At 35.0% G+C, this 141,670-nt stretch overlaps 15 protein-coding genes, 1 long non-coding RNA gene, 2 other non-coding genes and 2 pseudogenes across 31 annotated transcripts; 8 read left to right on the top strand and 12 right to left on the bottom strand.

The window, feature by feature from the left end:
- The first annotated feature begins 7,494 nt into the window (after window positions 1-7,494).
- LOC131182807 (F-box protein At4g18380-like) lies at window positions 7,495-15,553 on the top strand (annotated as a pseudogene).
- A 1,421-nt stretch (window positions 15,554-16,974) lies between these two features.
- Window positions 16,975-27,515, bottom strand: LOC110638608 (exosome complex component RRP45A). Of its 5 annotated transcripts, none has more exons than XM_021789208.2 (10): window positions 27,151-27,515; window positions 26,504-26,713; window positions 26,090-26,185; window positions 25,837-25,951; window positions 24,697-24,777; window positions 24,398-24,586; window positions 20,876-21,171; window positions 18,790-18,848; window positions 17,738-17,975; window positions 16,975-17,419 (listed from the first exon to the last, which is right to left on the bottom strand). In XM_021789208.2, the coding sequence occupies exons 1-9, from the start codon at window positions 27,285-27,287 to the stop codon at window positions 17,773-17,775; spliced, it is 1,386 nt and encodes a 461-aa protein (XP_021644900.2). In that variant the 5' UTR covers window positions 27,288-27,515; the 3' UTR covers window positions 16,975-17,419; window positions 17,738-17,772. The 5 variants fall into 5 exon arrangements, with proteins under 5 accessions (XP_021644900.2, XP_021644903.2, XP_021644906.2 ...); XM_021789211.2 differs by having other exon boundaries at window positions 16,975-17,422; XM_021789214.2 differs by having other exon boundaries at window positions 17,734-17,975.
- LOC110638609 (uncharacterized) lies at window positions 22,137-24,385 on the bottom strand (annotated as a pseudogene).
- A 4,249-nt stretch (window positions 27,516-31,764) lies between the features above and the next one.
- On the top strand, window positions 31,765-40,920 carry LOC110644758 (probable magnesium transporter NIPA6). Of its 5 annotated transcripts, none has more exons than XM_058152897.1 (9): window positions 31,767-32,084; window positions 32,187-32,243; window positions 32,655-32,745; window positions 32,829-32,989; window positions 33,076-33,203; window positions 35,982-36,119; window positions 39,588-39,680; window positions 40,066-40,186; window positions 40,274-40,920. In XM_058152897.1, the coding sequence occupies exons 1-9, from the start codon at window positions 31,967-31,969 to the stop codon at window positions 40,393-40,395; spliced, it is 1,029 nt and encodes a 342-aa protein (XP_058008880.1). In that variant the 5' UTR covers window positions 31,767-31,966; the 3' UTR covers window positions 40,396-40,920. The 5 variants fall into 5 exon arrangements, with proteins under 5 accessions (XP_058008881.1, XP_021653379.2, XP_058008880.1 ...); XM_021797685.2 differs by having other exon boundaries at window positions 31,768-32,096; XM_058152898.1 differs by lacking the exon at window positions 39,588-39,680 and having other exon boundaries at window positions 31,765-32,084.
- A 407-nt stretch (window positions 40,921-41,327) lies between these two features.
- LOC110644761 (uncharacterized) lies at window positions 41,328-47,042 on the top strand. Of its 4 annotated transcripts, none has more exons than XR_009151228.1 (8): window positions 41,328-41,539; window positions 41,609-41,840; window positions 42,966-43,028; window positions 43,228-43,364; window positions 43,679-43,716; window positions 43,864-43,909; window positions 44,714-45,062; window positions 46,251-46,391. XR_009151228.1 is itself a non-coding variant. In XM_058152900.1 (8 exons), the coding sequence occupies exons 1-8, from the start codon at window positions 41,434-41,436 to the stop codon at window positions 46,424-46,426; spliced, it is 960 nt and encodes a 319-aa protein (XP_058008883.1). In that variant the 5' UTR covers window positions 41,328-41,433; the 3' UTR covers window positions 46,427-47,042. The 4 variants fall into 4 exon arrangements, 2 of the variants coding, with proteins under 2 accessions (XP_058008883.1, XP_058008882.1); XR_009151227.1 differs by having other exon boundaries at window positions 44,714-46,153; window positions 46,251-46,379; XM_058152900.1 differs by having other exon boundaries at window positions 41,612-41,840; window positions 44,714-44,878; window positions 46,251-47,042.
- A 919-nt stretch (window positions 47,043-47,961) lies between these two features.
- On the bottom strand, window positions 47,962-49,576 carry LOC110644771 (uncharacterized). The gene is made up of 2 exons (XR_009151229.1): window positions 49,358-49,576; window positions 47,962-48,536 (listed from the first exon to the last, which is right to left on the bottom strand). It is a non-coding gene; the product is annotated as an uncharacterized LOC110644771 (long non-coding RNA).
- A 104-nt stretch (window positions 49,577-49,680) lies between these two features.
- LOC110644770 (mitochondrial fission 1 protein A) lies at window positions 49,681-52,299 on the top strand. The gene is made up of 5 exons (XM_058152901.1): window positions 49,681-49,848; window positions 50,992-51,130; window positions 51,372-51,493; window positions 51,819-51,882; window positions 52,021-52,299. Exons 1-5 carry the CDS (start codon window positions 49,756-49,758, stop codon window positions 52,104-52,106), a joined length of 504 nt encoding a protein of 167 aa, XP_058008884.1. The 5' UTR covers window positions 49,681-49,755; the 3' UTR covers window positions 52,107-52,299.
- Window positions 52,300-53,212: 913 nt separating this feature from the next.
- LOC110644769 (annexin D8) lies at window positions 53,213-55,359 on the bottom strand. Its single transcript, XM_021797699.2, has 6 exons — window positions 54,963-55,359; window positions 54,664-54,809; window positions 54,310-54,534; window positions 53,978-54,190; window positions 53,821-53,910; window positions 53,213-53,734 (listed from the first exon to the last, which is right to left on the bottom strand). Exons 1-6 carry the CDS (start codon window positions 55,033-55,035, stop codon window positions 53,522-53,524), a joined length of 960 nt encoding a protein of 319 aa, XP_021653391.2. The 5' UTR covers window positions 55,036-55,359; the 3' UTR covers window positions 53,213-53,521.
- Window positions 55,360-55,380: 21 nt separating this feature from the next.
- Window positions 55,381-55,453, top strand: TRNAR-ACG (transfer RNA arginine (anticodon ACG)). The gene has a single exon. It is a non-coding gene; the product is annotated as a tRNA-Arg (tRNA).
- Window positions 55,454-55,851: 398 nt separating this feature from the next.
- On the bottom strand, window positions 55,852-59,617 carry LOC110644752 (uncharacterized). The gene is made up of 3 exons (XM_021797676.2): window positions 59,359-59,617; window positions 56,462-56,643; window positions 55,852-56,034 (listed from the first exon to the last, which is right to left on the bottom strand). Exons 1-2 carry the CDS (start codon window positions 59,518-59,520, stop codon window positions 56,491-56,493), a joined length of 315 nt encoding a protein of 104 aa, XP_021653368.2. The 5' UTR covers window positions 59,521-59,617; the 3' UTR covers window positions 55,852-56,034; window positions 56,462-56,490.
- A 10,756-nt stretch (window positions 59,618-70,373) lies between these two features.
- LOC110644781 (cytochrome P450 94A1) lies at window positions 70,374-72,171 on the bottom strand. The gene has a single exon (XM_021797722.2). It carries the CDS (start codon window positions 72,056-72,058, stop codon window positions 70,484-70,486), a length of 1,575 nt encoding a protein of 524 aa, XP_021653414.2. The 5' UTR covers window positions 72,059-72,171; the 3' UTR covers window positions 70,374-70,483.
- Window positions 72,172-85,234: 13,063 nt separating this feature from the next.
- On the top strand, window positions 85,235-90,819 carry LOC110644775 (wall-associated receptor kinase-like 18). The gene is made up of 4 exons (XM_021797716.2): window positions 85,235-85,815; window positions 87,196-88,086; window positions 88,668-89,036; window positions 89,117-90,819. Exons 1-4 carry the CDS (start codon window positions 85,632-85,634, stop codon window positions 90,400-90,402), a joined length of 2,730 nt encoding a protein of 909 aa, XP_021653408.2. The 5' UTR covers window positions 85,235-85,631; the 3' UTR covers window positions 90,403-90,819.
- Window positions 90,820-93,109: 2,290 nt separating this feature from the next.
- On the bottom strand, window positions 93,110-97,068 carry LOC110644779 (uncharacterized). The gene is made up of 3 exons (XM_021797721.2): window positions 96,860-97,068; window positions 95,304-95,341; window positions 93,110-93,473 (listed from the first exon to the last, which is right to left on the bottom strand). Exons 1-3 carry the CDS (start codon window positions 96,930-96,932, stop codon window positions 93,360-93,362), a joined length of 225 nt encoding a protein of 74 aa, XP_021653413.1. The 5' UTR covers window positions 96,933-97,068; the 3' UTR covers window positions 93,110-93,359.
- Window positions 97,069-97,135: 67 nt separating this feature from the next.
- TRNAE-UUC (transfer RNA glutamic acid (anticodon UUC)) lies at window positions 97,136-97,207 on the bottom strand. Its single transcript has one exon. It is a non-coding gene; the product is annotated as a tRNA-Glu (tRNA).
- A 1,333-nt stretch (window positions 97,208-98,540) lies between these two features.
- Window positions 98,541-101,179, bottom strand: LOC110644778 (pentatricopeptide repeat-containing protein At5g27110). Its single transcript, XM_021797720.2, has one exon. It carries the CDS (start codon window positions 100,955-100,957, stop codon window positions 98,840-98,842), a length of 2,118 nt encoding a protein of 705 aa, XP_021653412.2. The 5' UTR covers window positions 100,958-101,179; the 3' UTR covers window positions 98,541-98,839.
- Window positions 101,180-103,085: 1,906 nt separating this feature from the next.
- Window positions 103,086-106,222, bottom strand: LOC110644759 (receptor-like protein 7). The gene is made up of 2 exons (XM_058152902.1): window positions 104,563-106,222; window positions 103,086-104,475 (listed from the first exon to the last, which is right to left on the bottom strand). The coding sequence occupies exons 1-2, from the start codon at window positions 106,133-106,135 to the stop codon at window positions 103,181-103,183; spliced, it is 2,868 nt and encodes a 955-aa protein (XP_058008885.1). The 5' UTR covers window positions 106,136-106,222; the 3' UTR covers window positions 103,086-103,180.
- A 1,016-nt stretch (window positions 106,223-107,238) lies between these two features.
- On the bottom strand, window positions 107,239-119,966 carry LOC110644777 (PH, RCC1 and FYVE domains-containing protein 1). Its single transcript, XM_058152903.1, has 9 exons — window positions 119,319-119,966; window positions 115,685-115,771; window positions 115,217-115,306; window positions 114,236-114,316; window positions 113,832-114,026; window positions 111,612-113,744; window positions 108,927-109,073; window positions 108,286-108,671; window positions 107,239-107,788 (listed from the first exon to the last, which is right to left on the bottom strand). The coding sequence occupies exons 1-9, from the start codon at window positions 119,385-119,387 to the stop codon at window positions 107,656-107,658; spliced, it is 3,321 nt and encodes a 1,106-aa protein (XP_058008886.1). The 5' UTR covers window positions 119,388-119,966; the 3' UTR covers window positions 107,239-107,655.
- Window positions 119,967-123,027: 3,061 nt separating this feature from the next.
- On the top strand, window positions 123,028-123,548 carry LOC110644756 (uncharacterized). Its single transcript, XM_021797682.2, has one exon. The coding sequence runs from the start codon at window positions 123,028-123,030 to the stop codon at window positions 123,505-123,507; it is 480 nt and encodes a 159-aa protein (XP_021653374.2). The 3' UTR covers window positions 123,508-123,548.
- Window positions 123,549-123,945: 397 nt separating this feature from the next.
- Window positions 123,946-125,344, top strand: LOC110644755 (uncharacterized). Its single transcript, XM_021797680.2, has one exon. It carries the CDS (start codon window positions 124,667-124,669, stop codon window positions 125,147-125,149), a length of 483 nt encoding a protein of 160 aa, XP_021653372.2. The 5' UTR covers window positions 123,946-124,666; the 3' UTR covers window positions 125,150-125,344.
- Window positions 125,345-125,866: 522 nt separating this feature from the next.
- On the bottom strand, window positions 125,867-138,156 carry LOC110644753 (uncharacterized). 3 transcript variants are annotated; one of them, XM_021797679.2, is made up of 8 exons: window positions 137,805-138,156; window positions 136,174-136,281; window positions 135,393-136,082; window positions 134,276-134,358; window positions 127,998-128,468; window positions 127,782-127,859; window positions 127,543-127,637; window positions 125,867-126,300 (listed from the first exon to the last, which is right to left on the bottom strand). In XM_021797679.2, the coding sequence occupies exons 1-8, from the start codon at window positions 137,809-137,811 to the stop codon at window positions 126,231-126,233; spliced, it is 1,602 nt and encodes a 533-aa protein (XP_021653371.2). In that variant the 5' UTR covers window positions 137,812-138,156; the 3' UTR covers window positions 125,867-126,230. The 3 variants fall into 3 exon arrangements, with proteins under 3 accessions (XP_021653371.2, XP_021653370.2, XP_021653369.2); XM_021797678.2 differs by having other exon boundaries at window positions 127,782-127,865; window positions 134,276-134,355; window positions 137,805-138,153; XM_021797677.2 differs by having other exon boundaries at window positions 127,782-127,865; window positions 137,805-138,152.
- Between the last annotated feature and the right edge of the window lie 3,514 nt (window positions 138,157-141,670).

Here is a 141,670-nt window from a genome sequence, read left to right on the forward strand (position 1 = left end):
AGACAACTCTTGTTCTTCTTCATGAAGAAAACCATATCTCATGGGTGAGATAGTTGTTCTAGATGTTTCATCAACGGGTATTGGTTGACTAGATGGATCTATATCCATCGATCTATTAGAATTCTCCAATTCTAACTCTATTTGCCTTCCTTTGCCTCCTTCTTGGACAAATTGTTGTTCAAGAAATGTGACATCTCTACTTATCACAACCTTTTGTGAAGTAGGCAAATAAAAATAATATCCAAAACTATCTTTTGGATATCCAACAAATCGACCTTTTTTCTCCAATTTATCGTTTGATATAAGTGGACAACCCCAAATCTTAACATGCTTAAGACTTGGTTTTCTTCCATGCCATATCTCATAAGGTGTGGAAGTTGATGGAATCCAATTAATATACAAAGTGATTCTAATGCAAATCCCCAAAAGAAGATTGGCATATCAAGATAGCTCATCATACCATATCCAATAGGTACGATTTCTCCTTCAGATACACCATTCAAACAATGCCATGCTCTCTCAAGTATTCATCAAATTCAGTACTCAAATATTCACCTCCACGATCTGATCGAAGAGCTTTAATACTCTTTCCTGTTTGATTTTCTACTTCAGATTTAAATTCTTTGAACTTTTCAAAATATTCATGTTTGTATTTCATCAAATACAAATACCCAAACCTTAATTTATCATCAGTAAAGGTAATAAAATAATGAAAACCTCCTCTAGCCATTTCTTTAAATGGACCACATACATCACTATGTATTAGCTCCAAAATATTTTCACAACAAAGGGTGATATAGTCATATTGCCCTGAAGGCAAGATTCACAAGTTGGAGTAGGCTCAGAGCCCAATGAGGATAGAATTCCCATTTTCTCCAATTTTGTAATCCTATCTTCTGCAACATGACATAACCTTAAGTGCTAAATATATTTTGAACTTGAGTTGGTTTTCACCATGGCATTACATTCTTTTAGATTGCTATACTTTAGCCAGTGGAAACACTTTCTTACTGGCAATGGAAACACTTTTCTGTTTGCAGTGGAAACACTTTCCTTTGCCTCCATCAGCTTTAGTCTTCCTTTTCTGTTTAGCTATTTTCTTGGAAGGACCAGAATCGAGGTTTCTTTTTCTTATTGCCCTTCTTCTTGTTGGACTTTCCGAAGAAGATGCAACCAAAGCTACCTCTTTTCCTTTATTGCGCATATTCTTTTGGGCAATAACTGTTGAGTAAACCAGCTAAGGTGCATTCTGTTTAGTCATATGGAAATTTGTCACAAAATTCCCAAAAGACTCGAAGGGATCAAGGATCAAATCAGTTGGAAATCCATGTTAAAGTCAAGATGTTCCAAAATCATCTTGTGGACATGATCCCCAACATTCCCTCGGACATCCTCATACGGAATAGTGTCTAGATATCTCATACCTAGCATTCCTCATGTAACTCATTACTCATAGAAGCAAGCATGTAATACTTAGCTCTTATATCATGCTCCTTCCACTTATCCAAAGTTTCATGTTCCTCTTGAGTGGCCTCTGGAGGTAAGGGACCAGGAATATTTGAATCAAGAACATATCCTATATGTTCAAGGTTCAGGATAAATTTCAAATTTCTTTGCCAATCAGATAGATTAAGTCCTATCAACCTATTTTGATCAAGTATGCTTGCAAGGATATTGGATGGTGGTGGTTGTTCTGTGCTCATTATTATCAAAAAATTAACTGTAGAAAATAACCAGATTAATTAGTAAATATATCATGTAATTAACCAAAATGATTATGGTATTTTAATCAAATTGGTCATCCCACTAACTTAACGAATCCTACACTTCCAAAGTAGAAAACAGAAATCCTAGTTGGATGGATTTCTAGTGGGTGATTGAATTCTTATAATTCTATTGATCATCCTCAGGTACATCCATTATTGGAATTATAATAAACTATAAGTGAGCAACTCCTTGCCCATCACATCTCATGTGAGGTTCAATCCTTTACCTAGCCCCTAATGCTCAAAATCTCAGGTACATTCATTATTGACTTATCTTGCATTAGTTAAGTTGATCCCATTGAGCAATTATGCAAATAATTTTAATGTCCTCAGGTACATCCAATATTGGCCACTAAACCATTTACATATTTACAACATCTCATGCTTAACAATTATTCTTAAGAAAATCTCTTAAATTAATTGCATCTCATGCAACTATTTAAAATTTCTTTAAATAATTGCCCCAATGGAGGGCCTATGTTATAATTACTTTAATTATAGCATTTCCAACTTAATCATTTGTTTGGAAGATTTTATGGTCATTCTAATTACTATTAAGGTCTCACTTTGCACATTATCCATTTAGCATGCATATATCATATAATTGCATACATTCCCATACATCTCATGCATTCATGGATAAGCAGTAAATATGGTATGATCATAGACTTTCTAAGGATTCAATTAGCCACCAAGAATTGAATCAGGGCATTCCTAGGTGCATTTCATTCATTCATTTTACAAGAGTTGCTGAAGAGTACATAATCAACACTTGATCTTGAATTCCTCCCACTGGTCCCACCAATGCTCTTAACCTCCTTGAACTTCTTGCAATCCAATATTACATGGTAATCCTTGGCATACCAAGGCGAATTTACAAGAACTTAAATAAATGAAATTACAACCCAAAAATTATTACAAACTTGATAATACATGCCCAAAATGAATTAAAATAAATTAATTAATTTACAATCCCAAAGAAACATAAAAGAAATAAATCCAATCACATTGGTCTTTTATAGTCCATGATCATCCATCATGCATATCACTATTTAACAATTAAATAAAACATACATACTTAAATTAAATTGAATATCTCATATTCAACTTAAAAATTCAGATTTGAATATGATTCAAATAAATTTAAAAATTCATATTTGAATCTCATTCAAACAAATTTAAAAATTCAGATTTGAATCACATTTAAACAACTTTAAAAATTCAGATTTGAATCACATTCAAACATTTTTTAAAAAATCAGATTTGAATCACATTCAAATATTTTTTAAAAAATCAGATATGAATTTTATTCAATCAATTTTAAAAAATCAGATTTAAATATGATTCAAACAACTTTAAAAATTCAGATTTGAATCACATTCAAACAACTTTTAAAATTCAGATTTGAATCACATTCAAACAATTTTTAAAATTCAGATTTGAATCACATTCAAACAATTTTTAAAATTCTGATTTGAATCATAATTTAATTGTGTGATAAAAATTCTAATTAAACAATTTAATTAGACATAAAATGGATCCTAAATCATACAACAATTGCACATTCACCATCCATTTACCTTTGCACACCATTGTGATGCATGAACCATGCGCACCATGGTGTTCATCATTTGTGCCGCCACTTTGACTTTGCAACCAGCAATAAACTCTTGATCTCATGATCAAACACACAATTAAATCATATAAACATCAATCTAAATGGCAAATATAGTGGCTCTGATACCAATTGAAGGAATGGAAGCGTGAAAAACACAAGTTTATACCATTGAATTCAAAAATTTTCACCTAGGGTCATATGCATTATGCAAGATTTATTTTTATCTATTTGATTTCAATGATAAACAACATATTAAAACTCTTTTAATATGTTTTTGAATCTGTATTTGTCATTTAAGATTTTAAAATTAATCAGATTAATTTTAGAACCCTAGATTAAATCAAGAACGATTACACTAACCTCTTGATATTTGAGATTCGTCTTGGGACACGGATGTTGTCCCTCTAGCTTGTCCACACCAAGAACACCTATGGCAGCCCTTGAATAGCTTCTAAAGCTTTTTCTATTAATTAGAAAATCAAGTTCTGCCTTTTAAGAGATTAAAGATGACACTAGAAACAATTTCTAGTGTTCTTAATTCAAGAGATTGATGGCTAATCTCTTTGAATTGATAAGAGATGAAGAAGAAGAGATGAAAACCCTCAAAGTGGCGTGACAAAGGAGTGTGGCTGCTGGTTGTATTTTGTTTTCTCATAACAACACTTAAATAGCTAGGTTAACACATTAAACCCTTGCCACATGTTACCCTTTGATTAGCTCTAGGTTTAAGTGACCCAATCACATTGTGCCAAGTGTCAAACCTATATTTAATCTTGATTTTAATCATCTTACATGATTAAAAAACATTTGGCAAGCTTATGTGTTATGCCATGTGTCACCATCTCATGGTGCCACTTGTCAAACTTAAAATTGACCAAAATGCCCCTGTGTCTTAATTTTGAGTTCTTAACCCAAAATAATTATTTTCTTCTTCTAATTAATTTATATCAAATATAAATTAATTAATTAATTAATCTCTATTAATTAATTTTTCATTAATTAAATTCATATTTAAACACTTTAAATATAAATTTAACTTATATTATACATTCAATAATCTAGATTTGGTTTCAAGTCATGCTAGGGACTTTGCAATCTAATTGCAAACCAAACCTACTTAATTAATCAATTAAACTCTTTAATTAATTAATTAAATCATATTTAAATAGGTGATAACTTGTGTATGTGTGTGACTTACTAGGCTCATCACTAATTGGCAATGAGACATGATATCAACTCTTAATATCATCAGAACTCTTTCTTACCATAAATGATTTCTCTAAATCATTTTATGAACCTCATAGACCATGGTTAACACCTAGCATAGCATGCCATAGCCACCCAATTAGTAATAAGGTTTACCTTAAATGAACCTATAATCATATGTTACCATGCACTAGAATCTTTCAATCCCAACTCAGTCATGGTTTATGTCAAACTCCATTTGCTATGAATATTATGTTCTCTTTTAATTCCAGTTCTTGATTAAAAGATTTTCTCATCGAAACTCTTTTAATAAATCTATCAACTTGAAACGTCAAGAACAATTAAATGAACATAGGATTTTATCTCTATTTACTTAGAGGCAGATTCCATCTTGATCAACACCTACCTCCATATATAACTAGTAGGAGCCAACACATGCCCATATACCCATACAAGTATGAAAGCGATCAAACTCAAACTACCTATATACAAGATAATATCTCAGTCTAAATATTATATGTATGATTTATGACAAAACATTGACAAGAGTAAACTCCATGTGCTTGTCATAAGTGTCCTACTTATCATTTATAAGTGCCTATCATGTTTGTTATATGGCATGAGACTCACCATTCCATCTTATTTATATCTCATATAAATAACTTGGGAACAAACATGAATACAATCTTTCTGGATAAGTCATGTCCTTATTATGAAGTATCCTCGATTGTGAACCTATTTATGATACTTTGTGCTAGAAATATTGTCACTCATATTCTTAACAACTTAAGAATAATATTTCTAACAAAATATCAATGGACCTTTTCTATTACACATAAATATATTATGTAAATGGAAAAGTGGAAATGCCTTTTATTAATAAAAATATGTACAAGATATATACTAAATGATATGCTCTAGGGCATACTACTAACAGTGACAATAAAGAACAGATATCCACTGCCTCACATAGATGATTTGTTTGATCAATTGAAGGGTGCAGCTGTGTTCTTTAAAATTGATTTGAGATCAAGCTATTATCAGTTGAAGATGCAAGAGCAGAGCATTCCAAAAACTGCTTTTAGAACTCAATATAGCCACTATGAGTTCCTGGTTATGCCATTCAGGTTAACCAATGCTCCAGCTGCATTTATGAACCTGATGAACACTATCTTCAGGCCATACCTTGATCAATTTGTGGTTGTGTTTATTGATGATATATTGGTATATTCTAAGAATGCAGTGGAGCATGATAAGCACCTGAGAATTGTGCTACAGATTTAAGGAGAAACAACTGTATGCTAAGTTATCGAAGTGCGAATTTTGGCTGAAAGAGATTTCTTTCTTGGGGCACATTGTATCAGTTGAAGGCATTAAGGTAAATCCTTGTAAGATTGAAGCTATCCTTAATTGGAAGCCACTCAGAAATGTTACTGAAGTTTGCAGTTTTTTGGGTTTAGTAGGATATTATCGACGCTTTGTCAAGGGATTTTCCATGTTAGCATCTCCCTTGGCTAAGTTATTTTGAAAAGATGTGAAATTTCAGTGGATGGATAAATGCCAACAAAGTTTCGATGAATTAAAGAGATGTTTGACTAAAGCTTTAGTCCTGACTTTACCTACACTGGGTAAAGAATACACTATTTATAGCGATGCTTCTCATAATGGGTTAGGCTGTGTATTGATGCAAGATCGAAATGTCATTGCTTATGCATCACGCCAGCTGAAACCATATGAGAGAAACTACCCTACACATGACTTGGAGCTTGCTGCCATTGTCTTTGCTCTGAAGATCTAGAGACATTATCTGTATGGGGAAAATTGTTATATCTATACAGAAGTTTGAAGTGTTTGGGTACACAAAAAGAGCTGAATTTGAGACAAAGGAGGTGGCTAGAGCTGATAAAGGACTATAACTGTTTGATAGACTACTAAACAGGAAAGGCAAATGTGGTTGCTGATGCTCTGAGCCGTAAAACCATGGCCAGTTTAAAAGTCTCTCCTTTGTACTTGGTGCATGAATTAAAAGCACTACTTGCTAGTTTGGAGATTAATGGTGAAGGACATATGGTAGCTGCATGGTGTGTATAGTCAGTGTTGATTGATCAGATTAAAATGATAGCCCAGAATGATGAAAAATATCAAAAATTAATGGATGAAGCTCGAGATGGCAAGAAGCCTAGATTTTCAGTAAATAATGATGGCCTATTGCTGCACCAGGGTAGAATGTGCATTCCTAATGATGTAGAATTATGACAATTCATTATGAAGGAAGCACATGAGTCTCCTTTTGCTATGCACCCTGGTGGGACCATGATGTATAGAACCTTGAAAGAGCATTATTGGTGGAATGGGATGAAGAAAGAGATAGCAGAGTTTGTATCCAAATGATTAACTTGTCAGCAAGTAAAGGCAGAGCACCAAGTGCTAGCAGGGTTGTTACACCCATTGCCAGTACCTGAGTGGAAATGGGAAAGAATAACAATGGACTTTGTGATGGGATTTCCGAGAACACAGAAGAACCATGATGCAATGTGGGTCATAGTGGATAGATTAACCAAGTTTACTCACTTTCTGCCAGTAAGGATGGACTACAATCTAGACAGATTGGCTACATTGTACATTGATGAGATTGTGAGACTCCATGAGGTGCCAGTATCTATTGTGTCAGATAGAGATCCTAAGTTCACTTCTAGATTCTGGGATAGATTGCAAAGAGCCCTAGGAACTAGATTGAACTTCAGTATGTTATTCCATCCACAGACAGATGGTCAGTCTGAGAGAGTGATTCAGATATTGGAGGATATGCTATGAGCTAGTGTGATTGAATTTGAAGGTAGTTGGGACACACACCTACCTTTGGTTGAGTTTGCTTACAATAACAGCTACCAATCAAGCATTGGGATGCCTCCATATGAAGCCTTGTATGGCATGGAGTGCAGAACTCCTCAGTGTTGGGATGAAGTAGGTGAAAGGAAGCTGATAGGCCTAGAGATTGTTTGGCAGACAAAAAAGAAGATTAAGCTTATCAGAGATCGACTCAAGGTTGTATTAGACCGGCAGAAGTCTTATATTGATTCGAAGAGGAGAGATATTGAGTATTCTGTGGGTGACAAGGTATTCCTCAAGGTTTCCCCTTAGAAGAAGATTATGAGATTTGGCAGAAAGGGAAAATTGAGTCCTCGCTTTATTGGACCATATGAGGTTCTGGAGAGAGTGGGTCCTTTGGCATATAGATTGGCACTACCTCCAGAGTTAGAAAAGATACATAATATTTTCTATGTATCTATGTTAAGGAGGTACAGATCAAACCTCTCTCATGTGCTACCTGTTGAAGAGATTGAGGTGAATCCAGACCTCACTTATGAGGAAGAGCCTATTGAGATTCTGGCATATGAGGTAAAACAGCTGAGGAACAAGCAGAAACCACTAGTGAAAGTGCTGTGGAACCATCATTCAGGCCAGGAAGCTACTTGGGAGCGCAAGGAGGATATAAGAAGACAGCACCCACAGCTATTCAGAGACTGACACCAGGTAAAATTTCGAGATGAAATTTATTTTGGGGGGGGGGGGAATTGTAACACCCCTACATGCATAGTCTTTTACATTTTACTATTTCAGTGACCTGTGTCAGTTCGGACAAACTAAAGGCGTAGAACCATAATTAAGTCATTTAGAAAAACAAAGGATAAAGGGTTAAATGAGCCAAGGTCACAGCGATGGGTGACCTAACCGGGAAGTGACTGCGAGGTCAGTCAAAACTCTAATTTCGTATGAGACCTTATGACACCGCAGGCCTAGGAATTATTGCGAAGTTTAGGATATTATGAAAACCCTAGAAAAGAATCAAAAACCAGATCAAAAAATTGAACCAGGGTTTTGGGAGCAATATAGTGCTACTAGTAAAACGGATCAGACCGGCAAAGGGCAATTCGGTCAATTCACTCTTAGAGGTGACTTATGGCCTAAATGTCCCTTAATATGTTGAAAATTAAATTTGTGAAAATTAGATTTAAAGTGCAGGGGCTATGGAAAGAAAAGAAAAAGAAAAGAAAAGAAAAGAAAAGAAAAGAAAATTAAAATAAAAGTTTTATGACATCATCATGCTTACTTAAGCATGATACAATTAATAATTTTAATTTCTAATTTCTTTAATTATGGGATAATAACAAATAAAAGAGACAAAATTTAAAAGAAAAAAAAATTGGCTTCCTTCAACATTGTTGCCGTCCCCTCTCTCTCCACTTCTCTCTCACTTTTATTTCTTTCCTCCATTAAAGCATTTTGAAGCTTTTCTAACCCTAAAATTCAACCATAAATTTAGCAGTTTTCTTGGTTAAACTTTGTGTTTGGATATTGGTAAGAAGATTGGAGTAAGAAAGGAAGGAAAAACTTGAAGAAAGAAGAAGTTGGAAAATTCTCAATTTAAGGTAAGTTAGTTTTAAGCTCTCTCTCTCTCTACATATTGTTGAAATTTTAGTTAAAGAGGTAGAATAACTTAGGAAGTTATGAAAATTTTTCATGAAATGCAAGTAGTGAATTTCGGTCACCATGAGCATGACTAGGGTTTTATGGGATGACTAGGGTTTTATGGGACTTGTTGATGTTAAAGGTGTTAACGAGCTTGATTTAGTAAATAGATGTTAGAGGTATGTTTAAATTGGCATGAATTAAGCAATTGCATGAATTAGGGTTCTTGACCAATGAGAAATTTGGATATTTTGGTGGTTTAGTAAATTGCTACCAATTGACCAAAATGAGGTTTAAATTGGTCAATTGGTGTGATTTTGGGTGTGATTGAATGCATAGATTGGACTGAAGTGTGAAGGTGGTGCTGCCCCAATCTGGACAGTTTGACCTTGGTCCACTTAGGTGGCCATAAATTGAATTCTGTTGCTCCAATTGGTGTGAGCCAATTGGAGATGAAAATTAAGACATAATGCAACAATTTTCATATAGAAACTCTGCCCTAAAACTGACCACAAGTGGGTGAAAAATTAGGTTAAATTCGGATTAGGTACCTTGCCCCTATACAGAATTGACCATATAAATAGTATTTGTTCAAATAGTCATAACTTGGTGTAGAAAGGTCCAAATGACCTGATTTTTATGACATTGGAAAGCTATGACATAGTACTACAACTTTCATGAAGAACATAAACCCAAATTCTGCCCATAACCAAGTCAAATTGTCAACCAAGTTTGATTGCTCAAAACTGCTAGAACCAAAATGGTATCTAAAATTCTGGGTTTGAACCAATCCGGCCAGCCACATTAGAAATAGCATAACTTGAGCTACAAAACTCCAAATGGAGTGATTCAAAAAAAGGAATTAAAGCTAAGACATTAAGAAACAACTTTGATGAAGGAAAGTTAGCCAAATTCCCATTGTAGAAAGACCAATGGAACAATACAATCAAGTGATCCAAAACTGAATTTTTGAAGTTTTACTTAGGGAGATTAGAAATTCAATTGGCAATCAATGCCAGCATAATTGTGACCCAAAATATGGTATGTGGGTGCAATTAGAGTTAACAAACCTATTTAGTATGAAAAAGTCAACACTTTGACCAATTGGTCAAATGAATAGTAACCATCAACATACCGCATACAAAGAGCTCAAAACTTAGGGGAAAATTATAAAAGAAATTTAGTATGCATATAATTAGTGTTGAATTAATTGTGGTAAATGGTTTAAATGAGTATTGCAACGTTTCTAATTTTGTGTTTCAGTAGAAGAAGAGACCAGAAAAGATAAGGAAAAAGGGAGTCAAGGCCTAGAGGTGACTCATACGAGGTTTGTGCACAATAAATTTTGATTTATTGTTTTCTACTTGAAAACTTGTTAGATGTGCATTGTGACCTATTTGTATTAACTATGGGTTTCGAGAAATGTTGTGTTGCCTAATTGTGAATTGAAATTCGAAATGAAAATTTGCTTAATGTTTGAATGAAATGTTTGAATAACTTGATTTTGAATTGGTTTTGGATTCACACTTAGCATGATAGTATCATTGTATTCCTCCTCCATTTATTGATATATGTTTTGATATTCAACATCTTTAAACTTTTATTGTGCACCACTGAGTAAAAGTTACTCAGCGATAGCTTTTATTTGCTGTTACAGATAAGGAAAAAGATAGAGCAGCTGAGTGAGCTGCGTTAGTGATAGGAGAACAGTATTTTTGAGGTCCTTTTTACGGGTATAATATTTTATACCCTTGTAATTTCTGTTGATGTAAATTATGTTCATATGTATTTATGAAATAAATTGAGCAGTTGTACTGAAAAGCTTGTAATAATATTATTTGTGATTTTCTTTTTGTAAACTGAGACTTGTATATGTAAATTAAATTAAATGTCATGATGATGAGTTTTATTGAACTGTGTTGAGATTATGTTGAAATGAGAAATGTTGGAGTTGGGTTTGAGAAAAATACATTGGAAGTGCTTTCTTTTCAGGTTTTGAAGAACTATTTTAAAAAATTACAGCCGGTACTCTATCAAAATTTTTATAAAATTTACATAAAATCATAATTACCAAAATATTTGTTTATGACATAAACTCCAACTAAAGGCTTTTAAATAATGCTTTAACATTACTTTACAATTTTAAAATGATTGAATTTATTTAAAATCCGTTGTAGTGTATTTAATGAGTTATCGATAGGTGAAGTTTGATAATTCATTAGATATACTACAGGATCATGTTGCGTCTTACGGAGAGGTTAAGTGTGACATTCCATCACCATACTTAAGCTCCTAACAAGTTTTCTGCTAGAAATCGTGGTAATCTCATATTGATCTCTCGATAAAGTTTTGAAGTACTTTAAATATACTAATCTCTGCACATGTAGGTTTCTTCTCATGGTGGGAATATAGATTTTTGAGGGTATTGGTTTATTGCTTAAATGGAAGGCAGAGTTAGACAGGAAGCTCAAGAATTGTGTAGTTCTTGGTGTTGGATCTTGTTAAGAAAGCAAAGACCGATATTGATGCAACTAGAGAGAAGACATTGTTGAGCAAGTTCTAACTGATGTTGTGCTCAAGTTATGAGTTGTATGGACGATTTCTTGCCTGCTTGATGCATCTGCAAGGCATTGGTTGTTGAAGCAGGTGGTAGCAAAAGATCACGAGCTTGAAAATTTCACTACAAGTGATGTGAATAAGAAAGATCAGATACGAGAAATGTAGTGAAGTCATTGCCAACATTAGGATCATCACTGGAGCGAACCCCAGTGTCGAATTCGAGCATGTGCCTGTAACACCCCTATGTTCATTAGTTCTGTATATCTTACTGTTCCGTTGACTAGTGTCGGTCCGGACCGTCAAGGAGCTTAGAACCATAATTAATTCATTTAGAAAAGCCATAAACAAAAATTAATAGCAATTGTATGAAGGTGGAATAGAAAGAAAAAAAAAAAAAGCATAATGGGTTAAATGACCGAGGCTACAGCGATGGGTGACCGAACCGAAAAGTGACTATGAGCTCAGTCGCTACCCTGATTTCGTGTGGGACCTTATGGCACCCTAGGCCTAAGGGTTATTGAGAAGCTAATGGTAACGTGAAAACCACAGAAAAGAATAGAGAACCAGTTCGAATAATTAAAACAGACTTTAGAAAGCAAGTCAGGGCTATTGAAAAAACGGATCAGACCGATAAGGGGCAAAATAGTCAATTCACCCTTAGAGGTGACTTTTGACCTAATGATCCATTAAAATGTATGAAATTAAAATTTCATAAAAGAATTACAAACATAAAGATGTGTATGGAAGAGAAGAAAAAGAAAAAAATTTCAAAAGTTAAAATGATTATGACATCATCATTATGCAAGGATGATATCATAATAATTTATAATTTTAAATTAAGAAATTTGGGGATAAATGTTAACTTAAAATGACAAAAGAAAAGGAAAAAAAAATTAATTTCTATCTTCTTCTTCTTCTTGCCGTCTTCCCTCTCTCTCTTCTCTCTCTCTTTCTCTCATTCTACCATTGTTAAGGTGGGAAAAACTTGAAATCCCTTAGCTTCCTTCCTTAAATTCCCTAAGTCCCAACACTAAAATTCACCTTTAGAGCTTACTTATCATTTTGGGAGTAAAAAGAAAAGGAGTAGTGAAGGTTTTGGAAAGCCAACCAAGAGGTTAGTGATGATTCTTTCATTTCTCTTCCTCTTTTCATGATTTGGCACTTAATTGAGTTGAGAATCGTTGAAATTGAAGGAAAAAAAATGCATGATTGGGAAGGGAAGAAATTTTGGCAGCCAAGGGAATAAGGGGAAATGTTGTGTTTTAATTCAATTAACTATGTATACAAATCTAAATGACTAAAGATATGTGATTAGTACACTTTAATTTTATGAATTGTGGCAATTAGAAAAATTAGGGAATGGTGATTAGGGTTTTGGTGTAAACTTTGGGGATTTTGGTGAATTGATGCCCAATTGACATTATTGATGCTTAAATTGGTCAATTGGTGTGCTTATAAGTGTGATTGAATGCATGGAATTGAATTGAAGTTTGAATGTGGTAATGTCCAAATCTGGACAGCTTGACCCTTGCTCATTCACATGGCTATAACTGAAATTCTGTTGCTCCAATTGGTGTGAGGCCAATTGGAGATGAAAATTAAGACCCAAAGCAACAATTTTCATGTAGAAACCTTGCCCTAAAACTGACCACAAGTTAGTATAAAATTAGGTTGAATCCGGATTAGGTACCCTGCCATTGGACAAAATTGACCATATAAATAGTACTTGTTCAAATGGTCATAACTTGGTGTAGAAAAGTCAAAATGACCTGATTTTTATACCAATTAAAAGCTTAGACATATTAGAACAACTTTCATGAAGAACACAAACCCAAATTCTGACCATAACCTAGTCAAATTACCAACCAAAGTTGACTCACCAAAACTGCCAAAACCCTAATTTGCCCAGAATTTCTGGGTTTTGACCAATCCGGCCAATCTTAGTAAAAATGGCATAACTTGAGTTACAAAACTCCAAATGGAGTGATTCAAAAATAGAATTAAAGCTAAGACATTAAGGAACAACTTTGGTGAAGAAAGTTTAGTCCAATTTTCACTGTAGATAGGTTTAATAGAATAGTAAACTTTAGAGACAAAAACTGAAAATTGGGAATTTCTCTTATGGAGCTTTGAATTTCAATTGGCAATCAATGCCAACACAATTGTAATCCAAAATGTAGTATGTGAGTATAATTAGAACTAGTATACCTATTAAGTATGAAAAAGTCAACATTTTACCTAATTGATCAAATGAATAGTAACCCCATAATCTTAAATATAAAGAACTCAACTTAGAAGACCTTATAAGTAAATTTTAAATACAAAATTAAATTGTTAGAATTATTGTAAGAAATAATTAGGAATGATTATTGAAACACTTTAAATTATATATTTCAATTGAAAAGGAGCCCTCTAAAGAAGGGAAAAGTGTGGACTAAGACAAGGCTAATATAAGAGATTTGTGCATAATAATTTTTGACTTCTTGTTTGCTACTTGAAAAATTTATTTGAATATATATGGTGAACAATTTGTGCTTATTATAGCTTTGAGAAATGTTGTGTTGCCTATTTTATAAATGAAAATTTGGAATGAAAAATGCTTAGTGCTTTGCATGAAATGTTTGAACAATATGATTTGAATTTGATTTTGGATTCACAATTGGCATGGCAATATCATTGTGTTCCTCCTCCATTTATGGGGTTGAGATTGACTATATTCCTCCCTCTCTGGCTTGCCAATTTGAGGTTGAGATTGGATGAGCACTCATATAGCTAGCTAGCCACCTCCCTCATTGATTTCGATTAGTGGGGTTGAGTTTGCTTTGTCGTGGTGTACAACACGGTATTGATTGAAAATTTTATGTTATGACCTAAGTTGTGTTATTGATTGGCAGTACTATAATTTATAAATTATTTTGATAACATGATATTATAAATATTGACATCAATTTCATGAAATGTGATTGTGAAAGGGTCTAAATATTTGTTTATCGATGCATGTTTTTATGTTCAACAACTTTAAATTGTTATTGTGCACCACTAAGTAAAATTACTCAGTGATGACTTTTTATTATTGTCGCAGATAGGGGAAAGAATAAAGCAGCAGAGTAAGCTGCTATAGTGGCGAAGAAACATCTTTTGAAGACTTTTACGGGTATAATATTTTATACCCTTGTAATTTCTTTTGATGTAAATATTTTTGTTCATATGTATCTATTAAACTAGTAGAGCAGTTGGACCTTAAAGTTTGTATTAATAATATTTTTGGTTTTCCTTTCTGTCGATTGAGACTTTTGTATATAAATTACATCAAATTATATGATAATGAGGTTTATTGAAAATGTGTTGCATTGTGTTAATTGAGGTGAATTATGTTGGAAATTATTGGGGTTGTGGTTGAAATACATATTGAGAGTATTTTTAACAAGTTTTGAAGAACTATTTTCTCAAATTACAGTTGATACTCTGTCGAAATTTTTATAAAATTTTCAAAATGTCGAAATAATCAAAATTCTAACTTGTGACCTAAACTCCAATTAAAACTTTTAATAATGATTCAACTTCACTTTACATCTTAAAAAGAATTGGATTTGATTTAAAATCGCTTGTAGTATATTTAATGAGTTATCGGTAGACGACGTTCGTTAATTTGTTAGGTATATTACGGGATTATGTTATGCCTCACGGAGGAGTAAGGTGTGACAGTGCCTGTGCTAGAGTTACCGGAAACAGGCTTCATGATGAAGGTTGCAGGGATTAGACCTGTTGATGGGATGATTAGAGTGGAAGTGATGACCATGGTTAATTGCTCGGTTTCGAAGGGAGGAAAGTGAAAACTGAAAAGAAGGCATATGATGAAGCTGTGAGGGAGATGGTTAAGATGAGGAAGAACTGTTTTATATATACATCTATTGAAAAAAAATTACGATTCTAATTTCATGCATACTAAGTAATTTTAGTTTAAAATTACTATATAACTTTAAAAAATTTTAAATTTAATAGAGGACACAATTACCCATTTTGTTGCCCAAAATGGTTTGGAAATTGATTAAAGAAGACATTGTAGTAAATTTGAATAGAAATGGAAGATGGCTACTGCATAGAAAAGGCTTAAAAATTTTAATCTCTTTTTCCCTTTTTATGAAGGTCTGGTTATTATTATTCTGCAAATAAGAACTTGAAAACCCCACTTAGGTGATTTTCATTTCAATAAATCCAAAATTATTATATTTTTAATTTATCCCCAACAAGTAGAAATCTAACATTGAAGAGAACAAATTAACTCCTACAACGCCTGAAGACTATTAATGTTAGTGCACAATCCTGAGCTAGGAAGCATTAGCTTTTGTTAGAACTACGTTTTCCAAAACATATAGTTTGATCTCTACTATTTAAAATTTAATTTGATTTTTATAGTTTGTTAATACTCGCTGCATTAATCCTTATTACAATAAATTTTCATCACTTTAAATCCCTATTATTTCAAATTAAACCGCAGTTTAATATCCAAAATATTAAAATCTGATTTTGCCTTAATTCCTCGATCAGTTGAAACCGAAAGATATATTATGACAAATCCTGGTGAGGTGAGTTTAGTAATTTACCCTCGGAGCTATAACTGGAAATTGCATACTGGATTTGTCAATCAAGCTTTGGCATGTTCCTGTGCTGGACTTCATGTTGCCACATTATGTAATGAGAAACACAAATCAACTTCCTTTATTAATTAGGCAAGTAGAGTACAAGTCATAAAACCAGAGCCAATGCCTCTGCCTAACATTGGTTTCCATAAAATGTTGAACCAATCCATCCATTGCACGCAGCTCAGCTTACTATATGCATAAAGAAAAAGACTTGTGTTTCCAGCCTCTTAGTTATTTCATTCATCCCATAAAAGTCCTTTGGTTTCATCAAGCATTTCCCACTACTCGCAAAGAAAAGCATCAACACCATGTACAACACGGTAAACAGACTAAAATAGCTGCCATATTGCAAACAAAGAAAGCAAAGAAGCAGCATGAATAAAATCATTAGCTTGAAGATGCACTAATAATTTCGAAATTTGTACATTTTACTTGTTATCTTGCAGCACGAGACCATGACTTTAGATTTGCTACAAAAGAGTTGCATTAACAACATAGGGACGAAAATTTCAACAGTGCATAATCCATATCAACAACAAGTGTAGTGTTAAACCTAATCAACTGAAGATTTCACCTTTCACCAGAAACTCCATTGAGGGTTTGACAATTTAGGGATGGGGATGGAGTGAAAGGCTACCAGACAACCGAAGGAATTAAAAAGGCATATGGAAATCCACAACACAGTTACAAAAGCTTATGGAAAACAGAGAGATTGTACCACAAGTTGAATGAAAATCCACTATAAGCTTGATGTTTGCATAACAATTTTTTCCTATTTTCTTCCCTTTGTGAGATAACAAATTTGTCGGAACACCTTTTTATATGGAACTTTTAAAAAAAAAAAAAAAAAGTGGCGTTAGGCATGCCCCATCCCCTGTGGGAGCTCTAATAAATTAATCAATCCAAAATTCTTTAAAAAAGAAGAAGAAGATGCAACTTGAGCAATGTAGAGATATGATCAACAAGCCATAACTGACTCCTCAGCAGGCAAAAACAACTTATATTGTGAAGGATCAACTCTCTTTATGGTTTTCACTTAAACACACTGGCTACTATTGATCCCTCCATGTCATTCACCAATGAGTGGCGTAAATTTTTCAACACCATCTACTTTCCAACTTAACAATGAGAGTTTAAGGAACTTGTACCTTGAGAACCTGCTGCAAAGGAACAACAGCTAGTTAACCATGTGAATCTTAAGGAGACAAACTAATTCAATAGAATAAAACAGAAAGTATCCAATGGTGTTCTGAAAAATTGAAGGACTTCTGATTTTATCCTATTTCTAAAAGGATCCATTTTTCTTCTGCAAAGAAGGCAAAAGGGCTTTTAATACTTCTAAACAGATCTACAGATATTGCTAAGTTAGGTTGTCAATGTCACAAATGATTTTAAATGTAATTCTTTTGGTCATAAAATCGATGAAAAACATAAAAGGACTATGAGCTTAGAAAGATAATATTTGCCATACATACATGAAATGATGAAATTTCTCAGGTCAGAAGTTCATCTAACTTGCATTCATGCTGGAGGATGTCTTTTTCCTTCTCTTGTTCTTAGGCTTTACAGTATCTTTCAAAGTCTTCTCTCCACTCATTTGAGGCCCAGCATCAGCAACTGAAGTAGCTGGTTCAGTATCATCAGGTATTTTATCTTCCTCAAATTGAGTGCTCTTTTGCTCAGCTCCTTTATGTTTATTGGGTGTTGATATTCCTGCATGTTTCACACACAATACAAGTCAGCTCTCTCTCTGTTATCTAACATTAACAGAATCACCAAGTGCATTCTGGATTCATAAAACTATAGGGGTGTGCACTTTCTGGTAAGATTTACTTTCTGTTTTGTGACTCTACAGACTACATAGTGCAGGGATGCATCTCACATCATGCTAGACATGTATAATCCTTTCTCATAAAACAGAATTGTCAAAAAGATTTGAAAAACACAAGGCATGACCTTGCAAAAGGGGGAAACACAAGGTCTACAGAAGATATTATAAATCAGAACCTAGATTTCCAAATAATTTAAATCTTTTACTAAAAGAAAAACATGTAAAAGCCAAGACCCGAGACAGTCATAAAAACCAAAAAAAGATAAAGTGTAATGCTTAACCAGGAACCACCCATTGAGTGACCTCAGGAACACTTGATTTAGATGGCAGATCAAAAGCTCAATGCTCTCAAGATATATCGAGGCATTATCTGATGATCCAAATAAAGTAAAATGAAAACACAAAATAATTCTCAAGATACAAAGCAATGCAACAAGGATGTGAACTATAGTCTTCCTGTCCCCCTTAAATACAGCACCATAGAGCAATCCCATAGTCTCTCTAGGAATCAATGAGATATTCTGCTGAGCAAAAATTTCACTGATTACTATCCAAAATAACAAATGGATCAATGCTAAATTCTACTTAAAATTCCTATTGATATCAAGTTCTGCTTCAGATTATAATATATTTCAAAATAAGGCTACAACAAACCAATTTCTTGCACTTTAGAAGCCAATTGCACAAGTTGCATACCACATGAAGCTAGAGAAGCTTTCAGGGAATCTGAATCAACACCCTTCGAATAAGGATCCCTAAGACAGAAAAAAATTAAAAAAATATATATATATTAAGCAAAGCATATGGAAATGAGCCTTTCAATAAGTTAACTGACATGCATTCACAGTTGAAGCTTTCAAGAACCTAAGTCTCAGAATCACTCGAATATTCAGCATGCATATTATCATAAGTATTCTTTTAATGCATCACTGAACAAGTCCACGCCATTCCAAATTTGGTTATATAGTATATCTGCATACAAGTTCTGTGAAGGCCGAACTGGTGATAGAGAAGGAGTTAGTTTGGATGGAGTGGTACTGCCTCAAAGTAATCACTTTAAATATCTCGGCTCAATCCTTCAAGCAAATGGGGATGTGAGGGGGATGTTAGTCATAGGATTAAAGCCGGATGGTTGAAATGGAGATGTGCCACGGGAGTTTTATGTGATTGCAAGATTCCCAATAAGTTGAAAGGAAAATTTTACCGTGCAGCCATACGACCGACTTTGTTATATGGTAGTGTGTGTTGGGCACTGAAGGAGTCGTATTTGTCTAAGATAAGAGTTGCTGAGATGAGAATGCTAAGATGGATGAGCGACCATATTAGACTAGATAAAATCCGTAATGAGAGTATTAGAGAAAAGGTAGGAGTAGTACCAATTGAGGATAAGTTGAGAGAAGAGATATTGAGTTGGTTTGATCATGTGAAGTGTAGACATACGGAGGCTCCAGTTAGACAAGTATAACACATTAAGTTAGAGGATAGAAAGAAAAGAAGTGGTAGACCTAAACTGACTTGGAAGAGAGTAGTACAACATTTCTGAAGATTTAACCCAAAATCGTTTAGAGTGGAGAAAAAGAATCCATGTAGCCGACCTCAAATTTTTGGAATAAAGGCTTAATTAAGTTGAGATGAGTTGAGTATATCTGCATACAGCAGTTAAAATTAGATCATTTTGTACTTCAAGGCACTTAAGAATGACTTTACAAGCTGCCCGTATGCTAATAGAGGAATGAATCATAGGAAATAATATCAACTTGAACCTTTTTGTTTGCTTCCAATCGCCAACGCAGCCTATTTAAGCTCAGTAATAACCAAACTAGTTCAAGAAAGCTATGGATTCTAAGTACTTGAGTTAGCACTCAATGACACAACTCACGCATCACTATAATCAGCTCAATGATAACCAAATTAGTTCAAGAAAACCATGGTTCAAGCATAAGACATTAGGCAAAAATATAGAATGGTTATGCTTCAAATTCTTTAGAAAATGGGAATATAGCATTCACTCTCTGCTGAACAAACTACCAATTTCTCAAACAGCACCATTTAAAACCTACACAGTTGTCGTCAAGCTAGACCACAACCAACTGAACTGGAAATTTGGTTTGATTTATCAATTAGAAAAAATATATTTCAGTTTTAAAAAAAAAAATTGAAAGTTTAACATTTATGGCTCAGCTTTAGTTAATTAGTTTCCTTTCTATATATAACAATACCAACTACAGAAATTGTATTTATAATGTACAACACATAAAGATTTCTTTTATCATTCAATTATTTATTTATCCCCAGTAGACAAATAAACTTACAAAGTCAACAGCATAAATTTCTTCACCAAAAATATTGGACTTCTCATTCGAACAAGAGAAGAAACCAAACAGACTGTAATGTTATGGTTGGTTTGGTTCAATTTCTATACTAAAAACAGTATTTGTTTGAAAAATGGTGATGCAGTATAACAAAATGAGACAATAGGTCATACAGCCACATAAATAATACATTATCTCCCTAACAAAATTTTCACTCACAAATCCTAGGTAAGCTAGCTTACTTAACAAAATATATATCTATAGTTTTAACAAGCTCATAGTCTTCTTTTTATAGGAAAAAAAAATTATTAATAAAAAAAGGGAGGAAAAAAAACAAAAGCACACAAGTAAAACAGATAATTATGGCTCTAAAGAATGGGTGCAATGCCTTCCTTTCCCTTCACCCTTCTAAAAATGGTTCTTGACATTTGACAATGCAATATGAGACTTTGGAAAGGCTAACACCATACCATCTAGAACGCCCCCCAAGGAAATTTGTAGCATTGCCCTCTCGGCAACTAGTTCCGCCTTGTTCAGATGACCTCAGACCACCATCTATGTCATTACTTTGGCTTGTGCAGCTTTCCTCAGATACTAGCTTCAATCTCTCCGTCTGGTCTCTTGACAATTCACTATTGCCCCTGTGCATGAAAGATTTGTTTTCATGCTCCCTAACATCACCACCAGATAAGCTAACATTGACAGCAACAGAAGTAGAATGGCGCTTGATCTTGCGTAATGCTCTCTCTGTGCTGTATGCCTCAACCTACATTAAATTGCACTACAAAAGATTAGACATATAGCAAGAGGGGAAAAAAAAATCTAGTGGCTAAATGATGCTAGAAGCCTAAAAGCAGGAACCAAAAGAGTATTATCATTCCATGTCATACACCAATCGAGCTGCTAAAAAGAAAAAAGGATATTATATGAAATTGAAAAGCATCCATCGTTCGTTTCTTGAAGTAAACAAATCCCCATGGTTGTATCAATTTGAATTTTTTCCTTCTCTTTTATTCTTCCCTTTCAACAAGACAATTTAGATATATGGTAATATCAGTTGAAAAATGCTAATGTTATGTTATCAGAAAATATAATCCCAAGTTCCCAACTTGGTGAGGGAAAGGGTTGCATTCAGAGAACTAAACTGAAGGCATTTGGTGCATTCCCAAGAGCATATTTAAGCAAAATTTGTCCAGTATATGATATACTATTTGCACAAATTTAGCTACTTAGCCCTTAACCAGGGAAGATTTTATCCACGCTATTTAAATTCAACTGCAAAAATCCTCTTAACTTTGCCCTCACCTGGAACAGGACTCATAAGACTATAATAACAATTATCCCCGCGTTGACTTGTTGAAAAGAAAGCGAACAACTAAGTTGGAAATGACTAGAAACTGGCAATGTCCAAAGCATCAGTTCTTAGGTTGCACATAGTGATAGTAGACATGATGAACCATATTATAAAGCTGCTAAAACAAATCATTGGAGCTGTATCTAGAATTAAGGCAGCACCAACTCACAGCTTCCAGTTCATCTCATAATTGAGAACTTGAGATATTCCAAAACGAGATAAAGAAAGAGAATGATAATTCGGGCTAGTAGGGAGAGAAATAATTGAGTAACAGACCAACAGGAATGTGGAATGTAAAACCTAGAAAGGGGGGGGGGGGGGGGGGGCGGGGGGGGGGGGGGGGGAGGAGGGTTAATTACATCAATTGTCCCTGAACTTAGGGTGTAGTTTCATTTTCATCCCTGAACTTTAATTTGTTACAATAAAATCCCTTAACTTCAATTTATTTTCACAAAAATCCTTGTAACTTATAATAGCAGGTTTACAGGTAAAAAATAATGAAACTACCCTTTTACCCTCTCCACCATAAACCAAGATTGGTTGAGACAAACCTTTATTCACTTTATTCATTAATTAATCAAATTATCATTACCCTACCATCATAAGCGCATGTTAGCACTCCTACTTTTTATACCCACTAAAATCTACCGAATAACAAAAAGATAAAGAAATCAAATTATCGGGTTCTTGAGTTCTGGTCTGCACTAAACTTGCAACTGAAAACAGGTTGACGTATATTCCCTTTTATCTGAAAAACCACTGGGCTACACTCAGGTTCGCCATCAAACTGAAAAACAAATCGTGGGTCTAGTTAACCCGGACTACCAGATGGAGTCGAGCCGCTGGTCTATCTAGCTGGTTCCCCAGCTTTAACCATCTATTTTGAAATACTATTGGGTTGGACTGAAGACCTGGACCTGACCCAGTAACTTCCCGCTATTGACCCCGCAAGTGCGTCCCATCTGGCTAGTGAACACTTCCACACAGAGTGTGATTGGCTTAACAGGGAGATAGCGAATGGCGTTAGCATCAAGGTGGAAGCCATTGGCGGAGGTGGAGGTGTTAGGAGGAGAGTCATTAGTAGTAGAACAAAGAGGGATGAGAGCGGTTTGGAAAGGGAAATTCTTGATGCGTAATTTGCAGAAACAAGGCGTGGTTGATGGGTGGACACCAGAACCAGCGGGTTTGGTGGCCAAAGAGAGTTTTAGAGCGAGAAATTCGACGATTAGACGAACAAATGGACATGGATGTGTCATGGATAAATTAACGTGGCATTCGCCAAAGCCCAAAATATGGAAGATATAGAAAGGAGAAGGCAGAAATCAACTTGTAGAATCTTTGATCAAGAAGTGTGTCATGGATCAACAAGAAAGAAGCATGAGTTCCGCTTTGTCGAAAAACCCATTTCTCCCTTTCTCGTCAATTTGTGTCATTCTGGCAACAGGGGACTGCAAATCTGATTGGAAAATTTTCCCTAAGTTGTGACTAGTTGAATAGAACTTAGAGGCGGTGAAAAGGTGATTGGAAATAGACCCATCGCTCACCGCTCAATTTCTCCACTAGCGTCAACATTTCAAGAGTTGTTATCAACGATGCTTGTCGACATTTCAAGGTGATTGGAAATAGAGCTGCCTGAGGATGTTGAGGTCATTGCCATCATCGATGCTTATTGATTTTGGCTGGAAGAAAACAAACAGAGGGGAGAGGGATTGCGATGCTAAATGGGATGGTGGAGCTCAAAACGCGATTTGTGTTTTCGTAAAGATGGGAGAGAAAAAGATAAAAGAAATGAAGGGATAAAATGGTGATTTTATTTTTAGCAGAGAGGGACAAAAAGTTAATTTCACACTTTTTAACCTGTAAACTTGTTATGGCAGGTTACAAGGATTTTTTATGAAAATAAATTGAAGTTAAAGGATTTTATTGTAACAAATTGAAGTTCAGGGATGAAAATAAAATTACCCCTCAGTTCAGGGACGGTTAATGTAATTAACCAGGGGGGAGGATGGGTGATTGGAAGGGGAGACACAAGCAGAGGTGAAGCTTGAAAGAGCATATTAAGTGCAAATAAATTCTTAGAACCTCTGCTTACCTGCATTATAAAACCCTTATGGCTTATGAATGCAAACCAATCCCAATTTGAGGTTGCTAAACCATGGTTGAAAGACACCAATTAAGGTTGGCTTGTCAGACAAATAAACTAGAAATAATAACAGTGCCAAAACCAAATTGTAGATAAACAACACTTAGTTCGTTATTTTGTTTACACCAGTACATGTCTTAATAGTGAAAACACAGTTTTGCCACTAAATTTGTTGCATGCTTCAAATATGATCACTAAGACACTCAAATGTGTTTAATTTCATTTACAGATTTTTATGCCCTCACTTATGGTAGTAAGATATAACAAAATGCAAACACAGGAATGAAGAAGTTCTTTAATAATGGATGGTGGCAAAAGGTTGATACAGGAAGATTGGTGCTTCATTGATGCATAATATCCTACCATCCAATAATAAAAGTAGTTTTGGTATTTTGTACAGAAATCACTATGGTTTTCAAGTTCAGTTAATCAAGTGGTTAATATGCAGAAAAGGCACCTCAACTTTCAAAAGACATTTGTATAGAAGAAACTCACTGCATCTTTTATCTTCTTTGTTATGGACTCAGCATTCCTAGACGCAAGTCGCAAACAACGCATTATATCACTCTGTGTCACACCCTCTCCTCCAGCTTTCTGAATAGCACAAATATCACCATTTGCGTTCACTGTAACAGTCATTCTTCCCCCCATAACAGCCTCCTCATTATGGGTTGGATCTATCAACTACATGAAAATCATTTAGATTAAATTGATTGGTACATTAATAACTTGAGCTCTACAGGATTGCACAAACAACTAATAAAAAAAAATATCGTAGGAATAAATTTACCCACCATGGTGTGCTCACTGTTGAAAAATGCAAAAGTTACAGCTATAGGAAGATGATGCACTATCAATGGAAGTGGTTCTTTCACCTGCCAGAATAAAACAAGATTAATATGAAGATAAGAAAAATTTTTTAATTTATATAATAGACTAAAATTATCAGAATGACATTTAGCACCCAAAAAAGACAACATTTAAACTGAGAAAGAGAGAAAGATGGGGAATTCTTATTAAGAACTATCTCAGCCTTATACGATGGATTATGGAAATTGGTCGTCTTTAGCTATTTTGACGAAGTCATGAAGTCTGAGAACATAGAAATATGGGCACTTCTTTGGCCCTGGACTATTATTCTTCACATTAGGTGAAAAGTATGCAGAGGTTGGCCAATGAAAAAGCTGCAATTTCAGGAATGAGCAAATTCCCTCTTTAGCGCTAAAACTTCAGAGGCAACCCTAAGCAATTTGATGCATTAAATGTTTTGCTTTTAGGATGATGGAAGAGATTCCTTCTTTTTTTTTTGGGTAAATAATCTTGGTCTGCTTTCTTTTATGTGTTTTTTTTTTTTTTTTTGTTTCCAACTTCTATTGATCCCATAGTGCTATTTTCCTATAAAAAAATTAACGAGTTAGAATCTTTAGTTGAAGATGAGGTTGAGAATCTACTCTGACATGTGACTTTCAAGCAAACACTCAGCTCTTCACGTCCAATATGATCACTTTCAAGTACTCCTAATAAGCAAGCACTAACCTACTACTATATGCTACAAAGTACATGCATAAGACAGTAATAAACAGGGAATAAAAGAGCAAGTTCAGTTCAGTGAAAAATCAACAAAAAAATGGATACTAAACTCCACTACCCAATAGAAATCATTACACTCATATTGCAAACCAACTACATCATTGAGGACATAGTAACAGTAAATCAAACTACAGGAAATATTAGAGACACTAAAAACCGTAGGAATGTAATTCCTGTATGGTATCAAGAAGTCAAAGTAAAAATCTATTTGATTGTCAAGAAGGGGGAAAAAGTTTGACCATGATTAGAGATGATAATTTTCAGCCCCAGGAGGATCTGAAATGTAAAGACACATTGATATGAGGTCTCAAGAACATGTAATATGATATATAAAATGAGCTAACCTCAGGTGGATGTACTATCACTTGCTGACCGTCTTCTCCTCCTAATGTACATTCTGGCCTCTGAAATGTCAAGAGAGCAGCTAAAGCAGCAATATTGGCAGCATCAACAAGATTCCTGTTTCCACAACAAGCAGGCAAATAAAAATAAGGGTAACAAATATTTAGCATTAGCAAAACAACAAATTAAATAAAATCTGCAGGAAAAACTAACAAAATAAAATATGAAGGGAGAAGGGGAGCAATTATAGCTTACCCCCCATTGTCTAAGATGTGAAGGTCAATTCGAATGGCCCATACTAACTTCCCAGCAAGAACACAAAGTGATTCTTTATCCACTGCCCTGCTTTCCCTGCAGATCAATTAAAATTCTAAAATGAATTTATTTTGATACAGAACAACATTCTAAAAGTCCCTATTTTTTTTTTAAGAAGGCTTGCCTCTATATCCCGTTTATGTAATTCTTGTTTGTCAGTTCTTACCGCATCCTTCAGTAAAGATGTCCAAATATAATAAATATGATTTATCAAACAGCAATAGATCATTAATATAACAAAATTTGTAATAAATGTGAAAATGTATTATGATAACGCTACCCTTAACATGTAAAATAATTTCCAGTGGATGTACCTGATTCCATTTAAATTGATCCAAGTTAAACAGAAATCACCTTAGACCTCGGTCGATTATTCGGCCCAACTCCACTGCAGATTCTCCAGGACGGCCTGGCTCAAATGAAGGATCAGCCATGGGCGAGAACTCCGTAAAAATCGAAAGTGACCCTTCATTTGGTCGGTCTCGATAAGGTTGAACTAGTTGACTTGTCACAAAACCCATTACATGAGTCTGGCCTAGCTGCACCTCTGATGACCCATCTTCTCTGCAAATTCAAAATGAAGAAGTAAATAAGCAATAACGGCAAAAACATGAGAATTTACAGAAGCAAAGAGCTACGATCATAGCAAAGCGAACTGCAGCCAAATGTTAGCAATTAACCTGCTACAGCTGCCCAGCTCACCATTTTCATCCCTCAAACAGCAACCAAATTCTATCTTATCATCACAAATGCAGAAAGCTAAAATATACTTTTCCTTCTCAAGTCACCAAACAAACATAACAAACTAAACCCTGAATTCAAAACTCCAGAAAATCCCAGCAGATTCTTTTCGTCAACTCTTTAGTTTTCAAAATCAAACTTCACTAAGAAATAGAATTCCCAATCTTGAAACCAATTCATCAACCATTAAAGACTCTAACTTACCATTCTACTAGTTTTAGCCCAACAAAACTCAAACAACATACGAGAAGCAAACTTGCCTGCCAAACTTGATTGTTATTTTACGATACTCAAGGGGATTACGACCGTCGACTCTCATGTCCGAAGCCAAAGCAGTCTCAATGAATTTCTTCTCGTTCACAGTCATTCGCCATGCATTCGTCAATCTCGCATCCATTCTACTGTACTGTTTCTCAAACTTTACTTTAAGAATGGGGATAAGTAAATGGTCGCCGGCGACAAAAAGAGAAGCCGGAAAAAGGTTCCGCACCAAAAATTGGTCCTTCTCAAGTGGAGAATTGGAAAAGAGTGTGACTAGTGAGTCTGGCTTGGCAGTTGGGAATTTCAACAACTTAAAACCCTAGGCCTAGGGTTTGGCTCAAAGAGTCTTTATTTTTTTTTTTTTTTTTTCAAAGTGTCCGTTTGACATACATGGATTAATAGTAGATTTTTTATAAAATCCTAATCCACAGAAGGAGAGTTGCATATAAAATGCATAATCGTTTTAAAAATAAATAAAATTAAAAATTTATTAATATTATTATTTAATTTATCATTAAAGAAAAAAACTCTCTTTTGAACCATCATCTATCTCAAACAAATATAACGTTAAAATAATTTTTACCTTATTTTTTTTATTATTTTACCCTTTATTTTAAAAAATCTTATTTCACTTTCTTACATTTCTTAAAAAAAAATTGTTAGAAATTAATAGATTATGGTAAAATTATCTTATTTGAATTTAAATTTAATCATTATTTTTAATATTTAAATTTATTTTTAATATTTAAATCTATTTTAATATATTCGTTCAGTTATGTCAAGGACCCAACTTATGGGCTGGACCAATACTAAGACCTGGGCCAGTCTAAAGTCTCAAAGGCCCGTAGTAAGCCTAACTATTCATTAACCCAACAGCTCAATTTCAAGAATTCAATCGGACAGAGTCCAGTCATAAAATGGACCTTTCAACGGGAGTTTTTTTTTTACTCACCCGACCTGTATTATATAATCAATTGGGGAGCTCAGCTCACCCTCCACATACTCAATGTAATAAAAATAAATGGAAGCTCAGCTCCCTCGTTCAGTCCATCAAACATGCATATAATAATACGTTTACAGGTCCAACATGATAATTTATATTACAGACATAATTCAAATAAATATTTCTAACACATGCGGAAAATTCTAAGAGTTAACAGGTTTATACAAACATTAATAAATGACCTGCGAGGGAGAAAAGCAGGTTAACCTAAAAAATATCCTTCTGTGGCCTGAAAAAATATTGAACAAGAGTGAGCGTTCGACTCAGAGAGTAAAATATCAATTTTAACCATAATCTCTATAACTATCTAAAGTTAATGCACCCTGTAGAGTGAAATGCAATATCAGCAATATTTTCACATCATAACATCAAAAAGGTAATTTGGAGCACTCACACACCCAGTAATATCAATCATAATATATAGGAGCTGATCCTTTATACATCTCTCTTAAATCTAACCTGTGCCAGCGAAGAACTCAAGCCAGACTTTCGCTTAATAAACCAAATCGGGGTCCCAGCGAAGAACTCAAGCCATGTCTATCCCGAAGGACCGGGTCCCAGCGAAGATCTCAAGCCGTGTCTACTCGTCCTATCCATAGCAAACACCACATCACACGCACGCTAACGCATGCACACTGCTTTAAATTACCACAACAACATCCATGGTACTTTAACAGTTGTGAATGCAACATAAAACGTGCATAGAGTTTAACTACATAGATATATTCATATAAGTGATGCATGGACATGCTTGAACATATAATAATAGTGAAATTACAATTAAAATTAATATTTTACTCACCTGACAATTTTATTACAATTGTTTAATACAATTGACTCAATACAACCCAAGAAAAGACCAAATACGTCATAAGTCGTGCCGAAAATCCGGCAAAGTCTCCCATATACCTAGAACCTACCCAACCTGTAAATGGATTTAAAACACACTTCTATATCTACCAACCATACACCTACAACTCAATCACATCACATAGCCCCTCCTGGGCCCATCCAAACAGTCATCAATCACGATATGTAAAATTATAGTTTAGTCCTTATAATTGATCATTTTTTGCAAAAACCACTCAAATAAACTCTAAAAATTCTAAAACTTTGCCCCGCTGGCCTTAGCAATATTACTAGGCTAATGCAAAAAGAATCATAATTTTCTGAGCTATCACGAATATTTTATGGATTTTTAATCCCATTTAAGTACTAGAAAATTATGAGAAAGCAAGATTCGGGTTTACCTATGCCGATTCCGACTTTGAGGATACGCTCGGGACGTCTGACAATGGTGGGGTAGTCAAATCTCGATCCAATTCGGAGACTTTTTTGGTAGCCGGTCTGTTTAGCCGAAAATTCACAAATCCGGACAACTGTCGAATTTCCGCGAATTGAAGATACCTACACGAAGCCCACAACACGGGGGTTAGTATAAAATTTTTACGGAATTTTCTAAGCTCATTTAATGCTCGGAAAAATACTATGAAGTTCCGTGGGACCCACTAAAAAACGGTGTCGAAAAATTTCAAAATTTATATTGCCGCGAAACTCTCGATGAGTGGAGCGCTCTGATACTCTCGGTTTTCTCGTGGGGTTCACAGTTTACGAGAAATCTAGCCCAAAAATTAAAATGGGCTAAAACTTTTCGGACAAAAATTGGATAAATCGCTTGATGGATTTTGGTGTTCTTAGTGTCTATGGAAAGCTCTCGAGGTGTAGATGGTGTTTGACACAAGACTGGGCCCGATTGGTGGTCGGATCGATCGAATTTTAGCCAGGAAGATGAAGGGGAGCGCTGCGCATTGCGCTGCTTCGCGGCGATTTCCCAGCGTTCCAAGCGGGAGCCGGCGATGGGGGGAGGCTGGGGTGGCGCGCCGGCGAGGTGGGAAGGGCTGGGTGGCTGTTGGCCGGTGAGGGGAGGAGGGAGGAGAGAGAAAATGGGAGAGAGAAAAGGAGAGGTCGGGATGCGCGCGGGGAGAAAGAAAAAGGAAGAAGAAGCCGGTCCGATTCAATCCGGTTCGATTCGGCCGGTCCGATTCAATATACAAAATTTTAAATTTTTACTATGCCTTGGGACAAAAAATGAGGCCCAAAAATTTCGAAAAAATTCTAGAAAACTCAAAAAAAATCGTAAATTCTAAATATATTTTTAGTTTTGCCACGTAGTCTTTAAATTAATTTTTAAAAATCATCAAAGTTTTTATTTTCGAAAAAATCAAACATGATTTCTAAAATCTGAAAAATTTCAAATAATTTCCTAAAATTCAAATAAAATAAAATATCAATATTTACTCAAAAATAATAAATTTAAAAATTAGGGGTGTTACAAGTTAAATACTCAAAAATATCTAACTCATTTATATACATCAATAACAAATAAATTTATATTTTTATTTATTTGTAGTATTTGTAAACATAAACAATTTTATTTTTAAATAATCATATTCATATTTTCTCAATAAATAATAATGAAAAATATAATTTTTATGATATAATTTTTTTTACAAAAATAGTATCTATTTTTATCAATATTAAAAATAGCAATTATAACAGTCTTCGCCTTAATCACTACAGACTTGGCACTTCCATTCTGTTATTCATTTCGGAGATTGAAAATCATATTTTTAATTATTAAAAATAATATTAGTAGATTTTATAAACATTTAAATTCTAATTTATCATATTAAAGAAACTATTATAATTATTATAATTAAAATTAATAAGATAAAAAAAGAAAAATTAAAAATATATGCAAATTTTAAAACTCCCTATGTAATTAGTGTAAATTTTAAGTTTTATTTGAAAATATTAATTGTTTAGTAATTATGAAATTAGTTATTTTATAAAAAATAATAATATAGCTTGTCCAATTAATTAAATGCTACTGACAAATAGGATTTTAAATTTATTTTATTTTATAGCGCAAACTTAAAAAAAAAGTTAAAATATATTTTTTAAAGTAAATTACTAAAAAACAGTGTTATTAAAAATTAATTTTAAGTTAAATTTAATATTTGTCATCATAAAAATTAAAAAATAATTAAATATTTATTTTAAATATGTTTTTAACAACGTTTAAAATTATTTTTTTATATATAAATTAAACAATAACAAGGAAGTTCTTAACATTAAGTGGTTTTTTTTTTAAAAAAAATGTAAATGAACTTTATATATTAATCAAATCAAATGACAAATCATCAAACCCAACTCCAAAAAGTCAGACTCAGATAATATTAAGTGATTAGATGCTTAATAAGTTATTAATTTCATTAACAAAATGCTGATTTGGCTCACAGCAAAAATTACATATGCCATAAAATTTTATTTTGTTGTTTTAAAATTATTATTTTTTTAAATACAACCTGTAGCTGACCTTGATATATCTTTAATAATCGTCATATAATTTCATTATTAAATATTAAAATAAATTTGATAATGATTGTAAAATAAATTTAATATATTATTTTTAATGGTAAAAATATTAAAATAATAAAATAATTTTAAACTTTTTAATATTATTTTTTAATTTCGAAGCTCAATGTACAATTCAATTTTAGCATGCTAGAAAATAATTTGTATAAATCAGGTGGAGGTGGTGCCCTTTGCTACAAAGTGTGCACACAGAAATTGGTTGTATAGTACTACACGCTAGCAGTCCCCTTATTTCATCCGCTACAGACAGTGGACGGAGCATATTCACGATTGTCAGACGAATATGATCACCCAAAAAGACCTGATGATTGGCTGATTTCGATGAAGAGAAGAAAGAAGATCAAGACACGAGCAGAAAAAGATAGAGATTCAACATGGGTTTCTCTAAAGACAATCTAAAAGGCATCATCTTGGCTTTGTCATCAAGTGCGTTTATAGGGGCAAGCTTCATTATCAAGAAAAAAGGCCTTAGAAGAGCTGCTATAGCTTCCGGTGTTAGAGCTGGTATTTTTTTTTTTTTTTTTTAAATCTCAATTTGTTTTACGGGTTTTGCTGAATATTTGTTTGGGTATAATGAAATGGGGACGTTTGTAGGTGTTGGTGGATTCTCTTATCTCTTGGAGCCTCTCTGGTGGTTGGGCATGTTGACGAGTAAGTTGGATTTTTCTCTTAACAGTTCCTTTTATTCTTTCTTTTCTTGTTTCATTTGGGAAAAAGTTTATTTGTTTATATATTTTTTGTGAGTATTGCTCAAATTTGGATTTTATGATCTCATTCCTATGTGGAAATGAGTGGATGTTTCATTTTTATTTGGAGGAAGGTTGTATCTTGAGAAGGTTTGGTTTGAACTTGAAATTCCGCAGTAACTCTAATTTCCATTCACTTATATCAGCTCAAGATTTTTTCTTTCTTTGGTACTAGTCAAATTGCTGGCTGGCTAGTTGATGTGTATGGAAATTGTGATTGTTGTTCCCATGATTTTTTTTCCTGTTGCAGTTGTTCCCATGGAATTTATTCACTGATTATCTGTAGAAAAATCATTGGTTGTATTCTGATTTATAGTGATTGTTGGGGAGGTTGCAAATTTTGTTGCTTATGCATTTGCGCCAGCAGTTCTTGTCACCCCACTTGGTGCATTAAGTATTATTATTAGGTAATCTCTAGTGTGTACATCTTTTTGTCAAAGTTTATCCAGTAATATCTTCTAAAGTTATGTATTTTTTAAATGGTGTACAGTGCTGTGTTAGCGCACTTTATCTTGAATGAGAAGTTACAGAAACTAGGGATCCTGGGTTGTGTGATGTGCATTGCTGGTTCTATTATAATTGTGATTCATGCACCACAGGAGCACCCTATAACTTCTGTTCAGGAAATATGGACTATGGCAACTCAATCAGGTTATTCTTCTGCCTTTTATGTGTTGGTTTCCTTCGAGTTTATATTACTCTTTTTTGTTGGCTAACCATACTGCCATCTGTCACAGCTTTTTTGCTTTACGTGGCCTCAGTGATTGTGCTTGTTTTTATTCTGGCCTTCCATTTTTCGCCACAGTGTGGGCACTCAAATGTCCTAGTTTTCACCGGCATTTGCTCGTTGATGGGCTCTCTTTCGGTAAATCATTTAATTATTGTTGGCACTTTTTTTTTAATATTTCTTTATTGGAAGACCAAATATGTTGATGGTGCATTTCTTTGTTCATTCTAATCAGTTTTCCAAACTTAAATTGAATTACAGAAATCTTTTTTCTTATTCCTTTTTTTTCTATAGAAAAGAGAAGATTCTGCGTTTTGTAAAGCTTACGTGCAAGTTTGAAGTCAAATGATCTGCATTGCTTGAATTTTTATGGAAAATACTCTGCTGTAACCATATATATGTATATATTTATAAGCTGGCTGAACTTCTTTTACATTTGTTCTTTGCTTGAAACTTCTTGAAGTTTTTCCTTGGGTGGTTGAAAATAGTTCAGTATAAAAATTTGTTATTAATATATTAATCAGTTTTCTTGGTTAGAATAAACTGTTGAAAGTTTCCCTGAGTGCACCAATTTGCATGTACTATGGAACATTGACTAATATGGCTTTGGCTAGTGATTGCTTTGTTTCTCCTTCTGATGTTGGGATGGTAAAACTGAATGAAATCATATTTCTTTAATTCTTTTACATTGGTTTTTAACATCATACTGTGTCTGCATGTGTCTAACATAGTTTTACAAATTTTGGAAGTTATTTGAAATGAATTTTAATTAGAATTAATTTGAAATGAATTCCACTATTTGGTATGATAAAACTTAAAATGCAAAATTTAATTAAATTTCATATCATTCATGTTTCATATAATTCTATATTTGATATTTATTTGTTCTCATTTTCTAAACAACCCTTAAGAGTAAAATTAAAAAATATCATTTTCTATAGAATTCAAAAAAAATCTTATGGCTAATAAATTTATAAAAATTAATAAACATATAAGCCAACTAACATTATAGTAATAAATATAAAATAAATTCATATGTCTCATAATATGGGAGATTTATATAATGACATAAATAGTTGATGTAGAACAAAGAGTAGGAAAGGAACAAATCCTTAGGAAAAAGAGAACTATTTCTCAATAGTATTATTCTCAATTAATAATCATAGTCCAAAGCTAATAATAATAGAAACCCTAGGTTTTATTTATAGAATTAGGAATTCCAATCACATTAGAATTTTAGAACCCCAATTCAATCTTAATTAGAAATACTAAATTAAACTAAAATAAACTAGGAAATAATAATAAGCCTATTAATAAAATTCTAAACCTAAGTAAACTCTTAAATTTCCTAATTTTAAATAAACATAACTCCTAAATTCTATCTTCCCATAGTGCATTAATAGTGTCACTACTAAGTACATAATAAGTTTAGATATTAAAAAGTTAAGACATATATAAAATATTGATTGTAGTAAATTCTATTGAGCACATTAGTGATCAAAGTTTCAAAGTGAAGAATTTAAAATGTGAGTATATAAAAAGATGAATGATTGAGAGAAAAATTTTTGATAAGGGCATTTTAGTCCAAAAAACGCTATTATATAAGTTTTGTGGAATTCATTTCAAATTCCTTCAAATTTGTGTAGGAATTGCTTTTAGTTATAACCTACTCAACTCAACTCAACTAAGCCTTTATCCCAAAAATTTGGGGTCGGCTATATGGATTCACTTTCTCCACTCTAAACGATTTTGGGTTAAATCCTCAGAAATTTGTAATGTTTCTAGGTCATGTTGTACTACTCTCCTCCAAGTCAATTTAGGTCTACCCCTTTTTTTTCTTTCTATCCTCTAACCTAATGTGCTCTACTTGTCTAACTGGAGCCTCCGTATATCTACGCTTCACATGACCAACCCACCTCAATCTCCCTTCTCTCAACTTATCCTCAATTGGTACCGCTCTTACCTTTTCTCTAATTCTCTCATTACGGACTTTATCTAATCTAGTGTGGCCACTCATTCACCTTAACATTCTCATCTCTGCAACTCTTATCTTAGACGCATACGACTTCTTCAATGCCCAACACTCACTACCTAAAATTTTCCTTTCAACTTATTGGGAATCTTGCGATCACATAAAACTCCCGTGGCACATCTCCACTTCAACCATCCGGCTTTAATCCTATGACTAACATCTTCTCACATCCCCCATCTACTTGAAGGATTGAGCCGAGATATTTAAAGTGATTACTTTGGGACAGTACCACTCCATCCAAACTAACTCCTTCCCTAGTTTGGCTTTCACTGAACTTGCAATGCATATATTCTATCTTCGTTCTACTTAACTTAAAGCCCTTTGACTCTAGAGTACTTTTCCAAAGTTCTAGCTTTTCTATAAACTCCTTCTCGCTCTCATCTATCAGCAATATATCATCCAAAAACATCATGCACCAAGAATACTTTCTTGTATATGTTCACAATCATCTAAAAAAAAAAAAAAAAAAAAAAGGGCTAGGCTTATCCTTTGTAATATCATAATCATCAGAAAATCTCTCTTGTCCTCCCCCCCCCCCTCCATACATACATAGTAGTTGCTCATACTTATATTTCAACACTTGTGTATGTATATGTAAGATACCCTCTTTTGTTCTAACACACTCCATAGGACATCTCTTAGAACACTATCATAAGCCTTCTCCAAATCAATAAAAACCATGTGTAGATCTTTCTTCACATCTCTATATTTCTCTATTAAGTTTCTAATGAGAAAGATCGCTTTTAGTTATAACCAATTCCTAGAATTGAATTCTAATTTTCTTTCAAACTAAAAACACAAAAACATGAAAATTTAATTGAATTCCACAAAATTTTGTGAAATAGAATTGAACCAAACAAGCTCTAATGGTGTACTATGTGCAGGTGATGAGTGTTAAAGCCGTTGGAACTGCACTAAAATTAACATTTGAAGGAAACAACCAATTACTCTATCCGGAGACATGGTTTTTTATGTTTGTCGTTGCTACAAGTGTCATCACTCAAATGAATTATCTCAACAAGGTCAGTGATGAGGTTTGAGTGCTTTTTTGGTTCCTTTAATCAGCTTCAATTGCTTATATATGCAAGACCTTGCTATTGCAGATATAAAAAAGGGTGCAACAATCACCTCCTTAACTCCTTTGCATTCTTTTTCTTTTTGTTTTGCATTGTCCCCCCAAGAAATCTTATCTGTTTCAGTTTGCTTTCTTCTCTATATTTTTTGCTAGAATGCCTTCAGTGTTTGGGTTGTTGTGTCTTGTAAATTTGACTTGCTTTTGGGAACATGAATTCCAGTAAATTTTTTTTTGTTATTTACTTCTAGCAGTCCATCCACCATTTATGTGAAATGATTAAAAATAATTGGTCTACATCCCTACTAAAAATAATTGGTCTACATCCCTACTTATCGAATGAAAGTTATTGGTCTGCTTCCCGATCAATGAAGTGCTTTCTTCATTTGTTGGATAGTAGATGAAGTATTTTTCTCTTCAAACGGTGTTAATATCAGCATTTCTTTACCAATAATCATAGTTCCACTATGCTGCATGTGATCTTGGACCGCAAGTCATAACTTTTAGCTGACCTTCCAATCATATAGTGGATGAAACCAAAATGATATTTACATAGGAACCCAACTCCTACCCAAATAAACAAACAAACAAATAAATAAAAATTAGAAAACTTAATTTTCTTTGCAAAATCAATGTTAGAAGATGAAATATCTTTATGTGCTCATCATTTCATAAGCTTCCAAAATTTGTGATTAATTCCTATGAGCTCTCTCATATTTCAGTTTGCATAGTTGCTTTGCTAGCTATCATAATTGCATGGAAACTTGAATTACCACCTTTAGGGCCTTTCTTTGTTTCCTTTGTTTTTGTCTTATTTTCCCTTATTTGTTGCAAGATCAATCTTTGATCAAGAAATTAACTTGGAATTTCCTATCTGTAACTTAGTTGTTATTATTTGTTAAGTGGAAGGGTAGATGCATTCAAACAAATTGCACTTTTTACATAAGCTTTTCCATTGCTTTTTGCTGACAAGTCAGCCATGGCCTAACTTCCTTTGTTGGGAAGCAGCTTCCCATGTGGTAATTTTTTGGAAAGAAAATTTAGTATTAAATCGAATCTATAAATGCTTTAGAGTCTCCAAACAAGGATGGAAACACGGCTAGCAAAAGTTTGGCCAATAATTGAGATACTTCTGTTATGGTTGGCATGCCAATTTTTATCCATTGAAATGGTACGTACTTCTACTGAGGACGCCAGTGTATCACTTATAGTTTTCTGTAATAAAAGATTATTTTCTGATTGTAATATAAAATAGCATCACATAGCTAAAAGACGTTTTAAATTGTATAGAAAATCTTGAGACTTTTCCTTTGTAGCTGTAAGAAACAATAAGAAAATACATTTCTACTATGTATTGTTTGATTTTGGATTTTTATCGTGTCTTTGTTCATTTTATTAAAAGCCTATGTCATGAGGTATATGGAGGGTTATGACATAAAGGAGTCTGGTGTTAAATGTTTGGGGCTTTCCTCAAATCAGTAAACTGTGCACCATCCAGCAGGAGTTTCCTGAAAATTGACACTGACATGGAGTGCATTAAATGCAGAAATAAAACAATAGCATACTTGAATATCCTTTTATATATATATATTTCTTATTCATAAAAGAATCCAATTGGAGGACAAATGATATTTATATAGCAGTTAGTAGTTTCTACTTAATGAGGGAGCGAATGGGATATAGCAAAGAAACAGTAGATATAATTTGAAGCATGATTTTGATGTAAAATTAAAAAGAGAAAAGAAAGGACCTTTGACCTAGTTTGGAACTAGTCAACTTGATCATGTGCATAAACACAATTGTTCTTCCTGTCTGTAAGAGTTGCCACTGGACTTGTTCTACACTCTGCTGCTTGCTTAGATATGATTGATTTGGAATTAAAAATCTTGAAGGCCCTTGGCTATTGCTTGGGAGTTAGGATCAGCACTACAGGGACTTAGTAGAAAGTTTAAAAATAAATTCTTAGAGTGGTCTAAGTGAGTCAAACTTTTATAGTTTCAGCTTTATGGTGTGCATTTTTTGATGGAGATATTTTCAGTGTGATAGGGGAACCTCAATTTAGACAAGTAGATAAGAGAAGCATCACTAAATTTGATGCAATTTTTTGCTTTTGAGGGCAAGAGTCAAATTGCTCTGTATGGTCAATATAGTCTTAAAGGAGTTTAACTTTTCAGCTTCAGTGGCTAAGGCTTCCCAATGATCAAGATATATCAATCTATGTTTATTTACTTTTATTATTTATGTAAGGCCTAATAGCCAAAAAAATCAAAACCTTTGTGTTTTTGTGATTTTGTCCAATCTTTTAAATTTTGTCAATTTTGTCCCAACTTACACATTTAGTTGCAATTATGTCCTGTTGATCAAAATTGAATTAACAATTTAAATAAAATAATTATTTTTCTTTTTTTTTTTTTCCTTTTCCCCTTGTTCTCTCCCCATGACTGTTATACTCCCCTCACCCTCCTCCCCCCCCCCCCCTTTCTCTCTCTCTCTCTCTCTCATCATCACTTCCATTGATCACTCTCTGCCATTGAACTTCAACCTCTCTTTCTCTGTAATATTAATCTTGAGTCTTGACATACATGCCAATTTAACATCTTCCCAAAAAGTCTTTGATTCTTACTTTGATCAGGAACAAGCCAGTCAAGCCAGTCACTGCAAGTAGCAGCACAAGTAGAGAAGATAGGAAAAAATTGATGAGAGCGGCCATTTGGTGGTTTTCACTAAGGACATAAATGCGGGTAAAGATATAGCAACAACAAACAAAAATGACTAAGTCTTAATCACAAATTGGGTGAAGATATAGCAATGAACACAAAAAATAAGAAAAAGGTAGATTGGTGAAGACTGAATTGAAAGAAAAATTAGGACCATTGGTGTTGAGTTGAGAGAGATAGAGAGGGGACGTAATTTTGATGGTTTGTGGGTTTAGCAGAGAGGGATGTGATGAGACACAGACACACACACACACACACACACACACACACACACACACACACACAAAAGAGAGAGAGAGAGAGAGAGAGAGAGAGAGAGAGAGAGAGAGAGAGAGATGGAAAATTATTAAAAATTATTATTTTGTTCAAAATTTTAATATATTATTATTTTTATTCCACTTTTGGTTAATTGGAAATTGGGAAAAATTGCCAAAATTAAAGGATTGGTAAAAATTGCAAAATATAGAATTGTTTATTTATTTATTTATTTGAGTATTAGGCATTTTTATAAGTCCAATAACCACATATCTCATGAAGTGCTAACTTCATGGGCATTCAATCAGCTGCCTTATTAAAGTCTTTGCTGCATCTATATTAGTCTTTTTTTTTATCTATATTGTAAAGCTAGTTAAAATGTATCTTTCTCTGAATGATGCAATCATTAATATTATTCTGCTCAAAACTGCAATTTTAATGTTCAGGCACTTGATACGTTCAACACTGCAGTTGTTTCGCCCATTTATTATGTCATGTTCACATCACTTACAATTCTTGCCAGTGTCATCATGTTCAAGGTGCTGTTTAATCTCTTATGGCTCCCTTAAAGTTGATTGTATTAAGTGGTAGGAACTTAAATGGAGTTTCATCTTAATGTTAAAATGTTAACTAAATATTTTCAATGCTCAAAAATTGTTCATGTAGTGGGGCATTTCAGGTAAGGCCTGTTTCCCTGCAAGATTTTTATGCCTCAATGTGAGTAAGTAGTAAATAGGCTTTTGTTGACAATAAACCTATTTTCAAGTGCAGATGTAAATTTCAAATAGTGTTGATGTTTAAATCCAAATTTTAGTTCAGAATTCTATAGGGTAGGAGATTTAGAACAACGTCCCTCATCTATTTTGTAAAAATTAATTGGTTCTGATCATGTATCTGATTGGATGGTAAAATATATAATCTCAGGATTGGGATGATCAAAGCATGGGAAGCATTGTTTCTGAAATATGTGGCTTCGTTGTTGTGCTTTCTGGCACTGTCCTATTACAAACAACCAGAGAATTTGAAAGAAGTTCATCTTTTAGAGGTGGGTGACAGACATTTGTTCTTGCATTTTCTTTGATTTCTAGTAATAAGTGGAATAGTTATGAATTTTGTTGGTTATATTCTTCAGGTGGCTATGCACCTTTATCCCCCACCTTATCCACCGGACTCTGCAGTGGGAATGGGGAATTTCTGAGGCATGAAGAGGGAGACGTGCCATCTATAGATGAGTTTTGCTTACAAAAACAATAAATGACCGTCTTGGAAGGGACCCTTCTGCTTCAACTATTCCAAGTTTTTCCAATGACGTCCCCATCAGATGATATTGTTACAGCACCTATTCTGGATCCATTAAAAAGAAAAAACCAAGAATAGGAAAGTACATGGGGCTGGTTGTTTTAGTGGCTCTCCTTTGCAGGCATCATTGAAAATTTGCTTTTAAGAACTTTTGTGCAGAGCGCTACTTTTTGAGGTACATGTTTGTTTGGTGTTTGTCAAGATTGTTGGGGAGAGGAATTGTGTGATCAAACTTCCTGAAATGTCAGACAGCAGATCCAGAAACCTGAATCTTATTGAAGCTGTGAAATTCATGTGTTGACAGTGAAGGCGCAGACTCTGCATGTAGGGTAGTTTTTGTTATCAATTGTTTATAGGTGTGTAGATTGATTATTTATTGTTTATAAGCTAAAGGTATGAAGAGGGGAAATATGTATTCTTTGATCAGGTTAGCATTCTAAATTTGACAGCATCAATTGTTGAAGAGTTTACAAATTTTTTTTTTTTTTTTTTTGCCATACTTATCATCTGCTTTATCTATTTTGGTAATTAAGAAAATACTTTAAGAAAATAGGACATTGGATTGCCAGTCCAATTGTGCATCATATGATTGATTATAAATTGAATGAAAAGTTAATAAATATTCAAATAAATTGGTTAATTTTTTTTAAAGTATTAGGGTTTTTTTTTATTAGATTCGGTTTATTAGAGATTTAAAAAATAAGATGTTTGATAAAATTTATTTATTAAATATATGAGTTAAGTATGATTATATATTATATGATTATATATTAAATTTATAATAAATCGAGTTTAGAGAATAATTTTTTATATTTTAGATTCTATATTAAAAAATAATAATAAAAAACTTCTTGCAATAATAATAATAATAATCTCAAAAAAATGCTATATATGAATCAAATGGCTATTCGTAAGTCGTAACCCCTTAGCAGAAGGCCACGGAAGAAGCTCTTTCAGAAATTCATCATCTTTCCTCTATCCATCCTTTGAAGGATGAGGGCTGCATACTGTGATCATCTGCTTCACACTCGTATCTTCTTATCGTCTCCTACAATCGCTTACCAACAAAATCTGAGTGTCGGCTTCTCCGTCTCTAAAGGTTCATTTCATTTCACTTACCTTTTCTGTATATTAACTTCAAAACTTGAATGCTCTTTTAACATTGCAGCAGCAGAACAGAATCGGGATGGTCGGACTCGGAGATTGGTGCATGCTTCTTGCGGTGCAATCAGAGCCGTAGATGGAGCTCAGCTATCGCCCTGGGATGAGAAACCTTATGAGATTCTGCCAAGTGGGAAAAAGGCCTACTTGGATGAGCAAGATGTGGTGACATTTCTTGATCCTCCAAAAGAATTGATTCCTCTCGACCCTGGGTCTTACAATCCAGCTGCATATCTATGGTGAGTAGCACCAACCCAAGTAAGTAAATATCGATACCTGGCACCTGCTGGCTGCTGCTATTACCTTGGTGGAAATGGCAGCTATGGTGATTTTTGACATTAATTAACGTTGTTGTCAATGGCCAACTTTACTGAAAACTTGTTAAAATCTATAGCGGGCTTCAAAAGTTAAAAGAAAAAAAATGCAAGACTTCAATTCAATTCATTTTTATTTGATTAATTTTCATGTTTGGAAAGTACATGATTGCAAGAATTCACTTCTTTCAACAAATTCTAAATACATGAATTCTGTTTGCTTCCTTTGGAATAAATTATTTGCAAGGAAAGAATTTAATTGAATTCTCATATAATTATATGTTACAATCCCAAAGGAACAACATGTGAGAGGTTAATAAGTCTCAAGGTACCTGCTGTTGCAAGCTGGTTTTTAAGGGTGAGTTCTAACTAGGAGACATATTCCTCACATGATTCAACCTCAGCGATGACTTAGGTTGCACAACATGGTGCACAACAGTTCATATCAATTTATTACAATTCCACATAGCTAAGGAACAATCTTCTCTAGGGTTTCAAAAAGGTGAGTTCTATCTAGGTGGCCTATTCCTCGCATGGTTCAATCTTAGCGGCTTATGGTGCACCACAATTGATATCAATTGGTATCAGAGTCAACCCCATCTTGCGAGACCGGACACTTGGAGTGGTGACCCCATTGTGTAAGGACAGGTGGTCCAATTCAGATGATTTTGTAGTAAATTTTAAAATGATAGAAGTTTATTTGAATTCTATTGTTTGGAATAATTGACAAATGAAATAAATTTAATTATTTTCTTATTTTTCTCTTATTTACAAAGAAACAAATATAACTTAAGTGGGTTTATTTTGGGATTTCAATAGAAGAGAACGTACTGTGTGCATCGTTATTGCCCACTTCTTGATTGTGATTGAATAGTATTATATACTACTGATTTGAATGTTGATGAACAAAAGAATGATGAGCATCGCCTATACATTCTGGGTCGTATATGTTTGTGAGACTATATATCTTTTTCAAGGCATGTACAACTTGTTAGATGGCACGTGCTAGTCAATTTTGTCTGAACTAGTTTTGATGTTCATGATCTTCAGGAAAAAAATTGAAGACATTCCGGAAGAAAGGCGTCATAGATTGCTGACCTTGCTAAAACCTAGGTTGGTTTTCAGTAAAGCTCATCAGCCTTTGTTGATTTTTAAATTTTCTACTAAATTTGTTATTCCTATCTTCCATGTTCAACTTTTTCCTATATAAATCTGCTGATTCTTGTTGCTAATCTAAGAATCATAGATGTACTACAATGTTTTGAATGGTTTAAATAGGAATCATTTATATAATAGGACAAATTTGATGTAGGCTTATATCAAGAGCTTGGCAGATAGCTGGCACCCGCCATGAGGATCCTCAGTTAGCTAGGAAATGTGCATCCAACTTGTTATGTTCTGAAGAAAAGGAACCATCACTAGAATTCTATAATTGCCAAAGCAGTGGAGGTAACTCATTTGAATGTTATTATTATTATTATATGTAGCTGGCTATGTTTGTTTGTGGACATGTAGGATTATGAATAGTTCACTTTATATGGTTTTGAGCATTGACATTAATTGAAAAAAATATATATATGTGTATATATATGTAAATGTGATAGCTGCAGTTGTTCTAGGTATTAGTGTCAAGAGTTTCATATTAAATGATAATTATGATTCAGTACAATAATATGCATTTCTATGCATACTCCTGATTCATATTTCAATCTTTCTGAATTTTTTAATCTGATATGCTATTGATATGGAACGCTGCTAACTAGGACCTTGGCCTATTGCTTGGATGAAATCCTTCAAGAAGGTCAGTTCTAAACTCTTTTACTAGTGAAGTCTTAAATCCATGGTTAGCAGTCATACTTTTTTCTAATACATTTTCCTCCTCTCTTTTGCATTTTATGCAATAACTTATTCATGCTTATTGATGAAATTTTTTTTTGGTACTTTTCAGGCTATATTCCATTGTGATAATGGAAAGACTTATGGGAGATTGATTGGTATGTTCACCATGTTCACTGCATTTGCATTTCCTTCATTCTATGTAGTTATGGGGGATAGATGAAGGCTCTGAGTTTAGGGTTTCAAAGAGTGATTTTGGCCTCTTTTTCCTTTTGGGTTGGGGATGGGGGAGGAGCAAGGGAAGATGTGAAATGCGGAAAGTTTGTTAATCTTTGAAACTTCACCATCTCCATTCACATTCAAAGTCATAGTTAACTTGCATAGATAAAAGCTCTAGATTCATTTTTTACTAAATTTTATGTATCAAGAGGTGTGGATGGTGTGTCTAGCTGCCCATTCACACAGATGATTGTTTGTTCTTAACACACACACACACACACACACACACACACACACACACAAGTGAACAGGTGATGCTATCTGTAAAGCAGTTTGTTTTTAGCAGATGAGATTTCTGCCTGTACCTAGCATTTGTTCTGTGCCTTTTGTGTCCTGTCACTACACAGGATTAGGACATTGTGCAAGGCTTCTGCCAGAATATATGGTTTCTTATCCTTGGACATACATGACAAGTTTATATGAACCTTGCAAATCTGGGTCTAATTGACCACACTAATTTTTCATGTCCCTTTCTACCTTAAAATTTTGGCATATAATTGACATTTGGGATGGAATTTTCAGCAGTCATGTTTTTGTTCAGTTATAATTTCCTCTCTCTGTAGTATAGATTGTATTTATTAAAAAAGAAAGAAGGATGCATGATGCATGCTTTTTCAATTTGGGGGGTTTGTAAGCTACTTTTACCTCTTATAAGCTATTGTAAGTTTTTTACACTTGAACAGGTGGGTCAGCTCTGGCACAAATTACAAATACCTGTAGTCCATTGTATTTTATGGTAGTGCAATGTGGGGAAGTAATGTCAACAGAGCAGCCTTGCGATCTAGCATATGAATTGGGGGATGGGCACCTGAATCTCCATAACTATCCTCAAGGTTTTCCAAGACCAGGTGGGATTTGTGTATGACATTTAAGTCAATGTGTCGACTGAGATTATAGCAGCTTATGCAGGTGCTTCTTATTGTTTTCTTGTGGCAAAGTTGCAAGAATTTCTCTTCGTCATTTCTCCCTGCTTTGTTGACTTGACAAGATGATGCTGATTTTGCATTTTCATTCAACAAGATCATAATTCTGGTAACCTATCTTATATATATCAACTGAAAACAACTAAGCCTTTGTCCAAGTCTTTGGTTTTGGCTACATTGATCATTTTCCTCCAGTTCATTTGGGCTACACTTATATAAGATCTAATGCTGTCAATGACAAATATTTTTCACCATTTCATGGCAAACAGGTTTTAAATTGCAGTTGTGGCTGCAGCTGCATTTACGGTTACAACCTACAATTGCATCAAAAATTTGAGTCTTCATAAATTTAACTCTCTCAACTCATCTTCAGCGAGTGCCTTCCACCTTCATTTGACTCATTAAATATTCGGTCTTGTTTTTTATTCCTTCACATCCATCTTTTTGTCTTTATCTCCACCAAGCTAAGTTTATAAAGGATTTTTTTTAACTGACTATGCCTTCTGCCGTAAAAGTTGACTGTCATATTGCAGTATTGTAGATGTTGTTTAACTTGCTTGGATTTTATTGTTACCTTAGGCCTTCGTTGTTCTTCATTTCAAACACATTGCTTTGATCCTATGATTTACATTCTCTTCACTTTTACCATCTTTTTGTATAATAGAATTTAGGCATAAAAATATTGTGGTTTCAGGAGTCTCTGTACCATCTAGATTAACTTTACACTGCTCACTTTTTCTGGCACTGCTAGAATTGTGATCCATAATTTGTTTTAGTTGTCACTTGTAGTTATCTTGAAACCGTGGATTGTATTCTGGAGCTGAAGGACTTGGTGGCTTCCTATATAGCTTTGATAGTAATATCTTATTTCATATTTAAAACCTGGAAAGTTTTTATTAGTAAGAAAAAACTTTGTTGGAAGCTAGAATTGCATCCTTTGTGAAATGTGCCAATTTACCTTTAAAAATCTAGAAGATGCCATTCATGGGATGTGCAATAATTTGCAAGAAGGCTCTTCATATTTACTAAGTGTGATCCAAAGTATTAATTTATCCAGAAGTTCATTTATTGACAAATGGTCAGGTCTTGTAGTGCAGTAAGAAATTCAAATCGTAGCCTCTCAATGTCCCTACAAGAAGAAACAAAATTAAAGAAAAGAGCTTATTGATTTATTGATTATTTGGCTGAGACATAAATAATGTAATTATTAATGTTCATCTTTTTTGGCATTACTCTTTTTGTTCTTTGAATTTATGAGCAGTCTAACCAAATTTGGATAATTTTATCATTTATGCAGCAAGGCATCCATATCCATTCTATGATCAGGTTGTTATATATGTTCGTCATGTTGGACCTGGGGTGTCAGTGGCGCAAGCATGGCAAGAAGGAAAGGAATTACAGCAAGTGCCTAGGAAGCTATGCGGGGAGATTTTAATGGTTAAAGATTATGCTGCATCTGCAGTAGGTCGCTGAAGAAATCTCCTGCCTTTCCTGTTTTCACTACTATGCTGATTCGTTGCAAAGTTTTCCGAGTATACAAGTAGAGAATTACTTGAAGACATGCATGGCAAGGTTTTGAAATGGACATGTTTCCTGCCAAGGCTTTGAAAGACATGTTCAGCATAAACTAGGAAGGGGAATAGCTCGACATATTTGAATGTCTTCCTGGATTAGATGTGAAAACTGTGCAGTCAAAAGATCTATTTTCCCCAAAATCTACATCCATTTGTCACAGAAGGTCATCATTTTTGGAGTGGACATTTATGCCTCTAGTAGATACGGTGGTGGACATTGGCCTAAATGTTTGTGGTGAATAACTTTTAAAACATGACTGATGGAAGTAGTAAAGGTTAAAATGAGCCTCTGAAGGCCAGTTGGTTGCTCAGCTTGTATCTATTGTCATCGTCATTCCTTGGAGTCAATAAATTGTTCCCTCCAGCTTTCTGGGTGCACAAGGATTGCAAGGAATTCTTTTAAAATATCCATATGTCGTCTGCATCCCGCTGGTTTTCATAACAGATAACTCTCATGCTACGTGGATTCCTTTCACCAAATTAATACTTGATCAGCTCTGGCATTTGGGCCTTCATCTTGGCTTTGGTAGATTTCATTTAAAATCACAATATCTAACATTTTAACTGTTGATATATGCAAAACCAATAACCAATATCTAACATTCTGTCGCCAGGCAACAATAGGTTACCAATATCACAACTGCCTGTCTTAAACACTGGTCACAAAACTAAAATACCTCACATTTAATGGTTTGTTCCATGATCAAAACGAATTGATCACAATAGATTAAAAATCTTTGATACTTCAAAGGGCTCAAAGAAAGCCTCCGACTTAATACGTTTGCACTTATGAGCATGCCTTATTCTTTTGGAATGAATTTGATTTGTTAGTATCTCATCAATCAAGAAGGTAAGTTTGTTTTCTTCCTTGAAAATTTCTTTTAAAACCACATATGGGTTAGGCTGATTTGGAGTGTTGCTCAAACCAAGGAAAACAGGAACACTGGATTTTGACGTCTGCAAAGCTGATTTGACTGTTATATGAATTACATTAACTTTAACCAGGCCAAGCTTGAGCATAATGCAACCACTTACCTCCTCTTCAACTAAAACAAAAAATCTTTTCCATTTTCCCAAGTAAACACTCGTTACGATGCCATTTATGCATAGTTGCAACATCTTAAATACTAAATTATAAATGAACCATTGAAATTCTGAAATTCTTATTACTGTTCTCATATGCCATAAGCAAAATAAATTTTTTCCAAGCAAAAGGCATGCAGCATACTGCAAAATCCTCCAGTTTTCCAATGCCATTAACAATTCACTTATACATCTACATGCTCGGAAGCTTACACACTACAGATACTATGTATTTTGCCCCATCTGGTGGCATGCATTGCATATCATCAAAGGAGAGTTCAAACAGAATAGGCGCAAAAAAACAAAAATATAAAGCATAATGCCATCAATAATTGGGAAAAAAAAAAAACCTTGAAGAATTCACTAATGTCTTTAATCAAATTTGGCTCTAGTGCTAAATTTGAGAGATAATAAATTCTGTAAAATATAAAATGAAGATCCAAAAGCTGTAAATTTGATAAGAGCATAAACACTTTCCTTGTATCTGAAAGGAAAAGGTTGAAGTAGATAAGATATTTGGAAGAGAAGATTCATATTCTGAACTTGAGGTGAAATTTCTTAGAACAAACATTTTAAAGCAGAAAAGCTATTTGGGGGAGGACTTATCAATGGAAGGGGGAGCCTTTTCAAGAGTTGTTGAAGTTGAAATTGCAGAGTCTTGAGAATCAACAAGATTGCGCAGTCTTTCTTGAAGAGCTCGTACTCTGTCCTCGGTCTTTCTAAGTTTTCTCCACCTGTAGGTAGTCCACAAGGCAAAGCCACCATATACTACTATATATGATGCCCATACATATGGATAAGTTTCTGCATTCTCTTTGATTTTTTTATACTGCTCTTCTACCATTTCTCTAAAACCATGGGGATTTGTGCTTTGCACATCCTTTTCTCTTTCCTGTTGACTAGCCATTTCTTTTGAATCTATTCTACTGAACAATTGAGAAAATCAAGAACCAATCAAACTTAAAGAAAACACTACAGCAAGATTATCATTCCAAATATTATCATTTATCACTTATCATGGTGGTGTCAGCAAATTGTTTGTAACAAGTACAGCAATGAAGGCCATAGTTTGTGATGGCCACATCATGAGATATAGAGAAATGAGACTGGTTAGAAACTCATTGAATCAATCTGATAGAAGGAAATAGGGAAACAAAATGGGAAGATTGGTATATGTGGCAGCGCAAGAAACAGGGAATTGGGAACATGGTGGCTGCATGACAGAGGGGCCAACTAGATCGACCCAATGGTCCAATTTTATGACTTCAAACAGTTTGGTGCCCCTTAATTTTAAACATAATATGGTTCCACTCTGCAATTGAGACTACTCTGAAGCAGAATTATTCACTACAAACCCAAAAGAACCTCAAATAAGTAAACTATACTCTAAAAGAGCAAACTTTCTTGAGTTTGGAAATTTGATATAATAAAGAACATTAAGCTCATAAATGGGTTTCAATCAGATCATTCAAGCTTTCACTATAATACATTTCTTGAAACACAGACACAACAAAACAAATTATTCATGAAATATCAACACAGCCATCAAAATACCCAAAATTAATTGAACCACTTGCAATCAAAATCCATAATCAAAAGAAGAACACTAGTAAGATGTCCAAAGCAAAAAAAGAACAGAAACAAAATCAGTTCTAACATCAACTAATTACCCATTTTGCTTCTCTATATCATCAACAAGAAATTTAAAAACAAAAGATGAAAAGCATAACCCAGGAAACAAACTCACAATTGTTTCTTGGTAATCCCGGAACTCAGCTTTTGGAACCAACCTTTCTTTCTTTCTTTCTTTCTTTCTATATGAGAATAGTTCAAGTTGGACAGCCTCTTGCGATTGAGTCTCTATCCTAAGCTCTCTACTAGACTAGTGGAACTTCAGTTCATAGACTTCAAATATTAGGTCGCAGGGAGCGAGCAAAGGAGCTGATATGTGAATTAAAACGGCATCGTATTGACTGCTGAGGGGGGGGTCTTTGTAAATTGTCCTTTAAGCTAGTAAAATTACATCTTGGTCCCTTACATCTTCTGGAATAACTAAAAACCCGGAGTTGGTTTCATTTCTGAGTCCACCTCCTCTTTGTTCTATTCTGCTGTTGGAAATTTGAAAAAGGAAATTAAAAAAAAACTATGGAAGCAAAGATAGGCAAATTCTTCGAGTCCGTCAGCAACTTCTTCACCGGCGCCGATCAGATCCCGTGGTGCGACCGCGACATCGTCGCTGTTAGTTTTTTTTTCCCTTGATTCTAGCGAATGATTTTGGTATACCTTTGCCTTCTATGCAATTCGAATCTGTATGATTAAGTTCAAAATTTCCTCTTTCTACAACCGAGGTTTTGATGATGATGGCAATTAGGGTTTCAGTGAAATTGCATATTCCTCTATTAGTTATTATTTTAGGATAATTTTTTTTAGTTTAAAAAACAAAGCTATGGTTCTGCCAATTACTTGATTGCTTTTAGTTGAAAATCGCCATATGGGGCTTTCTAGATGATATCAATCTTTCTAGATGATATCAATATGAACTGCTAAAAGTGTCTTTGGACTCTGGTTATGAGCCTAGAGACCCATGAAAGTAAGCTCTACCATCATTTTCAGTTTCTGTTGTTTAAAGCTACGAAGGAATGCTCTCCTATTTTTAGGAATCAATACGACCTTGACTATTTTGGAACTACTACCTGTTTCATGTTAATTAATTCTTAGTTTTGTTGGTTTCTGAACTAGTATTGATAATTTATGCAAGGTCTGCGATGCATCCCTAATAAAAAGGAAGGGTTCTTTTAGTATTAGCATTTGACCATAGGAATGCAATGTATAGTTGCTCAGACATTCATAAGATCTATTCCAACCCCCTCCCTCTCATTTGCTTCTTTTGGATGTTATGTTCAAAATCATATTTACATTTTAATAGATATTCAATTTGCCTTTTCTATCATCTTTTTTTACTATCATAAGACAACATCATGGGCTTGGGAGATCGTAATGAGATAGCCATTAGTAATAAATTATTCCCTTTGCAGTGTTCTGAAAGACTGAAACCTCTTGTGTGGTTTTGAGTTTTGACTATCTGGACATGGAAGCTGCTTTTTCTGGTTCTTGTTGGTTGTCTTAATAAATGCTGCTTAGTTGCTCCACCAACATACACCTTTTGTTGTTGATAATAATGTTGTTGTTGTTGTGTGTGTCTGTGTGTGTGTTTGTTTTAACGAGCTGGATAGTTAATAGGCTATATTTTGTCTCATGATGATGCATTCCGTTCCACTTATGTTTTGTACACCAGAGGCTTTAGTCACAGTCATGTCACACTCCATTCTTGATTTTGTATGTACAATCTAATTCTATCCTTTTAACTTGGTGTATCCACAGGGATGTGAGCAAGAGGTTATTGAAGCTGAAAAAGGTTCCTCTGATGAGTTTAAGAATGAATGCATCACGCGTCTGTCGTGGGCTCTTGTGCATTCAAGACAACCAGAAGATGTACATCGTGGCATGGCAATGCTGGAATGTAAATAGATAGATGCAAAACCATCTCTCTCTCTCTCTCTCTCTCTCTCTCTCTCTCTCTCTCTCACATACACAACACACACTGAGACTATTTTCCTTTGGTTATGAATGAAGGAGGTGTGCTTGGCCTAATGTCATTGAACCATTAGTGTTGAAAATTTTGTAATCATCTGCTGTATGTTCTAAATGGTTTTTATTGCCCATGCTGTTTACGAGGACTTGCAACTATTTCATACTTGCAGCTTCTATAGGCGACACTACCAGCCCTCAGAAATTAAGAGAGAAACTTTATCTTCTTGCTGTTGGGTATTACAGAAGTGGTGACTATTCAAAAAGCAGGGAGCTGGTGGAGGAATGTTTGAAGGTATAGGATCCATAGTCTTTAATCTTTTAACTTCAAATTATTTTCAAAAGTAGTTTTGCACATTGTCGTCTTCTCTTCTGTTCAAATCACGTGTATTCTGTTTCCTGTTAATTGTGACTACATTCTAATGTTTTGAATATCGCATTGTGTATCAATGCATTTCATAGTTGTGGTTGCAAAAAAATGGCAATTTGCCCTTAAGCTACATGATCATTGAGAGCTCATAACATTTGCATTTAATTTTCAACTCATATGAGAAGCATGTTCTGTTAGTCTATAGTGACTGAAGTTGTATCAGAACTCACAAGGCCTTTTATTTTTTAAGATTGAACCTGACTGGAGACAGGCGCAGTCCCTTAGGAAAGCAATTGAAGACCAGATAAAAAAAGGTAGCAACCAACCATCAATGACAACTTACCCTCCCTCCCTTTGGACCCTCTCCCTCCAATCCCAATAATGATGATGGTGATATTCTAGTGGAGTCGCTGAATTTTTTCTTTCCTCTACTTTTTTTTGTTCGTCTACAGATGGCATAATTGGCATAGGCATTGCTGCTACAGCTGTGGGACTGGTTGCTGGTGGGATTGCTGCAGCTTTGGCACGAAGGAACTGACTCCACCTTTGATATCTGCTGATATGTAAGAGAAATCCACTAAATGGCATGCTTGATTTTGATGCAGAAACTTGAAAAAAATGTTAGTTAAATATGTTGTTCATTTGATTTTTGCAATAATGTATATTAGAGAATGTTGGAGAGATTTCCCTTTTTTATTTAAATAGTTTATTTATACCTTTGGATTGCTTAATATATTATACTCATTGTTAGTGTAGGAGAATTTATTTGTTACAACTATTGTATGTATACGCTTTGGTTGTTGATCATAGTGAGATCCACAAGTACTCACTTCACCATGATCAATAATCAAAATAAAACTGTTGTATATATAACAATTGTATTTTAAAATTTTTCAAGTGTAGTGTAGTGTATAAATTTTAATAGAAGTTAGCATCAGTTATGGAATTTGAATAATTCATAATTAGGGATATGGATAGGGCACCAATGTTGGCAGGTTTTTTTTTTTTTTTTTTATCAGATCCAAATCTATTGGATTGAGATTTTGAAATCTATCTAAAAATATTGGTTAACTACTTTAATTGGATAACTTGTTGTAGTGGTTTGATTTACTTAATTTTTGTGGATTCAGAGAGTTATAGCCTGGGCTATTTGGTGCCCCAAAAATGTGTTTTTCAAGCACATTTTGACCAACTCCAGAAGAGGCACCATATACCTAGGCTCCATATCAACAAATTCATTAGCCTCATTGACAGATTTGGCACCATCAAAGTCATTAGTTTCTTTCACAGATTCAACAAAGGGGAAACCGAAGAGCTCTAAATTGGATCCCTAATATAGCTAGCTACTGTACCAGTTGTTTTATCTGAGTGTTTTATCATGGGTCTTAAAATTATCAGTTAATGGATACTCGATGAGAAGATGTTTTATTTCTTGAGACCAAGCAATTAGGAACATGGGAAGCATTTAGGGGCAAGACCTCTGAGAATTTGCTGGCAAAGTTGGTGAAGAGATTCTTGAATAATTTCCAAACAAGAACAAATATTGATGAACGAGTGGTTGGAGAGTAATGGAGTCCATGAGCGAATGGGTTCTGGGGAGCGATTGCAAACGAGAGAATGTTAATGATAAAGAAAACAGTCATCTACTAAGGCGATCCATATTTTCATATAATTGTTTTTTTCACCCAATGTTCCCATCATGGAACAATTTCAAGTTTTCAACAACACCATCCATTTTCATAATGGAGAAGATTGTTAACTGTAAACATTGGGATTCAAAGACCTATTATTCATAAAATAAAGGGGAAAAAAGAAAGAAGAAAAAATGAAAAATGTAATAGCTACTAGCAGTAGTGTCTCATACAAATACTGCAAAAAACAAGAATCTACTGTGCAGATCAAATTCAAAGAATCCAACAGTAGTTCAAGCTTTTTACTATTATGATAAATAGCTTAATTATTAATCTCGTCATCCCCTAACAAGGCTAAAAGGAATGCCTTGTAGTCTCCTGAGGTATCTCTGCCCACTGCAGCATCAAGGGCTATATTGTTTCTCTTCATATACAGCTCCTTGATCTCCTTCAAATCCTTTTCCGCTCGGGTGACAATCACTCGACTGAGAGCATCTTCATCAGTACCCTTCGTATTAATCGCACAGCGTAGGATCTATACGCAAATCATCAATCACATGAAACCAAAACCAAAGCCATTCATTAAGTACAAGATATCTGATATTCTATGGACTAAGATACCTTTGCAAAGTATTTTTTAGGATCTCTAATGCATCGGATTACCATTCGTAATGCAGCAAAATATTCATCAGCTGGATCACCCAATAAATCCTAAAGAATATAATTCTCAATCAATTGGTGAAATCATTTTCAAATAAATTAAACAGAACATGTATACCTTGGTAATGGATGTGCCGTGGATGTCTTTGTAACGATTGAAAGTTGCCTTGAGCTGTGACTTGCTTCTTGTAGTTAATATTCTAATCAACTCTTCATTGTTAAAGGCCTTCTCAGAGATATCCCCATGAAGAATTTCAGCTTCCAAATGTGCAACCTTGTCATCAATTTCAGCGCCATCATACCTATATGCACTAACTACTGCAACTAAAAGCTGCATGCATGACCCAATAATTACGTTATGTTAACCAAAACAGAGTTGTGTATAGATAGCTAGGCTGGCTGATAGGTATTATTCATTATTAATAGGGCTAGCCTCCAATAAAGACGTACTTTTCGAATGTCCCGAGAGGTGTGACTGCGAGAGGCAACATCTTCTTCTAAAGAATGCTTGTAACGAAATCGGTAGGCACGTTTCGTTGCCAAGAGATCTTCAGGGGACTTAACACATGAAATTTCTATAATTACTCTGTAATCAAGAATTGGCTTTCGCAGAGCTTCATTAGCTAACACAGCATCTCTGTCCGCTGGTTCCAATGTCCAGAGGCATATTGCCCTCTTCTTGTCCGGATATATATCAACAAATTAATAATGCCAATATAAAAAGACAAAGAAATTTTAATTATTTTACAATAAGGCATTGATCCAAAATTATATGTGATATATATAGAAATATATAATTTAAACCTCAAGGTCCCCAGATAGCTCGGATTTAAGCTGGGTGATGAGATCCTCTTGGTATATCTCTTCATAGGCTAGCCTGATAAGTTTCCTTTGGAATGAATTTCGATGTCCCAATATCGATATTATGGCCTTCTCGTCTGTTCCCCATCCTGAAATTTTTTTCAAACCAATTTATTATTATTATATTATTATTATTATCTTCAAATAAACTTTGGTCCCTACTATTTGCAAAATTAAAAAGCTGATGATAATAGTATGTCAATAGAGAGAGAGAGAGAGAGAGAGAGAGAGAGAGAGAGAACCTAGACAAGCCTTCTTGATATTTTCTGCATCTTCAACAGGAGAAAAGTCCTTAGTTGAATTGAGTGTAGCCATCTTTTCCCTTTGATTTTGAACCTCAATATTTTTTTTTTGCTTGTAACTCTAATTCTCTTTCTCCTGCATTTTATAGCCTGCCCTACTTAATTTCTATTTAATTAAACCCATAATAATGACAATGACCGTTTCACAATGGATTTTATAGCCTGCCCTACATCACATTATTATATTTTTCGTTACCAACTTATTTCATTGCTCACTCAATTTATTATCTTTGTTTTAGTTAGTAACTTCAAGCATTATTATCTGTGAAAAAAATTCATATGCTGGCTTTATTATTTTTTAAATCTTTTTATACTTTAGTATTTTCTAAAATTGTTATTAATTTTCGATTTACACAAGGACTCCATGGCCCAATGGATAAGGCGCTGGTCTACGGAACCAGAGATTCTGGGTTCGATCCCCAGTGGAGTCGAGTCTTTGTTACCATTGTTTTTTGTCTTCTCTGTGGTCAGTTCGTGGCAACCGTGGTCCTGGCGTTTTAGCATGGCTTTTTGAGGCAGATTTTTTTTTTTCTTCTTTATGTTTTTTTTATTATTAAAAAAAAGTAACAAGAAAATTGCAATCAAAATGTAAAGTACAGGCTTTTCATGTCAGACGAACTTAGTATGACACAGTTGCCATTTAAATTTGTTTTACAACAAAATTAGGCTCAGATACTGATTTAATTGATCAAATTTGTAGAGGTATGTTAATTAATATGAAAAAAAAATTAAAAAACTTTCGAACTTATTATCTATATAAAACTTGTACTATTGAACGAGAGGGAGGAGGGGGAAAAGGAGTTCCTGAAAGACTTATTGAGACAGAATATGCAAAAAAAATCAATTCTCATCATCAACAAGTTACCAAAATGGAGTTCCAGCTATTTTTGAAACAGAATAGCATACAAAATTGGAAGTAAACAAAGAACCATCTTGAATGCTCCTTTCTTAGCAACTCTTTAGGAGTTGGCTATCTTGATTTCCAGGTATCTTGAAAGAAATGTATATCGACCTGTCATAAAGAAATAAAATATAGAATCAGCTACCATTTTCCATACACAAGCACAAGACCTCCGCTTGGGGTTTTACCATTTTCCACTACATGCTACTATGATTCCATTCTAGCACTCCAAGGGCCTAAACCACATAACATTATTTAAGAAGTCCTGAAACATGTAGCCAACACAAATCAAAGCAAGATGCTAAGTGTACCCTATTTTCCACAAATTTTCCTGATTATTTGAACAAGAATTTAAAAAAGCCCATGTCTAGACAAATGAGATAGCATCTTAAAAGGCCCACAAACTAATATGGGTTATACATTTAATGATACTACTTTCGAAATTGTGAAACCTATGACCATTAGCTTATACATTTGCACAATTCATTATACTTATCATTATTTGCAACATAAAACAAAATGAAATTGAAAGACAAACCCAGAAGGCACATTGAATTTGATCTAAGCTCAAGAGGTTGAAGAAGTTTGCACTTCAGTTTTGCTATCTAAACCCACAGGGTTATCAGCGGATGGTGGCACATAAATCCGTGCTTTCTTCAGAATTTCAGCAACAACCCAATGCTTTTGCTTGCTTAGTGGCCTAGAAGGATCCAGTCTAACCTGTTATCACATTTCCAGGAAACATTATATTCATGGTCATTATCCAAATATAGAAGAAACTAACACAACACTTTATTTTTCAAAAAAAGTACATTTGAATGTTCAATCACTAATTTTACTAGACACAATAGAAAAGGAGAAAAGAAAGGGGAAGGAGAGGAGGGGGTTGAAAACAAATGTGTTTCTGTTTTCGACCATTCACTCTACAACCACATGAAGCATCACTAAATTTTCATTACATTCCATTAGTTCATACTGCTAAAAGGTAGACTGCATTATAAGCACAACAATTAGATAGCAGTACAAGAAGGGCCCATGAAATGAAGGTTACTTCTATATGCATTAAAGTATGAAAAAGAGACAGGATATTCTCACAGCGATGGCAGGTTATCTCAAACTTTTGTGCCTTTTGAGCTCCTCCCACTTTACAGGAGACCTTTACTAGTCGATTCCATTGATACAAGAGACATGATATGGCTCTAATACGCAAAACTCAGGAAACAGAAGATCATTTCAAAACCATTTTGTTTTATGTGATTAATTAGGACCATGGATCCTGATTAGTTGAGATAAGGTTTCACTTTCCTGGCTATTAGGGGTGCATATGGAATCACAATATCATGGAAAACCACTCAAGTCAATAATCAGAATTACAGATATTATTATAATAGAAAATAATAAGACCAAATGAAATACTTCTAACTATTGATAAAATAAGACCAAAAAAAAAAAAAAAGAAAAGAAAAAGAGAGAGAGAGAGAGAGAGAGAGAGAGAGAGAGAGAGAGATCATTATTAAGAACTAGTCATTTATCTCCAATTGAAAAAATATTGCAACACTTAAGTTAACATAATAAAAGGAAACTGATCATGCCTATTGGGCATCAAAAAATAAGTTTTGGAAAGATATTGGGCAGTGAGTGGATTAAAGTTTATATGTGAATTCACAAAGTTGAACTGCATTATGTTTTGAACATACGTCCATGATAGATAACAGCATCAGCATGCCTTAAGAAAGGCTACATTGTTGAATTGGTCTGCTCAACATACTATTAACAGACAATCTTTAAGAAATGGAGTAGGACACTTCCATTTGCTTGGATATTCCTCCACTTTCTTAGCTTTTGTCCACAATTTGGATGATGGCCACCATAATAAAGTAAATTGGAATAGAACTTTACTTGCAAGTAGTGCAGTAGGTAAGAATTTCAGGTGAATAATGACTTGAAACAGCTAACAGAACTAGCAGCAACAAAAGAGTCAGCTGTTCAGATGGGTGCTTCTGTTTTTAAAGATTCCCAAGGTTTTACTTCCATAGATAATACCTTTTTAATTGGTGTTCGAGAGAGGACAACCGTAGTGCAAATGCAATGTGTTAAAAGGAGATTTCAAGTGTTTGGAGGCTATAAGTGCCCTCTTTTCTTTCCTTCAAGACACGAGAAAAGGGAAGCTTAAAAACCAAATAGCATTGTTACCAAAGCAACGACTTAGTCTAAATATCCAACAAAATTCCAGATATATATATATATATATATATATATATATATAGGAACTACTGGTAGATCAAAACATTCTACATATCAAACAAATTCCCCCTTACCCCCTGTTTGGATTGAGCGCAATATGGTTTATTAATGTATCATATGGTACTGTATTGTATTGTATTGTATGATTTTTATTGTTAACATGTTTAAAAAAATGTATGAAACAGGATAGTTTAATAACCTTTTCTTGTTTGATTAAATGGTATGATATGGTATAACAAATATGAAGATTACTAAAATACCCTAATTGCTATTTTAAATATATAAAAAGTTGTTTTAAACATTACTTGCACTACAACATGTACAATTTCTATTATAAAGGGTTTAAATTATTGAAAATACATCTACAAGTCCTTAATCTTTTACCTATCACATAATTTACCTCCTAATATAGGTAGAAAACTTCATTTAAAATTATTAATAGAAACAGTAACATTATCAATATCAATAAAAAAAAAAATTTTGATAAAAAATTCATTTAAAATATTTTTTTAATTAACCTAAGAATATTATGAATTACAAATCTATTATTAAAAAATTTAAAGTATAGAATTCTATATATATATATATATATATATATATATATATATATATATATATATATTGATGGCAAGAAATAAAAAGAACTTATGATGTGAGAGGCGATGGAGGACTTGAGAGACTAAAGATTTTTTTTTGAAGGAAGAGAATAAAGATGAGGGATAAAGAAAGTTTATAAATAAAAAGAATAAGGTATAATTGAAATTTTATAAATGGTGCAAGTATAAAATTAGAATGAAAAAATTTTAAGCCATCACTTTACAACTCAAAACCACCATTATCCAGTAACAATCTTTACAAACAAGTAGCATTACCATATTATACATTATCAAATCACGGAAACCATCATCCAAACAAGCTGTTAATTGTTGCTTCACTTTGTTTACTATGGCCTCTCAGCAACCAACTAAGAAACCTACTGCAACATCAGTCGGAAAAACTATTTCAATTCTAGGTCCTGGAAAGAGGATTGATTTTGTGATAAGTATAACATTTTGCAATAGAATTGAAAAGATGGAAAAGGCGTCTAAAATTTCCACAGAAAGACACAGAACCAAAGCCCACTATACATAGATTCGAAGCTATATAAGCATATTTGTGTAGAGAGAGAGAGAGAGAGAGAGAGATACTGACTCGATCGCCAATGTTGCAAAGGTTGTGCTCGTCGTGGGCCATGAACTTGGAAGTGCGTTTGACGTAGCGGTTGTAGAGCTTGTTGTGGAAAAGCCTGTCGACGGCCACCACCACCGACTTCTGCATCTTATTAGACACCACCATCCCCACCACCGACTTCATCGTCCCTAACCTCAACCCAGAATGTGATGATTCCCAAAATCTTACACTAGGAAAAAGCCAAAAGCACAACTTCCTGCACTTTGATTGAAAACGCACCGTTTTAGAGCAGTTGATACAAGAACACGAGCAAAAAGGCTGGACCACTGGAGAAGCTGATGGGCCTCATTTTAACAGTTGATAAAAGAACACAAGCAATAAGGCTGGAACGCCAAGGCATAGTAATCTTGGCCTTTTACACAAAAGAGTGGCAAGTGAGTTTGGGCATTTTAATTTAATTTTTCTAATTTTGAATTAATTATTTAGAATTTCAAAATTGTAATAAATTTTATCCAGATTGAAAATTTAAATTAGGGAAATGTGAGCTGCTGAAGTGTCATTACATCTAACATTTTTTTTTTAACATATTTAGATGAATCTCATATGACGCATTATTTAAAAAAAGAATTAAATTAACTAAAGCATAAAATTGTAAATGTAATACCCTTAATTTTCAAATAATTATTGTATATGTAAATATAAATATTTTAGTTTAACCCCTGGTGTTGTGAGCTTTGCATAGGTGCTTTCATTTCGTGACAATTCGACCTTCCTTCAGATTTACAATTTTGGGCTGAGCAGATAAGTTGTTGGAATCACTTTGGAATCGGGTCAAAGTTATAGGCTATCTCATCATTTTCAGATGCCCCGGACGCGTTTTAAGCGTCAGAATTGGCATAGTTAAACCCGAACTCTGAGTTTCTTCAATTTTATAGTGCTGGGTTTAGAATAAAATTTTATAAAATATTTATGGGTAGTTAGAAAATTATAATTCCTTTTGTATTAGCTTAATAATATTGCTAAGGACCGCGGGGCAAAATTTTAAAATTTTTAGAGCTCATTTTGGTAGTTTTTGCAATAAGTGTTAGTTGTAAGGATTAAATTATAATTTTTAAAATTATGGTTATTGACTGTTTGGATGGGTCTATGAGGGGCCATGTGATGTGATTGAGTTGTGTGACTTGTGAATATAGAAGTGTATTTTTGAGCCCTTTTGCAGGTTAGATAAGTCCTAGATATAGGGAGAACTCTGTCGGATTTTAGGCACAACTTCGTGTGTCTTTAGTTCTTTTTAAGTTATATTGAGTCAATTATATTAAATAAATGTAATGCGATTGTCAGGTGAGCCGGGACAGCCTTCCTCTTCCATCCAGCCACCACATTGACATCAGTTTATGTCTGTGAGTAAAATATTAATTTTAATTATAATTTTGATATTATTATATATTCAGGCATACCCATACATCACTTATAAATATATATCTATGTAGTTAAACACTAGACACATTTTATATTGCTTTCTTAATTGATGAAATGCTATGGATGTTATTTTATGGTAATTTGGAGCAGTGTGTGTGTGTGTTGACATACATATGGTGTGTGGTATTGGATATGGACAGGATGAGTAGACACGGCTGAAACTTGACTTGCTGGAACCCCGATCCTTTTATGGATAAGTCGAGGTAGGCACGGCTCGAGATGATCTCGCTGGCCCCCGCATTTAGTCTATTAAGCAAAAATCTGGCTTGAGATGTACTCGTTGGCAGAGGTTGGATTAAGAGAGCTGTATAGGGGATCAGCTTCCATATATATACTGTTTGAATATTATATGGGTGTGTGAGTGCTCCAAATTACCTTTTTATTGTTTATGATGTGATTTGTGTATGAAAACTATGAAGGTGTTGCATTCCACTCTTTAGGATACATTAGCTTTAGATAGTTATAGAAATTGTACTTAAAATCAGTATTTTACACTCTGAGTTGAACGCTCACTCATGTTCATCTATTTTTTTCTAGGATATAGGAGGTCCTTTATTGAGTTCTAACCCTCCTCTCTCCTTCGCAGGTTGTTTAGTAATGTCTGTTATATTTTGTATAATTTTACTAAATTCTAGAACTCCGCATGTGTTTGAAGTATTTTATTTGATTTGGGTGTGTAATATAATGCCATGTTGGATCTATAAATCTATTAAATGCATGTATGATTGGATTGGATGAGGGAGCTGAGCTCCCATTTGATTTTATGACATGATGAGTATGTGGAGGGTGAACTGAGCTTCCCAAATTATTATATATTGTGTTTACAGGTCGAGTGAGTCAAAAACTTCCCATTGGATGGTCCATGTTATAGCCAGACTCTGTCTAGTTGATTTCTTGAAATTGGGCTCAATATGGACCTTAGAATTAGGTTAAGGAATAGTTAGGCTTACTACGGGCCTCGAGGGCTTTAAGCTGGCCCAGGTCCTAGTGCCGGTCCGGCCCATAGGTTGGGTTGTGACAAATATGGTATTAGAGCTTAGGCTTTAGGTTCATGGAAAAGTTTGTACCTTGAGTTATCACATGTAGAGTATAGGATTCTATTTCATCTTTTTCTATAATTCTTTACTTCTAGATTCTGCGTTATTCCTTGAGCAGTGTAAAAGTGCTTCAGATTGGTGTCTTATTTTTCATATAGTACATGGCGATGTAAACTAGAGTTAGCAGATGTGTTGAGGTCTACCATGGGTATATGTATTCCATGAAGTTCTGTGTTTTTGTCAGTATAGGGCTAATTGGCATGCCTATTTAGTGCATGGAAAGAGGACATAAAGGTGAGTTATGGCAATATAATTGCCCTATATGAGGGCAAAGGTATCACTGCTGGCAGTTATTTGTGGATATCACGGTCAAAATAAGTTTACAAGATCGGTGGCTTCGAGGGAGATAATAGATTGAAAAACATAGTTTGTTAAGATGTACCGTAGTAACTATGCAATGTTCTTAATGTTTGTATTGTAAGCTACAGATTATAGTACCAACATGGGATTATTGTGTAGAGCCACGTGCTTCCCTGTGGTGCATCATGATAAGGGTGTAGACAGTCTTTGCTTTGGTACAGTTATGCTATAACAGGGCTCAATTACTGCAAAAGAGTTTGGAAATCCTAGTTAGGGATTTAAAACCCTAGAGCTAGAATATCGAAAGGTCATAGTTGTAAGGTAGCTAGAGTCAGTGACTCGGTTATCCTAGCATGAGCTACAGTGACATTAGGAATTGCTATAAGACCAGAGGTTTCAGTATAGTCATAAATTAAAGGTAACACCTATAGGGTGAGGCCATTTGGTCTCTAATATGGGGTTTTAGATAGTTTTGGCATTGCAATAGACTTTTTGCCTAAAGTTTAATAGAGATAGGACCTCCTTCATGTGACATGGGAGCATAAGTACGACTCTACTCCCTAAAGAAGATTGGAGATTATGAATAATATTCGTAGCCTGCGAAATGACATTCTAGAAAGGTTGACAATATAAAAAGAGAACAGACAGCTTTATATAGTTGTGGTAATGGGGTTGAGGTAGTACCTCTCTTACAGTTAGTTATACTGTAGAGTATGGTAATGTTTTATGAGGAGAGACAGAAGAGTACCACTAATATAACGATCTGTAGAATGATGTCCTAAATGGGACTATAGTGTGATAGGAAATACTGACTTAGGTATCCCTTTAGGGAGAGTACAATTTTCGTTGTAAGGATCATAAGAGATCGAATCATGATGGATGCAGAGCTTTGGAGTAGTAAGGGAAAAAAAAATTGATCCTGTAGATTCCCTCCTTGAGGTATTAGAGGGTAGTTTAGAGTTAACAGAGGAAAGGACAATGACTGTAATTTAGCAAAAATAAGTCATAAAATATCAGTAGATAAAAGGAAATATAGAAATGAAAATTTGGATAGTTGGTTTTAGATGCAACAGGAGAGAAATTCGAATGACAGTGGAAGTACCAGCCAGAGTGGTTAGAGTACCAATTTTGAGTAACATCAAGGTATTGATAACTTGATAGAGACAGTGAAGGGATATAAGTTCCTAACATGATAGTCAGATCAAGAAAGAGAGTAGCACTAAAGAATAAAATAGTCAAGTTCTACTTTGGGTAAGATAAAAGAGATGAATTAAAGAGCAAACTGAATAGCCAAAAATAGACAAGGTCAGGAAGATCAAAGTGTGATATAAGGTATATAAAGTGCCATCCTGAGCAAGGTAAATAGGATGAACTGAAAGGCAATATTAGAAAATATAAAACGAGGGTACATGAGTGAGGATAGTTGTCAAGATATAGAATCCAAAAGTGTAGGACTTAGAGCAGGTCATGGTTCGGGCAGTGTCAGGAGCCAAAACATGGGGTTCAGAGTTACAGGATATGGATCAAACTCTGTCTATTCCTATTTCCAAGATGGAGTAGGTAGCAATGGGATAAGTCCGTTTAGACTTTTAACAGTATGAGAAAAATTAGTTGAGGAATGCAACCACAGCAAGTAAAAGTTATAGGATGTGCAATGGTGTCTTGAACTGTCCTATCAGGAAAATGAGTGAATTAATAAGTAGAAGTTAAATAAAAGTAAACCTAATGGTTCAAATAGACAGGACGAATAAAAAGGTTGGTGGAAAATGGCACATAGGCTCAGGACCTGAGTAGAGGTGGTGAGATGGCAATTGTGGGGTCTGCAATCAAAGATTAGGTAAGCATTTTTAGTATGACCAATAGGGTCACTTTATAAGGAAACATTAATAAAAATGATTGACAGAACGACAGGAGGAGATAGAGCAGAAAGAGATATGTATGAGTGACAGTCACAAGTCACTGAGAAGTACAAGGATAAGAGTTATAACAGTAAGCATGATTGGAATCCATTTTAGAAGAGTTTATTAGTGAGAGGTATCTTCTTGAATACAATAAAATATAGGGATGCAAAAGAGTTAAGGTAGGCATAAAAAGGTAGAAATGGAGTACAAGTGAAGACAGAAAATCTTAAGATGATATATTAGGCAAATCGGTGGTACAATAGAAGGATTGCTGTAGTTGATATCTTATATAGAGATGATGAAATTTCAAGGAGAAGACCAAGAGACATGAATGGTGTGTTGATGTCAGTAGGAGGAGATTTCTCCTTCTCTTCAAGTTTAGATAGTACCTTTGGCTCTAGAAGTCTACATAAGCAAGGAAAATAATGTTGTGATGACCTAGTATTTAAGAACCTAATAGGCACCAGTCTGTACACATTCTTCTTAAAAAGAAAATGACTATAAGCGTGTACCTGATATTATGTATGAAAGGACGATTAGAGTAGTGACCGGAATTAAGTCGAGTTAGTCACCAGGGCTCGCAACCCTTCTAAATTATAAGGTAGAGGAAGAGCTAGTTGTGAATAAGTTTTAGTGGATGAAATTGTTGCTGATGGGTAACTTTAAGGTTAAATTCTGGAGAGCTGTGGGTAGTATGTGTGGTTGTATTAAGGAGAATGAACACGTGAAGTATCTTGATCGAAATTATAGCCTAGCACACATTTCCCACAATCATGTTAGTTCAGCTGCAACTTATAGTTTCAAGGGCTCCTATCTAACTATGATGAGCAATTCCTACAAAGGGTAGTTGAGAATGATAATGTTCTAATGGTTAAGTTAGGAAAGGAGACACAAAAAGAATTTTCTAGTGTCAATTACAAGTGCTACATAATGTGAAAGATGTAATGATAGGAGTCAATCGTAAGGTTAGAATCCCAGAAGTAATGGAACTAGTAATCAAGATAGGACTAAGACATAAAAAGAAAGTCAAAGTAAATGTTGGGATGGATATCCTTGAAGGAAAGGCATAAGGGTGAGAGAGGACAAAGGTTAAAGAATAAGTACAATAAGTTAGAAAGATATCAACACTAGTAGCAAAAAAAAAAAAAAAAAAGAAGATAAGATCCAAAGGATAGGTGAAAAGCTCAGTAGAGTTGATTACAATGATGAGGATAAGAAGGAATAAGTACGCTAGGGACACACTAAGGGATGTTTAAAACAAATTATGGTGAAATGGTAAGATAAAGGAATAATGGAGCCTCGATTTACGTAACAATGTGTCAGGAAGCACGTCAGATAGTAAGAAATTTCAAGCAGAAGACAAGTAACTCTCTTTTCAGAAAAGGATTAGGATATGATAAGTTGTTTTGACTGGATAGCTTAGGAATACGTAGACTTTTGTTAGGTTAGAAAAGAGGCCCAGCCCACTTTCTACTATTAATAGATAGAATATGAACGCTCAACACTTGGATAGAGCTCTACATAACTAGTTACATAAGATGGACAGGGGTTGATTTGAGGACCTTAGTAATGACACAAGTAAATTAGAAATTCGAAGTATCATCAGAATGAGAAGATGCATAGGTATTGACCAATATGGTCATAGGACAAGTAAAGATGTCAAACAAGATACCTATGATAGGTGCTACGAGAAAGCATCTCATAAAATACTATAGGATAAGGAACATAAGTCATGTCCGTAGGAAGCAGAGATTGTTTAAACAGAGGTATGGGGACTGAAGTCACTAAGAGATACGTTAGGGCACAATGAAGGAGAGGTAAGCACCAAAGCTGATGGAAGTTATGAGATATCAAGTCAAACACAGTGGAGGTATAGTGAGTACTAAAAATGTCAGAAAAAGATTAAGGAGTGGTTTGAGGTATGAGTTTCGCCGTGAAATGACAATGATAGCTAGTATACTACAGCAGGCAAAAGAGCTATGCGTATCCTAGGCGAAAGGATGTAAAGTTTGAAGTGGGTGATTATGTATTCCTAAAGGTCTCCCCAATTAAAGGTGTCATGAGGTTTGGGAAGGAAGGCAAGCTGCCACCTAGATACATAGGACCTTTTGAGGTTATTGATAGAGTTAGAACAGTTGCTGACCAATTGGAGTTACCGCAAAGCCTTTCTTACGTCCACCCAGTATTCCACATTTTCATACTTAGGAAGTACATACCTGATCCTTCCCATATGTTACAACCCGATACAGTGGAGTTGAAGGAAAACCTAACCTTCGAGGAGCAGCCAATAGTCATAGTGGACTTTCAGATGAGGCAGCTATGATCCAAATAGATCCCTATGGTTAAGGTTTTGTGGATTAATCAATCGGTAGAAGAGTGTACCTAGGAGTCAGAGCTGGACACGCGCAATAAATACCCTTACTTGTTCACTGTGTAATCTTGTAATTCTTTATTCTGTCTTATGTAAAATTCGAGGACGAATTTTTTATAAGGGGGAGAGAATGTAACACCCCTAATTTTCAAATAATTATTGTATATGTAAATATAAATATTTTAGTCTAATCCCTGGTGTTATGGGCTTTGCATAGGTACTTTCATTTTGTGGTAATTCGACCATCGCCTGGATCTATAATTTCGGATTGAGCAGATAAGCTGCTGAAATCTCTTCGGAACCGAGACAAAGTTATAGACTACCCCTTCATTTTCAGATGCCCCGGTCGCGTTCCAAGAGTCAGAATTGGCATAAGTAATCTCGAACTCCTAGTTTTTTCAATTTTATAGTGCTGGGTTTAGAATAAAATTTCATAAAATATTCACGGATAGTTAGAAAATTATAATTCCTTTTGTATTAGCTTAGTAATATTGTTAAGGACCACATGGCAAAATTTTAGAATTTTTAGAGCTCATTTTGGTAGTTTTTGCAAAAAGTATTAGTTGTAAGGACTAAATTATAATTTTTTAAAAATGTGGTTGTTGACTGTTTGGATGGGCCCAGAAGAGGTCATGTGATGTGATTGAGTTGTGTGACTTGTGGATATAGAAGTGTATTTTTGAGCCCTTTTGCAGGTTGAGTAAGTCTTAGGTATAGGGAGAACTTTGTTAGATTTTCAGTATAACTTATGGTGTCTTTGGCTCTTTTTAAGTTCTATTAAGTCAATTATATTAAATAAATGTAATGTAATTATCAGGTGAGTCGGGACAGCCTTCCTCCTCCTCCTAGCCATCACATTGACCTCGGTTTACGTCTGTGAGTAAAATATTAATTTTAATTATAATTTTGATATTATTATATGTTCAGGCATGCCCATGCATTACTTATAAATATATATCTATGTAGTTAAATAATAGGCACGTTTTATATTGCATTCTTAATTGATGAAATGCTATGGATATTGTTTTACGATAATTTGGAGCAGTGTGCGTGTGTTGGCATGCGTGTGGTGTGTGGTATTGGATATAGACGGGACGAGTTGACGTGGCTGGAGCTTGACTTGCTGGGACCCGATCCTTTTATGGATAAGTCGAGGTAGGCACGACTTGAGATGATCTCCCTGGCCCCCGCATTTAGTCTATTAAGTAAAAGTCCGGATTGAGATATACTCGCTGGCAGAGGTTGGATTAAGAGAGCTATATAGGAGATTAGCTCCCATATATGTACTGTTTGAATATTATATGGGTGTGTGAGTGCTCCAAATTACCTTTTTGTTATTTATGATGTGATTTGTGTATGAAAACTGTGAAGGTGTTGCATTCCACTCTTTAGGATACATTAGCTTTAGATAGCTATAGAAATTGTACTTAAAATCGGTATTTTACTATCTGAATCGAACGCTCACTCCTGTTCACCTATTTTTTTCCAGGATACAGGAGGTTCTTTATTGAGTTCTAACCAGCCTCTCTCCTTCACAGGTCGTTTAGTAATGTCTATTATATTTTATATAATTTTACTAAATTCTAGAACTACGCGTATGTTAGAAGTATTTTATTTAATTTGGATCTGTAATATAATGCCATATTGGATTTGTAAATCTATTAAATGCATGTATGATTGGATTAGATGAGGGAGCTGAGCTCCCATTTGATTTTATGACATGATGAGTATGTGGAGGGTGAGCTGAGCTTCCTAAATTGTTATACATTGTGCGTACAGGTCGGGTGAGTCAAAAACTCCCCGTTGGATGGTCCATGTTATGGCCAGACTCTGTCCGGTTGATTTCTTGAAATTGAGCTCAATATGAGCCTTAGGATTAGGTTAAGAACTAGTTAGGCTTTAAGCTGGCTCAGGTCATAGTGCCGGTCCGGCCCATAGATTGGATTGTGACAGTAAAACCCACATTCCATAAACCTAAATTAATGCTCTCTCTACCGATCCTCTCCCTCTACAACTTTTCTTTCCAAATGTTGATGATCCTTTTCTTTCTTCTTTAAGTGTAAGAAGTATACAAGAGAAGCAATATTGTTGCACCTACAACAAAACAAGCAATAAGCATATGGACATCTTTGGACATCTCGGATTCAAGATTGCATATTTGTAAAGTGCTCACAGTTTGACTGCAGAGACTAGAATTTCCAACAGAATTTTCACTATATGCTTCAATTGATAGAGATTGATGTATGCGACTAGTTAATCTATTACGGGTTAGATTAAGGAGGCTTAACCTTATAGACGAAATATGTCTGGAGTTTAGCTTGAAAGTTGATTCTCTGATAAATTTAGAGAATTTAGAGTTGGTAGAGATCCTAATGAGGATGAAATTTCACCAGAAATCAAATTATGAGCTATGCATAGATCGCTAAGTCATAAGAGTTAAGTGATTCTGAAATTGAACTAGAGAACATATTGTTTCGCAAATGAAGGCGCTCATTTGTTTGAGTTCCCCAATTTCCTCTAATATCTTCCCTAAAAACTGAATATCGTTTAAATATCTATTGTGCACACTTCTTGTGTTTGATTCAGGACAACATGCCCTCCCCGTTGCATGGGTCATCACACGCAGCTTTGCAAAGCCAGATGCTGCCAAGTGGATGAAGGCTTTACTCATTCAAGTTTCAAGTGTAGAGCCTAGATGGAAGATCGGATTCTTGGTTGATGATGCTGCAGCGGAGATTGAACCTAAAGGCAAGATAATTTTGCTCTAAAGTTTAGTTCACCTTAAAAATATGCAACAAATTAGATACTGTAGCTTTATGCATAATTAAAACTAGATCGAATCGATTAATCAGATCAGTGAATTAATCTTCAAATCAATATGAGTTTATAATTAAACCGGATAAAAAAGTATTTTGGTGTGACCCAGTTAAATGGATTAATCAAATTAGTCAATATAATCATTTTTTTTATAGTGTTGACAAGAAAATTAAGTCCAAATCTTATAAAAAGAGTTTAAAATTAAAACCAATTAATTTAGCTTGATAGTTATGTATTAGTAACTTCAAAATAAATAAATAAAAATATATATATATATATATATATATATATATATATATATATATATATATATATATTTTATAATAATATACTAAGTTTTGCAAATTAATTTGTTTATTTATTTTTTACATATACTAAATATTCTATAAATATTAAAAAAATAATTATATATTTATAAAAAATTTTTATGTATTATATTATTTAAATACTTTTATATAAAATTTAAAATATTATTAAAATTTGTATAAATATAAATTTTAATTAATTAAAATTTAATTTATTTTAATAAGTATTATATTTAATTAATTTTTATATATTTAATTATTTTTTTAATAACTCACTGATTAACTTCTAATCCACCAACCTAACCCTCGATAGATCCAACTTAGTAACATTGATTTTAACGCTTTGAATTTACTGAATTTTCAGGAACATATTTGGCTGGCCTATATTGTCTTCTCCACGGTGTTTTCATAGATCATCGCTGAGAAAAGTTGTTGAGGGAGAGGACCGGCAGAGCTAGCTTTTAATTTAGGATTTTATGGAATGAGCATCTTACAATTTTACTATTTAGTTAATTCAATTTTTTTTAAAAAAATTCTATATATCATATAATATTCATCAAATATAATAAAAAATATTAGATGTTATGACATTTCAACAGTAAACACTCCCCAATTTTAATTTTAAATTTAAATAGAATTTATCCCATTTTAAAATTTTGAATAATTAATATAAAATTAAAAAAAATTAATTAAAACGCTAAAACTTTTTTGGAATTTTAAAGTGATTAGTCCTACAATAACCCACCACTCACGAATAGCATTGATGTGATTAATTATAAGCAACTTTGGCATTAAAAATTAAATTAAATTAAACAATAGCCAACCCAGCTAACCAATTATTGATTATATATATTCTGATAAAAAAAAATTTATTGATTATATATAGCCGTCTCTGTCTCTTCTCTTTAGCCGAATAGGGAAGCCCCCTTTCATTTTCAGAAGCAACGTTGTAATATAAGGTGGATTCATCATCTTCTCTGCGCTAGCACCCCCATCAACAGGCACGATTTCGAACTCGTACATCACAGCCGCAGCTATTGCCTTCATCTGTATGGAAGCCAAGTCCTTCCCCAAACATGTCCTTGGCCCACAATGAAACACAGGGAATCGAAATTGATCGCACGGCTGATATTTTCTATCTATATCCAACCACCTCTCGGGCTTGAACGCTCTACAATCCTGGCCCCACACTCTCTCCATCCTACCCATTGCATAAGCAGAATAGTCAGCGAACCACCCTTTCCCCACACGGGTCCCATCAGGCAAAACATCATTATCTATCGTTAATCTTGAATTGATGGCCACGGGTGGAAACAACCGCATGGACTCTGATAGAGCTGCATGCAAATAATGAAGCTTCTTCAACTCATCATAGCTAAAAGTCCTCGCTTCAGGTACCGCCTCCGCATCCGGCGGAGATGCCACTTCGGATAATTCTTGATAAATCAAGTGTGCGCAACGAGGGTTGCCGGCAACTAACCAGAAAAACCATGTCAAGGCCGTTGACGTTGTGTCCTTGCCAGCGAGTACAAAGCTTATGATTATGTCTCTCAAGAACTTGGTCTTGTGTTCTTGATCCTGAAATTCCAGATTGGAGCTCAGGAGCATAAATCTTGATAACAAATCTTGATTCTTGGCTACCCTTTCACTGCTATTCTCTTCTTGTTGCTTAGACTTCATGATCTCCATAGCAAACTCATTGATCGTTTTAATGTCTTCTTTGAATCGCTTCTCTGATCCAATATTGAACAATCTTTTGAGCTTCCAAATTGGTGGAAAGGGAGACAAGAATCTTGAAAAGCAGTTCTCTACAGCATCATCAAAAGCTTTAGCAAAAGGCAAATATGGCATGGTTTGAAGGTCTATTCCAAATGCAACTTTGCAAATGGTACTGAAAGTGAACTTTCCTAACACTTGCTCAAGATCAAAGACTGAATTCTCATCACAAGCCTTGGAAAGATTAGGCAAGAGGGTGTTGGCCATTTCAGATTTGACCATATCTGATATAAAGTGTTTGAGAGATTTGGTGTTGAATTCATGGCTAGCAATCTTGCGTTGCAACGTCCAGAGATGACCATCAACGTTGAAGATCCCATGGCCAAGCAGTTCATAGAGGACGTTGAGAAAGCGAGAGCCCTTGACGTAGTTGGAGAAGTTGGTGACAAGGAGGTGCTCTACGTTGATAGGATTTGCAGTACAGATTCCATGGGAGAAGAAAGAGTTAACTTGAACGGTTGATGATGGGGTCTGGGAGAGCATGTCTGTGACCCAGTCGTGGAAGCGGTGGCGGTTGCGGAGGAAACCTGGGAGGTTCCCGATTATAGGGTATGATTCTGGACATGGAGTTTTGGATGCAGAAGGAGAAGTAGAAGAGATGAAGAAGAAGCAGATGATGATGAGGACTGAGATCAAGAAGAGGAGGAAAGTGGCGAAATCCATTTCCAACCTCATTTTTAAAGATTCAATTTTTTGTGGTTATGGTGAAGAAGGGTCAAATGCCTTATCTAACACTTCTGAATATCAGGACATGCTGCCCTGCCATTTTGTCTACCTCAAAAACAATATAACCGTCAACAGTTTCAGTCGAATTTTTTATTTTTATTGAAAAAAAATCTTTATTTTTTAAAATAAATTAAATGAGATTTGACATAAAAAGATTATTTAATTTATTATTTTTTTAAAAAAATGAGAATTAAAGTTTATATTTACTTAATGCCATAGGGTTTTTGTAGTTCACTCTACTCTTATTTGCATGTTAAAATGGTTTCATTCTTTAATAACATTTACAATTAGCTGCTTGTAACAATTGAGAATCCTCATTCAAATGCAGAACAACAAAAATCAAAGTTTATTTTTGTGATTTCCTCTCATTTGACATTTACAGGTACACTCTAAATATTCCATGGACGCTCGTTTGAGATGAGAAACAAAAGACAGATCTTCAAGTCCAAACTCAAGAGCTCTCTCCTAGAGTTATCCTGCCTACAAACGAAGAAGGGTAAATTATTATTTAATTTTTATATTTTAAAAAAATTAATTATTTAATTTATATATTTTGCTTCATTAAATTATTTAGTTCTTTTATTAAATTTTTCATTATTTCATATTAAAAATTAATTAATTGATCATATATTTTGAAAAATACTACCGTTTTATCTTTCTATTATAGTAAAACTAATTAGTTGATCTCTTATTTTGAAAAACACAATATTTTAAAAAATACATTCTTTGATAAAAATGAAAATTTTGCTATGTGGAGACTAAATCTGAATTTATATTTTTTTTTAATTTCCAATTCCTTGAATATTATTTTTGTTTTTTCTCTATCAAATTTTACTTTATTTTCATTTTTGAAATTAACTTTTTTTATATAGACAACTTGTATCATTTTTATCAAAATATGAAAGTAAAGAGAAAATAAGGGGAGAAAGATGTGAGTTGTCACGACCCAACTTATGGGCCAGATCGGCACGAGGACCTGGGCCAGCCTAAAGCCCCCGAGACCCGTATTAAGCCTAACTATTCCTTAACCCAACTCTAAGGCCCATTTAGGCTCAATTTCAAAAATTCAATCGGACAAAGTCCGACCATAAAATGGACCTTTCAACGGGGAGTTTTTGACTCACCCGACCTGTAAACACAATATATAATCATTTGGGGAGCTCAGCTCACCCTCAACATACTCATAACAATATAAAATAAATGGGAGCTTTGCTTCCTCATCCAGTCCATCAACATGCATAAAATAATAAATTTACAGGTTCAAAATAACAATTTATATTACAGACCCAAATCAAAAAAAAATTTCTAACACATGCGGAAATTCTAGAGTTAACAGGTTTATACAAACATTAATAAATGACCTGCGAGGGAGAAAAGCAGGTTAACCTCAAAAATATCCTCATGTGGCCTGGAAAAATATTGAACAGGAGTGAGCATTCGACTCAGAGAGTAAAATATCAATTTTAACCATAATCTCTATAACTATCTAAAGCTAATGCACCCTGTAGAGTGAAATGCAACATCAGCAATATTTTCACATCATAACAGCAAAAAGGTAATTTGGAGCACTCACGCACCCAGTAATGTCAATCATAATATATGGGAGCTGATCTCCTATACTGCTCTCTTAAATCCAACCTGTGCCAGCGAAGAACTCAAGCCGGACTTTCGCTTAATAAACCAAATCGAGGTCTCAGCGAAGAACTCAAGCCGTGACTACCTCGAAGGACCGGGTCCCAGCAAAGATCTCAAGCCGTGACTACCCGTCCTATCCATAGCCAACACCACATCACACGCACGCCAACGCACGTACACTGCTCCAAATTACCATAACAACAACCATGGCACTTAAACAGTTGTGAATGCAACATAAAACATGCCTAGAGTTTAACTACATAGATATATATATATATATATATATAAGTGATGTATGGGCATGTTTGAACATATAATAATAGTGAAATTACAATTAAAATTAATATTTTACTCGCAGACTTAACAAATCCTTTGTGGCGGTGAGCGGAGGAAGAAGGTCATCTGCTCACTTGACAATTACACTACAATTATTTAATACAATTGACTCAATACAGACCAAGAAAAGACCAAATACGTCCTAAGTCTATCCGAAAATCCCGTAGAGTCTCCCCTATACCTAGGACCTACCCAACCTGCAAAATGGCTCAAAACGCACTTCTATATTTGCAATTCATACACTCACAACTCAATCACATCACACAGCCCCTCCTGGGCCCATCCAAACAGTCCTCAATCACAAATGTAAATTTACAGTTTAGTCCTTATAATTGATCATTTTTGCAAAAATTACCCAAATAAGCTCTAAAAATTCTAAAACTTTGTCCCGCGGTCCTTAGCAATATTAATAGGCTATTGCGAAAAGAATCATAATTTTTTGAGCTACCACGAATATTTTATGGATTTTTAATCCCATTTAAGCACTAGAAAATTACGAAAAAGTAAAGTTCGGGTTTACCTATGCCAATTCTGACTCCGAGGACGCGCTCGGGACATCTAATAATGGTGGGGTAGCCAAAATCTCGATCCAATTCGGAGACTTTTTCGGTAGCCGGTCTGTTTGGCCAGAAATTCACAGACCTGGACAACTGTCGAATTTCAGCGAATTGAAGATACCTACACGAAGCCCACAACACAGGGGTTAGTACATAAATTTTACAGAATTTTTTAAGCTCATTTAATACTTGGAAAAATACTACGAAATTTCATAGGACCCACCGAAAAACGGTGTCGGAAAAATTTGAAATTTATATCGCCGCGAAGCTCTTGAGGAGGGGAACGCTCTGGTACTCTCGGTTTTCTCGTGGGGTTCACGGTTTGCGAGAAATCTAGCCCGAAAGTCAAAATGGGCTAAAACTTCCCAGACAAAAATTGGACAAACCACTAGATGGATTTCGGTGTTCTTGGTGTCTATGGAAAGCTCTCGACGAGTAAATGTTGTTTGACATAAGACCCGACCCAATCGGTGGCCGGATCGGCCGAATTTCGGCCGGGAAGACAAAGCGTCACTCGCGCGCAGGGGAGGTGGTGGGGCGGCGCGCCAGTGAGCTGGGGTGGCTGGGGAGGTGGCGGTGCGGCAAGGGGAGGAGGGAGGAGAGAGAAAATGGGAGAGAGAGAGAGAGAGAGAGAGAGAGAGGGAGGTCGAGACGCGCGTGGGGAGAAGAAAAAGGAAGAAGGAGCCGGTCCAATTTGATCGGTCCAATCCGGTCCGGTTTGATTCAGTCGATTCGATTTAGGATACAAAATTTTAAATTTTTACTCTACCTTGGGACCAAAAACGAGGTCCAAAAATTCTGAAAAAATTTTAGAAAACTCAGAAAAATTTGTAGACTCTAAATATATTTTTAATTTTGCCACGTGGTCTTTAAATTAATTTTTAAAAATCATCAAAGTTTTATATTTTCAGAAAATTGAACCCGATTTCCAAAATCTGAAAAATTTCAAATAATTTACTAAAATTCAAATAAAATAAAATGTCAATATTTACCAAAAAATAATAAATTTAAAAATTAGGGGTGTTACATTCTTTCCCCCTTACAGAAAATTCGTCCTCAAATTTTACACAAGGCATAATAAAGTACAGGATTACACATTAAACAGATAAGGGTACTTGCTACGCATATCCCGTTCTGACTCCCAGGTGCACTCTTCCGCTAACTGGCTCCTCCACAAAACCTTAACTATAGGAATCTGTTTTGATCTTAGCTGCCTCACTTGGTAGTCCACTATGGCTACAGGTTGCTCCTCAAATGTCAAGTTTTCTTTCAGCTCTATTACATCTAGCTGTAGCACATGAGAAGGATCAGGAATGTATTTCCTGAGCATGGAGATGTGAAACACAGGATGAACATGAGAAAGGTTGGGTGGTAGCTCCAACCGGTAGGCAACTGCTCCAACTCTATCAGTAACCTCAAAAGGTCCAATATACCGAGGTGCCAACCTGCCCTTCTTTCCAAACCTCATGACTCCTTTCATAGGAGAAACCTTCAGGAATACGTAGTTGCCTACTGTAAACTCCACATCCCTCCGTCCGGGGTTTGCATAACTCTTCTGCCTATTGAAAGCTGTTTTCAATCGTTCCCTGATTAAAGGAACTATCTCTGAAGTGTATTGCACTAGGTCTACATCATACACCTTCGCTTCTCCCATTTTCGTTCAATACAGAGGAGACCTACACTTTCTTCCATATAGTGCCTCATAGGGTGCCATCCCTATGCTGGAATGGTAACTATTGTTGTAGGCAAACTCCACCAAAGCTAGCTGATCATCCCATTGACCTTCAAAATCCAAAACACTCATGCGAAGCATGTCTTCCAGTATTTGGATTGTCCTTTCGGACTGTCCGTCTGTCTGAGGGTGGAAAGCAGTACTAAAGTTCAACTGTGTGCCAAGTACTTCCTGCAACTTCCTCCAAAACCAAGAAGTGAACTGGGGCCCTCTGTCAGATATTATGGATGCAGGAATTCCATGCAATCTGACTATTTCTCGAATGTAGAGCTGGGCGTACTATGCAACAGAATATGTAGTCTTTACAGGCAAGAAATGAGCTGATTTAGTTTGGCGGTCTATAATTACCCATATCGAATCATATCCTCTCGTGGTACGAGGCAACCCAGTCACAAAATCCATAGTAATCATTTCCCACTTCCATTCTGGGATAGGGAGCTCTTGCAGCTTCCCTGACGGTCTCTGGTGTTCAAACTTCACCTTCTGACAAGTCAAGCACTTGGACACAAAATCTGCTATGTCTCTCTTCATGCCATTCCACCAATAGCTATCTTTCACATCATGGTACATCTTGGTGGAACCTGGGTGGACATTATACAGTGTATAGTGTGTCTCTCGCATGATTTCATTTCTGAGATTGTCCACATCGGGCACACATATCCTAGAACCTTGCACTAGGGCGCCATCATTGGCAAATCCAAACTCACCACCTTCACCCTGTTGTACTCTTTCTATGATCTTCATCAATTGTTGGTTTCTGTGCTGGGAAACTCTAACTTTTTCTCGCAAGTCTAACCTCACTGAAAAATGAGCCAACAATACCCCCTCATCCGAAAGATCTAGGATTAAACCTTGATCCATCAACTCATGTACTTCCTGAATCAACGGTCTTTTCTCTGCTGAAATGTGCGCCAAACTGCCAGAAGATTTTCTGCTCAAAGCATCTTGTACAACATTGGCCTTCCCAGGGTGGTACTGGATGGTGCAATCATAGTCCTTTAGAAGCTCCATCCATCTCCTTTGTCTCAAGTTTAAATCCCTCTGTTGGAAGATGTACTTCAAACTCTTGTGGTCGGTGTATATCTCGCACACTTCACCATACAGGTAGTGTCTCCAGATCTTTAGTGCAAAGACTACAGCCGCCATTTCCAAATCATGGGTGAGGTAGTTCTTCTCATGCCTCTTCAGCTGCCTTGAAGCATAAGCCACTACTTTTCCATTCTGCATCAAAACACATCCTAAGCCAACTCTGAAGGTGTCACGGTACACGGTATATCCTTCACCACTCATCGGTAGTGTCAACACCGGGGCAGTGGTTAGACACTCCTTAAGCTTCTGGAAACTCTCCTCACAATCATCTATCCAAATGAATGGAACATTCTTTCGAGTTAACTTAGTTAGGGGAGCCGCTATCCTAGAAAAATCCTGCACAAAACGCCTATAGTAACCAACTAGACCCAGAAAACTTCGCACCTCAGTGACTGTTGTAGGCCTAAGCCAATCAGTTACAGCTTCAATTTTCTTGGGATCTACTTGAATGCCTTCACTAGAAACCACGTGTCCCAAGAATGAGATGCTTTCTAGCCAAAATTCAAATTTTGAAAATTTGGCATACAGCTGGTGCTCCCTCAAAGTCTGCAACACCATCCTCAAGTGCCACACGTGTTCTTCCTCGGTCCGAGGGTATACCAAAATATCATCTATGAATATGATGACAAAACGGTCCAAGTATGGTCTGAACACCCTGTTCATCAAGTCTATGAAGACTGCTGGTGCATTAGTGAGTCCAAAAGACATCACCAAGAACTCATAATGGCCATATCTTGTCCTAAATGTTGTTTTGGACACATCCTCATTCCTGATTCTCAACTGATGGTAGCCTGATCGCAGGTCTATCTTGGAAAAGAATCTTGCCCCTTGGAGTTGATCAAACAGATCATCGATCCGAGGAAGTGGATACTTGTTCTTCACAGTCACCTTGTTCAGCTGTCTATAGTCAATACACAACTTTAAGGACCCATCTTTCTTTCTTACAAATAGAACAGGAGTGCCCCAGGGTGAAGTGCTCGGATGTATAAAACCCTTGTCCAAAAGCTCCTGTAGTTGCTCCTTTAGCTCTTTCAATTCTGCTGGCGCCATCCTGTAAGGCGGCATTGATATGGGATTTGTACCCGGAACAACATCAATGCAGAACTCTATTTCCCTTCCTGGTGGCAACCCTGGAAGCTCCTCAGGGAAGACATCCATGAATTCTCTGACAACAGGAACATTTTCCATGTTGACACCTTCTACAGATGTATTTCTCACCAATGCCAAATACCCTTGACATCCACGCCTCAACATTTTTCTAGCACTAATTGCTGACACCAAATTATATGGAGCCACGCTCCTGTCACCATCAAAGTTAAACTCTTCCACACCAGGTATGTGGAAATACACCTTTTTGTTCCTGCAGTCTAAAATAGCAAAATGAGTTGCCAACCAATCCATCCTCAAAATTACATCAAAATCCATTACTGGTAGACGAACCAAGTCTGCTAGGAGGATCTTTCCATCCACTACTATTGGGCTACCCGGAAAAACCATATCTATATCTATGTTGTCACTAAATGGGGTAGCTACAGACAAAGGGCATTCTAAAGTTGTAGGGTTTCTGCCCAATCTCATGGAAAACACTGGGGAGACAAATGAGTGCGTAGCACCCGGATCTATTAAAACATGAGCCTCATAGGAACAAACCAGAAGAATACCTGCCACAACTGCATTGGAAGCCTGAACATCCTGGTGGGTCAGGGTGAAAACCCGAGCTTGACCCCTACCCTAGGTGGCAGAACCCTGATACTAACTTCTACCTCCTGATCTGCCTCCAAATCCATGTCCCCCTTGTCCTCGACCCTGTTGGCCACTGAACTGACTGCCTGCCATGCTGGAAGCACTAGGATACAACTGATGAGGAACATTTGCAATAGAACCCTGTGACCCCATCTATGGCTCGCTGAACATGGGGCATTCCCTAGCAAAGTGACCTGGTTGGCCACACCTGAAGCATACTCCTGAACCCATCATACAAGGTCCTGAATGTCCTCTTCCGCACTGTGCACAAGGTGCAAAGGAGGATCCTGAACCAGACCCAGAACTGCTATACCCCGAACTATGACCACTGCTGGATCCGTACCCTGGCCTGAACCCTCGAGGTTTGTGTCTAAAACCACTCTTCTTGTTCCTACTTCTTCCTCTGTAATTACTCTAGCCACCACTATCCGGAGCACCCATGTGGGGAACGCCTGAAGAACCCTCTGCTCTATTTTTTTTTGCCCTTCCGCTATCATCCACAGCATAGCTAATCTCAATCTGTCTGGCTCGATCAACCACCACATCCAAAGACTGATCTGACATCATGGCCAGGTTTGCATATCTCCTGTCAAGCCCCTTTAGGAATCTCTTCACCTTCATAGTTTCTGTAGCTACTGCTATAGGGGCATACCTGCTTAATTCCAGAAATTCTGTAGCATATTCATCTACAGACCTGCCATTCTGTCTTAAGGCCTCAAAGGCCCACTGCTTTTGATCTCTGAAACTTTTTGGTACAAACCGATTGATAAATAGTTCCACACTGAGTCCATGACAAACCCTCTATCTGAGGTAATATATAGTCATTCATCCATTGTCTAGGCATAGGCCCCATGACATGTTGCACACACTCCATGAGTCTCCTATCAGTCAACTGCAACTCTGTTCCTGCCTGTCTGCAGGAATCCAAAAACCGATAGACATCATCTGACACATCATAAGTATCAGGCATCAATTTCTTGAAATTAATTATTTGTTTGTTCGATTCCCCTCTTGGTGCGGTGGACTATTGCTGTTGGGGAGAGTGGACCATATACTATGCCATCATATTGATGGTTCTCTGCAAACCAGCTAGAGTAGCTACCATTGGGTCCGTGGGACCCTGTGCCATAAAAGACTGATCCTGAACTGATGGCAGCTGCTCTTCTACTTGAGCAGCTCTAGGCCTCCTACCCCGCCTCCTCGGGGTAGGCGCCTCATCTTGTGCTGACATCTCGTCAGGCACATCTGGTTATGGTGCAGTGGTAGCTCTCCTACTTCTACACATTTTCCTGAAATTCAGCAGCATTAGCCCACAACATTCAAAACAGCATGTTACACAACTCTATAGACTCATATTACACACAATTATATGAAGTAGAAACTAGAAGCAAAGATAACAATGCAAGAGGAATGTGGACCCTATTTTCCGCATGTGACTCCTAGTAGACTCTTCTCAACACTTTGGACAATTATTCCCTATGAATCTGGAGCCTAAGCTCTGATACCACATTTGTCGCGACCCAACTTATGGGCCAGACTGGCACTAGGACCTGGGCCAGCCTAAAGCCCCCGAGGCCTGTAGTAAGCCTAACTATTCCTTAACCCAACTCTAAGGCCCATTTGGGCCCAATTTTAAGAATTCAACCGGACAAAGTCCAGCTATAAAATGGACCTTTCAACGGAGAGTTTTTGACTCACCCGACCTGTAAACACAATATATAATCATTTGGGGAGCTCAGCTCACCCTCCACATACTCATAATAACATAAAATAAATGGGAGCTCTGCTCCCTCATCCAGTCCATCAACATGCATAAAATAATAAGTTTACAGGTCCAAAATAATAATTTATATTACAGACCCAAATAAAAAAAATATTTCTAACACATGCGGAAATTCTAGAGTTAACAGGTTTATACAAACATTAATAAATGACCTGCGAGGGAGAAAAGCAGGTTAACCTCAAAAATATCCTCCTGTGGCCTGAAAAAATATTGAACAGGAGTGAGCGTTCGACTCAGAGAGTAAAATATCAATTTTAACCATAATCTCTATAACTATCTAAAGCTAATGCACCCTATAGAGTGAAATGTAACATCAGCAATATTTTCACATCATAACAGCAAAAAGGTAATTTGGAGCACTCACGCACCCAGTAATGTCAATCATAATATATGGGAGCTGATCCCCTATACAGCTCTCTTAAATCCAACCTGTGCCAGCGAAGAACTCAAGCCGGACTTTCGCTTAATAAACCAAATTGGGGTCCCAGCGAAGAACTCAAGCCGTGACTACCCCACAGGACCGGGTCCCAGCGAAGATCTCAAGCCGTGATTACCTGTCCTATCCATAGCCAACACCACATCAAACGCACGCCAACGCACGCACACTGCTCCAAATTACCACAACAACAACCATGGCACTTAAACAGTTGTGAATGCAACATAAAACGTGCCTAGAGTTTAACTACATAGATATATACATATAAGTGATGCATAGGCATGCTTGAATATATAATAATAGTGAAATTACAATTAAAATTAATATTTTACTCACAGACTTAATAGCGGTCACTGTGGCGGCTGGGCGAAGGAAGAAGGCTGTCCTGGCTCACCTGACAATTACATTACAATTATTTAATACAATTGACTCAATACAGACCAAGAAAAGACCAAATACATCCTAAGTCGTGCCGAAAATCCGGCAGAGTCTCCCCTATACCTAGGACCTACCCAACCTGCAAAATGGCTCAAAACGCACTTCTATATTCGCAATTCATACACTCACAACTCAATCACATCACACAGCCCCTCCTGGGCCCATCCAAACAGTCCTCAATCACAAATGTAAATTTACAGTTTAGTCCTTATAATTGATCATTTTTGCAAAAACTACCCAAATAAGCTCTAAAAATTCTAAAACTTTGCCCCGCAGTCCTTAGCAATATTACTAGGCTATTGCAAAAAGAATCATAATTTTCTGAGCTACCACGAATATTTTATGAATTTTTAATCCTATTTAAGCATTAGAAAATTACGAAAAAGTAAAGTTCAGGTTTACCTATGCCGATTCCGACTCCGGTTACACGCTCGGGACGTCTGACAATAGTGAGGTAGCCAAAATCTCGATCCAATTCGGAGACTTTTTCGGTAGCCGATCTGTTTGGCCGGAAATTCACAGACCCGGACAATTGTCGAATTTTCGAGAATTGAAGATACTTACACGAAGCCCACAACACAGGGGTTAGTACATAAATTTTACGGAATTTTCTAAACTCATTTAATGCTCGGAAAAACACTACGAAGTTTCGTGGGACCCACCGAAAAACGGTGTCGAAAAAATTTGAAATTTATATCGCCGCGAAGCTCTTGACGAGGGGAGCGCTCTGGTACTCTCGGTTTTCTCGTGGGGTTCACGGTTTGCGAGAAATCTAGTCCGAAAGTCAAAATGGGCTAAAACTTCCCGGACAAAAAGTGGACAAACCACTCGATGGATTTCGGTGTTCTTGGTGTCTATGGAAAGCTCTCGACGAGTAGATGTTGTTTGACACAAGACCCGACCCAATCGATGGCCGGATCGACCAGATTTCAGCCGGGAAGACGAAGCATCGCGCGTGCGCAGGGGAGGCGTTCGCACTCGTTTTCCGGCCACCTGGGGAGTCGGCCGGCCGTGGGGAGGTTGTGGGGCGACGCGCCGGCGAGCTAGGATGGCTGGGGAGGCGGCGGAGCGGCAAGGGGAGGAGGGAGGAGAGAGAAAACGGGAGAGAGAGAGAGAGAGAGAGAGGGAGGTCAGGACGCGCGCGGGAAGAAGAAAAAGGAAGAAGGAACTGGTCCGATTCGACCGATCTGATCCGGTCCGATTCGATTCTGTCGGTTCGATTCAGGATACAAAATTTTAAATTTTTACTCTGCATTGGGACCGAAAACGAGGTCCAAAAATTTCGAAAAAATTTCAGAAAACTCAAAAAAATTCGTAGACTCCAAATATATTTTTAGTTTTGCCATGTGGTCTTTAAATTAATTTTTAAAAATCATCAAAGTTTTATATTTTCGAAAAATCGAACCCGATTTCCAAAATCCGAAAAATTTCAAATAATTTACTAAAATTCAAATAAAATAAAATGTCAATATTTACCAAAAAATAACAAATTTAAAAATTAGGGGTATTACATGAGTGTAGAGAATAAAAAACATGAAGAGAGAAATAAGGGAGAATAAGAGATAAATATGGGGAGAGGATTAGAGTAGTTTAGGTATAAAAAATAATTATGAGACTAAATAATTAATGGGTCAAATTACAGCAATTAATTAATATATTTTTTCAAAATATAAAAATTAATTTAATTAGTCTTACTAAAATAAAAAGAACTTATAATAATTTGACCAGTATTGACAATAAAAAAAGTTATCGAAAGAATTAAATAATTTAATGAAAATAAAATATAAAAATTAAATAGTATATTTTTGAAAATATAGGTACCAAGTAATTGTTTATGCATGGAGCACTGACGAAAGGGAAAAGGAACAGTAGGAAGATCAATACAATAATAAAATGCATTAATATATCAACATGGAAGTTCAAACACATTTCAAAAAATGGAGGGAATGGCTACAAAAAAGTTAGTTACCAATCCAGTGGCCTTTCATTAGGTACAAATGCACTCCTCAGGCCGAGGATATCTTTGAACGGTTGCTGGAAAACAATTGAGCCATGTTTGATCAGAACGCATCAAAAGGATAAGACTTGTAGGATGATTTCATCAGTAAACTACTGTGGCCAAATATAGTGAAACTTTCCCCATTGCAATAGCCAAAATGGTGAACAATTAATCAACTATGTTTGTGGATCTTGAAAGCAGGAGAGGTTACTTCGGGCAAATACATGTCAGATCTGCACAAACGACCTCTCAGGACCCTGCTTCCATTGGATCAGCACCAGGTAGTGACCAAAGTCAGCAAATAAAGGATACTAGGTAATGTTAATATATTTAAGTATTGAACGTTCCATTTATAGCATCCCTGGCTCAATATTCATTACATTATAATTCTTTCATCAAAGATAAGTCAGTCATAAAATAAGGCCAACTTCACTTAGGCTATTTGGGTTGGACATGATTCTTTCTACAAGATTTCAGTAACCAGCTTGTAACAGCTGATCACAGCATAATGTCTGAATGAACAGTTTCATTACATGGGTGGTGTGCAATAAATCGAACAGTATCCACTATAAGAGTCTCTATCTCTGGTCCAAAAAGAAACTTCTTGGCAAACCATATTTGTTGCCGCTTTTGACTTCCAAACTTCACACGCATGAGCAAAAATCTCAAAATGTCAGGCGTGATCCGAAGGAAAAAAAAAAAAAAAATACCGGCTTCATGTCCTGGAGCAGTACAATTGAGAAACATCTGAAAATCCTGCAGTCCTGAAACTCACCTGGTTCAGCCCAAAATCCTTCCATATGGCTTCAAACACAGGAACATAAACCAAATCTTGCAGTAATCTAATAAGGTCCCTACCAATCTTCCTACACAAATGAAATTGCTTTCTCAACATCCTGACTCAAAGCTCAATCTCCAGTACTTTAGTGACTCTAGCTTCACATTGCCAGAAAACCTACAATGATCAGTTAACAACCTGATATTGTCAAAACCAATTGTTCTTCTTCTAGTAACGAATCCCATTTATTCAGGAAAAGGCTCACCGACTTGAAACAAAACCACAAATTTCTATCACTAAAGTCCCCAGCAATAAATGGCCTCGACAAAGACACCAATAATCCATCAAAGTCAACTCCTAAAACACCACCAATTTCTTTAGTAGCAACCCAAGTCAACTGATCCTTTACTGAATCAACATGCCTAGCATAAAAATCACTAACAATTTTGACCATCAAATAAATAAATGTATAATCATCTACTAACAATGGAATGTAGATGCTTAACATGGGTTTCAGTTAAAACCCCGTAAAGAGTGGCACGATTGAGCTGTAAGTTGGGGGGGGTGGGGGGGGTGGGGTGTTGGGTGTTGGTGTTCACCAAATGCAATAATGTCAAATAATATAGAATTGAAATCTGCATTCAGAATGGAATATGAGAAGAGCAAGAGAGAAACTTGTTGAGGGTGACCTGTTGGCAGTGGAAAGGGGTTTCAAGAGAGTGAAAGATTTGAAACCAAATTTGTATCAGGCAAGGAACTCAACAGCGAGGATTTTGCCACTCTTTCGGTCTCCTTTCCCCAAGGATTTTCACTCCGAAAACTGAAAGCACTGATCTTTCTTCAACGATTACTCTCTTTTTCATCACATAATAATGAGAGTTGCAGCGGTATCTAACCGCTGGATTGAAATCGGTGATGAAGAAAACATTGCTTCACCAAGGGAGTGGATTTTCACGGTGAGCTTCTGCAGAATCTAGATGGCGCGACCAAGGGAGAATGAACGGCGTTTGTTTGGGTGCCATTTGGCTTGGCTTAATTTCCAGTCCTATGGGCAATTTTCCTACTCCTGAAAACAGAGTTGGATCCTCCTTGCTGGCTTATGCTACAGAACAGGCCAACAGTTTTGGATCACTGTGGGTTTGCTTTATTTTTGGTGTGATTGAATTCATATCATTTAATGGTAATTATTTACAAATCATAAGTTCTTATGATCTGCAAGATTATGATCGTGATTATATTTTTGATTTGCTATAATTGAGATTCAAATTGATAATGCCTCTGAAATATGACTTGAGCCAACTGGTCTACCATTACGATTTTGGCTATGTACAAAGTGAAATTACTACATCTTTGGTCAATGAACATGGACTAGAAAAACTGATTTCTTCTTCTTTTCTCTCAAAACCATCTCTGATTTGGGTGTTAAAGGTGTTTCCGCCCTTCATAATTATATATGATCATGGGTCGGTATATAGCAGATTTTGATACATGCATATCCATCTCTTGCCATTTAGGTAATTGTTCCAATCAACCAGTGTTTACAAGTAATTAATGTACAAATACCCAAAGACAAAATTGTCATGCTTATCCATAATCTATTTTTCTTTGCGTCAAAGATTCTGAATCCTCATTATTTCTTCCGTCCATTTATACATAGTTGTTTTTCATTATTATTATTATTTTTTGCAATAGACTTTGATTGGGATTCAAACTTAAACCTCACAGTTCTAGATATGACTCCAGTACTACTGAGTTAAAGCTAGTTGGATAAGGCTTTTTTGTTAATACAAGGTGGCTTATGTAATATCTGAAGAATTTTGTGTTACCAATACTTAAATGGATATTTAGGTTGGAAATTTTATATCACCTTGTTTTTCTGCTTATAGATCATTAGATTCCGGGGTATGTCAAGGGCATGACTCTTCACCATTTAAATCAAGGGTTGTTTAAAGAAACCTAAAAATTTAAAGTTCATCTTCAAGGAACATACCCAAACAATTATTGAAACCCTTGTGAAGATGCTTGAGCTTGACCAACACATTTCTGCACGGCAGATAGCAGTCAAGGGGTCACTGAAGTACACTTGAATATTGAAAATGAAATACATATTTTAAGGGGAAAAAAAGGACAATTCTGAATGGTAAAATGGCTGCTTGTGGAATTCCTTTTCCACCTTAGCAAAGCATTGCTGTCCTGGAAAACTTTCTTGCATGTCTTTTCTTTTTGTCAACCTTTGCTGTCTATTAGTTTAGTAAATCTGTTTCTTTCAAGGCCGGCTACCCTCGGTGTTGCTCTCTTTCTTTACTATACTATTGTTCTTGTTTTACTTTGAGCCTAGGGACGGCAAGTTTTCTTTCCTATACCTGCTGCCATGAACTTCTCTCAGGTTTAGTAGGATGATTCTGTATTAAAATTTACAATATGATAGATGTCTTTGGCTTCAGGATGATATCAAGCTGATTAGCCTTTATTATATTTCCCTGGAAATTACAAATGGGGGTTTTTCTTCTAACTGCTCTTCTATTTCTATTTATTCCTCAATTTCCTTGTTTATCTTCAGATGAGAGCTCTTTTGGTCTCTCTTACTGTGGAGGGAAAGTCATGACAAAGCCAGTAAGAGTATCCCTTCTTTGGTTTGGCACTGGGTGGCAAGAATCTGGTAGAGAAGCTATTCGAAATGCCATAGCTTCTTTAACTCCATCTCGATATCTTGGTAAGGATTCTGATGTGCCCACATTAGGAGACTGGTGGAATATTGTTAGACAGTATACAGACAACTCAAATACCCCAGTGTCTGATAGAGTGGATGTTGGATCTGAATGCTTCTACACAGGCCCTGAACTCAATATGACTCGAGACCAAGTGATTGACATTGGGCATTCAGTGTTTAACAAGACTTTGATTGATGCATTTCGAGGGAACTTAAACTGTAGTGAAGCTTTTGAAGTGAATGAGAACAGTATTTTTCATATTGTGTTTTCTCATACGGTCATCTTTTTAGATGGAAAGGAGCAGACAGAACTGATGGTCTCTTGTAGTGGGAATCTTCAGGTTGAGGCCTTTGCAGGGGTGAATGTAACTCTACGATGGGCAAGAGCTCCACAGAAAGATGCTAGTGTTGATCAATGTTTAAGATTTTTGCAGGGGAAATCTTATTTAGGCCCACCAAATGGTGATGAGAAGATAGATAGCTTGGTGGGTTACATTCTGGCCAAGATCACCGAGGGGGTGACCAATCATGATGGAAGAGGGTGGCTTGCTAATGATGGGAGTGGATTGACAGCTGGCAGTTTTTGTGAATCTACAATTCAACGACAACCAGAAGGTCCTCCACTATTTAGAGATAAAAAAAGAAAACTGAGTTTTAATGCAGCTGGTTTGAATGGATACAGATACATTGTTCAATACATTTGGGATCAGAAAATCCAGAATTGTGCTTTGAAGGTATCAGGTAATACCAATTACATTTTATTGAAAATGATAAAAAATAGCAGTTTGAAATACAATGACTATATCATGATCGATCTTTGCATCTCTAGCAGTCACAGAGTTGTGTAATTAAATAGGGTTCCTGATCCAACATTTCCTTCTTTTTTATCCATTGATAGCTGAAGAATACTGAATTGTTACTTTTTGACCGATTCATTTGGTGATTCTTGCATTCCTCCATCTGTATACATTATGTCCCTCTGGTTTCAGTGATGAGCAAGGGAAGGTTAATGCTTAATATTCATAAGAATCTATTTCTAGGGAGATTTTGCTTCAGAAGTTTCAACTACTTTCTTGTTCTTCGTTACTATAAGTCCTGTGAATTGGAGTTTGTTGATTTTAATCTTCATAACTATCGCTCCCAAAAACACCTCCTTACAACTGCATAATGAAGTATAGGTGACTGATCTTGTACCTATTAGAGATTTTCTGCAGTTCTGAGTCATTGTTTTTTCTGTATTCTATCACCCAAGACTCATCATACCCTTCATTGATTTGTTCTTTAACAGTACCGTTTATTGATGATTTTAGTTTTCGTTGCAGAAACCTGTAATTCCAATGCGATTCTTCTCAAACAGCCCAAAGGATACTTGAATAGAGGGCTTGCAGTCAATCACACTGATGGGTTGCAGCCATATCCTCCAAACCAGATATGTCAGTGGAGCGTCAACTATCCAGAAGCAAAGTTTATCAGTTTCACCATCAACTACCTCTCACTGATGGCAAATGGTGATGATACACTCCAAATTTGCCCATCCAACTCAAATGTAGCACAATGCACCATCCTTCAATCACTCAAAAAAAATTCTAACAAGAACTTCAGGGTAATGGGTTCAAAAGCTACAATCAAGTTTGCAAGTGGTGATCATGTTTCCTTTGAGTCAAGAGGATGGGAACTCGATTATTCTGCAGGTGAGGCAAATCAAATTTAGCTTCTTATCTATACTAACTTTTGCAACAGTGAGTTTTAACATAACTCAGGAAGTATGCAGGACTCTGCAATGGGAAGGAAGATGTATATGACCATGCTGGTATCATAGGCACACCATTGACCAGCTTTTCTTACATAGAAGGGCTTAATTGCCTTTGGGTTCTCCATGGAAAACCAGGAACTCTTGTATCATTAAGATTCACTTATATTAACATCTCAGAAGACTTTGATTTTCTTGCTATATATAATGGTGTAAAGCAACAGATAGCTAATTTCTCTGGCTATTATTCTGGGTCTGGTCTCCCACAATTGAACTTGACTGGCGAAGTTAGGATTGCATTTGCCACTCAGACAGAAAAGGGGCAAGGTTGGTCAGCTAACTTTTTCATTGCATCTCCTGTGAGTCGCAACAGCAAAGCATTTCTTGTCATCATCATTATTGTTTCAGCTGTTGGAGTAGGCATTGCTCTTGCTTTCGTAGCCTTGGCCTTACACATAAGGAGAAGTAAGTGCATTTCAAATGAGGGCCTTATGCTAATGAGACTAGAAACAAACAGAGAGGAAAACCTAATTGGGGAGGGGCCTTCTGCAGTTGTTTATGGACCAGTTTTGACTGATGGGAAGTTTATAGCAGTCAAAGCTCGAAGAGATATGGATTCTCTAGCTGACTTAGAGCGAGAGATATTGAGTAAATCCTCTTCCCACCCAAATATCATTTCTTTAGTTGGATATGCACGCGATGGACTCCAAATACGATACTTGCTTTTCGAATTCATGAGTAGGGGAAATTTGAGGATGAACTTGAGAGAAAGAGGAGAAACACTACATTGGGAAAAGAGATTAGCTATAGCATTACAGATCTGCTCTGCAATCCAAATGCTACACATGTACTTGAAACCACCTATTTATCATGGCAATATAACATCTGCGAATATTCTCCTTGACGAAGTATGCAATGCAAAATTAGCAGGTTTCAGCAATGCAAATTATTGCAGCAACGAGGGGATGAACCCTGGAGACTTGTCTGAAATGGCTGAAGATATTTGGAGTTTTGGAGTAGTGTTGGTTGAGCTTCTAAGAGGACAGAACTTAGATGATAGAACTGCCTACAAAAATTTCAGGAGCCTTGAAGAGATAAATGATTTTGTAGGCACACAGGAGCACCTTGATCAACGATTGGGTATTCCTGATGCACAAAATAAGATCATGGGTCTAGCAAAGTTGGGTGAAATTGCAAAATGGTGCATTGTTCTTGGCTGTGGAGTTGGAAGGGAAAGAAATAATCCTCAGATAGGTGATGTTTTGTCAGGTTTGAAGCAGGTGAAGCAAATGTTTTGTTATGTTTGAGGTAGAAAGGAAGAAGAAAGTAAACAACAGCAAAATCTTTGCAACGTTGCCTTGGTTTCCATATATGATTGTAAATCTCAATGGATGTCCTCAGTGCACTAGACTCCTCGCTTTACAAGAGTCAGGGGAGGGATTATCCGTCATACTCGTTACGTATATTATACATGATGTGAAGCTTGAAGCAATATCTTCCGTTTCAGGTTCAGAGGAAGCGGCAAAATAGAAAAGTTGGAAGAAATAAACGCATAAATATTTGCAATTATTCTTCTAGCTTTGTATATGATTATTTGCTCAAATAATTGTACACATGTCATGGTGCATTCACAAGTCTTTCAACCTCAGCAACAATAATAATGTACAGGCATTTGCTTCTTTTAAAAATCTCTGTAATACAAATCTTTTTTCCTATTTTGGCAAGCTTTAGTACCTGTGATTTTTTTTTTAATTATTTGTTATATTTTAATTGGGCAAATTAATTTTTTTTTTCTTTTAATATAATTACTCCAACTAATTTGAGGTGAAATCCTAATTGTTACTATTATTCAGTTTTCACTATCTTTTTTCACTCTGTCATATCATATTATAAATTTACCTGAGTTTAAACAATGAGAGAATAAATTTCTGGTGCGATAACTGTCTACTAAATGGATTCTTGTAGCTAGGAATAGGCCAATTGCATAAAAAATGTCAAATGTTTATATTAATTTATATTTATATTAATAATTTTTAATTTTGGTTGAAATAGTCACATCTTTGAGATTTGTCACAATTGTATCCAATGAAGTAAAATTAAATTTAAAAAGTTAATGATAAATTATAATATATTACTAAAAGTTTATTTGATTAACAAATAAAAGTTTTGAATATAATCATGATTTAACATAAACGTTTTGCATTTTAAGTCCATTTATTAAATTTTATATTTAAAAGTAAATTTTGTTTTATATTTATTTTTAATTGAAACTTTATATAAAAATATTTTTGTTAATTTCAATTAACGTAATTATATTTTGAATCACATCAAATAAATCTATGTATCCAAATATAAAATATAAAATTAAATTTATAGATTTTTACAAAGCAATTTTAAAAAGAATATGTAATTGAAAAGAATATATTCTACGTAAATTATAAGATCCATTAAATAAAATATGTATTTTATATATAGCTTACTTTAATTAATATGTGTATTTTATATAATAAATACTACCATTCATAATAAATTAATTTCAAATATAAATTTTTTACACTAATTTTTTTTTCTTATTCCTTCTTTTTTCTCGTGAAGAAAAGTGTAACGTTAAGAATATCATTGCAAAGAATTTTTTTTCCTTTGAATTAGAATTTAAACTCATTAGTTAGTTTTTCAAAAAATTAGTAAGTAATAATTAAAAAAAAAAATCATATGCAAACCTAATTTATCATGTGGATCAAAATATATGATATATGATATTAAGACATATAAATCTAATAACTTATATAAGTTCTTCACGTTACAAATTTTTTGAAAATGAAAAAGTAAAATGTATTGAGTTCTTTACAAATTTTTATAAAATTATTTTTTCTTTTTTTTTTAATAGAAGAATAAAATTGTAGAATCATAAGTATATATTTTTGTATTGAGTTTTTTTTTTTATTATTTTTCTTCAATTAAAATTTAATCTCATTAATGGATTTTTCAAAAATTTTGTAAAAAATCAATGAAAAATTTATGTTTAAACCGGTTTATCATAAAATGTAGGACGCATTAAATAAAAAACACATATTAATTAGAGTAAACTATATCTAAAATACACATTTTATTTAATGGATGCTACAATTCATGTATGATATATTATTTTTAATTATATATTCTTTTCAAAATTATTTTGTAAAAATATTTAAATTTCTTTTTACATTTTATATTCGGATACATAAATTTATTTGCCTTGATTCAAAAGATAATTATATAAATTGAAATTAATAAAAATATTTTTTAATATAAAATTTCAATTAAAAATAAATACAAAATAAAATTTATTTTAAAATATAAAATTTAATAAATGAACTAAACATGCAAAACATTTATATTAAATCACAATTATATTCAGAACTTTTATTTGTTAGTCAAATAAAACTTTCGATACTATATTGTAATTTATTATTAACTTTTTAAATTCAATTTCACTCTATTGGATATAATTGTAATAAATCTCAACAGTATGGCTATTTTAGCTAAAATTAAAAGTTATCAACATAAACGTGAATTAATATAAACTTTTAGCATTTTTTATACATTATTCAATTTTAACCATATTACAAAATTAAACTGATGCTAAGCCAACCACAAATTCAATTCGATTTTTTTTTCTATATAATTAAATAATTCAATTCAACTTGACCTTTGACCTTAAATAGTTAAAAAAACCAAATCATATTTTATAATTGACGTTTTTACATTTTAATATTATCAAATATGTTTTCAGATTTTAGAACATTTTCAAAACTTAATCCAATTCAAAAGATTCATTTACCTATTGGAAAAGAAGAAACTGAAACCTAATAAGCCAACCCAACCACAACTGCACTAATTATCTAAGTTTTGTAACAATTCAAATTGTTTAGGTGTGGTTATTAAAGGTAATTCGATTAATAAGATTTAAAATTTTGCACAAATGACCACTCACCCATCGTTTCACATTGGGGAAAAAACATAAGACTGCTCAAATGAGAAGAAAAATAAGCTCATAATCACATAAATGTCTGACAATTGTCAAAGCCACATTATCAATAAAATATCAGAAGCAAGAAGGCTAAATGTCTTTCAATTGTTCCTGAGATCACCAAAACCATCAAAGTATCAAATTTTGCTTTCGAACAAACAACTAGTCATGGCAGGATGTATCTATGCTGTTCAAGGCAATTGAAGCAGATACTCCTTAACAGATAATTAACTTGGCTAACGCACCAAATATCGCTCAGTATGACTTCCCGCAGTGTATCAAGCTTCCAGCACCCAAGAAAAGACCAAAAATGGCAGCACTGCCTAGTGTTGTTTGTCCAATATGCCTGATCTTCAAAAGTCCTGGCACCTGCATTTTCAAGATATATTTACCCTCATGTCATATGACATATTAGATCCAAGATGATGTTGATGATGATCACAACAACATTAATAATAATAAAGAAGATGAGGGAGGAGGACAAAGAACTAAGATATAACAATAGCTGGTGAATTTCCATACAAAAAAAAATGTTGACAGATTTTGAATGGTCAGCTAGACAGGCAAATGAAGGCAAACAGACCAAGTCAATTGAAATGAAAACAGAAGGTTGATGGCCTTGGTCTATTGAAATTTGCCTCTGCATGGCTTTAGAAAATTACTAGCACTGTTTGGCTTGGAGAACCAAAATATCTTTTTCACTACACTATCCCTAGCATCTCAGAGTTGAATAAATTTCCAACCCAACTAAGAATAGCAGACAGCAACCAATTATTATTATTTTGTTTTCTTGTTTTATGTTTGGGGTAAAGAAACAAATAAAAGAACAGATGCTGTAGTATAACAGAAAGAGCATCCCAGCATAATTTAACACCTTTTCAACACCAGATTTGAGGAAATATGAAACTTCAAGCAGGCAATAAGCAAATGTTTCCAGGTTCCAGTTGACCCAGCATACAAATTTAGGATCACTTATCCAACATAGCCTAGACTGAAAATGTGTATCAACAGAAAAATATTTACAAGCATAGCCCATTTTATAAGCCAAAACCTCACAACTCCTTAACTCTAGTATGCAACCATGAGAAACAATACCATGGCCGACACAAATTACACCATATTGGACATTCGTACTTGATTCTTGAAAATAATCAAAAGAAATTTAACACAAATCCATCTGCTGGAATTTCATGCAGTGCACTAATTTGTGTCCTTCAAATATTGGGTTTTGAGCAATTACATGTTAGAGCATTTAGACTCTTGTCAATTTGCATAAACTTGGACTATTTATTCTTCATAGAATCCTTGAATAATTTATGCAATGGTGAATTAAAGGATCCTTGATTTGTGGAATGACCCCCTATTTCTTAAGCGTGAAAACTTTTAAATTCATGCCACCAATTTAAAATTACAAATGTACTTTTTTATCAATGTCACAAAGTTAGCCTTCATCATCATAATATATTATCAGAATAGTAAATTGTTCAGCATTGGTGCACCATGTGATGATATATATGAATAAGGTAGTTTTTGGTTAAAAAAAAAAAAAAAAAACCTGGATATGGTGGGAAAGTCTATACCTAATGGTACAACCTAGCAGTTCAAGTTCCCAAGTTCGAACTACCAAGATGAGGTGGTGGGATCAACCGGTTGTTAGAAGAAAACTATGAGACTCAAACATTCAATGGTAGGAATTTCCCAAGTTCGAACTACCAAGATGAGGTGGTGGGATCAACCGGTTGTTAGAAGAAAACTATGAGACTCAAACATTCAATGGTAGGAATTTCCATGGTAGAAGGAATTATGAACTTCAAGAGGTATGAAAAAAAACAAGAAGGAAAATTCCTCCTATTATACCTCAAACAAAGATTTAGTTAATTTGGAGAAAACACAATAAAAGGGCATTTTATCTGTTTTTCTAGATACTCTGATGACCATACTTAGCTTTTGGAATAGCATCTCTTTTTTTTGGCTCATGCACAACATGCCTTTATTGAATTTCTGCAATTATTTAAGATATAAAATCCACAAGTAATCATATACAAAAGCATATTGAACTCCATTTGCTATCCAAAAAGAAAAACATGAAACGGAAGTAGTTTAGTTTGTTAATGAAGGATAACTGATGAAGAGCAAACACATTTTGAGTCTCAAGAAGCTAATTGTGAATTTTAGTATACAGAACTTCAGATATCATACCTTATACCTGATTGCCTCATATGTCCCATATACAGCCCCTGGACAGAAAACACAACATTAGTAATATAATCATCAAGCATAGATAGCTACACTTCTTCAGTTAGATATATAAACAGAATGCAAATAGATTTATATTCATGGACAAAAAAATACCAGAAATCTCATTGATTTAATAATGTTATGATGTGAAAAATTTAAATGCCAAACAAGATCAAGATCCACTAACCATTATGCAAACTACATGAGCATATATTTTCAATGTTAAGGCGGGTTTTATTGCATGATCAATGTGGGAACTTTATAGTCAGAATTAAGAAATGCATTTTATTATTTCCAAAATACTCTCTCCCTCAAAGCACTATATTAAGCAGCGTATATCACTCAGTATCACATAACATGTCAAGTAGTTTCACTTAATTAGAGACATGGCAGAAAATGATCGTCATGTAGCAGCAGCTGTGAGAAACATAAGCATGCTTTATATCCAAAAAAGAGGTAAATAAATATCAATCCATCACAGCCTGGCTTGAGTTTGCTGCAAATATTTGAACCTATTTTGCATTATGAACTTCTTCTGTATTTCCTTTGGCAAAGTCAATTTTATATTTACTTTCTCGAATCATAAAACAAACATAAATATTTTACATCCGAGCTTTTTCCTTATTATAAACATTAAAGTCAGAAGAAGGCCTCATATCCACAGTGATCAGAAAGACAATACACAATAGATTCAATCACTAACTTTAAACAAAACCCATCATTTCTAACTAGAAACACACAAATGATAACATAACCTTGATCCAATCATTAAAGACACTAATATCACTAAACATATTACAAATTGAGCCTCTAAGAGTTTAAGTTCCAGCTCTGCAACCACATGGGTGTACCAAACAGTTGAAAATCTGACCAACCCAAGCTTCCCTTCTCTTCCACCAACTCTAATCTTATTTCCACCGTTCTCAATCTAATAGTTCCAAGAGCACTTCTAAGGACTTTGCAAGTAAAAACACTATAGTTCAATTAATAACAAATTATAATAACCCTAATCAACACATCTTCCAAACCCAAGATACCAATCACATGCTTCTTATGTCTTTAAAAAACAATTGTCATTTCTTTAAACCCATATTCTGGACACAGCACCAGCAAAAAAAGACTTCTATTTTCCAATTAGATAATAAGTTCCTACACTTTACTGCTCCTAATATGATATTTTCTTAAAACCAAATTCCAAAAACCAATGTGACAATTGACATTCAAGAATTAAATTGTGTGCCCAAAACTAGGCAAGCAGTTCCCTAAAAGCCCGTCCAAAATCAAGGCACAGTACAGATGGGAGTCCTGAATATAAATTTTAATAACAAGAAGAATCTCTTGATATGCCATAAACCAATTCACTGAAGAAAGAGAAATACTGGCCATCTGGCCCCCTACCCAAGAAAAGCAATATTGAGCAAAACCAGAACAGGGAGATTCAACGGATGAGGAGAAAAAGGAAAAAGACAGTCCAAACGGAGAAGTTGTTGACATGGTTTAGGGTTTAAGAGAGTTACCGACAGCGCCACCAACAGCACCTCCGACAGCGACGCCGGCGGTCACACGAGCCAGGCAACTATCCCTCGCCATGCCAATTATACGAGAATCTGTATTCTGTACTTGCTGGTCGATATCTAAATCATAGGGGCTTTTTGCGGTTTTGCAGTTTATGGGAGAGAAATGTAATTTGGACTTAAAATTGTCTTAATTTTGGATTTTTCAATAAACTATTTTCTAAGGAAAAAAATTAATAGTTTTTGTAGTAAAAGGAAATTAAATGAAGAAAAAGGCATTTCCGTTGCCGGGAATCGAACCCGGGTCTCCTGGGTGAAAGCCAGATATCCTAACCGCTGGACGACAACGGAATTATTGATTTATTCTCACTGAAAATATATTCTTCAACTATATCAAGGCTGTGAATTGCTCAATGTTTTCAAAGCATACGTGTATGGATTCCAATCTTTTTTAAATAAAGAGTATTTGAATATATTTTTTTTTTCATGAAAAACATTATAAATTTGCTGTAAATTCAAGGGTAAGGTGAGTACCGAATAGTTGAATGCCACCAATGAATTATTACTACGTAGTTTGAGTATTATACATACACCCATATTTGAGATTTAGTTATTAATTTGTTGCAATACATTTATAAGATATGCAGAATATGACGAGAATTCTATGATATTCAGTATAGTTCAGTAAAAATACGCAAAGGTGAAAAGAGGTTTTTGAACCTGTAGCTGTTTTGAAAATCAAACACAAGGAGGGTGGAGATTTGAATTTTATGAAGGATGAACCTTTATAGAGAGAAGAAACGACACATAAATGTGCCAATGAAACAATAACCGAGAAGTTAGTGTCTGTTTGGATGAGGTGAGGGAAGGGTAAATAATGGAAGGGTAAGAAAAGATAAGGAAGGGGAAGGGTAAGGAGAATTACAATAAAAAAAAATCTCATATATGGGAAAGAGTGAATTAAAGGAAAGATAAGGAGAGGTAATGTATATTATTTATGTTTAGGAAGAGGTGAAGGAGAGGTAAAATTAAGGAGTGTAGAAATAAAAATATTCTTAACTATACTCTCTCCTTCCTTACCCCTCTTACACCCCAATATGGAGTTTAAAAAAAATTGAGATTTGAGGAGTAAGGGAGGGTAAGGCTTACCTTTATTTACCCTTACCCCCCATTAACTCATCTCTTCCTAAATAAGGGTAAAATAATTAATTATCCCTCCTTACCTTTATTTACTCCTCCCTCACCCTCATCCAAACGGACCCAACGGTGGAGACAAAATATAAATATTATTAAAAAAAGAGAAGAATATAAATACAAATTTTTTTTCTTTTATTTCTCATTTTCTTTAGCTCTTTAGCTCTCACGACTCTCTTAGGACCTGTTTGGTATTATAGCTAGAACTGCTATTGAGAAAATTATTTTTTTACACATACTAGTTAGATAATATTAAAAAATAATTTAAAATTAAATTTAATAAATTTTTATCATAAAAACACTAAAATAACAAAATAATTTTTTTAAATTGCTTTTTTCAATAGCATTGCTTTTATTCAGAAAAGCAGTTTTGACTTCCCAAATTCAATGTCAAATATTCTCTCTAGTCTTCCTTTTTCAACAGCCTCTTCCCTTTTACAAAGAAAGATAGCTTGCATTAAATCACAAATGCCCATACCTAGTTATTTTTCTTGTACACAAGACTACAATAATTTCATTTAAAGTAAAAAATCTTGACAATTATACACGCTTCAATATTTCTCCTTGATGAGATTTTTACTGGAGGTAGTAATTTTCATCCAATTCTTAGGTATATCTCACGTCTCTTTGAAAAGAATATTTTCCAATTTTACTATCCTTTATGTGTGTTTTAAGAGGGCTGCATGTTATCCTTTTTCCCATGTCCATGTGACTTGTGTAAGTTGCAAGAGTACACCATCTCTGCTCTTTTACATCCAATTCTTGGCAAATGTCATGTCTTTGAAAAGATTATCTTTCCAATTGAAAACCAGTAGATTCTTCTATGCTAGGCAACATTTCATCCTTTTCCATGTGACTGGTAAGTATTGTAAGACAGTCATGCACCGCCTCTGCTTCAGGGTGCGACTGACCTTTGACAAAGAAAGATTGGATTCTCTTGTCTATCTCAATCCAGCTACACCCAGGGTTCTTCTTCAGTCCTAGCTCTTTCATCCGTAATCTCACTCTGCGCACCATATCCCAATTCTTGACAAAGGCATACATATTTGATAAGGTAATATAAGTTGACGGATCATCAGGATCTTTCTTAAGAAGCAACTTTGCAATTTCCTCCCCCAATTCTAAATCTCTATGCAAATGACATGCAGAAAATAGTGTGCTTAACAACCCAACATCCTCTGTTATTTCTCGAGTGTTATGGAGAATGTTATAAGCTTCACGCAATCTTCCAGCACGCCCGAGAAGATCAATCAAGCAGGAGTAGTGCTCAATTCTTGGATTAATTCCATATTTGTCTGTCATCAGATTGAAATAATAATACCCTTTATCAACCAATCCAGCATGGCTGCAAGCTGACAACACTTCAAGGAAAGTGACTGCATCTGGTTTTGCATTAGATTGCTGCATTTCACCAAAAAGCCTCAGAGCTTCTAAAGCTTGGCCATGAGATCCATATGCAGTAATCATTGAAGTCCATGATACAAGATCCCTCTCTGGCAACTTGTTAAAAACATTATAGGCTTCATCAACAGCACCACATTTAGCATACATGTCAAGAAGAGCCCCCATGACAATTTCATTACTTTCTAATCCCCTCTCAGAGATACAATTATGGATCTCCTTACCCTTTTCTAAGGCTGCTAATTGTGAACAAGCTGATAAGACACTAGAGAATGTTACAGCATCTGGTTTTACACCGGCTACTTTCATGTCATCATACATGTTAAGTGCCTCAAAATAATTGCCTACAGTCACATATCCAGAAATCATAACATTCCAACAAACTACATTTGCCCTCGGCAGCATTTCAAACACATTTTCAGCTGACTGGACTCTTCCACATTTGAAGTATAGATCAATTAATCCACTATTAACAAAAATATCAGCCTCGATACTGTTTCTAATCACATATCCATGCAAGAATCTTCCATGACGAAGTTGGGCTGCTCTTGAACATGCCATTAAGATGCTACTTAAAGTAGTTAGAGTTGGTTTAGTACCTTCAATATTCATTCTCTTAAAAAGTTCAATGCATTCTCTGCTATCACCTACTGAACTGTATCCTGAAATCATAGAATTCCAAGCAACCAATGTCTTTTTTGGCATCTGCTCAAAAATGTCTTTAGCTATATCTAAGCAGCCACATTTCCCATACAGGTCTACAAGAGCAGAACTAACAAAACCATCCAACACCTTCCCACTTTTCATCATTTCCCTATGAATCTCTTTCCCTCTTTCTAAGTCCAAAAGCCTTGCACATGATGAGATGACAGTCGTCAATGTCACTAAGTTCGGCTCAAACCCAGACTCTCTCATTTTATCAAACAGTTCCAGCGCTTTCTTAGCATCGCCATATTGATAATAACAAGAAATAACAGTATTCCAACTCGCCACGTCTCTTTCAGGCATTTCGTCAAACAACTGTATAGCACACACAAACAAATTGCACTTCGCATACAACCCCACCAGAGAGCTCGCAATAACAATATCAAATACAAAACCAGATTTTATCAAATGGGCATGAAGCTCTCTCCCATAACTATCTCTACCTAATCCACCACAAGCCTTTAGCAAACTTGGGTAGGTAAAACTATCAGGTTTCAAGAAAGGGTATCGCAATAATCTATGAAAAAGTTGAAGAGCTTCAATGTGCATATGATTCTTGGTGTAAGCAGCCAAAAGGCCATTCCACAAGGAGATGTCTAATGGGTTCTCAACCCCTTGGAAAATAAGTTTAGCATGGTCATAGTATTGGCAAGAGAAGTAGAGGTTGATAAGGTTCTTGCACAAGGCAATGTTTTCTTGTAGGCCTAGAGTGATCATTTTCTGGTGGATGAGTTTTCCTTGCAGTATTGACTTGGAAGTAATGCATTTTTTTAAGATAAACAGTAACTTTGTAGTGTCCATGCATTCAAGAGGTGGTGGGTAGAAATTGTAAACAAAATTGACATAATCAGGAAAGAAAGCTTTAGGTCGCAAGGAAGATGTAGCTGTTAATTATATGTATATGTATATTTTTTGGCGGCCAGGACTTTGAATTCTTCATCTCCTGGGCATTATGAATACTACGAATTAGACGTTCCCTCCTAATATCTAATACTAATAACTCAATGATTACTTATAAAACCAAATAGTTATTAACTTTTTCTTAAACAGTTCAACAGACTTATCATAGGTTTGATTTAATTACTCAATTGAAGTTGCTGTAATATATATATATATATATATATATATATATATATATATATATATATATATATATATGTATATTATTACGAGGGTTATCCTAATCAATTTTCTTTTATATATATTAGGAGGATCCCAAAAAAAATTTTGAACTACAACTGCTATTGCTCACCGAAACATTAAAATCACATTTGATTAATTATATATGACATTTTCATATACATTTAACTAGTATAATTAAGACTCCTTCCCTCAGGCCAGTGTACAAATGGTTGTGGTTTGTTGGTAGGTGCAGAGAGATGCGAGAGCTATTTTTAGAACCTATGTTGGTGGTTGATCTAGTTAACCGCGGTGTTTGCTGACATAAAGGGAGAGTAGTTCGCATGGGAGCCCGCTAACAAGTGTGCAAATGGCCAATCAAAGGCTATAAAGATTGAAATGCCTTGGTCCTCTGCGATTTCAGCCAGTTTCCTCTAGAGAATGTTACAGTTTGGTTAAATCTGATGGCTTGGGTCCAGCAGCGACTAGGGTTTTACTTTAGTGCTTCGGAGAGTCAGATGGCTTTGTACTGTTTGTTGTGTTTGACATCTCTCATCGTTGCTTTAGTTTCGGTCAGAGTCGTCCAACGATGCTATTTTGGTGTTAATAGGGGCTTTGATTCCTGTGTGATAAAGGATGGCCAGCGGTTTAAGGTGCTGGTGGGTGGTTCTCTTTGGGTTAGGTTTCTTTGGATTTGGGTTGGGTTGATGTAGGGGCTGAATTTGGGCCTTTACCTATTTTGTAGTTGCTTCTGTTGTATCTACCCAATGAATCTTGGTAATGAAATAAATTTACATGTTAAAAAAACTGATATAATTGAAAAAAAAAACGGCTATCAGCTAATTTTTATATAAATTTAAATATTTAATTAAAAACTTAACTTACAAAATTCTTCAAAAATTTTCTCCTATTATTTAGGATTATCAGCCACAAAGTGGGCTGAGCTAGCCTTATGCTGTATATATAATATCAGAATATCAATTTTTTTTTAAAAAAAAATGTAAATTTTAGTGCCTTACCAAGGCTCAAAGGGCAAGTTACAAATACTGGCCTAAAAGAATGCCCAAAGCCCAACTCAATAATCCACCCACACACAGACAATTCAACTCATTTTCCTACCCAGAAACCTTAGGAATGAAGAGGAAGACTACAGTCGTTGTTTTTGAGGAAGACCGAAGCCGTCGTTTCTCTTATAGCACCAAACTGGACCGTGACAGGACGTGAAGCCACAAACATTTGAAAAGTCTCAAAAGAGTCCTAGCACAAATGCTAAACATCAGTTGCCATGGCCGAGAGAGCAATGCGACAGTGCTTCCTGCGTCTCAATCTCATTTAGTCTTCAGGGACTACGTTCAGCAAATATGAAAGGCTATAAACCCTAAAAATAGCAACAATAACAAGTCCTCAATTATTAATTTAGTTTTGATATTCTGAAATCTTGATGATTGCCTTATCCAGTCAAACATCATGGGGGAATTCACTTTCACATTGCTTATGCAAATAAAGAGCAACTGAAAGAAACTTTCCCTTTCTCTCAATTTCACGTATGCATATACACATTCTATCAACTAACATACACACTCTAATAAATCGTGTATGTGTATATATGTCTACACAAATATGGACACTTAACATTTTTTTTATTATTATATATATACATGCACTTATCACTGAATTATGTCATAGTTGTGACACTTAACTTTTTTTTTTTAATCCAAAAGAACACATATATTTACACTTTGAGACATGCAAGTTGTGTCCATAGATTTGGCAATTATCATGAAACAAATAATTAATGGACTCCTTGAAATTAAATAGAGATTGTGAAAGCATACTATGACTATTATTGTGACTATGGATACAAATGGAAGGATTTACCACTCCGAATACAATTTTTATGCACTTTTAACCCCTTGCCCTTTCAATTCTTCCTGGTTTCACCCTAAAAATCTTCAAAAACCATTCATATTTCCTTTTGATCATGATGTGCCCAATCACTAAACCAACTAATAGCCCACTTCCATATCCCATCAAAACTGATTTCCAGCCAAATTCAAATGATGAACCTGAGTCTTGAATTTCTTCGAAGTTCGAAGATGATGGAGGCAAAACCTCTGAACTGCCACATTTCGTAGACATGGGTTTTCCACACAATCCCAAGTTTTCTCCATATGAATTATTTTCGAATGTATCAAATTGGTTCCCTCTTGGTATAGGCCCTGTAAGATGGTTATATGATACATTAAAAACAGCAAGGAAATGAAGTTGTGCTAATTGTTGCGGAATTTCTCCTGAGAGTTTGTTTTGAGAAAGGTCCAAAGATTCAAGCTTTGTAAGACTCCCCAAGGATGATGGAATGTCTCCACTAAGATTGTTGTTGGAAAGGTTGAGTAGACGAAGCGCGTTCAAGTTCCCAATGATTTTTGGAATCTCTCCTTCAAATTCATTTCTTGAAAGATCAATAGCCACAAAAGATTCCAAGATCCTGGCATATGCCAATTCCATGCCTTTGTTTGTTATTGACATTGAGTACATAAGATTAACAGTTAGAGAAAATGGTTCCGTCAGGAAATTAACAAATGTTCGCATATATGCCAACTGATTTATATCTACCATCTTCATTGCATTCCAATTGGAGAAATATTGTGCTGGTAACTGACCTGAAAATTTGTTTTGAGAGAGATCAATGACACGCAACTTTGGGAACTCAACATTGCTTGTATAATTACTTAGCTCACTATGGAATTGATTAGATCGCAGAATGAGAACCTTTAACTCTTTAAGTGGCCCCAACCAAGCAGGAAAAACATCATTGATTTGGTTGTTTCCTAAAATTAGCAACTCTAGCCTTGAACAGTTGCTCAGTGATCTTGGTACTTGCCCATTTAGCCTATTGTAAGCCAATACAAGCATCCTTAAGTTGCATTCTTTTGTGTATGTATGAGGAATCTTGCCATGAAAATTGTTGTTTCCAAGATTCACTAGTTTAAGAGAAGAACTGAAATTGCCCAAACATTCAGGAAGAATGCCACCCAATTTGTTGCGGGATAAATCAAGAACAGAAAGAAACTTCAGACTGCAGATGTGTGGCGAAATTTCTCCTGTCAAGTTGTTGTTTGAGGCTGAATATATTTTAATTGATGGTGCTGGTACCGGAAGTGATCCTTGCAACATATTGGACCTGAGGTCTAAAATGCTCACTTGAATCCATGGAAGCACAGCAGGAGAGAATTCAAAACCATTGAGAAAGTTGTAAGAAAGATTGATAAATCTCAAAGTTTCCTTACTTGTGTTCAGCAACCATCTAGGTATTTGACCATGAATATTGTTGTTGGACAAGTCCAGCCACACCAGCTCATCTTGATCTTGCAGGAAATGTGGAAAGTGGCTTAAGTTGCATGATGCAAGTCCTAGAACACGAAACTTCTGAAGAAAAGCATTAATGTTGTTGGCAAGCAGTGATACTTTGTTTCTTGACAATCGTAGAATGGTTAACTTTTTGAGCTTGGAAAACATGTCCATCTCCACTATGCCACTCAGGTTGTTCCAAGCAAGATTAAGGGCTCTAAGGTTTTGGAGTTGAAAGAGTGAGTCTGGAAGCGGCCCTTCCAATTTATTGGATGGAAGTTGTAAATTAGTTAACCTTGTTAACTGGGATATTGAACGTGGAATTGACCCCTGCAACTGATTGAATGAAAGATCCAAAAAAACTAGATGGGTCATCTTCATAATCCAAGGTGGTATTGTACCAGTTATTTGACAGTGGCTTAGAATTAAGGTAGTAACACGGGTTAGATTTGCGAAATAAGATGGGATCTCACCATTTAAGTTAATCCCGGAAAGTCCAAAAACAACGAGTTTTCTTTGCTTACCAATCCATGACAAGGAAGAAAAATCATGACTCTGAAAGTTGTTACCAGAAAGGTCCAAGTGAACAAGTCTTGTGAGGTTTCCAAATGAAGCTGGAATGTTTCCAGAGAAGCTGCAGCTTGAAATGTCCAAAGTATTCAAAGAAATGAGGCTTCCAATTGAATCTGGCAGCATACCTGAGAAACTTGTTTTTGCAAGATCCAGTGACTGAAGTTGACTTGTCATGTTGAATTCAGGCACATAACCTCGGAGAGCCCAGTTAAATGATAGATCAAGAGTTTGTAGGTTAGGCAGTTGAGAAACCCCAGCTGGAAATTCACCATTTAATCCACAACTACTCAGACGTAGAGATCTTAAGGATGATAAATTTGCCATAATTTTAGGCACTGTGGAGGATAAGTCTACCCAACTCAGATGAAGTTCTTCTAGGCTGGTTAAGTTTTGGAGTAAGCTTCGAAAATCAGGATTTTTGAGCATCAACTGATCATTTCCACTCAGGTCAAGGAAAGACAACTTAGAAAGCTGCAAAATGTTTGATGGGATTTGGCCAAAAAAAGAAGAGCTAGAGAGGTTAAGATATGTTAACCTCAAAAGGTGGCTTATTCCAAATGGTATTTGCGAGTAATTAAAATGATTGTATGCAAGGTTGAGGCTATGTAGGTGAACAAGATGGAAAAGGCTGCTGCTGGAGTTAATGGAACCATATAGGCAACTATTGCTGAGGTCAAGGCCAATCACACGACTGGTATCCTCATCGCACTCGACACCATCCCATGAGCAGCAATCATCATTTTCAACATTGACTTTCCATGACTGGACCTTGGGATAAGCAGAAGGATCATTGTCAGAAGCACTGCAATCTATAATAAAGCTTTGCTTGAATTGCAGCAAGGCAGACCTCTCATCGGCAACACAGGTTGCTGATATGGCTGGGGTGATTGTGAAATGAAACAACAAGAGCAAAGAAGCCAAGTAAAGCATAGAAGCCATGTTATCTAATCAAGAATGTTTATGGGGAAGGGTATACAGAAGTGACAACTTCTATTTACAGAAGAATCCTTGCAATAATAATTTAATTAGTTCATGATAGTCAAATAATATCATCTACACATACATGTATATATATATTTGAATGTAGATAGAGCTTGGATTTATTTAAATTATAATTGTCTCCATTCAACCATTTGGTCTACATTTCTAATTTTTTATTTCTGAATAGCATTTTTCTCCCTATTGTGGTCCATTTTCTTTAGGAGATTGACGATGCCTCTGCAGTTGTGATTGGATACAATTTTTTTAATGCTGAAAAAATTGTGAAGCTAATTTTCTTGCAAGTTGCAACAACCATTTCTAATTTTCTATTCTAAATGGCATTATTTCCCTTTCTAATGGTGCAATTTAGTCAGATTATTGATATTTTGCTTTGAAAATTGAGAGGAAGTAGTTTCGGTTTGAGGGATTTTTTATTCAAATCGTTGACACTGAAACTGTCTTATGAGTTTTTGTCTTCTTCATTAATCGATTATCCTTTTTTTTTTTTAATAATGATATAATTTCCTTTTTTTTTTTTGGGTAAATTATTACGAGATGAGTTCCATTAATTTCATCAGTCACAAAACTTTTAAAATTATCTTTTACTAACAAAATTATTTTATCAATATTGATTACTACCGTTATAAAAAGAGTGTGCATGTCAATATTATAAAGTTAGATGCATATATTATAAAATTATATTGTAATTCTTTAAATTAATTATATATATTATATTAAAATACCAAGATAGGATCATCTGGGATGAAATCTGATGATTATGCAAGTTTGTTTTACATTGATAAAATCAATATGATGATTTGAAAGAGGTGAAACTTCTATACATGGAAGAAATACAACACAAAGATTTCATTAGAGCCAAACATGTTTATGAACCTTGAGCCATTCCAAGCATGAATAATGAACTCAAACTCAGGACCTTTCTTCATGAAATTTAAAAATAAAAAATTGAAAGAAAAAGAAGTATAAGATTGACAGTACCTGAACGATTACTACAACATTGTCCTGAAGAAGACAAATTTAGAGATTTACGTTGCAGCTGATTTCAACAAGCCTGAGCTGAATTATAAATCAAAGTGGACAAATCTGTAATGAATTCACTTTATGAATTTACATGGCAGCTGATTTTTCAACAAGAGCCGGCAACCTACTAAGAATTTACATTTCACCCTGAACCCCTCTCCCTCACCCCACCAACAAATACCGTAAATATACGGTAAAAAATAATTGAAAACCATAAAAAAAAAAATAAAGAAAAAACAGGTTAAAAAATATGAAAAATACAATCAAATCCCCCCGGTTTGCTCTCCTCTTATAGCCGTATTCACTTTTTTAAACTCATTGAAAGGATGGAAGCCAATGCCAATTGGTAAGGCCAAACCCAATTGGTGAATGTCGCTTCCCAGCATGAGCTGAAACATGAAAAAAAACTTTTCATCTACAGGGATTTTTTCCGCATGCTAACGAGCCAAATCTTCACTATCAACACCAACACTTGACTTGTCAATCATGAGCACATTGTACTGTTCATATACTCTGGCCCTATTCTCTGCCCACCACTGTTCTGCTTGCTTCTCACTGAACCGCTTTCGACTGCATTTATAAATTCCACAGCTTGTTTTTAAAAGAACATAATTGCACCAATAGAAAATCTTGATAAGGTTCATATAGACTTCAACTAAAATACCACAGAACTTTATACCAAGGGAACTTAATAAACAAATAAGGAGACCACCGGGATAGCTCCCTGACATTTGTAACTCTTCTACCCCACAGGAAAATGAAGGAAAAATAGATGCATACTTTGTTAGCAAGCCAACAGGACTAAAATTTTCCTCTCATGAGTCAGCTTTCCAAAAATTTGGTTGCTGAATTGGATTGATCAGAACAACAGCTATTCAAGTACTCGTCCATATAATGGAAGATATAATTTCAAAACCACATGAATGTCATCTCAATTAAAATTGTTTTCAACTTGAGGCAGAAGAATAGAAATGTTTACACTTCGGTATATTAATACTAACAGTATTGATTTACTACAGAAAACTATGAGACTGATTTAGACTATTAGATTCCCTAAAACAACGCACCTGAACCGTACTCGCTTCAGATCCTTGACACCACCTGGCAGGGAGGCAAATGTTATATATACTCCAGGCTCATCTTGCTCCACACGTTCAGCTTCATGGTTTGATTCAACTTCTTTTTTTCTGCTTCCATTTCTTGCTGTTGCTTCCAAATGGCCTTGTTTGTTGTGACCTGAAGTACGGATGCTGGTGGCGCTAGAGCCATTAGACTGAACCTGGCTTTTTAATCCATTTGTGTCTGATCCTTCAGATGCTATTTGACCATCCAGACAATCAAAAGAAGCATTAGGAACATCATCGGAAGGAGTAGGCAAGGCAGGCGAAGTGAAGGAGGGTGATTTGATGTTCCAGGCTGCTCCTACTGGTAGCCTTTCAGCCATGTCTTTTAACTATCAAGGGTAAGGATACAAAAACAAAATCCATCATCAGTATGAAGATCCATCAGAATGTAAAGTGTCAGCAACTAAACATGATTAATGAATAATGCAACTTTAAAGGAAATTTAAATCCACAATTCACGAAACAGCAAAGCTAAGTTCTAGAAATGGCAAATGAGAAAAGCCAACTTTAAAGAACCAAATTGAACATCAGAGAACCAAAGACAATGTGAATTTTCATTAAAATGTGAATAAAATCCATCTTACTTGGGCAGTCAGCGATTTGATCACTTCTTTAGCTGCTTTGCATTTAGCTGTCTCTTCACCTGCAATTGCTATTGCTTCCTGCAGTTGTTTAGTTGTCCTTTCCAGCTCAACTTCCTGAAGCTGGGCTTTGCGAGTAAGATTTTGAACCTGAAAGAGATTGATGAGGCATAAGGCAGAAGCAGACAATTTGTTAACGGATTGTAAAAACTGAGGCAGCACTACACTGAATTGCCAGCTTTAATCTTTATAACATATTCAAGGCCTAAAAATTAGTTCTATTTGTAAGTTTGAATGGTAAAACCTATGTGTATTTAATAATGAGATTAATACAATATATATATATACTACAATTGAGTATTCTAATTACGAATTTAATTCCTATAATTAAGCCCTAAATAGGAACTAAAACCCATATGTATTTCATAATGAGATCAATACATTATATACTACAATTGTGTTTTCTAATTAGGAATCTAATTCCTATAATTATGCCCTAAATAGGAACTCAATCCTAATTAATTTAGGAATACACACACACACACACACAACACAATTGGCCTTCCATAACGCTATTAAAAAAAGAAATTCAGCTAAATACTGAATAAAGTTACTGAACTGTTCCAATTGGTAAGGTTTGAATGATGTTTCTTTGAAATACCTTGGAATATATATGGCTTTCAAAAATAACCAATCAAGTGCACACTTAGCACCGGCACTACACCTAAAGGACATGGCTGATATTAGGAGCCTCGGAAATTAGATGCAGAAACGATAATAAAGCTGTCAACCACTCAAGCTTTGGCTCCAAGCCTCCAACACTACTTAGAGCATAACAGAACTCAACTCAACTAAGCCTTTATCCCAAAAATTTGGAGTCGACTATATGGATTTGCTTTCTCCACTTTAAACGATTTTGGGTTAAATCCTCAGAAATATGTAATGCTTCTAGGTCATGTTGTACTACTCTCCTCCAAGTCAATTTAGGTCTACCCCTTTTTTTCTTTCTATCCTCTAACCTAATGTGCTCTACTTGTCTACCTGGAGCCTCCTTAGAGCATAACAGAACTATGACCTTCAAATAATGTTTAAAATTGATATCTGAAACAATTGATTTAAGAGTAATTTTATGTTCTATGCTTTCTTATGCATAGAGATTGCTGGGGCTCCCTACTCTCCACTTGGAAATTTTTTTACAACACCCAATCCCAGAGAGACAGTACTTTGTATAAAAATTATAATCAAACTAAGCAACAATAAGTAACAGAAGCATCAACGTTCCTACTCTTTCAGTCATTAAGATAGAGCTTCAGCATTCCAATGTAAACAGTTGTTTAGATGACTCAAAGCAACCAATTAACATTCATTAGCAGTCTTTCCTCCCTGATTTATTTGTGTGACAATTTAAAAAAAAAAAAATGTCACAATAAGTTTTTGTAACCATCTGCTGAGTTCACAAATAATAAACAAAATGCCCCAAGGTCCTCATAAACTGTTGATTACTCATCTGAACAAACATTGATCCAAAGGAAAAGAGAACATTGCCACCTGGCCTCCAAACAAATGCAATTAGAAATTAAGGAAACAGAGTGAATGAGGCACTGCCCTGAGTGTGGATTCTGCGCTAATTCACACTCTGATCCAGAAGCTGGCTGCTCGTCCCTCTTCTTCTTCTTCTTTCCTTCTTTCTTTTTGTAGCTATATTGCATTTGCAAGCTGAAATTGTTCCCTGAAGCTACATCATTACAAACCCTGAATTCCCATACTTTCCTAGCCTTGATCAACAAATTAATTATACAAACTTCTCTCCCAATCCCGATTTCTTTACTCAACAGATTTCCAACCACCTGCTCTTCATATTCTAGCTCTTTAAGATCAAATCCCACTTAAAACAAGCCCTCCTACTTTCTATCTGATGCGGTCAAGGAAAACTAAATTTAGGAATTATTTTGACTTAACTTTTCATCTTAAAATTAAGAATTTTAGGTTTCTATTATTTAGGAAATTTAATTAGGAAGTAGATTTCTATTTAGGACAATTAAAAGTGTTCTATTAGATTCAGTATTTTCCTAGTTACTGCTAATTTGATGTTCCCAATTAGACTAGTTTAGTATTTTTTATTTTGGGATTTTTAATCCTAGTAGTTGTAGGATCAATATTGGTCTATAAATACCTATGTAATCTCATTATTCTAAGAGAGCTTATTATGATTATTATTATTAACAACAGAAAATTAATAGAAATTAGAGAGTTATTTCTTTACCCTTTGTTCTATTGGTTCTACATCACTACCTTAGATACTAGTCCCCTCCGCCTAGCTATTTTATATATGCTAAGATGAGAAATTTAGAATATAACTATAAAGCTGCACAAAGTGACCACAATTAAGGGTCAAAAGTAAAGAACAAATTAGAAAAGGAACAAGAGTCTGCAAATTATGGCCAGCATTGACAAATGAAGATCAATGTATGAATAAATTATTAAGAAAATAATAAAATTAAAATTTATAGACCTTATATTTAACACGAGCTCATAATTTATTTGGCAGCTTCCTTCACCTCTGTCTCTCTCATATCATTTTACATGATAGATCAATGTTGTTATAGGAAAAGTTAATGAGGCAATACCAATAATGGACAAGATTATATAGAGAGTGGATTGAAAGGAAGGGGAAAAAAAGATACACACCTGTGCTCTCAATTTAATAACCTCTTGGCTGAGACTCTCATTGGTTCTTTTAGCATCATCTACAACAATTTTTGGTGAGGTTAGTCCACCCAGGGTTGGGGTTGGTGTCGTTGAGCGAGGTGGGCTGGGCCTTCTTGATATAGGTGATGTTGCTCGAGAAACAATACGTGATCCAGGAACAGATGCTGAGAAAAATTTTTTGGATGAACCAAACATTGGATTAAAGGATTTAGAAATATTAAGTGCTCCCCTTTGGGAACCTCCATTAGGAACTGGTGAAACACGACTACTGTTGAATTCCAGTTTCTTGTTTCTCTTGGATCGACTTTCTGCCTGCTTCAAGGATTCCATTGATGAAAACCTAGCAAGTTGTGCACGAAATCTAGAGTCCAACTTCTCATCTTTTTCAATGAACTCATTAGACCCATGATTCACACTACCTCTCCTATTTACGAAAGACTGAGATGAAGCATCAGTTGCAATGGCTTTCCTTAGTTTATTAGAGCAATTATCACAGACACGATAAGATTTATTAGGATTCGGTGCCATGGAAGCCTTAAGGGACTTTTTGCTGCTACATGAATGACAAAAAACTAGTCCACAATGATAACAATTGTGTCGTTTTCTTTTGAAATTAAATGGAAGGCGGCAGCCAGAACACATAGACTGATCAACACCAGAAACCCACTTATGAAGACAGATAGCTGCAGTAAAATTAGTACCACAGGCAATACTTTTTACTTGTTTGTCTTTCAAAGCTTCTACTAGTAATGGGAAATTTCTATCATCACTATCCCCATGGCCTAATCGTCCATTTGCTCCCTTTCCCCAGGTGTAAACTTCAGTTTTTGAAGTTAAAACTGCAACATGATAAGCACCACAAGCAATCTCATCAACAAAACTCTTAGAGAGCTTTCCTTCAACACGGGTGGGAAGCTTTCCATCAGCATGAGGGTTGCCTAGCTGGCCATAAACAGGACTGCCCATTGTGTAGACATGGCCTGATGTTGTAAGTGCAACTGTTAGACTATGTCCGCATGCAACTTGGCAAAAGTTTGGTTCAACAAGAGCAGCAACACATGTAGGAACCAGTTTTGCTTCTTTGTCACCATGCCCAAGCCGACCTTTATCTCCATCTCCCCAAGTGAACAGCTTCCCTGAAGAACAATTGCTGGAACTTGAATTCCCAACCATGACTTCCACAACTGCAGCACTATGCCAAACACCACAAGCAGCTCGCACAGTGCGGAGACCTTTAAGGGACTCCACTTCCCTTGGTATTGAAACACTTTTCCGATCTCCATGACCCAGAACTCCAAATGTTCCATCACCAAAAGTAAACAATTGCCCAGCAGAGGCTACAACTGCTGTATGCCAGGGTCCACAAGAGATAGATGAGACATGTATGCCTTCCAAGGGCCCATTCACTCTTTTTGGAACCCAGTGGCTTACTTCATTTCCATGGCCAAGAAGACCAAAATTATAAGTTCCATCACCCCATGTGTACAAATCACCAGAAAGTGTTACCGCACAGGTATGGTACTCACCACATGCCACAAACTCAATGTTTATATTACTGAGGGCCTCAATAAGCTTTGGATGCAAAACATCAGAGTCTACACCATGCCCAAGCCTGCCTCCCGATTCCTCTCCCCAGGAGAAAATCTCTCCTTGCTTGGTAACCAAGGCTGCATGTCTTCCACCACAGGCAATATTCTGGACATCAAGTACTACAGTAGATTCTGAGGCTTTAGGCAATAAAGAATCCATTTTTACACCAAAGTCACTTCCAACCCTATGACTTCCGCCTCCTAGGATGCCATCCCCTGTCCCTTCTCCCCAAATGAATATATCTCCTAGGGCATCAACATCATCATGACCAGAACCTTGGCTTGATGAGCTAACAGCACTAGATAGGCTAACTCTAAAGGCATCCATTGCCATCGCCTTCATATGACCATATACACTATCTGAGCCACCAGATGACAATGAATGTACTGAACCACTAGCAGAATCTGAAGGGAAAAATCCCTTGGGAGGAACAGAATATAATATCACATCTGAAAATGCCTTATCCAGGCCATTTTTAGGGGGACTTTCACATGGACTACGAAGACGAAGGTGATCTCCATCCTGAAATTAAGGCAAAGAGAAGTCCTTAATTCACATTCATCAACCAATTTGGTCGAGGGACATGACAGATACATAAGAGAATCATACCTTCTGCAAATTGTCATTACTACCAAATGGAGAATTCAAAGGAGAACTTCTACGAGTGTATCTCCTAGGACTGTTTGCTTCAGATGGAATTCCGTCACTCCTTGATTCTGTTCTCCATTTTCGATGATGACCACGAGAAATTAATGCTTTTAAACCACTAAACCATACCTCAGCTTCATCTTTATCTTTGCAGATCTGGCACAAAAAGATCAGACCATCAGATTATAATAAGTTAACTCTGAAAGATAAAAGCTATGACAATCATTCATGAACACTGCACTAGCGCAGAGACAAATAGTCCAGTAGGAAAACTCATGGCAACAATCAAATGCATGAATGCATACATAAAAGTAAAAGTATATTTGAAAAATGGAAGGGAATGACTACAAAAAGGGTATCATTACCAAATCCAGTGACCTGTCATTATATATAAGAGAAAAAGACTGGTACTCCTTCTCAGGTCGAGGATATCTTTGAAAGATTGGCTGGAAAAATAAGTCAATGTTTGATCAGTACCATCAGAAGAAAAAAGACATGCATTACAAAATTCATCATGCAAATATGAAGCTTAGAACCATTCTAATATCTGACCACATACAGTCACAGACAATTAACAGATACAAAAACACACCAATAAAATTTGGGAAGCAAATTTTTATGATATTGGGACAGGTGATGCCTACTCAAAAAATTCCTGATGGCAGAGATGGACTAACAGAAAGTTAACAAGGTCAACGATTATGTATAGACACCAGTGTGGCAAAACACAGTGAAATTTTTCCTATTTCAATAGACAAAATCTTGACAATCAATTGTGTAAATCATACATGCAGGAGAAATTACTTTAGGCATATACAGTTCAGGCTGGGACTGTAACAACAGACAAACCCCTCGCAAGACCCCACTTCCAGTGGACCAGTACCACTTGATGGCCAAAATTAATCAATAAAGAATGCTAGGTCATAACAGCAATAGATTTTGCTTGCTGTTTTGAGTAAAAGAAAATATCTAGAATAGGAATTCATACTCAAGTGATTATTGAGGACACTTACATAAGATGTGAATTCTTACCATGTGACCATTATTTCAGTCAGCTCCATCGCTAGTCAGATTTAGACAATGATTCTAATTGCAATGTGAAATTTGACAATGATTCTAATTGCAATGTGAAATTTTCTCATCCTTATGATCTACATATGAGCTTCCTATTTGCTAAACCAACCTAGTAACATGTATCAGTTCTATAAAAGAGATTCGAAAGGAGAGAGAAATGAAGAACTTTAAAGGGTATAAACATTATCACAAGCTTGTATATGTGTAACTGCAGTAAAGTCAAGGTTCAGTTGCTATATACCAGTACATCATTTTCATAGTAAGAAGCTTACTGTACGTTGCCCAGAGATGATTCTAGAGACATGGCTTAGTCTAAGATGTTTCTCCTCTTTCCCTGAGAACCATATCAAAACCGACTCATCCTGAAAGCAATGAGAAAAGATCCAAATAAATGATAAAATAATCAAAGTCAACAGATATGCTGCATTTTAGATTACATAAATTAATACCCACTAGCACATGCTTGGTGCACCAAAAGAAATAGGATAAAATAACATTGTAAAAGAAAGATATATAGCCAGCACCTTGTAAGGACCACAGCCCAATTGGCTTACCCAAAAAAATGCCTTTGTTCTAAATAATCCACCTCCACGGCAAACAAAAAAGTAACAATGTTTTTATAATATTTATCTTAATAACAACAATTAAATACAAATGAAACAAAGTTTACTTCTTGTTGAGCTAATTATCAGACTAAAGCAATTAGGGAAAAAAGAATGCACAATTTGGATAATACTTACATTGGAAAGATGAAAAGGACAAAACTTGGGCTTTCCTCTTCTCCCATACTTAAGCAAGCAAGCCCCCTTCTTTAAAGCGGTGATTGCCTATTGTAAGGATCATCAAAGAACCTAACTTAAGCATATTCAGCACATTTGCTGGTGTTGAATTAATTTACAGCTTAAAACTACAATATAACACTAGCAGGATGATAAATAATGATGAAGTGCTAAAACAATATTCAAATGACCCCAAAAAAAAAAATCAAGGAATGTAAATTTTCCTTATCTTTAAGGCATAATATGAATGCAAAATATATGAAAAATATTTATTAAAGAGACATGCTCAAAGCACATTAAGACCCACAACCAAGATCTAAAAACAAGTCTTAGTGCAGTAACTCATTGGAAGAGATCCTATCCACTTCATCTCCTTCTTGGTGGCTAAGAAACCACCAGCAGACTACTAAAATCAGGATTTGATTGATTTAGATTCAGATTATGAAGAGAACAATGGATATGTGTCCATGCAGATTACCTCGTTAATCTCATAAGTTAACTACTCTTGTAAGTGCTTAAATCAGTCTCACACACAATGAATTACCCATGCTGTCAATTCACAATTCATCATAGCATGTTTAGTTTAGGTGTCTAAATCCTACAATGGCACTTTGAACAAAAATTAAATTAGTACCCTTTGTGTGACAGTCCAGTACAGACTAAGATTCATGAATAATTAGCATGTACAGTGGGAAGAGACAATGGCACTACAGTGATTTATCACATGTTATGAAATAGGGGCTCAGAAAATTTATTTACGTCCTAATCATTTACTGCCATCATCACAACAGCATTATCCATGTTCATTTTCCACCTTCTTATTGCTTTCATGAAGTAAAATTCTGTTGACATACAAGAGCCACCTTTTCCCCCTTAAACTTCTATCCCCTATGTTTAATCTTCTCATGTAAGATGACTTTATCCCTCCCAGATCTTGAAACCTATTCCCACTTCAATAACAATTTGCTAGCCTTTTTAATCCTCCGTGAAATTCCCATTGCTTATGTACTCATTGCATAAGAATCTAGAATAAGACATCCCTTCCAGCCAAAAACCTTTAACGCATGACCAAAATTTATCAATCACTTCCACTTTGGATGTATTATCATGCTAAGTCTTTTCTTTAAACCAGCGGATAATGAATTATGCTGATAGTTTTCTAGTTCATTCATTTAACAAATAACTCAACCAAGTGATTTAGAACCACATATAATGCAGTATGGGAAAATAGACTTTAGGAATTATTATCATTGTAAAATTAGAAAATTTAAGAATTTATTATTTAGGAATTTTTATCTTATTAGGTATCTTATTTATAAATTTTATTATTTCCTAATTTATTTTGGTTTAATTTAATATTCCTAATTAGGATTGAATTAGGATTCTAAAATTCTAATGTGATTGAGATTCCTAATTCTATAAATAAGACCTAGGGCTTCTATTGTCATTAGACAAGCTTTGGATTATGATTATTATTGAAATTAAATAAAATTACTGAGAATTAGTTATCTTTTTCAATGATTGGTCCTCATTTTGTTCTTTGTTTTTTAGCTATTCTACATCAATTTTGGTATCATAGCCTAAAATAGAGCCAACATTCCATCACTTTCCGCAAAATTACTAGACCTCCCATTCAATTCTTCCCATTCCTTAGATCCCCAATTGTGTTTTTGTCCCTCAAAATTTGTTATTGCTGCCTACAGTTCAAAAAAAAAAAAAGGTCGAAAGCCAGAAGAACCCAACATCTCGTCGTTAGCTGATTTGTTTCTTCGCATCGTCGAAACTTCAGTCCGATGCACCTGGAGCTTTAACCCGATGGATCGGGTATTTGGATAAGCTTCCACCAACAAGATCATCCTTGTTTTCAGCAGAAACAACTCTTAAAAGCTGAATTTTGAGTTTTTTTTTTTTCTTTTCTTCAAGTAAGGTATGTTTTCTGACTTCAAATGCCATGAAAACTTATATTGAGAGGCTAGAAGAGGAGATCAATTACTACAAAAATGTTCTCGAAGAAATTAATTATGATATTGGATTTCATAAGGGTCAATTACCAACTCAATGTCATTGGATAGATAATTATAGTTATAGACGTGATCATGAAAGTTGTTCTTTCTTACATGGTGAATATTGAGAAGTTAAATAGAGTTTATTAGAGAAGGCAAGGGAATATAAAGATTTACAACAATTCTTACAAGTTAAGGAAAAAGAGCTTGAAGAATGCAGGAAAGAACTTGTGATTTCAGGTGTAAAAAAATTGAAAGCACAACTTGATAAGTTATCAAAAGTAGAAGTACAGGTTGATGAGTTATCAAAAATAGAGCTTAATAAGTTATCAGTAGCTGTGCAAGAACTTAAAGAAGAAATTCAAATTGTAAATCAAGGAAAGAAGCTTGAAGTTGAAGATGAACAAGAAGAAAAATTCAAAGAGCAACTTGAAGATGAGAACGAGGAACAAAAAGAGCAACCTCGAGAAACAAAGGTTGAAGAGTATGAGATTGAAGAATCCAACGATTCAAGTCTTAAGCATTCACATGTTGAAGAGCCTTTTACAGAGCAAGAAATTGATAAAACTGCACAACCAAAACTTGAATAAGATATATCGGGGAAAGAAGAAGATTCTATGAAGACATCAACGAAAATTGAAGACCCTATTGAGTTAAAGGGCATTTCAACTGTTGTTCTAATTAATTTTATCTACCCAGATGTTTCTAAGAATACAAAAGCGAGCGCAAACCTTTTCAAATCGTTCTTATTGCTACCATCCAAGAAGATCGCACTCTGTGGTGTCCTTACTTGGACCTTGATCCTTCAACACTTCAGAACTCGAGGTCGAGTTTTCTCCAACCAAGGGAGAATAATGCAATATGGAAAAATAGAATTTAGAAATTATTCTCATTGTAAAATTAGAAAATTTAAGATTTTTATTATTTAAGAATTTTTATCTTATTAGGTCTCTTATTTAGAAATTTTATTATTTCTTAATTTATTTTAGTTTAATTTAATATTCCTAATTAGGATTGAATCAAGATTCTAAAATCCTAATGAAATTGAGATTACTAATTCTATAAATAAGACCTAGGGCTTCTATTGTTATTAGACAAGCTTTGAATTATGATTATTATTGAGATTAAATAACATTACTGAGAATTAGTTTTTCTTTAAAGGATTGGTCCCTATTTTTTTCTTTGTTTTTAGCTGTTCTACATCAACATCATTTAAAACAAAACATATAACAAGGCATGGAAGATACACACACACACACACACACACACACACACACACACACACACACACACACACACGTATATATAAAGGTCATTTGCAGCAAGTATTTCATTATTCAGGCATTCTACCAACAACTTCAGCCTAAAGAACATACCCTGATACCCATAACAGCCAGTTAAATTAGCATTTTGACTCATCCAATCAGAAGCTCATCCAACCAGAAGTATAATTTAGAATATTCAAATTTCCCTACTGCAATGAAAATCACAATTTTTCCCAAGTATTTGAACTAGCTAACTTTAGCATAAAAATCATTCAGTAAGTTCAGAAATGTAAAACAATATTGCCCACAACAGCAAATTAAAAATACCTGCTCGATGTCCCTTTCAACTGGGCCAGTCCTACTAAGATCCGAGGCCATTCTATCAGTCCGCGACATCACGACCAAAACAATCTACTCACCATTTTCAAGAAAGCCAAACCCTTCCATTCACCAACAACACATTCAATAGCCTCTCAAACCCTAACAAATCCACGCTCTGGAACACCCAAACACTGCCTTCCAGCTCCAATTCCTCCAATCCCACTAGTTCAACCGCAGCAAATTGAGACAGCATCAGAGCCAACTAATCAAGCAACAGTTCCTGAACCGAACACTGACCCAATAATCAAGACCCAACTCAACTTCCAGGGATTTTGGGGCAGAAATTAATGTATTGTTTGGGTGGTGAGAAAGTCAGGGAAAATCCTGTAAAAAACTGTATGATCTGATTAGAAGTTGTCAAGTACACACACGCAGATAGAGAGAGAGAGAGAGAGAGAGAGAGAGGAAGGATTATATAATAATAGTTACAAAGGCATAAAAATGGAGGTAAGCCAGTGTATGGCTTGACTGACTGAAATGGAAAAAAAATAGAGGAAACAGCATATGAACACTCAATTTGCTCCAAATAAAAATTCTTAATTAAAACTTTGATTTTAATTTTAGCTGAATTTAATATTTTTTATAATTTTTGTTAATTTATCATAACTAAGATATGTATGATCCATATCCTTTTTAAGCCTATCCATATGTTTTGTGATTTTTTTTTATTTAATTTAAATTTTAAATCCTTTTTTTATTGGTTTCATGAGAGTTTTTAGATTTTTCATCCCCATACAATGTAATTTTTGTTTTGAGGGTTTCTTTTTTATTGGGTTTGAGTTTAAATTTCTTTTTCCTCATAATTTTGTGAGAATTTTAGATTTTTCTAATTGTTTGAGATTTAAAAATATAAATGGGAGGGTGTTTTTACATGTAGATGATGTTGAATCTATAGAGATAGTGTTGTCTCTTTTTTATTATTTTTTTCCTTAATTTGTCAATTTAATTTGTTTGGCTAATTTGATATTAGCATTTACTGTTTGGTGACTGAGAAAACCAAGGAAAAGAAGGAAAGAAGGACACTTGTGTGAGTTTCCCTTTCTTTCCTTTTCTTCCTTTAATTTTATTTTACTTTCCCTTTTTTTTAGTATTAATATAGTTATAAAATACTTTCTGATTTATATTGAGTTTTTTTTATTAAATTGTGTGAAATTATTTTAAAACACTAATTAATAATTCGATACTTTTATTTACATTTTTTCACATGAAAATTAAATAGACCACATTATGATATAAATTATAAAATAAACGACAGTCATCCTCTTTTTTGAGCTCTGTAATAAAAATTTTATTTTATTAAGAAACCCATGAAATAATTAAATAAATATATCCAAATATTAAGGGATTTTATAATTAATTTAATGTTGAAATTATTATAAAATTAGAATTATAATAGCTATAATATTGTCGAATAATGATTTAATATATATGAAGTATTATAGTTTTATTAATTGGGTATACCAAATCACTTTATGATATGATATTCCGAGAGTATGCGATAATTCTCCTATTCGTAATGGTAGACTAGTAGTAGAAGAGAGCACATAAAGATTGGGAATTCCACTTCGGGTTTAATTAGGAACACAAGTAAGGGACTCAAAAGAAATAGGAATTTGAGAAATGAGACCATGACAAGGAAAAGATATGTGCTGGGATTAAAGGCCATGTCCAAAGGTAGCTTGGAATTCACATATATAGCCATAATGCCCTTAACAATGCCACTCCATAATGCCCTTAACAATGCCACTTTGTCTCTCCAACCTATTGATCAAGACCATCACCATTTGTGATACCCACTTTCAATGAAAAAAAAAAAAAATAAAAAAAAAAAAAATAAAAAAGAAGTAGAAATAACCCACCAAGTAAGAGAATTTTCTGTCCCCTTTTATTCTCTTTATTTTCTGCCCTTAATGGTCCTACAATTCATATCCCCACTGCAGTGGTGTGAGTGTTGATGTGCCATGGCCTATCAGATACAAAAAGCCCAACAACAAGCAATAGTACTTTAGAAAAATACTCAAAAAGGGCCAATCAAAGCCCCCTATTGCCTAACCCACAAACTCAAAACTCAAGCTGAAGGCTGCCCTTCGCCCTTCAGTCAGGAGTATTGAGGCCACCCTTCACTTGCCCAACTTTCCAAAGATCAAATATGAATTTAAGATTATATTCGGAAATAACTTTTAAAACGGTGTTTAATATTTTAATTATAATAAAAATATTATTTTTTGTATTATTTAATAATATAATATTTATATTAATATTTAAAAATTAAAATAATGATTTATAAAAAATTATTATTTAATATAATATTTTAAATATAATAAATAAATAAATAAGGTCTATTTAAAGAGTAATTATATCACATATATATATATATGACCTTATTTTCTAGGATTATAATTACTTTAATATAATAAATAAATAAATAAGGTCTATTTAAAGAGTAATTATATCATATAACCCATGATTCCATAAAGAATTATATTTTCAATCATATAAAGATAAATATATAAATAGATTTATTAAATTTATAAAAAAATAATTATTTTAAAAACAAAAAAATTATAAGTCCATTTTATGCCTATTCAACATTGAGATTAAAGAATCAAAATTTTTTTTAAGAAAAAAATATCATTTTAAATGGAGTTTAAAAAAATTATTATTTTAATATTTTTTACAATTAAAATTTATTAAATTTAAGATTATTAATACTTTTTAAACAATATATTTTAAAAAATATTTTTTAAATAATAATTATAATAATAATGGTAAATAGGCTATGTGTGTGTATCAGAGATGATTCATTAACGAGGACCAAGTCCGGCATAATGCACCAGATCTCGGGTCAAGCCAAGAAAGAGCCCAGGCCCACCAATTACTACACGTAAAAAAGCCCAAAGAAATTAGCTCAGAGAAAGCAAAAATACATGAAATCAGAATGATAAATTATAATTTCTCAACATATAATAAAATATATAATATATTAAACTTCTTCAGTCAGCGTGGCCGAGTTTTTAGGCTTAGAAGGCCTTTTGCATGTCCAGCCAAGCTTGATCAATAAAATAAAACATATTTAAATTATATATATATTATAAAAATAATTAAATATTATATATATTTAATGACATCATACTATAAAATTTTTATTATAAAGATTATAAAAATAATTATAAATATGAATTTGAAATGATTTCATATTAAAATTTTATACCATTTTTATTTAAAATATAAATATAAATTCATATATATTTTAAATAAAATTTAAATTTATTTATTAATTAAATATTATGATATATCTATAGAATTATTATTGAATGGAATAGATAGGAAAAAGATATGAACAAAGTTTAAGAAATGCATGTAAAACACGTGAAAATCACGTGTCATAATCACTCGAGTCTATCTAGCAAGCGTGTACAACTTTCGAACAAAAGCAAGTTCCAGCCGTGGGATAAAATCAAAGCCGATCACGCCTACTTTTCCAATTACCCTGTGAATCACACCGCACTGGCCACGTTTCAGTCGGCGGCTAAGACACTAGACCTCACCGACCAAAACTGAGAACATATAAAAACCCAAGACACCCTTGCAAAAAATAGAAAACCTAGTCCTCAGAGGACTCCTTGTCTGCTGATATTTTCTTGCTTTATTGATCATGGATGAGCTTCGGATTGCGATACGAGAAGCAGAGATTCTTCACAGAATGAGCAACTGGGGTCTTTTCTCTACCTTCGATGGTTCTTATGATCCAAGAACTTCCAACGGAAAGCTTGACGTCGACGAGCTACGGCGGGCGAAGCTCGAAGAACAGAAACGCGATTTAGCGAGGTCGCGAGCGAGGAAAGAAAATCGAGAGTTCGAGGTGGTGCTGCGAGAGGTGGAGTTTGAGGTTATGGTTCAACTAGGAAAAATCTTGGCGAAGACTATTGATCCCGTGCTGAAAGGATTGAAGAAGGTGGAGGGTGAAGAAGGAGAGGTTTGTGGGGTTTGTCAAGAGGAGATAGAGATGGGAGAGGAAGTTAGAGCTATGGAGTGCATGCATAGGTTTCATGGGTTTTGTATAGTTCAGTGGTTGAAGAGGAAGAAGAAGACTTGTCCTTTGTGCAGATACGAGATGCAAATCCAGTATCCCTGATTTTGATGATGATTTCTATAGCAGAGTTCTGTTTCTCTCTCTTTTTTTTCTCTTTAAATTTTTTGATATTCATTCTTTTAAGTGATTTTGGATTGTTTGCAAAGTTTATAAGGTAATTAATAATATGAATATTTTTTTCTTATGATCAAAGCATTAATGATGGAAATTATTAAGTTTATTCAATTAGTGATTGAAATGAATTTATTCTTTCGCCTTGTAGGTCATTTTTTTTTCTGAGAAAATCCTCTTATTCTAAGGTGAATTTGATTGGTTTAAATAAAATAACAGGTAAAGATTGATGAATGATAGTATTTTATAAAAAAAAAAATTTAGAAAAGATATTATAGATATGCAGTCATTAATGAAATTAATGTATTTTAATTAATAAAGTATTAAAATATTGAAATCCAAATCACAATATTCTTCTTAAAATTATTTAAACCATTAAATGCTTTTATCTATATCAGCAAATGCTTATCACTTTCCTAATTTCCGCTTGTTTCAATTATCTGTTTCTTCTTCGCTAATCTCTCTGTTACCACCAAAAAGATATTCTGCAGCATAAAATTTTTTTTGCTATTCAAGTACTTTATATTAATTACGAGATAATATTGTAATTAATTCACTAATCAGGACTATATTTATTGTTTAAAGAGAGAAAAATATAAATCTAATGAAGATTCTAAAGATAAAAATAAATTATATTTAATTATTGTTAAATAACAAATGATGTTTTATGTCTTTGATTATTAATTTATTTAACATATATATGGCAAATTTAGTCTTTTAATTGTAATTTATTTAATTGAAGTTTTTGAACAATAAGTTAGAAGTATTAAAAAGGTATTTGTTTACCAAAAATTTAATTATTAAAATATAATATTATCTATGTAAACAATAAACTTTAATTATTAATTTAAATAAAATTTATTTTATTAGTGACCGAGTTAAATCCGTCGCTAAAGATTCTATAGTCCGTGTAAACGGGGACAACTAAGTCAATCGCGCCGAGTTTTCCAAATCCCAATGGACTGTGGACCACACCACACTAGACTTCACCGCCGACCTAAGTCCAAGGCTGAAAACATATATAAAACCGAGACACCCTTAAAAAAAAATAAAAAGCCTTGTCTACTGATATTTTCTTGCTTTCTTGATCATGGATGAGCTTCAGATTGCGATACGAGAAGCACAGATTCTTCAGAGAATGAGCAACTGGGGTCTTTACTCTACCTTCGATGGTTCTTATGATCCAAGAACTTTCTACGGAAAGCTAGACGTCGACGAGCTACGGCGGGCGAAGCTCGAAGAAAAGAAACGCGAGTTAGCGAGGTTGCGAGCGAGGAAAGAAAATCGAGAGTTCGAGCTGGTGCTGCAAGAGGTGGAGTTTGAGGTTATGGTTCAACTAGGAAAAATCTTGGCGAAGACTATTGATCCCGTGCTGAAGGGATTGAAGAAGGTGGAGGTTGAAGAAGGAGAGGTTTGTGGGGTTTGTCAAGAGGAGATGGAGACGGGAGAGGAAGTTAGAGCTATGGACTGCATGCATAGGTTTCATGGGTTTTGTATAGTTCAGTGGTTGAAGAGGAAGAAGAAGACTTGTCCTTTTTGCAGATACGAGATGCAAATCCACGAGGATACCTGATTTTGGCGATGATTTGTAAAGCAGAGTTCAGTTTCTCCAATTTTTTTGTCTTTAAACTTTTTTGATATTCATTCTTTAGGGGATTTTGGATTGTTTTGTAAAGTTCATAAGGTAATTGAGGCATATTTTTTATTTTGATCAAAGCACAATGTATTAAATTTGATCATCATAATGGAAATTATTGAGCTTATTCAATTAGTGATTGGAATGAATTCATTCTTCGCCTCGTAGATCAGTGTTTTTTAATAGAAAATTCTCTTATTTTTTGTTGAATTTGACTTTGCTTTAATTAAATGATAGGTGAATATTGATGTATGATATTATTTTATAAAAAAATATAGACAGGATACTACAGGTATGCAGGGATTCACATTATTGTAAAGGGACCCAGTTTAGCCACGATTAAATCTTCTCTTGAATCTTTGCTGATAAGGGCAGATCTTCGCATTTCACATTTCACAGGATTTTAGTGATTATTAAAAGTTCATAGCAATTTCCTGGTAAGTTTTTTTTACTCATTGGTGACACCAGGTTGATTGGGTAGCAAAAGAAAGTTTCTCCTCAGTCCCAGGGGCAACTCAAATATGGTTTACCTGATAATATCACACAGTTTAAAGAAATACATAGTTCCAATAACAGCGGAAGTGCATCCTTCAAGATTGTAATATGCCAATGCTATCTGGAGAAAAAAAAAAAATCATGCCCATGCGCGGAGAATGGATTCATAATTGTTCTGTCATCACTGCCTTCTACTTGATCCGGTTAACTGATCAGATTTACAATCAGAATTCATCAGAGTACATTTTCTTCCAGAAAGCATGATTAAAAAAGAATTTGTACAGAAATATACACAGGCTACCACTTTGAGGATAACAGCAATTAGCTGCCTCAATGAGCTTAAAAACTTCACTCCAGATTGCAATGTTCACAAGAGGTTTCCATGTTAGCATATGAAACACCACCTCTTTCTACTGTACAACATTATAGCAACTTTGGCTGGTAAAAATGGGTAATCCTATCTACCAACAAGGTGATCTCAGGAACCCATTATAACTTTCCACATCTATCAACGGTCAGCTCCTCAATCCACAGAGGAACTAGTTTCTGCAGTTTCATCCTCACTGAAACTGGATGGCCTGTCTATGGCAGATCTAAAAAATACACAAAGTAAGAACGTTTGCAGGAATGAAAGATTGGTTAAAAATTTCAGAACACAAGATAAGTTGAAAATCACTCTGCAGCAGAGACGGAAAAAAACAATGTCATCACGAGACAGCTCAGCGAAGAGAGAATAATAAACAACTCTAACACTGAAGACAATCAACAAATGAAGACAAGCACTTTGCATTTCCAGGAGTTAATTTCAAACTGGAGATTATTGGGTGCCCCTAGTGCACCTTGCACTCACATTTGGGGACTATCCCAAATTGTAAGGGGACTATCCCAAATTGTAAGAGATGGATCCCACATGTTTGTAAGTGAAGATGCACCACACAAGGAGCATCCAATAATCTCCCATTTCAAACATATAAACCTAGTCTTTTTTTTATGAATAATTATGTTAGGCTACAACATTAGTCTAGTGGTCAGATATTTTGTCAATCAAACAGGAGAAATGGTCCCAACTCCCAAGTCTTATTACATGATCAACCAGTTTGGACATTATATAAAATTGATAAGCGCTACGCACCAAATATAGTTAAGACAATATATTCATGAAGAGATACAGCATAATTCCAGACAAATATAACCTCTCATCCAGTTGAACATACTGAATTATTGCCGTTTATTGCAAGCAGAGCCAGCTGTTACATTTTCTAGATACTCAAGTTTACACATTTCCCAAAACAGTTTGCGCTAGTAATATGTGGTTTAGAACACATTTGCATCTCAATCTCACTTCTCTCTTCACCTACCTCTCCAAACGAGAAGCACTTACAGGATGGTTTCTGGGATTATGTAACCCAATGACATATTCTTCCTTAATACTCATAGTAATCCTATTTGTGCTAACCATCATGACAAAAGCATACAGCTGTCAATACAATACCTGGGCTTAACAATGTGACCACTGCAACTTGAAGAGATAAAAAAAAAGGAAGAGAGAGAGAGAGAGAGAGAGAGAGAGAACTGAACCACATGACTGCCAACGCAATCACAGCTTTCAACCTCCTTAATTTGGAAACTAAATTGCTGGCTAAATACATCACAAGAATTGATACACTTCCTTGATTTTCCTTGAAGGGAGAATATCACTATAGGCTTTACTCAACAATCAGTCAAATTCTATCGAGAATTAACAGAAACAAGTGTGATATGAGCAGATGCACAGAGATAGCATAAAAAGACTGCATTCGCATAAATTACAAGCCAGTGCAGAAATTTGTACCTACCCTTTATTTGAATTTGTCTTTCGGGGCACATTAGGAAATGCTGCTTTTGTCACATATTGTTGCTGCGAAAACTCAGCTCTGAATCTCTTCGAAATCTTCAATATTAAGACATAAAATGGAGGGGTCAAAATTGAAATGTATGAGCGTGCAATATATATGTACATAGGCATGTATGGATGTATTATGTATTTTATATATATGCAAAATATTGACATAAGTTGACCACATCATGAACTCACAGTCATTTCATTTGTTGGATGCATCCTCACCCTAACTGTGTCTCGATATTCTTTTGTTCCCTTTATTTCTCTATAAGGCTTCTCCTACGCATACACAAGTTATTATTAAGCCACTACTTTTTAATACAAGAATTGTCAATTTTGAAACAATATAATACAAAAGCAGAAAGGTGTATAGTAATTACAATACAAAGCAGAAAGATATATATAAAAGACCTTTTCCGTAATCGTAGATAGAACTCTTTCCTCTGCATCAAGAGATTTACTGAACCCAGTTATCAAATTTAAAGACTTAGACGTATAATCATTCTTTTGGACAATATTAGGGCTGCCATTGCCATAGTCATGCAACCAAGGGTCTGTCTGTTCGCTAATAGCTTTACCACTGTCAGGATGATGATGATTAGAAACAGTATGTGGTCCTATGCCTTCAACACCATGCATAGCGCTCAACTTATAATTTCTTTTGCTGCTATGAATAGAAGTTTCAGCTGCAAGATCATCATACTTATCCATGGCAGACTTCCCACCAGGGGTAGAATTGGAATAGTCGTAAGAAGTTGATTTTCGTTTTAATTGGTGGTGAGATTTCTTGTCATGAGAATCAGATGCATTCTTGAGGTTACAGCTTGGCCCTTCCATATATGAATCCTGGGAATTCATCTTGGAACTATATACTTCATATCTCTGAAAAGTTATAAAAATGCATATAGAAAAGGAATTACCACAAAGTTCATATTGACTAAATAATTTATTGAATAAATACATGAAACACAATTTGGATAGTATTTAAGCATCAATGACATGGCCATGATTCCATGAAGCAACAGTGGGGCCAAAAATCAACTATAACTTTACTTGCTCACTCTGTTATTGAATTGTAGTGATTCACATCAACTTTAACATCCAAACGAGAAACAACATGTTTCAAAAGAAAGTGCCATATCCACTATTGCCCGTGGAGCTAGGTGCTCATTCAAGTAAGGTAGGCCATTAATTTAAAAAACAATTATTTTACATCAAAATGAGTAATGAACACTTAAATCACTAAACATAATGACTAAATCAAGAACTCATTTAAAAATGAAGTTACACTTACACATGTACATAAACACACATCAAAATCAGCAAAAGACCGTTATGATATATCAAGTACTGAAGCAAATAAATTCACACTAAATTACATAATTTTATAAACTCTGATATGGAAAGTCAATCATTATATTATTTCTCTGTATATTTTGTATTCTGTATTCCTATTTAGGATTTCTTCTTAATTAGTAGAACACAATTATAGGAATCAATTGTATATATATACCCATGTACAGATTAATTGAAATTAAGGAGAATCATCTCTTTCTACATGGTATCAGAGCAGGTCATCTATCTAGGGTGACTATTTGTTCTCACCACCCAGCTCAGGAGAGACCTTGGTCGCCGACCGGCCTTTTCGACTCCGATCAACATCGCTAGCGTCGCCTCAATCCCCTTATTCCACCACGATCCAATACACCATTATAGGACTTATGAGATTTGGCTCTCAGATCCTATTTCGGTATTTGCTTGATTTGTGATTTTGGGTTATTTTGCTACTGTAAGCACTTTGGATTATCGTTTCGGTTAGTTTTCTTTGTCTCAACAAATGGCAGACAATAAGAATATTATTTCTGATGTGATTCCGGTGATGACTAAGATCACGGAACAAAAACTTAATGGTTCGAATTACAGGTGGAGTAAGAGGTCTATTTGCGTAGCATTGATAAGGATGATCACCTTACTAAAGATCCACCTCGATGATACACAATAAACTTGGCTAAAGGAGGATGCTCGATTGTTTTTGCAACTCGATTCACGGTGAGGTAATTAGTTTAATTAATCACCGTGGAATTTGTTAAGGAATTGATGGATTACTTAGATTTTTAAAGGAATATCTCGTATTTATGATGTTTGTAAGGCATTCTAGAAAGAGAATAAGTCTCTCACGGCTTATTTTATGGATTTTAAGCGGGTATATGAGGAACTTAATGTATTGTTGCCTTTTAGTTACGATGTGAAAGTTATGAGTTTTCTTCCTTCCTTCGAGTATGAGTAAATCTCGATTCTCTCGAGATTTCCTCTTTGCATGAAACGTTCACGGGTCCTTCGAGTACCCAATCGTCACGTGCTCTTATTAGCCGTAATCCAAATGGACAACGGTAATAGAAGAGGAAGTGGAGGAGGAATTACAGGTAATCAGCGTAATGGAGAGGCTAGTTCTAATCGGGACTCAAGAGGAGTCATTTGTTATTATTGCCATGAGCCCATACAAAATATAATTGTCGCAACTTCAGAGGAAAAATCGGCGATCACGGATGGCAAATATAGCAGGATTCTTCTTCCTTTGAGAAAATTGGTATCTGCAGAGGATTTTGCGCATCTCTAAAGCCTACTAAATCCACTACATGCCTTGTGTCTTCCTCATCCAAATGGGTTATTGATTCTAGTATCACATGATGTAATTCTAGTCTTCTATCCGCTTTTGTCTAATCTCACTTCCTCTCATTACTTTGATGGTTCTACTTCTTGTGTCATGGGTTTTGGAATCCGACTTTGTCAATTTCTTTGTCATCTGCTTTGTGTCTACCAAATTTCTCTTTTAATCTACTTTTAGTAAACTTACTCGTACCTTAAATTGTTCTGTTTCCTTTTTTGTTTATTTCAGGATCTTACGTATTGGTAGAGGGCGTGAGTCGTGGTTTCTACATTCGGAAAATCATGTACCGCGACGCTTGTTTGCTCCTTAACACCTCTTGAAGCTCATTGTAGATTGGGCCATCCTTCTTTGTCTACCATGAAGAAGTTGTGTCCTCGTTTATCGATAGAATGTAAGTCGTGTCAGTTTGCAAAACATCATCATTTGCCTTCTGTGTCTAGAGTCAATAAACGGGCTTCATCCCCTTTTGAGTTAGTTCATTCTGATGTTTGGGGTCCTTGTTCTGTTACTTCTAAAACTGGATTTCGCTATTTTGTTACTTTTGTTGATGATTCTTTCGTGTTATCTGGTTATATTTAATGAAGAATCGTTCTGAGTTGTTTTCTATCTTTTGTGCCTTTTGTAATGAAATTAAAACTCAATTTAATACTTCTGTGCGCATATTAAGAAGTGACAATGCCAAAGAATACTTTTCAGCACAATTTCAGTCTTATATGACACAAAATGACATTCTTCATCAGTCTTCCTATGTGGATACCCCATCCCAAAATGGCGTGGCCGAAAGAAAAAATCGGCATCTTCTTGAGGTAACTCGTGCTCTTCTTTTTCAGATAAAAGTTCCCAAACACTTTAGAGCGGATTATTTTTGATCAATCGTATGCCGCCTTACATCTTAATGGGGATATTCCTTATACTGCTTTGTTCCCTACAAAATCTTTGTTCCCTATTGAACCCCGTATTTTTTGTTGTACCTGTTTTGTGCGTGATGTTCGTTCGCAGGTTACTAAATTGGATCCAAAGTCTCTCAAATGTGTCTTTCTTGGGTACTCCCGAATCCAAAAAGGGTACCGCTGTTTCTCTCCTACTCTGAATCGTTATCTTGTTTCTGCAGATGTCATATTTTTTGAGTCCACTCCATTTTTTCCTCAATTATCTGTGTATGAGAGTCAGGGGGAGGAGGATGATCTCTTAATATATACTGTCCAACCAATGTCTAGTCCTCTCTCACAGCCTGTTTCTTCTGTCTCTAGACCTACTCGACCTCCCGTTGTTCATGTTTATTCCAGGAGATTGGAGATTCCTGACTCAGATCCTCCACCAGCTACTTCGTTGGGAGATCATGTACCTCATACTGATCATGATTCTGATCTAGACTTACCCATTGCTCTTCGTAAAGGTAAACGTTCATTTACTTACCCTATCTCTTCTTTTGTTTCTTATAATCAATTGTCTTGTTGTTCTCGGTGTTTTGTTACTTCTTTAGACTCTGTTCCTATTCCTAATCATTGGTGAGGTCTCATCCCTATGAAAGAGGAAATGGAGGCTTTAGATGCTAATGGTACATGGGAACGTTGCCTTTGCCTCGTAAGAAAGCTATTGGTTGCAAATGGGTATTTACAGTTAAGGTAAATCCTGATGGTTCTGTGGCTAGGTTAAAAGCACGCCTTGTAGCAAAAGGATATGCTCAGACATATGGGGTTGATTATTCTGACACTTTTTCTCCTGTAGCTAAACTTACTTCCGTTCGCTTGTTTATCTCTTTAGCAGCTAAATATGATTGGCCCCGGCACCAATTGGATATCAAGAATGTTTTCTTTCATGGTGATCTTTAGGAGGTGTATATGGAGCAACCACCTGGGTTTGTTGCTCAGGGGGAGTTAGGTAAAGTTTGTAGGCTTCAGAAGTCTCTTTATGGCTTGAAACAAAGTCCTAGGGCCTGGTTTGGGAGATTCGAATTTGGTATGCAAAAGAGTAAGTGTGATCACTCTTTTATAGGCAACTGAGGTGGTTTAATTCTCTGGTAGTCTATGTGGATGACATTATCATCACCGGGAGTGACTCTGCAGTATTTCATCTCTTCAAACCTTCCTCCAAACCACCAAAGACTTGGGATTATTAAAGTATTCCTTGGTATTGAAGTTATGAGAAGTAAGAAGGGTATTTTCTTGTCTCAAAGAAAATATGTACTCGATCTATTGAAAAATTAGGTGCTAAGCCTTGTAGTGCACCAATGACGCCAAATTTACAAGCATAGTGAGTTGTTTGAAGATCCGAGAGATACAGGAGATTGGTAGGAAAATTGAACTACCTTACGACATTGCTTATGCCGTTAGTGTGGTAAGTCGGTTTATGTCTTCCCCAATGCTCATTGGGAAGCCTTAGGACAAATCTTGTGTTATCTAAAGGGAGCTCCAGAAGAGGTTTGTCATATGGTAATCATGGGCATTTGAATGTTGAATGTTTTTGATCTAAGGTTGACAGAGATCAACTCTGGATATTGCGTTTTGTTGGAGGAAATTTGGTGTCTTAGAGAAGCAAGAAGCGAGTGTAGTTTCGATCTAATGCTGAATCCGAATATAGAGCCATGGCACAATCGATGTGAGGTAATGTGGATACTTCAATTACTAGATGAGACAGTTTTAAGACCCCGCGAAATTATGGTGTAATAATCAAAGCTCTCCATATTGCTTCTAATCCGGTATTTCATGAGCGGACCAAACATATTGAGATTGATTGTCACTTTATTCGTGAAAAGATTCAACAACAGATCATCTCAACAGGATATATCAAAACTGGAGAGCAATTAGGAGATATTTTCACAAAAGCTCTGAATGGAGCTAGGATTGACTACATTTGTAACAAGTTGGGCATGATTAACATCTATGCTCCAACTTGAGGGGGAGTGTTATGGAAAGTCAATCATTATATTATTTCTCTGTATATTTTGTATTCTGTATTCCTATTTAGGAATTCTTATTTAGGATTTCTTTCTAATTAGTAGAACACAATTATAGGAATCAATTGTATATATATACCCATGTACAGATTAATTGAAATTAAGGAGAATCATCTCTTTCTATAAACTCGAATCTGTAGAATGAATATTAAGGTGGTCTAATCTCCATCAACATCCACCACATTCCATCACTAGATTTGTAAGTCTCAATCTTCTCCAACTTTCCATGACATTTACTATCCTTAAAATTGAAGTCTCGAAGCTTGCTCTTTTTTGTTGACACCATCTTAAAATTGCTATTTACTATTCTCATAATTTGCATACTCCAGGAATTGTTCTGCATTTTGTAACAAAATGATCCCAATTCCTAATCTCAAAATGGAACCCCGTATAAGCCTTAAAAAATCTTGTCTCTCAAAAGATGAAGAGAACATTACGTTTGCACCATGCAACAGCTACAACAATTTCAGCCCATAATTTCCTGCTGGCCAATGGGATACACAAAGATGCAAAGCATAAAATTCAACCGTTTTCAAAATACAAGGCCAACATAATATCTTGTGTGATGATATACATTATGTTTGCACCATGCAACAGCTACAACAATTTCAGCCCATAATTTCCTGCTGGCCAATGGGATACACAAGGATGCAAAGCATAAAATTCAGCCGTTTTCAAAATACAAGGCCAACATAATATCCTGTGTGATGATATTTATATTAGTTAGAAACTTTAGCAGGACATAGAGCATATGACAACAATTTATCCCCCTCAGCATGACACATTTTCATGATATTTGCAGTTGGTGTGGTAAGGAATTCGTCTTGGTTTCAATTCATATTCAAGCAGAACTTTTTTAAGCATCACCTAGAGTCTAAGAAGGAGCATAAATTGATTCAAAAGAGTTTGTTGTTATGATTATTAGATATGATTAATTTTTCTTAGTCCACTCTCTCAATCTTTCTGCACCTTCTAACATCTGATAACCTTGTGCACTTATACTAACAGTTAAATCTCCAAAGGATCTGTGAAACAATAATAGAATAAATCAGGAAATCCACTTACACTGCTGAGACTGGATTGCTTACGAACTCCAGAAACATCAGGAGAATGAATCCTAGCAAGATCTCCAACATAGAATGCTCCTGCTAAGGTATTTAAGAGAAAAGGCATTAGACATAAAAAATAAAATAAAATAACTGAAAACTTATAAGACAACAGTTCATGGCAACCAAGAAATATAAATATTTATACCAAATCCAAATGACATTAAATTAAGAGTAAAGGACAAATATAAGGCAATATTCAATACTTCCACAAAGACTAGCAGAAATGGTCATTGAAAAGAAGCAAAAAAATTAAAGTCTGAAATCCAGTGTCAAACTTAAAATATCATCAATTTAGATTTCAGAGCTGGTGAGATATTTCTAAAGAAGCAAAATACCATGAATATCCCAAATCCAATCTATCTTGAGAATCCAGAAAGAACATTAAAATTTTACAGCTTCAAATGAATATAGAAACAACTGGACCACTTACTTACCAGACTCACAGCAATTCCCACTCAAGAAAATATTAATGCATGGTGAAAAAGATGAAACTTTGACGACAAACACTTCAGTAAAAAAACCTAGATAAATATTAGAAATAGTCAAATAGAGCTTTCATTCTAGCAGTTATGACTCTGTTTGACCCCACCAATCAGAATCTTAACCACAAACCAGAAATTTATATTATCTATGTTCTTCATTGCCAAATGATCCCTATTGCCAAAAAAGTGTTTGTAATCAGAATAAAATTCTGAAGCATGGACTTGGAAGATACTAGACAAATTTCCAGGACCACAAATCCGTAATGGGTTAATGTTAACATGAACCTTCAAAGTAACTCTGCATCTCTTTGGACAATTTTGTTAGAAAACCAATGTTAGGAATATTCCTTCAAGCAATGTACTATACTCAGCTTGTAATATATATAGTCACTCAACCACCAAAAGCCTAAAAACAGTAAATTTGTATGCCTATATCCGCATTGTGACTCTTTCTTAAAAAATTAAATTCTAAGACGGTTTAAAAGGAAGAAAATGAACTTAAGAAACAAAATTTAATTCAGTTGTTACACATTATCTTTTGGTTACACCAATTTCATGGAATTGAAAAAGGTTCCTAAAGTAATGACATACCATTGACTGGATCCCTACTTGAGGATGAAAATGCTCCAGGAGGAAGCGGTTGGAATTCAACACCAAGTGGTGGACCATCCTCCCTATAGTGCTTGCCTAATTGCCTTTTGACAGCAGTGGTGGCAGCATTTTCAATTTCACCCTTCACTTTCAAGTAACCTGATGGTTTATACCGCATCTTATTGGCACCCCTAGGAATTAATGACTTGCTAGCCCCATTATGCGCTACGTAGCCAGAATCTTTCATATCATGAGGATCTTCACTTTGAGAAAATAACTTATCTTGCAAAGATGAGCAACTTTCTGAGGATGTATCATCCGTGCCATTAACATTTCCTGTGTATCGACTCGTACGATCATAGGTCACATCAGCAGCAGGAAGATTGTGGCCATAAAGTCTCCGACTCTCAACTTCCTTTGGATCAACTTTCCTATAATCACCTTGTTTAGTGCTGCCACAAGAATCCTGCCGTAAACCACTCCCACGATCCTGAATAATACCACTAGACCTATCCTGTCGGCCACTAGCACACATTTCATCCTTTGACAATCTTTTGTCAAATGCTTCATCCTTTGACAATCTTTTGTCTTTCAACCTTCTGTGGCAAAACCAACTGGATATTTGTTTTTCTGTCAACCCTATCTGCTCTGCAAGTTCTGATTTCATTTCCTCCGTGGGATAATTGTGCTCTGAGAAAAACCAAAAAATTTCGTTTTAAAAACATAATTACTAACCTCAGTGGATGCACTAAATAAAATATGTCAAGACAAGAACATGTACCATTATAGAATTTCTCCAAAGCCATAATCTGGGCTGGTGTTTTGAGTATCCTTTTGGTATTCTTTTCTGGAGATACCCTATACTCTTCAGAGTGCACTTCATTTGAATCTAAAAATCAATACCACAAGAACAAAACAAATATATATGAGTGATGACATTGAACCTTTCAGAATAAAGAAAATAACATATAGGCCAATTTGAAAGAGGCATGCTTTTTTAAACATCAATGCCATTAAATAGAAAGCATACCAACATTTAAGGTAATAGAAATGCCACAAGTGCATTGGAAAAATGACCAGCTCAATTTAGAGCATGAAGTGTAAATGTGCGTTTCTATTTAAATCAAGAAACTAAATTAATCATTAGAGATAAGCTGTAGAAATCCAGTTTTTCCATATTTCTTCAAATAAGATTTATTAATATATTTTATATGCACACCATCTTGTCACATCCTCAATCCCTGATCTAAGGCACTTTGACTTGTTTTTAATTACATCCAACTACAACAAGTAATTACCTTTAAAATCTCCGAGACGAATCCACTGAGTCAGCCAAGTATGATTGCAAATATACAAGATACAGAAATGGTGCAAAGTATTTGGCAATGATTAAGTGATCAGATGTCTGATACATTAATTTACATCACAAAATAGCCGGCAAGAGAATGACCCTGAAGTTCTGTTGGTCAAGAACATTTGACCCAAATCATTCTCCATTCAATGAAATAAGTGTCAACTTCGGAGTTTTATTACAAGGAAATCATCCTCCTTTTTGAGAATACAGTTCAAGAAGGAAGAAACTCGTTGAATATGCAATCCACCATCTCTTATCTTAGTTTCCTGAACCATCCGTAACTCCTGAAGAGGGAGAAAAAGATCCATTGATTTCAAAAGTTCAGATTCCTATGTATCCGCTTATGTCCCCAACTTTATTGTTCCAACTATTACACTTCACTTTACCACAGTGCATATGTGTCCAGCTCTTCATATGGATTCAAATAGTTTACAGCCAAAGCCATAGAAAATATAAACCCCTTCGCAAAATTATTATGTAGTTGATACATTCCATCCAAATTTCAAGAACACTTGAAGAGGAACACCATATGTTCTATCATAAGAAAAGAACCATAGAATTCCCCAAAAAATAATTTGCATCACACAGCTAACAAACACAAATCAATGAAAATTCTGTCATCTATTAATTACCATGGAAAAAGGCGTTGACCTGAAAACTGCCAATTAATTTTGTTTACGAGATAATGTAGTAAGGGAAAGAGGGAAACATCTCTATCCAAAACTTTTCCACTACTTCCAACAGAAAAACTTACAATCTGAAAACCTCGTATCTCACATTATTCCTCAACTGTCTCAGCAACCAAACACCCTAAACTCATACGAGGCTAGAAATTATAACAGTTACTTCTATGATTGCACAAAACGCATCTGGCTGATGCAAAGCAACCCGATTGTCTACTATACAATTCACATTCTAATACACACCTACCCCAAAAATAATAAGCATGCCTCTCAATGTAATATGTATGTACCCCAAAAATAAAAACCGTAGAAATAAGCAAAAACAGGAAACTTAATTCTCTAAAATGATCCAGAGACAAAGAAATAAAATATTACCTCCCATGGTTGGTGATTTTCAGTGGTTATCTCTTGTTTTTCTTTCGGTGTGCGTTCGATTGGCTCAAAAAGAGAATCCCATTAGACCATGATGAGGTAAAGGAGAAAATGCTATAGGGGTTTCTTATGATTGATCAAATATATCTTTACATCTAATTAATTCTGCAGCGTACACGCAGAGGGGTGGTTTTGAAAGGGGCTGGAAAGGCAAACAAGGAATTGAATTCTTCTCTTTTGTTTTTTTTTGTTTTGTTTTTTTTTTTTTTTTTTTTTTTTTTTTGAGTTTCATTGCTTCTTGATTTCAATTAACTTTTTTTTTAACAGTTGGGTTTTGTTTGTTTAATTAAAATGGGTTAATGTTTATTTTCCCAGAAGAGCAAATCAAATAGTATATACATTAAATCAGGGAGGACAAGAAAAATGAATTAAAAAAAAAAAAAAGAAAATTAGTTGATCTCATCTCCATTGTTAGGTGCGTCGTCTATTCGTGGGCCGCAATAGTATTGGATCTTTTTGTTATGTGACGTTTCGGATTACGGCCGACAAATATCGATTAATTTGATTTTTTGTTTAAATTTTTTAGGTCATTTCAGATTTTTGTTCTGTTGTTAGTTTTTATTTAAAAATTAAATCAAATTGAATTAAAATCATAAAATTAGATTGTTTAATTATACCAATTTAAGGTTAAATTTGATAGAGTATAATATCATGTAATTAAAATTATAATGTAATGTAATTGTTATTATATTTCTCTATTTAGTTGTAAAATAGGTGTAATGTGTTTGCTAATTTTTCAATTCTGTAATTGCATGGATCGCTAACGAGTAATAAAATAGTGAGTGAAATATCATTCCACGAGAAATTTAGTTAGCAAGTATTAAGCTACAAAGTAATTCTGATTGTTTAGGCTACTGGATCTGTATGAAGAGTGAATTAAATCTATTTTGGATGCTGAAAATAACTTTAAATAAAACTATCTATTGAAGCAATTCCAGAATTAAGATTTCACACTGTAATCTTATTATGGGTTTTAATCTTGTCTATTCATTAGATTGAGGATCGTCACTTTGATGGAAATTAATCCTAAGATATCATAGGTTCTCTCTCAAGGCACCTAAGGTGTGCTTCGATTAGAGCTAAACTCTACTTTCGTTGGTGATTAGTCATAAAAAAAACCTTTTAAGATCTTTGATTAATTATAGAACTCCACAAAGGTCATCAACCTATCTCTAGATTAGATTTCCTAGGTTCAAAATCCCAATTTTTCAATATTAATCTTCACCTTTCAGTCCTTCAATTAATATCTGTAATTAATACCAAGTGGGTACCAACACAAAACATGCATTAAGATCACAAGAAATTAAATCAAAAAACAAAACTCATATCTGATAAATAAAACTCAATATTTATCCATAATAATAATAATTACAAGTATTACTCTCTCAATTCCAGAATAAAGAAATTACTCACTCATGGTGAGTTTAATAAACATAATAGAAATAAAATAAAAGAAAATGAAATGTCCGCTTAAAGAAATAGAACAAAAGAACCGAAGAAAATATGCAGCTTTGATCTTATGAAACTTTAGCTGAGGGTTCCTCCTTGATGCTGATGCGCTATTATTCTAGACGGCTGTGTGAAAATAGTGAAGGTGATATTGTCCGGCCTCTCCCCTTGGTTTCTGCTTTCTGCTGCTCCTATTTATATACAATGTCTAGGGTTAGGTTTTCAGAGTTCTAACAGCATTAGAAGTCTCTTCTCTTTGTCAAAAATTGGAGCTGGAGCCAAATCAGGAAACTAGCTGTCGGCTGATACACAGCCTGTGTGTCACTACATGGCCTAGGGCCATGTAACTTACTGGAGCTTGAATTGTTGCATCTTGTATCGGGACAAGATTTTACACGAACCTTAGGTAGTTACACGGTCCTGATTACACGGCCCGTGTACTTTTGTACTTCAGGGAACTCTTCGAGACTGGCCCGGTAGAGACTTAAAAGGGTCTCTATATTTTACATGGGTCATGGTACACGGCCCATGTACTTTATTTCTTTCTTGGTTCTTTGGCTTTCTCTTGGCAGTAGGTTACACGGGTCTGTGGCTCTAGTTACACGACTTGTGTAAGGTGTATCAGCAACACTTCTCAATCTTTTGGCCTTTCCAAGCTCTCTACTTTGCTTCTATGCCTTGGAACTTCTTCAAAACACCTGGAAACATACAGAAAACATAAAATTCAGAGCCTGGCCATTGAATTTACAAAAGTTGGTAAAATTGATGATTATGCATGAGATTACTTATTTAAAGACAATGAAATATTATACAAATATGCTTAAAAATATCTATACAATACAAGTATATCAAATACCCCCAAACTCAAACTTTTGCTTGTCCTCAAGCAATTTGAAATTCCATTTTAAAATGCATGTTAGGGGAAAAACTTAGAAGCACAACCATAAATTAAATATGCATATAATTAGACTCCTTCAACTTTCATTCCAATTCCCTTCCTTCAAAGCATAATGGTTTCAATAGCTACCTGCTTAAAACTTCACCCCCGTGATATTTAAACTAATTGCTCCTCTAAGCAAGGCTATTAATAAGTCACAAAATAACCTGTTTTATCACGATAGACTTAAGAAATACTTACTCTCCCAAATTTTACCTCTATTATAGAAATTGCTGAGAATGATTTAATTCCAACTCCATAGACACATCCTAATTTCCTATCTCCACTAATGTAGCACATATTTTCAAAAATCAAAATTTCTTCAGAAGGGTTGTAATGGGGTCAAAAGGGACAATGATTTGATTGCCAATAAAAGGTTTTTAGGTAATGCAAATATGAGGATAGCATTCATGCACAAGGTCCTAAGTATACTAAGTTTATTCTGTTAATTTTTGCATGGGAAAGAAGGGTTTACAGTGCCAAGCATGCTGTCATGATGTTTATTTTTGGGACTCTCTTCTCTCTCTCTTTTTCTCTCTTCTTTTTTTTTTAATTTTTTTTATATCCTTTTTGTCCTCTCGCCCAAACTCATTGCATTTGTTGGGTTGGAAAGACAAGTTTTTCCTTGATTTTAATTGCACACTTGCACTCTTCTTGGTATTATCATCTTCTCCTCATGTTTTCTTTTACATTTGGTATACTTATCCTTTATACACTAGACTTCCTCAAAAGAGTTAGGTGAGTGTTTAGGCTATGGGTTAGGTAAATATGTGTGGGTAGACAAGAAAAATTATACGGGTGAAAATATAGGTTCAAGTTAGCTGCAAGGGGTATATAGTGACTAAGGGTGGCTCAAGGCTTAATGGGGCTAAATGAAAGAATGCCTTAATCATTTCATTTTCAAACATATGCTAGGATTTCGCCTCGATAGGTCCAAGAGACGTTTTCTAGAGCTGGTGAGGCATTTTTAGGTTTGTTTGTATTTCAAGTGTTTTCTCTCGATTGTGTTAGTTCAATGTGATAGATTAATAGCTATGAAGGGGTTTAACTAGTCTAGCTCCACTAAGGTGGTTAAGTTTTTACAGACAACAAATTAAAGCCTTTTTGCCTATCTAGATACATTCATTCCTCAATCCCATGAAGTCCAATTATTAGCTTATTAATACTTATGGTTATAATTGTAAGTAAAAAAAAGGTTCAAAAGTTCAAAATTTACAAAGTTTCCTGGATTTTTTTTTTGATACACAAGTATAATACAGATATAATTAAGCAATGTAATGAAATGCGGTGATATGTAGTGCATGAAATACATCTGTACCCCCAAACTCAAAGCTAACATTGTCCTCAATGGCAACACAATATGCAAAATTAAGGTATAGCACACAAAATTATCAAAAAGCATATTATGCATTTAAAATTTGAA

This window comes from Hevea brasiliensis, chromosome 9 (genome assembly GCF_030052815.1).
Source record: "Hevea brasiliensis isolate MT/VB/25A 57/8 chromosome 9, ASM3005281v1, whole genome shotgun sequence".
Lineage (NCBI taxonomy): Eukaryota > Viridiplantae > Streptophyta > Magnoliopsida > Malpighiales > Euphorbiaceae > Hevea > Hevea brasiliensis.

Bases quoted from the DNA above. Each gene is read 5' to 3' on its own strand.
- LOC110638608 (XM_021789208.2), bottom strand. From the start codon at position 27,287: ATGGATGCGAGATTGACGAATGCATGGCGAATGACTGTGAACGAGAAG. The intron at 25,952-26,089 runs GTAAGCTATAAT...TTGTGGAAACAG, and splicing joins CACATCTTAGACAATGGGGG to GAATCTTGTTGATGCTGCCA. The intron at 24,778-25,836 runs GTTAGCTCATTT...TTATTCTGGCAG, and splicing joins TGATAGTACATCCACCTGAG to GTGAAAGAACCACTTCCATT.
- LOC110644758 (XM_021797685.2), top strand. From the start codon at position 31,967: ATGGGTTTCTCTAAAGACAATCTAAAAGGCATCATCTTGGCTTTGTCA. The intron at 32,990-33,075 runs GTTATTCTTCTG...CATCTGTCACAG, and splicing joins GACTATGGCAACTCAATCAG to CTTTTTTGCTTTACGTGGCC. The intron at 40,187-40,273 runs GTGGGTGACAGA...TATATTCTTCAG, and splicing joins AAGAAGTTCATCTTTTAGAG to GTGGCTATGCACCTTTATCC.
- LOC110644761 (XM_058152899.1), top strand. From the start codon at position 41,434: ATGAGGGCTGCATACTGTGATCATCTGCTTCACACTCGTATCTTCTTA. The intron at 43,717-43,863 runs GTCAGTTCTAAA...GGTACTTTTCAG, and splicing joins GGATGAAATCCTTCAAGAAG to GCTATATTCCATTGTGATAA. The intron at 43,910-44,713 runs GTATGTTCACCA...ACACTTGAACAG, and splicing joins GACTTATGGGAGATTGATTG to GTGGGTCAGCTCTGGCACAA.
- LOC110644770 (XM_058152901.1), top strand. From the start codon at position 49,756: ATGGAAGCAAAGATAGGCAAATTCTTCGAGTCCGTCAGCAACTTCTTC. The intron at 49,849-50,991 runs GTTAGTTTTTTT...GTGTATCCACAG, and splicing joins GCGACCGCGACATCGTCGCT to GGATGTGAGCAAGAGGTTAT. The intron at 51,883-52,020 runs GTAGCAACCAAC...GTTCGTCTACAG, and splicing joins TGAAGACCAGATAAAAAAAG to ATGGCATAATTGGCATAGGC.
- LOC110644769 (XM_021797699.2), bottom strand. From the start codon at position 55,035: ATGGCTACACTCAATTCAACTAAGGACTTTTCTCCTGTTGAAGATGCA. The intron at 54,535-54,663 runs GTTTAAATTATA...CCGGACAAGAAG, and splicing joins AGCTATCTGGGGACCTTGAG to AGGGCAATATGCCTCTGGAC. The intron at 53,911-53,977 runs GTATACATGTTC...TATATTCTTTAG, and splicing joins ACGGCACATCCATTACCAAG to GATTTATTGGGTGATCCAGC.
- LOC110644752 (XM_021797676.2), bottom strand. From the start codon at position 59,520: ATGAAGTCGGTGGTGGGGATGGTGGTGTCTAATAAGATGCAGAAGTCG. The intron at 56,644-59,358 runs GTCAGTATCTCT...ATGTGATAACAG, and splicing joins TTTGCAACATTGGCGATCGA to GTTAGACTGGATCCTTCTAG.
- LOC110644781 (XM_021797722.2), bottom strand. From the start codon at position 72,058: ATGAGGTTGGAAATGGATTTCGCCACTTTCCTCCTCTTCTTGATCTCA.
- LOC110644775 (XM_021797716.2), top strand. From the start codon at position 85,632: ATGAACGGCGTTTGTTTGGGTGCCATTTGGCTTGGCTTAATTTCCAGT. The intron at 85,816-87,195 runs GTAATTATTTAC...GTTTATCTTCAG, and splicing joins TGAATTCATATCATTTAATG to ATGAGAGCTCTTTTGGTCTC. The intron at 88,087-88,667 runs GTAATACCAATT...TTTTCGTTGCAG, and splicing joins TTGTGCTTTGAAGGTATCAG to AAACCTGTAATTCCAATGCG.
- LOC110644779 (XM_021797721.2), bottom strand. From the start codon at position 96,932: ATGGCGAGGGATAGTTGCCTGGCTCGTGTGACCGCCGGCGTCGCTGTC. The intron at 95,342-96,859 runs GTAACTCTCTTA...TTTTCTGTCCAG, and splicing joins TGCTGTTGGTGGCGCTGTCG to GGGCTGTATATGGGACATAT. The intron at 93,474-95,303 runs GTATGATATCTG...TTGAAAATGCAG, and splicing joins ATGAGGCAATCAGGTATAAG to GTGCCAGGACTTTTGAAGAT.
- LOC110644778 (XM_021797720.2), bottom strand. From the start codon at position 100,957: ATGGACACTACAAAGTTACTGTTTATCTTAAAAAAATGCATTACTTCC.
- LOC110644759 (XM_058152902.1), bottom strand. From the start codon at position 106,135: ATGGCTTCTATGCTTTACTTGGCTTCTTTGCTCTTGTTGTTTCATTTC. The intron at 104,476-104,562 runs GTAAGGAAACTT...CATGGATTCAAG, and splicing joins TAGATGGTTGCTGAACACAA to TGAGCATTTTAGACCTCAGG.
- LOC110644777 (XM_058152903.1), bottom strand. From the start codon at position 119,387: ATGTCGCGGACTGATAGAATGGCCTCGGATCTTAGTAGGACTGGCCCA. The intron at 113,745-113,831 runs GTATGATTCTCT...CCTTAATTTCAG, and splicing joins GTAATGACAATTTGCAGAAG to GATGGAGATCACCTTCGTCT. The intron at 109,074-111,611 runs GTGTGTATCTTT...AATCTCTTTCAG, and splicing joins TTATTAAATTGAGAGCACAG to GTTCAAAATCTTACTCGCAA.
- LOC110644756 (XM_021797682.2), top strand. From the start codon at position 123,028: ATGGATGAGCTTCGGATTGCGATACGAGAAGCAGAGATTCTTCACAGA.
- LOC110644755 (XM_021797680.2), top strand. From the start codon at position 124,667: ATGGATGAGCTTCAGATTGCGATACGAGAAGCACAGATTCTTCAGAGA.
- LOC110644753 (XM_021797677.2), bottom strand. The intron at 136,083-136,173 runs GTACATGTTCTT...GGTTTTTCTCAG, and splicing joins TTTGGAGAAATTCTATAATG to AGCACAATTATCCCACGGAG. The intron at 134,359-135,392 runs GTATGTCATTAC...TAAATACCTTAG, and splicing joins AAGTAGGGATCCAGTCAATG to CAGGAGCATTCTATGTTGGA.